Source organism: Eumetopias jubatus, unplaced genomic scaffold, assembly GCF_037043125.1.
Source record: "Eumetopias jubatus isolate StellerSeaLion01/CBP00866 unplaced genomic scaffold, mEumJub1_p1.0 scaffold_39, whole genome shotgun sequence".
NCBI classification, from domain to species: Eukaryota; Metazoa; Chordata; class Mammalia; order Carnivora; family Otariidae; genus Eumetopias; species Eumetopias jubatus.
The window spans coordinates 986,611-1,130,789 of record NW_028274845.1 but is presented as its reverse complement, the minus strand read 5'-3'; the positions used below and the strand labels follow the sequence as shown (position 1 = coordinate 1,130,789).

The 144,179-nt window shown below is 44.6% G+C and overlaps 4 non-coding genes and 1 pseudogene across 4 annotated transcripts; 3 read left to right on the top strand and 2 right to left on the bottom strand.

Annotated features, from left to right (window-relative positions):
* Positions 1-37,757: 37,757 nt before the first annotated feature.
* On the top strand, positions 37,758-103,575 carry LOC148161912 (phosphatidylinositol transfer protein beta isoform-like; annotated as a pseudogene).
* LOC148161914 (small nucleolar RNA U3) lies at positions 87,665-87,877 on the top strand. The gene has a single exon (XR_015767301.1). It is a non-coding gene; the product is annotated as a small nucleolar RNA U3 (small nucleolar RNA).
* On the bottom strand, positions 100,131-100,293 carry LOC148161913 (U1 spliceosomal RNA). The gene has a single exon (XR_015767278.1). It is a non-coding gene; the product is annotated as a U1 spliceosomal RNA (small nuclear RNA).
* Positions 103,576-125,581: 22,006 nt separating the features above from the next.
* Positions 125,582-125,750, top strand: LOC148161911 (U1 spliceosomal RNA). Its single transcript, XR_015767282.1, has one exon. It is a non-coding gene; the product is annotated as a U1 spliceosomal RNA (small nuclear RNA).
* Positions 125,751-137,987: 12,237 nt separating this feature from the next.
* LOC148161910 (small nucleolar RNA U3) lies at positions 137,988-138,200 on the bottom strand. Its single transcript, XR_015767294.1, has one exon. It is a non-coding gene; the product is annotated as a small nucleolar RNA U3 (small nucleolar RNA).
* Between the last annotated feature and the right edge of the window lie 5,979 nt (positions 138,201-144,179).

The window sequence follows — 144,179 nt, the reverse complement described above, 5'->3', positions numbered from 1 at the left end:
ATTAAGCCAGATTAGTACTGAACTCCAGTCAGGACCATCACTTTGGTCATTAGGTCTGGCTGTGGGTAGCATGAAAAGTGAAATAAAGTCTGGTTACTCCTTCTTCCACCCACATTAATCTTAAATGACCTGATAAGACTAAAAACAATCCTTTCAGTGGTGGTAGAAGCAGACCTAAGGTGAAAGATTTAAGACAAGAACCATCACAAGGATGTCTTGACTAGGTAGAGCCAAAAGCCCTGGATGTCTTTGTTGTGAGGGTTGAAAGGAACTATCCTTAGAAACCCACACTAGAGGTGGTATGGCTCACCAGAGAGGACCACGGGGGAGGGTCACTGGGACCACAGCAACAGAGGCAATGCAGTGACTGTTGGGCTAATTAATAACGATGACCATGAAAGGTCATGAGGAAAGAACTGAAGAAGTGAGGAAACTAATATCTAAGCGCCCCGCAACATGTGATGCTTAATTCAGAGAGCAATGTCCAAGCCTACAAGCGATAGATTTTACATTAAATGAAGTGCAATTGCAATAGGACTCAGTGGGTATTTCACTTTGCCTTGGTCTTAGGTTAAGTAATTAAAATCAGCATCAGGTTCTGCCTGGAAGCTAGGGCAGCTGACAACGGCTAATTGTTACAGCAGCAAAATTAGCAGATGATCAAAGAAAATTTCAGAATTTCTTGCCAGAATGAATACGCATGAAATTCTATCCTCTAGTCTAACAAAATGCATAGAGGATAGAATTAAATTTAGCTAATTAAATTAAGTATGAATTAACCCATAGTTTTGATTTAGTAGGCTGTACGAACATATGGAGCACTTGCCATAAAATGGAAGAAGGTATGTGCCATGAGGACCCTGTTGGCTGCTCCAGTCCCGCCATTAAGTGCCTCGCTCTCCTGATTTTCATTCCTTGTACATATCATTGTCCACTCTGCTTAAAACCCCCCAGAGACAGGAACCTCACCATTCCTGCCCCTGACTTTGAAGTGGAGGTGGGAAATAAATATAATATGTTGAGTAGAAAGACAATGATACGTTGTTAAATTCAAGGAAGACACTGGAAAAGGAGAAACTGATGAGGAGGGGATTGCAGAATGAGTGAGATGAGCCAAGGAAACAGTGTAATGGCAACAGAATGAAGAGCAGGGTGTGACCACACTCACAGCACTGTGGCATGGGAAGGAGCTGAGAAGTGGTAGACCTCGTTTTTTTGGAAGAGTGGCTTTTCCAGCAGGCATTGACTTCCTTTCCTTTGATTCCATTGAGGAGGCGGGGTTCATCCCAAAGAGTTAGGAGTTGTAAAAGCCAGATGTCCTAGAGATTTTGTTGAATGAACTGGACTGCTGCATAGTCTCCTACCTCATCTTAATCCATCAATTCTGCCACCTCTCTCTTAAATTGTTATCTGTTCAGCGTGTAGAGAATAGATATTTAAAATTTTAATAATCAAGGATTACTTAACAAACAACAACATGCACAAGGCTTAAACATTTAGTTCAATGAGTTTTGTCCATTGTACATACTCATGTAATCATCATCCAAAACAAGATGGGGAACACTATATCACCCCATAATACTTCCCTAGTCCTCTTTCCAGCTTGATTCCCTTGAAAAGGCAAGTGCTTTCTGATTTGTCACTATAGTTTTCTTCTTAGATCGCATATCAATGGAATCATATAGAACACATTCTTTTGTATTTTTTTTATAATCTAGTCAAGGGTTATTGTGTTTTAACAATCGTGCACTCCTTTTTATTGACAGGTAGCATTTCATTTTATGAACATACCTGAATTTATTCATCCATTCACCTGTTGATAGACATCTGGATTGTTTCCAGTTCTGGGCTATTATAACGAACATCATTATGAACCTTCTTGTACAAGTCTTTTTGTGGACACATATTTTCATTTTTCTTGGGTAAATTCCTAGGGGTGGAATTGCCGGGTTCTAGAGCAGTTGGTTATTTAACTTTATACAAAACTGCCAAGCAGTTATCTAAAGTATTATTCTACACAGCTACCCAGAAGTGTGTGAGAGTTCCAGCTGTTCCACATCTTCGCCAGCACTGAGCACTGTCAGGACTCTGATTTCAGTCATACCCATGCATGTGAAGTGGTATTTACTTCCAAAGTGATGGTTTTCAATGCCTTTTCACGTGCTCATTAGCCATTTATTTATCCTCTTGTGAAGTGTCTGTTCAAATCTTTTCCCCACTGTTTTAATTGGGTATTTGTCTTTTTATTATTGAGTTGTTGGAGCTATTTAAACACTCTGGATCCAAGTCCTTTGTTAGATAAAAGTGTTGTGAAAATTTTCTCCCTTTCTATGGTTGTGTATTTATTTCCCTAATGGTGTCTTTTAAAAGAGCACATTTTTTTTTTATGAATCCCATTTAATCTTTATTTTCCTTTTTTGCTTTTTATACATTTTGTTTTGTCTAAAAAATCGTGGCCCACCTGAAGGTTGTGAAAATATTTTGTTTTCTTCTAGAAGGTTTATGGTCTAGCTTCCCAGAATCCATCATGATAATTATCTGGTATGGAACAGTGGGGCGTCAAAAATTCATTCTTCCCCCCCCATACAGGTATACAGTTGCTTCACACTTATTGAACACATTTTTCTTTCCACGTGGATTGACTTGGTGCCTTTCTCAACAATCAATACAGTGGTCTATTTCTGGACCTTTCATTCTGCTCCTTTGATGTGTGTTCTATTCATATAATCTTAATATTTGTTTTCCTTATTATTCAGTTGATCTACTTTCTATTTTTCCTTGTGATATATTCTTTGACACACACATCATTTTGCTGTATTTTGCTTAATTTCCAAATATTTTGAGATTTTTTTTTAGATGTCATTGTTTTATTCACACTATTTTGGTCAGAGGCATGTTCTGTATATTTCGAGTCTTTTGATATTTACAGAGACTTGTTTTTACGACCCATCATTTTACTCTATCTTGGTGAATGTTGAATGTGGATTTGAATACTCAAGTTTATTGGTAGTGTTGGGCAAAGGTTTTACATCCTTATACATTTGTGTTTTAGTTGTTCTAGTAATTACTAAGAGAGAAATGTTAAAATCTCCAACTAAGACTGTGGATTCGTCTGTTTCTCTCATCTCTTTGCCAATTTTTACTTACATTTTCTCAATCTCTTGTTATTTGCATAACATTCAGGACTGTTCTTGAATAATTATGAAATAGCCCTCTTTGTCTCTCGTAATGCTACTTGTCTTAAAGTTTTTTTTCTGATATTAATGTAATTTCTTATGCTTATTTTTTGCCTGACACATCTTTGCCACCCATTTACTTTCAATCTGTATGTCTACATTCAGATTTCTAGTAACAAACATACAGTTGGGTCTTGATTTTTCCCTGCTTAAATTTGACAATCTCTCTCTTCCAATGCAATATTCTGTCTTCTAACTTTTCATGTAGTTGTCAACATAGCTGGATTTAAGCCTACCATTTTATCATTTTTTTTCTATTTGTTTCATGTTTTCTTTGTTGTTCTCCTCCTATTGTTGGGTTAACTGAGTATTTTGATAGTATTCCTCCCCAACCCTTGTTAGTTTTATTTTTGTATTTGTTTTAGTGGTTGCTCTAGATGTCACAACATTCATCTTTAAATCATTACAGACAGTTTCAAATAATATTTTACCTCTTCACAAACCATGTAAATATAACCATATAATATAACCATCTATTCCCCATAACACTCTGTGCTTTTATTGTCATATATTTTACTTCTGCATATGTTACCAACCTTTCAGTACTGTGTTATTTGTGCTTTGAACAGTCAAGAGTCTGGTATCATTTCCCATAACCCTAAACAATGTCTTCTAGCCTACTTTTGGTAGTGCGTATCTGCTGGATATGCAGTATTTCAGCTTTTACCCACAAATATCTTCCATATGTCTTAATTTTTTAAAAAGATTTCATTTGAGAGAGAGAGATAGCAAGAGAGAGCATGAGCAGGGGGAGAGGGAGGGGCGGAGAAAGAGGGAGAAGCAAACTCCCTGCTGAGCAGGGAGCCCAATGCAGGGCTTGATCCCGGGACCCTGGGATCAAGACCCGAGCTGAAGGCAGATGCCTCACTGCCTAAGCCACCCAGGCACCCCTTGTATTTCTTAATTTTGAAATGTGGCCCTCCATAGCTTCTGTTGAGATGTCAACTTCCACTCTTTTCAGTGTTTCACTGTATATATCTTCTCCCCATGGATACTTTTAAGACTTTCTATATTTGATTTCGGCAGTCGGATTATGATGTGCCCGGATATAGTTCTCTTGCTGTTCACACTGCTCAGGATTAGCAGAGATCTTTGGATCTCCAGGTTGATGTCCTTCATCGCTTTTAGTAATTGCCAACTATGATTTCAAAAACTTTTCTATTAGACTGTTTGGTATTCACTCATCTTTCTAGAACATTCTCCTCCAGTTTTAAAAATTGCTTTTTTTTCCACTTTGGGCTTCGGTGTGAATGGTTTATTATATCCTCTCTACACTGATCCTTTCTTCTGCTGTGTTGTCTTTTTAAGCCTGTTGAATCAACGATTAATATCTTGTATGGTGTTTTCCAGTTATTGCATTTCTAACTATTTTAAGGTTTTCGATTTTTTGCAAAAATTTCCTATCTATTCACACATGTTGTCCATTTGATGCTAGATTAAAATTTTTTATTAAGTAACCTCTGTGCCCAAGGTGGGGCTCAAACTCACGACCCCAAAATCAAGAGTCCCACACAACACTACCAACTGAGCTAGCCAGGCACCCCCATTTTAAGCCGGATTTTTGAGCACATTTGTCAGAGCTGTATTAAGGTCCATATCTGCTATGCAATAGTGGGCCATCTATGGCTTTGTTCTAATGACTGCTTTCTTTTGTTAATGGGACACCTTTTCCTCCTTTTTCTAGGTCTCATAGTTTTTAGTTATGCTCCAGCTATTGTACATAAAAGAATAGGAGACACTGAATAAACAGCATCTGTCCCTGAAATATCTTTGTCAGGATGCTGGTGTGTGGGCAGGGTGGTCTAATATGTGGTGGGTCTGGGCTGTGTCTTTGAGAGCATTCATCTCATTAGGGACATTCGCTCAGTTAGGTTTCATTTGCTCTCACCTCTGTCATGGACCTTTAAGAACTGTGACACGGTGGCACATCTATCTTGCTCTCATCATGGTATCATGATGGCTCATCACCATGGTATCGACTGTCTCTTGCGACTTTCTACGTATGTATGCCAGTAGATTTCTATTATCTTTGTTATATTATAGTGACATTGTTATCAATCACAACAGTGTTTTTCATCAATGTTAAGGAATTAAGCTATAACATAAATGCATGGATAGGCTGCATGTCTCCAGGAAAATTGGGATGGGGCTTGGAGCCTGTGGGCTGTGTGGAATATGGTGCTGATTGTTTCTTACTGAACAAGGTAACAATTTATGGCAGGCACTGTTGGATGCCTGTTGGTTTCCGTATCTACTTAAAAATTTACACTCAACAAAAGGAATCCATATCTATCACTCTGCTCTCAACCTGAGTAGTCTGACGCCAGCTGTGAGTCACACGGTAAGATCCAAAAACAATCCAATGAGACTTTAGTGAGCCCAGGCTCTGGAGAAAAGAGGCTGGGGCTTGAATGAGGGCACAGCAAGGGACTGATGGGAGCTCCTGGATTGTGGGGATTAAATAGGAAGCCAGAGCCACATGCAGGTCATATGCATTTCAGGGGTATGGGACAACAGACTGGGAGGGTAATAGAGGTGGCTATAAGAATTAGGCTTTTTGTAAGAGTATCTAAGGGGCAAAATCCATTCAAAAGGCATTTACTGAGCATCTATTCCATTTCAGACTATGGGTTAGAACAAATTAATATTAGATCGTGTTTATGGAACACCAGTGGTTTCCTCAGGAAGTCTGCTAAATGTTGTATGTGCATTATCTCAATGGATCTTCACCACAACCCCACGAGATAGGGGCTGCCCTTATGCCTGCTTTATATACTTAGAGACTTGTACAGGGTAAGTAACTTTCTGGAGTTTACAAAGCTAGTAGCATGCAGCTAGGGTTTGACTCTAGGCCAAATTTAGAATAATTCTAATTTATGAAGAAATGCTATGTAGTAGACCATGCATTTCATGTGAGCAAAGACGGCATTTGTTCCATTTTACCTCTCTGTATCCCATGCCTAATATAATGTCTGGCACACTGTAGACACCCAAAAAACATATGAAGGAAGAATTAATTTATCAATGAATGCTAGGCACCAGGAATACTAGAATGAGTCCTCACACTTCTGTCCACCCCCTGCCTCCTGTATCATAGGGGAGATGGACAAGAATATTACAAGGACCTCAAAGGATGTGAGACAAATCGAGGTATAGTGTGTGTCATTGTCACATTCTGTTCCCTTTGCTGTCTCTCCCATGAGACTCAAGTTCCTGATGGTGGGTCTGCATTTATTCATTTTTTATTCTCATCGGACACAGAGCCGGAAGCTCAATAGATGGCTGAGGATAAGTGTCAAATGGAAGAAACAGGTGGTGATGTCTGAACAGAGTTTGTTTTAGGATAATTTGGGACAGGATTTTGCGTGCTGGTAAAGAGGAAGAGTTTTTGCCTTCACTGAGGACTTGGATGTTGCTGAGATTACAAGCGATAAAGACCATACAGTCTTAGGGAGACTAAGTAAGCCCAAGAGAAGACAAGAAGGGGGATGGGGGGAGGAGGAGAGAAGAGGAGGAAGGAGAGGAGAAGAGGGAGGACGAAGATGAAGGGATGGAGGCAGAGAGAGCAGCTTGTTATCCAAACCCCTAAACCAGCCATGTCTGAATACCAACCCCTCGGGCTTCCCAGTTATAAGTTCATGAATTCCCTACTTTGATTTTTCTAGTTTCAGTCTGGTTCCCATTTAACAACTGAAAGAATTCTGACTAAAACTGATAAGCTTCTGTTCAGTGACTGTGTTAACCTATTTTTTGCATCTGTTTAAAGCAACAGTTGGCAAACTGAAACCAATGTGCCAAATTGGATCACCGTTTTTGTCCAGCCCAGGAGCTAAGAGTAAGAATGGTTACTGCATTTTGAAATGGTTGAAAAGTAAAAAGGATACTTCATGATGTGAAAATTGTATGAAATTCAGATTTCAGCGTCCTAAATAACGTTCTATTGGAAGACAACCATGCCCATCCTTTTCTATATTGTCTGTGGCTACTTTATGCTCCAATGAGGCAGAGTTGAGAAGTTTGACACCACATGGTCCACCAAGCATAAAATATTTACTGTCTGGCCCTTTACAGAAATGTTGGCTGACCCTGGTCTAGAGCACCTAAGGCAGAAAACATTGACAAATAGGGGTCACTAAGGATATGACCTGCACTGGGGGATGAGAGGGGACAGAAGGACCTATGGTTATTCCAGGATGGCCCCTCTAAACCCTCCGGATTAACCTCAAAGTTTCTCTTTCCCTCATCTTCTTTTGCTCCTTCTCATTTTGATGCCAGTGTGTTCCAGGATCTTTTGGACATTTATGACTGAAAAGAGCGCATGACAAAATCCATGTGACCCTAGGCTATCACCCCACCTCCTTGATCTCCAGTCACCTCATTAGTGAAGTGGGTTATTTCATAAATCGTATTTCACGGGTTGATTCTGATGATTTGATGAAATCAGGGTACATGCACGGTCTACAGAAATGGTCACAAATGCTTTCTTCACTCCTATAGTGAGAAATGCATGAAATACACTTTGGAAAAGCACGGAGACACACAGCTGAAGGAAAGTAAATTTTAATGTTGTAATAATGACCACATGTTCAGGTAGGCACCAAATGACTCTGTATTCATTATATCCCTCCAACTTGGATTAAGTAATTTTACACTGAAAGCTTAATCAAGTCCCTTTGAAAAATTCAGAATAGCACATACATATCAACAGTGAAAAGTAAGGCTGCCCTGGCTCCTCCTTACACGTTCTTCCCAAAGGCAGGCATGGTCATCATTTTATCAACTTCCAAAGGGCCTCTGCACAACACCAGTGAATGTACGTGGTGTGCGTGAGCCTATACCCAGTCCCTTTTGCCCACATCCCCCATACTGATGTGAATGTACCATTAACACTCTGCTCTGTACCTGGCTATGTTTACTTTAAAAACACATATTTTCACATTCACCAGAGATGTGTTCAAGAATATTTAAAGCAGCACTATTTGTAATAGCAAAAAATTGGAAAGAACCCAGATATCCATCAGCAGGAGAATGAGTAAATAAATTGTGGTGTATTTATACAACGGAATATGTTCCATTAATGAGCATCCACAAACCACAGCTCTAAGTAACGATGTGGACAAATCTGATAGACATTCCCCTGATGGAAAGAATCCAGACATGAAAGGGTAGATGGTTCCAGCACTAACCTCTGATGTCACAAGTTAGGATGGTCGTCCCCCTGGGTGTGAGGGAGACAGAGAGAGCAGGAAGGGGCTCTAGGGGATTGCAGTGTTCTAACACTCGATGTGGGTGTTGGGTAACCGTGTGTGTGCACTTTGAGAAAATTCATCATCACTTATGGTTTTGTGCACATTTCTGTAAGTATGATTTTCTTAAATGAAATTCATACCAGAAATTTTAAAAAGCACATTATCTTAGAAATTGAATTCAGACCACATGGGTTTACTTCCTTCTCTTTCCTAGCTGTGGAGACCTGTACTGTACTTCCCTCTCGCCACTGCCCCTCTGATGCACAGTGAGGTGGTTTCCGGCTATTTGCTGCTGGATGCTATTTTCCAAGACATTTTCTAATCACCCTTCCAAACGGAAGCAGGCTGTCGTGAGCACAGAATCAATTCTGCCCTGGAGATACCAAGAGGCAGGATGCCCTGTTTCAGACTACTGCACAGGTGGGTAGGGCCCTGACCCATCCTGAAGCCGCACAGGCATCCTGTGGGCAAACACCGCCCGCACAGTTGCATTGCTGCTAATGGGTATTCCCAAAGCAGGGTGCTGTTATTTGCCTTTTCTCCTTGTCATGAATGCCCAAGTGTTCTGAATATTAATGAAACCATTCACAGCCTCCTTTGCAGGCTTAAAATATTCAGCATCAAACATACTGTTTTGTTCCCATTTCAACCAAGTTTAATTTCCTTAACCAGCTTTGTTTTTGTAAAGCAAAATTAATGTATAATTTCAGTGTTTAAATCTCAATTCTCAGCAATTCACAACAGATTGCAAGTGACTATGATTTGTCCGTTAACACCTAATGGGTTGAAATAATTTATTGCGCAAACATTTCCAGGAAAACGACGCCGCTTGAGCAAAAGCAAATCAGGAAATGTTACTTGTTTATCTAATAAACTACCCTACGGTGAGTGAGTACATTAGCATTGCACAAACTTTGTGACTTATTCATCATCAGTATTTATTATTAAAACTTTATCTGTTTCAACTTAGTGAATGGCTGCCCTGGGATACACTGCTTGCGGCAACAAGAAAATAAAGTTTATGCAATTTGCATAATATAAATATATTATATTTATATTATATTATATATAAATACTAAATATTTAAATACTAAATATATAAAAATCTAATCTGCTCAGGATGCACAGGTGCTGTAAATCACCTCGATCCCGTGGTTTGGCTGGGAGATATTAGGGGTGATGAAGAGGCACTTGTTGCTTTTGTAGGCAAAGAGGATAGAGACCTGGGAGCACAGGCTCAGGAGGGGCGTCTGAGACAAGGTGCTCAAGCTGCTCCTACTTCTTTTTTACTCTTTATAGGGGCATCTCTGTGTCATACAAATTGGATCCTGCAGGCTTAGATTCTCTCTCATGATGAGGTCTTTGCATATGAAGAAAAGATATGAAACACACCTCAGGATCTTTGCACATGCTGTGCTCTCTCTTTCGGTGGTGCTTCCTTCACATCACCTGCTTGTCCCTAGTTACAGCTTACTCATTGTTTTGGCCTCAGTGTAAATTTCCATATCCTTCCTGACCCCCACCTCCCTGTCTAGCTTGGTCTCCCACCATGCACTCTCATGATGCCTTGCACTTCTCCTTCCAGCCCTACTTATTCAAATGTCTTTCTTCTCCTCCGGACTCTGGGCCAGAGGAGGGGAGGAATGTGTCTGTGTTGGACAGTGCCCGGTCCAAGGCATGGCAGATAGTAAAAGCTGAATTACATTTTTGTTGAAAAGTGAACAAATGAATACCTATAGTCATCCATTTAAAGAAATGTCTATATAATCAACAATCATATGCTATATTACTTTTCAAATTAGACAAATTAAAAAGTGAATTACAACCCCTAGTGTTGGCGAGAATTTAGGGACATGAGAACTCTCAAACACTTAGGAAAATGATTCCACAGAATGAAGCAAAGTCTTCAAATGATTATTTTATTTTTTGGCTTGGGGAATACATTCATGGGAATTTATGCTAAAACAGTAATTTGGGAATATGTGAACACATTTGGTTCCAAAGATATTCATCACAGTGTTGTTTAAATTGTGCAAAATTGTTAGCCCCTTAAATGGTCAACAACAGAGGATTAGCTGAGAGAGCTACAATTTACATAAATGATGGGATACTATGAAGGTGCTAAAACATTAATTTAGAAATGTTTTCATGACATGGGAAGAGGTTTACGATCTACTCCGGAGGGAATCAAGCAAATACAAAGCCTTATGTAACCATGATTCTATTTTTGTAATAACATTCATGTACAGAAATGACAAGAATCATGCATGTTAAAATGTTAAAGAAATTATTACCTGTGGTGTGGTAAGATTTTGCTTTTAATGTAACCTTTCCTCAAAATCGAAAGCAAAATGAAATGAACCTATGCACTAAGTCACTGGTTTAAGCCATGCAGAGAGGAATTAATTTAAGTGAATATAAAAAAATAGTCATTTGGCTGTATATCTTAGTGGGATGTACGTTAAGGACAAAAAGAACATCAAATAAAATGTATTTCCTTTTTAGTAATTATATTGTTAATTATTATATTGGTATTTCTATTTGGAAGCTAGTTAAGTAAATTATATGAAGACACGAGGAATTATGTTTATGTCATCAGTAAATAAGATACTCAGCTTAACAGAACAAGTGAAAAATAGAAAAGAATTTAAATAAAAACCAGCAACCCTAAATTTGAATTGGAAATATCAGTATAGTCTCCCGATGCATGTTCCCTCTTTTTAAAAGATTTTATTTATTTGAGACAGAGACAGGGATAGAGATAGCCATTTGAGAGAGAGACAGAGAGCACGAGCAAGGAGGAGGCAAAGAAGCAGGCTCCCTGCTTAGCAGGGAGCCTAACGCAGGACTCGATCCCAGGACCCTGGAATCATAACCTGAGCCGAAGGCAGAAGGTTAACCAACGGAGCCAGCCAGGTGCCCCTGATGCATCTTCTCTTAAAACACACATTTCCTACCTCTGTCCACTGAACAATCCCAGAAACCAGGAGCAGTCTAGCAATACGGGTGCTCCTAGCATCTGTACTGTGATCACTAAACAAGATTTTCTACTGAAACAAGCCAGAGCTCCATAGAGAAATGGCTGATTCCAGAACTGGGGCAGGAAATGTACAAGAAGGTACTGGATCATCTTATCTTTCCAAAGGAAATGAGAAAAAAAAGGCTCCTGGGTCATGTCAGAGGGCTTGATGGCCTGCTTAAAGAGACTCCCTAGCCAGAGAGGGCTCAACAGTGGATTGAAAGACATCAGCTCTGTTAAAACCATGCACAGAAGATGTAACAACAGCAACTGGTTTCTTCTGAAGAATGGAGGGGAACCCACTCACTATTCTGAAAACCAGCAAATAAAGGGAAAGAATCCAGCATTTTCCTGCCTTTATTTTATACTGTACCTCAGAGTAACCAAATGGTTTACTTGAGATTTCTCTTTAAATGGAAGTATTCCCACTCAATAATGATGACAGGATGACAGAATCAGAGTGTCCCAATTTTTCACCCTCCAATGCAATCACCGAACCATGCAGTCACCCGCAATGACTACTGGCATCACAAAAAGAGAAACTACCAGACATCTTACACCTCTTGATGGAAATAGATGACACCACTTGTGGAGTTTTCTAGCCAAAATACTGAACCTATAGAGATACACATTATATGGTACCACAGGGATGTGATTAGCAATATTTAAAATATAGGAAACTCTGACATCATCAACTAAGAAATAGCAAAGAAATTAAAGAGATGATTGAGAACCTATAGACAAAGAGATTTAAGAGGTATTAGCTAACAGCAAGGGATGGGTTTGTTTGGATCCTAATTTGAGAATAAGAATAAGGCAAGGTACAAAGAAAGAAAAAGAGGCCATCTGGGAAATTTTAATACTCACTGGATATTTAAAGATATTAAGAAGTTATTGTTACGTGTTATATGTAATGATGGTATTGTGACTATTTTTAAAAATGTTTATCTTTTGGAGATATATGCTAAATTATTTCTGGAAAGAATAAGCTCACTGGAACGCATAACAGATGCAGGCTCTTCTGCATGTTCACTAATTTTTTTTAGGTCCTTGGGATCTTTTCATTTTGAAGACTCAACATGAGACTTATATCTTTTTTTTTTTTTAAGATCTTATTTATTTATTTGACAGAGAGAGCGAGCGAGAGCAAGAGCAGGAACACAAGTAGGAGGGGTGGGAGAGGGAGAAGCAGGCTTCCCGCTGAGCAGGGATGCTGGGCTCCATCCCAGCCAAAGGCAGACGCCTTCGAATGAGCCACCCAGGTGCCCCAGACTTATATTTTTAATGTTCAGAAATGGTCTATTATTTTACTGATCCTTGCCACATCTTCATTTATTCCGGTTCTGAATTCTGTAATTCCCTTGGGTATATAAGGTAACCTAGCCTGAGTCTGTTTCTCTTTTCTTCTCTAAATTCATCATTCCAGGATAATTTTATTACTTTGGATTAAGTGACGTTGATCCAAAGCAACTCTATCTGATATGGGATATGCCAGCAACTAGATTGTACATCAGCTACGTAATTCTGTAATGGAAAAGACTCTTCAAACATGAAAAAGAAAAGTTATATTTTATGCTATAGAGAAGCAGCCTGAGCAAGGAGCTTCAGAATCACTAGGAATAATATTAAGCATTTGAATCCATTACACAAAGGCAGCAAATAATTCTATTTTCTTGGGTCAACTACTAATTGTGCTGTAATGCTCTCAACACTTACATCTGTCATTGTTGGGAAATACTAATGGAATGCTTTAGAACAGGAATTTGAGAGAACTGTTGGTTAATGAAGACACAACTCCCCATGTGTACCTAAATGTATGAGATAGGACCAGGCTAATTTTAGAGTAAAGATGGTGGTTTCAGAACACTACAGATAAATACCTCCACAGTGTCTATAACTGTAAGACAGATAAATTGAATTTGTTAAAAAGGATTGCACTGAAACAGCCCAAACCATATTCCTGATCTAATTAACTTGTTTACAAAGCTTAATTGATTTATTTTCCCTAAAAGGTCTTTCTGTGAACTTCCCTACAGATACTGTTGTTCTTAAAAGTCTTCCAGGTAGCTGTTACTGAAATCCAGTCCAAAAAATAGGTTCATTTTTCCTTTTAAAAGGGAATATATTTCCTCAGTGAATGGAATAAGCAGAGGCCAGCTTCTTAGGCAGGGCTGACCAGATGCACAGGGATGTCTTCAGGAATCTGTTCCTCTAGTCTCTTGGCTCTGCTGTTTTCTGTGTCAACTTCATTCCCTGGCAGACTCTTTCTACCCTAGTGGCACAGGAGGTCACCAGTAGCTTCAGCCACATCTTACCCAACTGAAAAGGCCCTAACTTTTTGTTTGCCTTACTTCTGTCACATTTGTATCCCTAAATACATCACTTAGCCAGGAGCATGTTGTCCCTTTGTCAAGTTTGGGTCCTCCATATAGCTCTGGAATCATATTATGGGTTCAACCCATAAACAGTGGAGGGTGGTTCTTTGATGGAACCTCATACCTTGCTACTTAGAAAGGGGAAATGCACGCCAGGCAGGCAAATGCCACATTGGACATCTATTGCAGAAGGTGAAGTCATTTTATATATACAAATCACTACAGGGTATTGATGTGGGAAACAAAGGGAGAGGAAAAATTATTAAATTTCCTTACTACTTACAGGTCACTGACAAGTCCTTGAAATAGGCAGAGTGACATTCCTCTAGGGACTTAACTGCCTGGATATTAACACTTTGCTAAGGGCAAAAGGCAACCTTGGCCTGACCCCCAGGATCCTGTAAGTCTTCTTTAACATGTAAAAATTCCTTGAGAAATTTCCTTTTATCTCTAAACCCCCCAAGATATGTGTTGGCAATCACTCCCCAAGCATATACACATCTGAAGGTTCTCAAACAAAGGTTTTTTTTAGATGGGAATAAATGACCTTTTCCCAACAATAGCTAGCTCCCTCAAGGTCCTGGAAACCATGCTTCCAAAATTCCTTAGAGACTTAAGGAGACTCTAAGTCTCCTTAGAGACCTAAGGAAAGACTAACCCCCTCCCAACTTCAAAGTATATACTGGGCCCCTCCTCATGACCCCAGGGCCGCTCTTCCTGCCCACGGGTCCTGTCCCCATGCTTTAGTAACACCACCTTTTTGCACCAAAGACGTCTCAAGAATTCTTTCTTAGCTGTTGGCTTTGAATCCTCATGTCTTTTCCAACATTAATATGGCCTAACCTGGTCACTTGCAGGTTAAGGGAATGGTAGCAGGCCTGACTTTGGAAGCTTATGGAAGCTTTGCTGCTCTGTATTTAGAGGTAAGAGGAGGAGGGGTTTGATGAGAGCACAGGTGCCAAACTCTTGATCTGGTTTGTTTCTTCCTTGGAGGATGCAAAGGCAGTCTGTCAGATGTGCCTTTTCTGGCAGATCTTTAGTTTTTCTAAAGGCTTATAAAAAAGAAGCTTTTTGTTCTTTGAGATTTTAGCAATGTTAAAGCAAATCCCCACTAGATATCTTCCCTGAGGGGGAGCATTTGACAATTGCTTATTCATTCTTGCTTTGGCACTGTCAAAGGCTACCTGATGGAATGACTTACTGGAGAACATGAAAAATGCTGCACTATGACTTTCTACTTGGTCAAACAATGCCTGTGACACATCCATAAAGATATGGTCAGCCACCTGGGAAAGGTGGTATCTAAGTGATGTTTGAAGATAAGATGTTCAGTGAAGTGTCCTACAGGTGGGTAGTTTTAAGTCTAGTAAAACTTTAGCTCACATGTATTGAGTACTGACTATATGCTAAATGATTTGCTATGCATTGGGGATACAAATAGAAATATTATGAACGTGCACTGGTGCGATACAATGATTTATAATTATAAATATATATTTGGTTTTTCAGGCCCAGAGTTCCTAAAACCCTTGGAATTTCCTAAGTGTCTTTTGTTATGTTAATGAGATAGCTTTTGCACCTAAGAAGGGAGGGGCTGGCTGCCAGGGGAACCAACATTGTGATTCAAGGGTTGGAATGTTCAGTCCCACCCTTTAATCTCAGGAGAGGGGAGAGAGTGGAAGTCGAATCAATCACCATTGGCCAGAGAGTTAACTAATCAGGCCTATGTAATGAAGCCTCCATAAAAACCCAAAGGACAGGCTTGGAGTTCTTTTGGTTGGTGAACACGTGGAGCTGGGGAGAGTGGTGTGCTCATTGACAGCATGGAAGCTCCATGCCCCTTCCCATATACCTCACCCTATGCAGCTCATCAGTCTGGCTGTTCATGCATATCCTCTAATATCTTTGGCAATAAACAAGTTATTTATTTTAAAGATTTTATTTGACAGAGAGAGACACAGTGAGAGAGGGAAGACAAGCAGGGGGAGTGGGGAGAGTGGGAGAGGGAGAAGCAGACTTCCAGCAGAGCAGGGAGCCCGATGCGGGGCTCGATCCCAGGACCCTGGGATCATGACCTGAGCTGAAGGCAGGCGCTTAACAACTGAGCCACCCAGGTGCCCCTAAACCGGTCATTTAGTAAGTAAAATGTTTCTGAGCTCTGTGAGCTGCTATAGCAAATCATTTGAGCACAAGGAGGGTGTTGTTGGAACCTCCAGTTTGTAGTCCACCCAGGTTGGTCAAGTTTAACAACTTGGGCTTGTGACTGGCATCTGAAGTGGAGGAGGGAAGGGTGTCACACAGGACTGAGCCCTTCACATGGGGAATATGATGCTGTCTCCCAGTAGACACTGCCAGAATTGAGTTCAATGATAGGACACCACCCAGCTGGTGTCCTGGAGAATTGCTTAGGGGTGTTTTAGGGGGAAACCCCCCAACACAGACACTGGTTATTGGTCTCAGAATTGGGGTACAAATATATGGCTCCTGGTGTTAATAGATTCGGCCTGCTTATAACAGGTGACTCATCAGAATAAGTCAAAGGGGAACTTTTCGTGTTTAAACAGAGTTTTATTCCTAGATCTACTGATAGAGTGAAAAGGTTAAAAATATTTGATTTTAAGACTTTTGTCCTAAAGCACCTTAGTTCGAGAAGCACAGGTATAAATCTCTGAAAAGGGTAGTTTATTTCGTCTGATGTTATGTAGCATCAGGATAGTCTTTAATTGATGGCTTTTTTTTTAAAGATGTTATTTATTTGACAGAGAGAGACACAGCAAGAAAGGGAACACAAGCAGGGGGAGTGGGGTGAGTGGGAGAGGGAGAAGCAGGCTTCCCACGGAGCAGGGAGCCCGATGCGGGGCTCAGTCCCAGGACCCCAGGATCATGACCTGAGCCGAAGGCAGATGCTTAACGACTGAGCCACTCAGGCGCCCCCTTGATGGCTGTTTCTTTCTGTTTGACTAGAGACCAAGGTTTGCTGATGCTTCTGAATATCTAAAATGATTTCCATTTGGTATTTGGCTTGCTTATGTACAGAAATACATTATTTAATTGGGTTGAGAAAGACCAGACCATGGTGGTTCAAAAACCCTGGGGATGTGGCTTATGTTTGTTAGCACCCAGCTATCTCGGGTTCTTATACGCCAAGCTCACTGTCAACCTTCGACATAGAAGTCAGCAGGAAAATATTTACGTGAGTGTCAAGACCATTGTCTTTTTTTTCTTCAAATTTTTTATTGTCATGTTAATCACCATACATTACATCATTAGCTTTTGATGTAGTGTTCCATGATTGTTTGTGCGTAACACCCAGTGCTCCACGCAGAACGTGCCCTCTTTAATACCCATCACCAGGTTAACCCATCCCCCCACACCCCTCCCCTCTAGAACCCTCAGTTTGTTTTTCAAAGTCCATCGTCTCTCATGGATCGTCTCCCCCTCCAATTTACCCCCCTTCATTCTTCCCCTCCTGCTATCCTTTTTTTTTCTTAACATATATTGCATTATTTGTTTCAGAGGTACAGATCTGTGATTCAACAGTCTTGCACAATTCATAGCGCTCACCATGGCACATACCTTCCCCAATGTCTATCACCCAGCCACCCCATCCCTCCCACCCCATCCCCACTCCAGCAACCCTCAGTTTGTTTCCTGAGATTAAGAATTCCTCATATCAGTGAGGTCATATGATACATGTCTTTCTCTGACTGACTTATTTCACTCAGCATAATACCCTCCAGTTCCATCCACGTCGTTGCAAATGACAAGATCTCATTCCTTTTGATGGCTGCATAATATTCCATTGTATGTCTTCTTTATCCATTCATCTGTCGACGGACATCTTGGCTCTTTCCACAGTTTGGCTATTGTGGACATTGCTGCTATAAACATTGGGGTGCACGTACCCCTTCGGATCCCTACATTTGTATCTTTGTGGTAAATACCCAGTAGTGCAATTGCTGGATCGTAGGGTAGCTCTATTTTCAACTGTTTGAGGAACCTCCATACTCTTATCCAGTGTGGCTGCACCAGCTTGCATTCCCACCAACAGGGTAGGAGGCTTCCCCTTTCTCCACATCCCCGCCAACATCTGTCGTATCCTGACTTGTTAATTTTAGCCATTCTGACTGGTGTGAGGTGGTATCTCATTGAGGTTTTGATTTGGATTTCCCTGATGCTGAGCGATGTGGAGCACTTTTTCATGTGTCTGTTGACCATTTGGATGTCTTCTTTGGATAAATGGTAAAGACCATTGTCTTAACATCTATGCCTGGTGCAGGGAAATCACGCATGTAATGGATCAGAAGACCTGTGCCAATTTAAAATTCTTTAGAAATGCCATTCTAATAAGCATTCTAACTACTGTGGATGATAAATTAATGTAAACATGGTCTTCCTTCTTTTTATTTACTTCCTTAAATCTCAGTGGGAGATTTTAGAATTGGTCCCTGTTGCTATCACATCAGGTACACAGATTTCTTTTATGTGTGGGGTGGAGGTGGGGATCTGATGCAGGGGCATTTAAGCCCTGTTTGACTAATGCAGATTTCCAAATTTGTGTTTACCAAAACTAAGACAAACTGCACTCCAGGAAGAAAGTTTTCAAGCAAATGGTTTCAGGACTAATCATTGGTTGCATCAGTACCACAGGACAACTCTGTGATCAAGGAAGTCTGGAGTCTTATCCAGTTCTCGAGGCTCCCAAAATATTGAAAAATAAAGGAACCTTGATTCAATATTATAAAAATTGGAATATATTTTAAATATTTGCATTGAACAATGCTTTTCTTTCCAAGCAACGTGCAATGACTATACATGACCTTCCTTGATGATGCATCTAGCAATTACTGGCTGGACATTTGTGAATGTGAGGCTGATACCATGAGAAGCAGAAGCACAGAGAGAGAGCTGGGTGCTTGAGTCCCTAATTGAATCACTGAGTCACACCTCCCCAGAAATCTGGTAGATGCCATGCTGCCGACTCTATATAGTTGAGCCAAACGATTCCTTTATTTTCTAAGTCAGGGCAAGCTGGGTGTTGGCTTGCAGCTGAAATTCTCCTCACTGATACAGACCTGGTCCACCTACTGCCCCTACCTTTCCTACTCAGCTCACACACAATACTAAGACTATCTTTATTTAATTGAGAAATTAATTATAGCTGGAGGTCTGTTGTATAGTATGTGGTTGTTTTGTTCTCTGTAACTGTAAACACATTTGACAAGTCCTCTTACTGACTTGACTAAAGGGATGGATTGCTGATATGACATAATTCTAGCTATTAACTGTCAATCCTTTCATCTTTAAATAGGCTGTCTTCTCTCTTCTTTACATTGATTTGACAATTTATACAGCTTGAAATGTTTCCACATGCATTATTTCACCTGATCATAAAGCCTTGCTTAGGGCGTATAGAAGAGGCATTTCCTGCTTTTTCAGAGAAGGAAGCTGAGACAAGAACCTGCCCTGGGCCAGTGTGTGAATAAGGTCCCAGGCTTCCCAGGAAGGCTGTATGCCCTCTATGGTTCCTCATTGGTTGACCAATCCAATTAGTATCCATGCATAAGTAAAAGAACACAGGGACTCAGGCCAATCTACAGAAGGACATTTATGAGGCTGCGCAACAGAAATCCAGAGGCAAATGGGATCTGGGCATGGACATCAGGAGCTTTTATCTGCATTTCTCTGGGCTCCCTTCCCTTCTGGGTATAGGCTTCATCCTCGACTGGACAGTGGCATGGCTATAGCTTCCTAGGCATCACACACAGACACAACAATGTCTGAAAAAAGAGGGACCGTTTCTTCCCCCTTTTCTTGGGGGTTTAGGGATTATTTTATATATATTATTTTATATTATTTATTATTTATATTGTGGTATTATTGTAGTGTATTTTTAAAAAATTTTTATGTTAATCACCATATATTACATCATTAGTTTTTAATGTAGTGTTCCATGATTCATTGTTTGTGTATAACACCCAGTGCTCCATACAGAACGTGCCCTCTTTAATACTCATCACCAGGCTGACCCATCGCCCCACTCCCTCCCCTCTAGAACCCTCAGTTTGTTTTTCAGAGTCCATCATCTCCCATGGTTCATCTCCCCCTACGATTTCCCACCCTTCATTCTTCCCCTCCTGCTTTTTTTTCCTTAACATATATTGTATTATTTGTTTCAGAGGTACAGATCTGTGATTCAACAGTCTTGAACAATTCACAGTGCTCACGATAGCACATACCCTCCCCAATGTCTATCACCCAGCCACCCCATCCCTCCCACCCCCCACCACTCCAGCAACCCTCAGTTTGTTTCCTGAGATTAAGAATTCCTCATATCAGTGAGGTCATATGATACATGTCTTTCTCTGATTGACTTATTTCACTCAGCATAACACCCTCCAGTTCCATCCATGTGGTTGCAAATGGCAAGATCTCATTCTTTTGATGGCTGCATAATATTCCATTGTGTATATATACCACTTGTCCTTTATCCATTCATCTGTCAACGGACATCTTGTCTCTTTCCACAGTTTGGCTATTGTGGACATTGCTGCTATAAACATTGGGGTGCATGTACCCCTTCGGATCCCTACATTAGTATCTTTGGGGTAAATACCCAATAGTGCAATTGCTGGATCGTATGGTAGCTCTATTTTCAACTGTTTGAGGAAACTCCATACTGTTTTCCAGAGTGGTTGCACCAGCTTGCATTCCCACCAACAGTGTAGGAGGGATCCCCCTTGTCTGCATCCTCACCAACATCTGTCGTTTCCTGACTTGTTAATTTTAGCCATTCTGACTGGTGTGAGGTGGTATCTCATTGAGGTTTTGTTTTGGATTTCCCTGATGCCGAGCGATGTTGAGCACTTTTTCATGTGTCTGTTGGCCATTTGGATGTCTTCTTTGGAAAAATGTCTGCTCATATCTTCTGCCCATTTTTTGACTGGATTATTTGTTCTTTGGGTGTTGAGTTTGATAAGTTCTTTATAGATTTTGGATACTAGCCCTTTATCTGATACGTCATTTGCAAATATCTTCTCCCATACCGTCGGTTGTCTTTTAGTTTTGTTGACTGTTTCTTTTGCTGTGCAAAAGCTTTTTATCTGGATGAAATCCCAATAGTCCTTTTTTGCCCTTGCTTCCCTTGCCTTTGGCGATGTTTCTAGGAAGAATTTGCTGCGGCTGAGGTCGAAGAGGTTGCTGCCTGTGTTCTCCTTTAGGATTTTGATGGACTCATGTCTCACATTGAGGTCTTTCAACCATTTGGAGTCTATTTTTGCATGTGGTGTAAGGAAATGGTCCAGTTTCATTCTTCTGCATGTGGCTGTCCAATTCTCCCAACACCATTTGTTGAAGAGACTTTTTTTCCATTGGACATTCTTTCCTGCTTTGTCAGAGATTAGTAGACCATGTAATTGAGGGTCCATTTCTGGGCTCTCTATTCTGCTCCGTTGATCTATGTGTCTGTTTTTGTGCCAGTACCATACTGTCTTGATGATGACAGCTTTGTAATAGAGCTGGAAGTCTGGAATTGTGATGCTGCCAGCTTTGCTTTTCTTTTTCAACATTCCTCTGACTATTCGGGCTCTCTTCTGGTTCCATACAAATTTTAGGATTATTTGTTCCACTTCTTTGAACAAAGTGGATGGTGTTTTGATGGGGATTGCACTGAATATGTAGATTGCTCTAGGTAGCATTGACACCTTCCCAATATTTGTCCTTCTACTCCATGAGCATGGAACGTTTTTCCATTTCTGTCTTCCTCAATTTCTTTCGTGAGTCTTTTATAGTTTTCTGAGTACAGATCCTTTGCCTCTTTGGTTAGATTTATTCCTAGGTATCTTATGGTTTGGGTGCAATTTTAAATGGGATCGACTCCTTCATTTCTCTCTCTTCAGTCTTGTTGGTGGTGTATAGGAATGCCACTGATTTCTGTACATTGATCTTATATCCTGCCACTTTACTGAATCCTGAATGAGTTCTAGCAGTTTTGGGGTGGTCTTTTGGATTTTCCACATAAAATATCATATCATCTACAACGAGTGAGAGTTTGACTTCTTCTTGGCCGATTTGGATGCCTTTGATTTCTTCTTGTTGTCTGATTGCGGTGGCTAGGACTTCTAATACTATGTTGAATAGCACTGGTGAGAGTGGACATCCCTGCCGCGTTCCTGACCTTAGGGGCAAAGTTCTTAGCCTTTCCCCATTGAGAATGATATTCACTGTAGGTTGTTCATAGATGGCTTCTAGGATATTGAGGTAGGTACCCTCTATCCCTATACTCTGAAGCCTTTTGATCAAGAAAGGATGCTGTACTTTGTCAAATGCCTTTTCTGCATCTATTGAGAGGATCATATGGTTCCTGTTCTTTCTTTTGTTAATGTATTGTAGCACGTTGATTGATTTGCGGATGTTGAACCAACCTTGCAGCCCAGGGATATATCCCACTTGGTCATGGTGAATGATCCTTTTAATGTAGTGTTGGATCGTATTGGCTAGTATTTTGGTGAGAATTTTTGCGTCCATGTTCATCAAGGATATTAGTCTAATTGTCCTTTTTGATGGGGTCTTTTTCTGGTTTGGGGATCAAGGTAATGGTGGCCTTATAAAACGAGTTTGGAAGTTTTCCTTCCATTTCTATTTTTTGGAACAGTTTCAGGAGAATAAATATTAATTTCTCATTAAATGTTTGGTAGAATTCCCCTGGGAAGCCACCTGGCCCTGGGCTTTTGTTTGTTGGGAGATTTTTGATGACTGCTTCAATTTCCTTAGTTGTTATAGGTCTGTTCAAGTTTTCTACTCCTTCCTGGTTCCATTTTGGTAGTTGATACATCTCTAGAAATGCATCCATTTCTTCCAGGTTATCTAATTTGCTGGTACAGAGTTGCTCATAATATGTTATTATAATTGTATTTCTTTGGCGTTAGTTGTGATCGCTCCTCTTTCGTTCATGATTTTGTTGATTTGGGTCATTTCTCTTTTCTTTTGGATAAGTCTGGCCAGGGGTTTATCAATCTTGTTCATTCTTTCAAAGAACCAGCTCCTAGTTCCGTTGATGTGTTCTACTGTTCTTTTGATCTCTATTTCATTGATTTCGGCTCTGATCTTTATTATTTCTCTTCTCCTGTTGGGTTTAGGCTTTATTTGCTGTTTTTTTTTCTCTAGCTCCTTTAGGTGTAGGGTTAGGTTGTGTATTTGAGACCTTTTTGTTTCTTGAGAAAGGCTTGTATTGCTCTATACTTTCCTCTCAGGACTGCCTTAGCTGCATCCCAAAGATTTTGAAAAGTTGTGTTTTCATTTTCTTTTGTTTCCATGAATTTTTTTAATTCTTCTTTAATTTCCTGGTTGACCCATTCATTCTTTAGTAGGATGCTCTTTAGCCTCCATGTATTTCAATTCTTTCCGACTTTCCTCGTGTGATGGAGTTCTAGTTTCAAAGCACTGTGGTCTGAAAATATGCAGGGAATAATCCCAATCTTTTGGTACTGGTGGAGACCTGATTTGTGACCTAGGATGTGATCAAGCCTGGAGAATGTTCCATGGGCACTAGAGAAGAATGTGTATTCCGTTGCTTTGGGATGGAATGTTCTGAATATGTCTGTGAAGTCCATTTGGTCCAGTGTGTCATTTAAAGTCTTTATTTCCTTGTTCATCTTTTGCTTAGATGATCTGTCCATTTCAGTTAGGGGGGTGTTAACGTCCCCCACTATTATTGTATTGTTGTAAATGTGTTTCTTTGCTTTTGTTATTAATTGCCTTATATAATTGGCTGCTCCATGTTAGTGGCATAGATATTTACAACTGTTAGATCTTCTTGTTGGATAGACCCTTTAAGTAGGATACAGTGTCCTTCCTTGTCTCTTATTACAGTCTTTGGTTTAAAATCTAATTTCTCTGATATAAAGATTGCCACCCCAGCTTTCGTTTGGTGTCCATTAGCATGGTAAATGTTTTTCCACTCCCTTTCAATTTGGGGGTGTCTTTGGGTCTAAAATGAGTCTCTTGCAGACAGCGTATCGACAGGTCTTGTTTTTTAATCTAATCTGATAGCCTGTGTCTTTTGATTGGAGCATTTACCCATTTACATTCAGGGTAACTACTGAAAGTTATGAACTTAGTGCCACTATATTGCCTGTAAGTTGACTGTTAGCTGTATATTGTCTATGATCCTTTCTGGTCCATGCTGGTTTTAGGTGCTCTCTTTGCTTAGAGGACCCCTTTCAATATTTCTTGTAGGGTTGGTTTTGTGTTTGCAAATTCCTTTAGTTTTTGTTTGTCCTGGAAGCTTTTTATCTCTCCTTCTATTTTCAATGACAGACTAGATGGATATAGTATCCTTGGCTGCATATTTTTCTTGTTTAGTGCTCTGAATATATCATGCCAGTCCTTTGTGGCCTGCCACGTCTCTGTGGATAGGTCTGTTGCCAATTTAATGTTTCTTCATTACAGGTTATATACCTATACCTATACTTCTTCTCCCGAGCTGCTCTCAGGAATTTCTCTTTGTCTCTGAGACTCATAAATTTTACTATTACATGTCGGGGTGTTGACCTATTTTTATTGATTTTGAGAGGGGTTCTCTGTGCCTCTCGGATTTTGATGCCTGTTTCCTTCCCCACATTAGGGAAGTTCTATGGTATAATTTGCTCCAACATACCTTCCTCCCCTCTCTCTCTTTCTTCTTCTTCTGGGATCCCAATTATTCTAATGTTGTTTCGTCTTATTGTATCGCTTATATCTCGAATCTGCCCTCGTGATCCAGTAGTTGTTTATCTCTCTTTTTCTCAGCTTCTTTATTTTCCATCATTTGGTCTTCTATATCGCTGATTCTCTCTTCTGCCTCATTTATCCTAGCAGTTAGTGCCCCCATTTTTGATTGCACCTCCTTAATAGCCTTTTTGATTTCGACTTGGTTAGATTGTAGTTCTTTCATTTCTCCAGAAAGGGTTTCTCTAATACCTTCCATGCTTTTTTCAAGCCCAGCTAGTATCTTAAAAATCATGATTGTGAACTCTAGGTCCAACATCTTACTAATGTCTGTACTGAGTAGGTCCCTGGCAGACGGTACTACCTCTTTTGTTGTTGTTGTTGTTGTTGATTTTTTTCCATCTTGTCATTTTGTCCAGAGGAGAACAGATGATTGAGAGAACAAATTGCTAACAGGGTAACAATGTCCCCAGAAAGTATACTCAAAACAAATCAGAGAAGACCTGAAACCAGGGGAAAAGAAAGGCGAAGAAAGAAAAAAGAAACAGTGAAAAAAAAAACGAAAAAGATAAAAACAAAAAGAGAACAAAACAAAACACAATATGATCAAATATGATCAGGCTGGTGCATAGATCAGTGCCACACACTAGATTTTGGGTGTATTTTGTTCCATTAGAAGAATGTGCCTTCCAAAATTTTAAAGAAAGAAGGACTTAAATATGTACAAAGGTTGATATGATGAAGGGATGGAATATGACTGTAATGAAAATATAAAAAAAATTTTAAAAGGAATTGATAAGAAGCTGTTTGAAAAAAGAAGAGGATTTAAAAAAAGAAAGAAAAAAGGGGGAGAGAATGTGATCAGGCAGGAGCCTAGAACAAAGGCATACAGTAGATATTTAGGGTATATTTTGATCTGTTAGAAGAAACTGTATCTCAAAATTTTAAGGAGAGAACATATATATATGCCAAAAATAAGGGTAACTACTATGAATGGATAGATTATGACTCTAGAAATTAAAAAGAAATTTTTTTTAAAAAGGGATTGATAAGATGTTGGTTGGAAAAGGGAAAAAGTAAAATTAAAAAAAAAAGTTAAAAAAATTAACACTGAAAGACTACAGAATCATGGTAAAAAAAACCATGAATTCTATGTGCAGTATTCCCCTAGTGCTGGAGTTCTGCCATTCTCATTGATCGGTAAACTTGGTCTTGGCTGGCTGTTTTTGCTGATCTTCTGGGGGAGGGACCTGTTGCCATGGTTCCCAAATGTCTTTGTCTGAGGCGGAATCGCCCCACCCTTTTCTGATCAGGGCTAAGTATTCTGCTCGGGTTTACTCTCGGGGAGCTTTTGTTTCTTGCATGCTTTCCGTACAGCTTTGTTGGATGAGAGTGAAAATGGCAGCCTCCCAATCTCTGCCCCGGAGGAGCTGAGAACTCGGGGCCGCTCCTCAGTGCGCCCCCAGAGAAAAGCAGTCAGTCACTCCCGTCTCCCTGGTCTCCGGCCGCGCTCCGTGCTCACCCGGCCTGTGACGGAGCGTTTCTATCTCTGGCACCCGACCCCGTGTGGAGTTTCCAAACCCAGCAGATCCCTGCGGTGCACTCCCGCGCCGCTCCTCCCCGGGGAGGAAGGAGAGTCTCCCCAGATCTGCCGCTCGTTGGGTCCCTGCTGGAGGAGCAGTGGCCCGACTGTGCAGCGGATCACGGTTTATGGGAACCCCCAGCTGAGAGCCAACGCCTTGGCTCCGTCTTTGCAGCCGGCTTCCTCGCTCCAATACCTGGGAGCTCTGCCACACTCGGGCACGCCCGGTCTTTCTGTGACCCGAGGATCCCGAGACCACTCTGTCCCGTGAGGGTTCCACCTCCCGCTTAGCCACTGGAGTGACGTCACTCAGCGGAGCTGACTTCTAAATGTTTCGATTTTGTGCTCTGCAGCAGAAGCGGCCGACGGAGGCCCCCTCCCCCGCCCTCTATCCTCCCGAATATCGCCTTGGATTCACTTCTCCGCACGTCCCACCTTCCAGAAAGTGGTTGCTTTTCTGTTCAGAGTTGTTGCCATTCTTTTCTTCGATCTCCTGTTGAGTCTGTAGGTGTTCAGAATGGTTTGATCACTATCCAGCTGAATCACTGAGACCAGATGAAATCCAGGTTTCCTACTCCTCCGCCATCTTGCGCCACCCTATTGTACTGTATTTATTGTATTTCCTACAAATACCCCCAGCAAACATTCCCATTTTGTCCTGCACTGGGTCCATGCCCACCCCTCAACCAGCCGTTGGAAGCAGAAGGTGTGTCCATGATCTGCTTACAACAATCAGCAGACCACAACTGAATGTTAGATAGTAAGTGTCAGTACTACCACTGCATTGGTTTAAAATAAAACGATTTAGGAGCCCCTGGGTGTCTCAGTCGGTCAAGTGGCCAGCTGTTGATTTCCACTCAGGTCATGATTTCAGGGTGGTGAGATGGAGCCCCATTTTGGGTTCTGCACTCAGTGCAGTGTCTGCTTGAGATTCTTTCCCTCTGCCCTCCCCCACTCTGTATGCGCGCTCTCTCTCAAATAAATGAATAAATAAAATCTTTAAAAAAAAACAGTAAAATGGTTTGAATATATAGTAGTTCAAGAGAATTGGCCTGGCGTCTGGTGGGTTGTTCCCATCATGGTTCCCCAGTTGCTCATGCCTCCCTGTATCCATGCACGTGGGTAGTCCCGTCCCACACCAACTCAGAGCTTGGCTACAGGACTCGTTTCGATCAATGAGAAAACAGTGAATGCTACCTAAGGGGCTTGGCTTCTGGTTGCTCTTGGGACATGTGGCAGACTAAACTTTGTCCTCCCCAAATTCATAGGCTGAAGCCCTGAGCCCCAGTGTGACTCTATTTGGGGATGGGGCCTTTAAGAAGGTACTTAAGGTTAAATGGGGTTATAGGGGTAGGGTCCTGATCCAATAGGGCTGGTGTGTTAAGAAGAAGAGGAGATGCCAGAGCGAGTACATTCTCTATGTGCAGGAGGACACAGTAAGAAGGCAGCTGTCTGCAAGCCAGGACTCGTGGTCTCACCAGAAAGCAACCTTGCCAGAACCTTGATCTTGGACTTCTAGCCTTCAGAACATGAGAGAATGTTTCTGTTATTGAAGTCACACAGTTTGTGGTATTTTGTTATAGCCAACGGAGGGGACTAATTCAGGAACCCCCTAACAGTCATGACGGGAACAAGCCAGGGCTAGTCTTCTGGACAAAGAAAGACACAAAAGCTAGTGACTTTCATTGCCTAAACCTGTAGCCAGCAAATCTGCAGGCATGTGAGTTAGGCCACTGACCACCAATTGACCACAGATGCATGAATGAGTCCAGCAGGTGTAACCAATATAAGAGCTATGTAGCTGAGTCCAACCCAAACTGCTGACCCAAAGAATGAAGAGCCAAACAGGTGGATGTTTTAAGCTACTGAGTTTTGGGAAGGTTTTGTTACACAGCAATAGATAAGTGATCCACATGGGAAATACAGAGTTTTCAGTCACACGCTTTTTTTGCTCCACGGGAGGACTTGATTACACATGCTCCTGCTAGTCTGATTTGGAATACAATTTATTTATCCACCTTACAGGTTAGAGCCTATTTGCAGGGATCAGGCAAAGCAAATGAGCAAGGCAGACTGGATACAAAAATAATCACAAAGCTTGAGTTTTTTTTTCATCTTTGGATAAAGACACAGATACAGAAATACTCTCATACCATAAGAAAACAGGGTAGGTGGGATGCTTAATGACAAGTGCATGCACAGTCTCAGTGACAGGAACACTCTAGGGAATGGTGGGGACTGGGGAATTGGAGTAGGCATACCCTACTAAAAGGGATGGTTACTTTTCAGCTCTGGCCTTGTTGCCATGTGGGCATGTGGGCTCAGTGTTTTGTTACTAGAACTTCCAAGTTTTCAGAAGAAACCAGAAGTATGGATTTTTATATAAACTCTAATTTTAAAACATTGAATTAACGGTAAAACACTGTACAAGCGAAATAAAGCTCATGTTAGCCTGGACTGCCTCTTTAGACTGGTCTACACACACTAGCTAACACAAAAGTTAGAAATCAGTAAAATACAGCAATGTCATGAAACTCGTTTGACAAAACTTTTACTTTCCCATTGACTGGGACTTGCATGTGTGCAGCAGACACGTGCAAATGGAACAGTCGGCAGAAAAGGTGGTCCTGAATCCAAAATATAATAGAAGATGAAACAATGAAAAAGTTACAGTCTGTGATTGCAGGTCTTTCTGCCTCCAAGCTCAGAGAAAACAAAAACAACCAAAAACCTAACATGGGCAAACCGAGAACAGAAAGTATTTCAAATTCAGAAGACAAATAAATGAGGGTTTGAGCCCCTGCATTTCAAAATAATTCTCCGCCAGATGGTGAATTTTTTTTGACATAAGGGGCCTGACTTTATCTTTGTTATCCTTGGAAGCTGGAAGCACCTAATCCAGGTTAGGTTAACAAACGACTATTCCTAATGGGTTTATAGGTGATTAACATAAGGGATGAGTATCAGCAAGTGGGCTCGTGTGCCTCATGAGCATGTAGTTAGTAGACCTGGCTTTTTTCTTGTCTGCTCTTCTGTTTTGAAAAGGTAGTTACCTAACTTCTGTTTCTTCATTCCTCATGTGTAAAATGAGGATAATAAAAAATACCTACCTCATGGTGTTACCAAGATAAAATGAAAAGCTGCTTGTAAGCTGCACAGCACAGCCTGAAATACAACATGGGTTCCCTGGATGTTGTTACCGAGCTTGATGGCCTAGTTAGCTTTAAACAGTGGATTACCAGGTGAGTTGATAGGAAGAAACGTAGCATATTTAACTCCTCAGGGACACAACTTTTGAATAAAGCAGTATGAATTTGGACTAGATTAAGTAAAAACGTTCTTTATATGGATTCTGGAGAATCAGCTCAGGTCACATCTTGGGCAGAGGCCTAAGGAATCTGGAAGGAAACCCAATGCTGTTTCCAAAGCATTTTCTACAGCAGAGGCCCAGATGCTGCCCTGGGGAATGATTCTTTGCTATAGAATTGGCCATTTTCAGCATCACACACTGATGTTGTAATGAGGGGGATAAAGCATGTGAGTCCACAGCGGCTGTTTATGGAGTACTCGGTATATTCTAGTTGTTCTTGAACGAGCAAAGAGAAATTGCATTCCCTACGCCGGTAGAAGCTTGTGGCTTTTCATTTTCTGCCTCTTTTTGGCTATTGTTGCTTTCCTTTTCACTTTGCCCTAATAAGGAATGTTCTCTCTAGAGCAAAATAGACGCCAATCTTAAGCATTTCTGAAGGAAGAGCTATTGTAGTTGGAAACTACTAAATAATTTTCAGAGTATTATTTTGCCATTATTACTAGGCTTTTACTATTATATCCCTGATGTTAGCTGGGACCTCCTAGTCCTCTGAGATGTGGGCAAGGTCAGTGCTGGCCCCAATCGCATACTCTGCAAAAGGAAAAAAACCCTCCTGTTGCCCAGCAGCTGGAGAGAGTGGTGAATGGGTGGGTCAGCGGTGGGGGTTGGGGGTGTTTATCCGGTGCCTTTGCCGCCTAGCTAGCAGTTTTAGTGAATGTGGGCTGTTCTGCTCCATGTTGATCCAGACGGAAAAAAACTTCTTTACCAGTTCCATAAACTGATCCTATTCACATACAGCATATGTGAATACAGCAAACTACTTTTGTTTTTAAATTTTTTTTTTTTAAACTAGAGAGTGGGGAGAATGCGGAAGCCCTCTGCATCATAGAATAATTAAAAATAACTTCCAGGGGCCTAGACAGACGGTCATTGCTCTTGGAATACCCACTGACCACGCCACTGGTCACTGGGGGGTTCCCCAAACACTCTCAGTATTTCTTGCCCCGTCCTCAGATTTGTCCTGGAATTCCCCAGCCCTGGAACACCTGCCTTCTCTGCACAGCTCCCCCCACCCCCCGAGACCCCGCAGCTGACCCATCCGGAGCCAGCCGGCAAACAGGCACCCCTTTTTCCTAGGCACGCCTCCCTCGAACGGCAGCTGAGATTCCGAGAGTAGTCTTTTCCTTGGGTTACATTTTCCCGGAGGGCGGCGGACCCTCTGGCTGACGCGTGTTGCTCCTGGAAAGCCAGGGAGCCCCGCGAGCTGTCCGGACTGCCCTGGCTGGACAGACACGTCACCCGGCCACCCCGCGTCCTCGCCGTCCACCGAGAGCGGGGCCACCTGCGCAGCTCACGCGTGTCTAGCAGCCCCGTCAAAACTTAAAAGCGAAAAGGCCAACGTAAGTACTGACACGATGTTTTAACCCCATACGTCCAAAATATTACCACTTCCACATGTCATCAGTATAAACAGAATTTAAGGAGACAGCTTACCGTTGATTGGTCTTGGGAATCCAGAGAGTGTCTCCGCCGCGGCGCACCTGCTCTGGGTCCGCGGGCCTCAGGACTGCACCGGGAGGTTCGGGGGCGGGCGCCAGGCCGCGGTGCCGGGAGTGGGGGCGAGGCCTGAGGCACCCTGCCAGGCCACAGCCAGCTCGGGGTTTCCAGAGCCTTCCGCTCTCGCATCAGGGACTCTGAAGGCACAGCGCCTCACACCCCGACCGCCGGCCAGCCAGCGCGGACGGCAGTGCCGTCGCGCAGGTGCAGAGAGTCACTTGGGCAGGCTGTGTCACGTGTCCAGAAATGGGCTGAGCTCATTGGCTCATCCGCGCTCCATCCGGGGATCTGGGGCGGAGCTTGTGGGCACGCGACGTCAGGAGTTGTCGCGGGAAGTTGCAGACGGGAGCACCGGGAGGGCTGGGAGACCCCGATACGGAGGCCAGTAGCCTGGGTAGGTGGCAGGGTAAGTAAGCAAAGGGACTTCCTTCTGAGGCCCAGCGTGGGCAGCCGGGAGATGAGGAGGTACTAACCCTGCCTGTGGAACCTCGACTTTACAGAGGTTCAACTGAGCTCGGGCACTACAGGGCCCACATGGTCTCCAGGCCACACGCTCTGTCACGTCTGAGTCCTTGGAAAGGCTCCCAGGGTGGGAAGGGTGGGTAGAGCCGCTTCCCAGGGACAGGGGCGGGGGGAGGAGCCTCAGATTCCCTGAGCGAGCATGGGGTCAGCCGGTGGGCGACGCCTCTCAGTGACCTCCCCCAGGACTGCGGGTGGGGGACTAGGCCACAGATGAAACTTGGGGTCCCCCGCGGCTCCAGCGAGCATTTGTAGCCTACCGTCAGGTTTACTTTTGAGCTTTGTTTTGGTTACCCATCCTCCTCTTTCAGACGTTTGTTTTATCTGCCCATTATTAAAGTTGCTATGAGGTCCTTCTGTGCCTCGTGAGGAGGGTGGGAGGATCCAAGACGGGGTCTGGGGCGGGTGGTGGGCGAGCCGTGAGGGCGGTACACGAAGGCACAGGTGCTGTGGGCGTTGTGGTGGGGGCGCCGGGTGGTCCTGGTGAACCCCGTGACCCTGGTGACCCCAGCGACCCCGAAGGCCTGGGCAATCCCGGAAGTCCCGGCACTGAGGGAGAGGCGGGCGCCGCTTCTGCCGGCGTGCCCCCGATGGAGCAGGCCCCCCGCGCGCCAGGGCCTGATGGAGCTGCGGCACCGGCGGCTGGAGGTCCTGGGGGCCAACCGCTCTAGATCGCCCTCACCGTACCTTTCCCGTCGCCCGTGGAGGCGGAGATTGCCCACTGGTTCCTGACTTCACATGCTGAACTCCGAGGGCCAGTTCGGCAGGAGCTCGATGTGAACGTCACCGTCCTGACTGTCCGATTGACTGCTGAGGACCCTGGCCAACTCCAAATGTCCATCACCTCCTGTCTTGACCAGGTTTCCCGGGTGATTCGGACCATGCAGCGCGTTGTGCCTCCCTTTTTTGCTAAGCCGCAGCAGGATAAAGGGGGCTAAACCCAACTGCCTGTCCCGTTCTAGGCACCTCGCTAGGGCACTGATGCCTGCAGTGGTTGCCACTTCATGACTAGGGCCTAATCTCTTGCCTGTACTGGCCCGTGGGTGCTTGGGATTCATGTGTTTTGTTTGGTAGTTAAATGTTTAATAAATACAGAAAATAAAACAACAAAAAAAAATAAAGTTGCTATGACCAGTCTGCCAAGAACAGTTCTTAATTCAAATAATTTTTCTTTTTTTAATTTAATTTCTTTTTTTTAAGATTTTATTTATTTATTTGACAGAGACAGCGAGAGCAGGAACACAAGCAGGGGGAGTGGGAGAGGGAGAAGCAGGCCTCCCGTGGAGCAGGGAGCCCGATGCGGGGCTCGATCCCAGGACCCCGGGACCATGACCTGAGCCGAAGGCAGACGCTTAACCGACTGAGCCACCCAGGCGCCCCTCAAATAATTTTTCTTTTAAGGTGTGTGCGTTTTCATTGTTCTTGTACGTATTCTTTTCAGTTCTTGACTCCACCGTGTCTTTCGTGTGTGAATGCTTCCAGATGAAATTCTGTGTTTTCCAAAATCACAGTTGTCTTCTGTATAAAATCCTGCTTCATTTGCAAGATTTTCACGTTTCCTTCAAAACCAATTTGTCTTATCCTTTTAGATGCTGCCAACATCTGCCTCTTAAGGAAGCAACTGGCTGAGAAAGACTTGGTGCGGTGGACAAGGGCAGGCGCTGAAAGTAAGTGGGCTGGGTTCCTTGAAAGGGGCTAATATTCTCCCAGTTGCTTGTAGGCGAATGTCTTTATGTTACGCTAACTCTCCCCGACACAACCTTGTAACTGGGGACTGGGTTAATGTATACTCAGCTAACAAGATCCTCTTGTATTCAGTTTGAAGTCTATTGCTGTAGAGAATCCCTGAATTTGCCACTGGAGGATCATCTTCCTACCCTTTAGCTCTTTGATTAGTGGTGTACATATGTGTGAAGGGGACAGTTGTCACTGAAATTACAGACAGCTGAATGGCGATTTGAATTGCATGAGCATTAAGGTCTTCCTTGAGAGCGATATGCAAAACCCGTGGTTAGAATGATTTTATTCACGCATCAGGAAGTATAGATAAATCCCCTCGACATCAACACAGCAGGGGACACTCTGAGAACCTAATTCTAATGAATATACATTTTGGCTTTTCTACTACGAGGGAAGTAGGGCAGAGGATTTATTTAGATCTTCGTAATTAATAGCCTAGTATATTAGTCAGGGCCATTACAGGGCTCTTCTGTTTCTCCAGAGAAAAGGAACCCGTAGGAGATACAGATGTATATATGTATGTATGCATATGGTCACATATCTGTGTGCACAAAGAGTCACTGTAGGAATTCACTCATGTGATTAAAAAGTCCCACAATCTGCCATCAGCAAGGTGGAGAACCAGGGAAGCGGTGCAGTTCGGTCCAAGTCTGAAGGCCTGAGAACCAGGAGCACCAATGTCCAAAGGCAGGAGAAGATGGATGTCTCACTTCAAGTAGACAGACTGAATTTACCCTTCTTCTGCCTTTTTGTTCTATTCTGCCTCTCAGTAGAGTGGATGATGCCTGCCTGCACTGGCTAAGGCATCTTCTTTACTCGGCCTACTGATTCCCATGCTAATCTCTTCATGCGTACACAGACGGGCAAAGGCGATTTTATAATCATGAAGAGGGAGGTAGAAATTGTTGCATTTTCTACTCCAGGATAAAAACACCTTCTCATGGTAAGCCAGGCATAAAAGCACATCATGGCAGGGGCATTGGGATTGTTCGTGTTCTGGGTGGAGTTGCACCTAGAGGCTTTTCAGATGCGAACAGAGCCTTGTCTGTAATGAAATGAGACATTTCTCTCGACTTAGTTCATTATCTTTGGGCAGCCTTTGACTATTGGGAAGGTCACTCCACTCATGTGTCAAGATATGCCTGTAGGGAATACAGGGAGGAGACTGGGCCCGTCTCAATCCCAGTGGCCCTGGAGAGGGGTTTGTGCAGGTAGTTGAGGTGTTTCCAACAGGAAGTCTCCAGAGGATTGATGTGGCAAAAGTGGTTGGCTAAGGAGATCCCGCTGAGCTCTCTGCTGACCACTAAGAGAACGTGCTGAGTGATATCAGATAGAACCCTCTGAAGCCATCATTTGTAGGTGGGTTTGTATGTCAGACACAGGGTTGGACCAGCACTTTCATCAGATTAAACTAATACTCTGTGGGAGTGTGATGTGCCCATGGTTGTTGCCAGCGTCCCTCGCTGTGTCTCCTGTGTGTCAGCTGGCGGGGTGGTGGCACCCCTGTGTGTGTCTGCGCTTACTGTCGCTGGTGCTGTCCGCTGTGCTGTACACGGGACTTGTGTGCACAAACGCAGGCCCACGAGAAATGTCATCTTTTAAAATTTTCTTTAAACAATTAAATGAGTCTGAGGCAATGTTCTGGTGGGCTCGAGGGAAATCCGATCACAGTTTGGGACCCCTTTACTCTTCTTTTGGGGCACAAAACTTGTGGAGGTTTAGGTGAAATCAGAGGCAACCCTTTCTCTTTGGTCCGTGGGCTCATTTGCTGATACTCTCATTCCACGTACATTTTTGAACCAACTTGTCAGTTTCCAAAAAAAAAAAATCTGGGATTTTGATGAGACTGGATAGAATCTCTAACCCATACATCAGTTTGGGAAAATTGGTATCAGTCCAAATACAAATTTGGACTGATATTAGTCCAAAAACAAAACCAGAAAGGCACAGGTTTCCAACAGCTCCTGTTGTGTGTTCTTTCACAAACTGTAACCACCAAGGAGTGTGCTTTCACAAGTGATTTTGTGTGAACATTTCCCACTGTGTCCCCGCAGGCCTCCCGGGTGACCGGTGAATGCTAGTTTCCAGGCTGTGATCCCTGTCTGGGTTGTAAGCTCCTCAAGAGCAGGAGCCAGGCCTGTCTTATTCACTGCCGCATCCCCAGAGCCCACAACACTGCCTCGTGCATAGCAGGTGTTTAGTGAATACCTGCTGGATGAATGAGTCCACGGGAAAAGCCCCAGGGCTGACTCAATCAGGAATTCTGGGGTTTTAGGAATAACCTGGATACAGGTCCTTCTGGAATGGCTGGTAGCCAACTTCAGTGGAGAAAACATGTCTGAGACCCAATTACCCTTTTCAGTGGAAAGAGGCCAGAGGGCTGACAAAATACCGGAAACAAATCCTATAAAGAATTATCAGTAAACTTGCTGCATGTAGTACTTTTGTATAAGTTATTACCGAAAGTAGAAGAATAAGATCTCTTTTTAAAAATGAATTTTAGGGGTGCCTGGGTGGCTTAGTGCATTAAGCATCTGCCTTCGGCTCAGGTCATGATTCCAGGGTCCTGAGATCAAGCCCCACATTGGACTCTCTGCTCAGTGGGGAGCCTGCTTCTCCCTCTCCCTCTCCGTCTGCTGCTCCCCCTGCTTGTGCTTGCTCTCTCTCTGTCAAATAAATAAAATCATTAAAAAAAAAAAGAAAAGACAGTTACTTTAAAAAAAATAAAAATGCATTTTATTACAATATAACATGCATCCATAGATGTCTATGAATGATACTTGTAGAGTTTCGTGAACCTTCCCAAAGCACTTGAAAACGCCTCTCCCATGCCCCCCTCCCCCCATTACTACCTCAAATGGCAACCACTCTCAGAAGTTCTATCATTAGCGTTCTTTCGGATTGTTTTGAGCTTTATGTAAGTGTAATCAAGGAGGATGCTTTCTTTTGTGCCCGACTCCTTTTACTCATCATTATGTTTTTGGGAGGCGTTCATGTTCTGTGTGGTTGTCGTGGGTGCTGCACTGTGAGAAGAAACTGTGATGTATCCATTGTGGTGTTGATGGGCAGCCGGCATGCCTATTCTGATGAGCACTGCCATGAACTTGCTTATGTGTCTGTGGTGCACCTGTGCACACACTTCTGTCGAGTGGATTCCACTGAGGAGTGCACTTGCTGATTGTTTTAGGTCACAGTGCCCAGGAACAGAGCCTGAGAGGGGGTTGCTGTGCAGGTGATTTATGGAAAGATTCTTCTGGAGGAGCCTGTGAGGGAGTGAGGGAGGAGCAGGGCCAGGGGAAGGAGCCAAGCCAACCTGCAGATTTGATTGGAGTCCACCTCAGTCTGACTCCATGGGGAGCTCTGGAGGATGAATGGCGCTGCCAAGTCACCCCTAGAGGACTTTTATAACTTGTGATCAGCCAGGCATTGGTTGTGGACCTTCCCCAAGGGGTGGTCATCACATTGTGGGCATTTGCAGACGAGATGGCTCCCATCAAAAAGTCATTCTCTGGAAAAGGTGTGAGCCTTCATCAGTCAACAGACGGAGAAGGTGGGAGATGGGTATCCTGGCCTATAAAGTGATCTGCATGAGTCACCAGTTGCAGCCCCTATCCCAGGTCGAGGGGCGGTGTATGATCAGCTTTGGTGGGCAGTGCCCGTATATACATCCTTTAGCATCTTATGAGTGTTTCAGTCCCAAATCCTCACCAACCCTAGGCATCATCTGACTTTTCTGTCTTAGCCATTTGAATAGAACTACAGTAGTATCTCATTATAATTTTAATTTGCATTTTCCTGAGGACTAAGGAGGCTGAGCCCTTTTCTTACGTTTAGTGCCATGTGGATATTCTCTTTCAAGAAGTGTCTCAAGACTTTGGCCAATTTTTCTGTTGGGTTGTCTCCGTTTTCCTACCGTGTGAATTCTTTCTTCTGGCTAGCAGTTCTCGTCAGATATTTTTAGAACTATTTTCTCCAGCACAGTGGTTTGGCTTTTTACTCCATAACGTGCCCTGTGCTAAACAGAAGTTCTTACTTTTAATAAAGCCTGGTATACCATGTTTGCCCTCCGTGGTTTGTGCTATTGTGTGTCCTATTCAAGAAATCTTTGGCCCGAGGCTGTGAAAATATTCTCTTATGTTGTCATCCAGAAACTTTGTTTTAATTTCCACCTTTAACAGATCTATAAGTCATTTGGAATTGAGTTTTGTCTATAATATGAGGCATTGTTGCTTTTGTCATGAATCATGGAACTATGTATGTGTGGTCTGTTTCTCATTTTTAATGTAGTTTTATGGGCTCTTTTTGTCTACTCCAGTATTTCCTCCCTGGGGGTAATTTTACCACCCCTCCAGGACAATTTCTGGAGGCATTTTTTTGTTGCCATGACTGTGTGTGTGTGTGTGTGTGTGTGTGTGTGTGTGTGTGTGTGTGTACTACAGGCATCTAATGGGTAGATACCAGTGATGGAGCGGAACACCGTGCAGGACAGGGGCAGCCGCATGAGAGTGTCCCCCGGCTCTAGTGTCACCTCTCCCGAGGTGGGGAGACCTGCACTGTCCCCACATTGGTGCCACAGTGTCTGAACTTCTTAGCTTCACCATGTTGCTACTCTTGGTCCTGTGAACCTACCATTTTCTGCATCTTTCCAAGTGTACCATGGCCCTTCTTTTGCTTTTGTTTTTCTACGTACATTTTTGAACCAGCTTGACAGTTTCCAAAAAAAAAAAAATCTGGGATTTTGATGAGATTGGATAGAATCTCTAACCCATACATCAGTTTTGGAAAATTGATATCAGTCCTAAAACAAGTCTTATAGTCCATGAATATGATATATCCTTCTGTGTATCTAGCTCTTTTAAATGTTTTGTATTTTTCTTGATAGGTGTCTTGCAAAGCTTTTGTTAGATTTATTCCTAAACATTTCATATTCCTACTGATATTGTAAATATTATAAATTCTTTCCATTTTAACTTCTAGTTACTCATCACTGGTATACAAAATGCAGTTGCTTTTGTATATTGGCATGCACATGGCAATGATGCTGGATTCTCTTAGTGGTTCTATTAGCTTGTGTATTTATTTATTTTTTTTTACTTTCTACATATTAGTATTAAACACGAGAGATTTATTTTTTCCTTTCTAATTGTTTTATTGTATTTATTTATTGCTGATTGTCTTGGTTAGGACCTCCAGTACACTTTTGAATAGTGACTGTCATTGGCTTGTTTCCAGTCTTGGCAGAAAATTTTCTGTGTTTTGCCATTAATTTATCCCTGGTAACTTTTCTTGCTTTAAAGTCTGCAATGTCTGAAATTAGTATAGCTACTCTTGCTTTCTTTTGATTAGTATTAGCATGGTATATTTTTCTCCATGCATTTACTTTTAATTTTAATCTTAATTTTAAATGTCTTTATTTTAAGTGTCTTTGTTTTTATTTTATTTTATTTATTTATTTTAAAGATTTCATTTATTTATTTGACAGAGAGAGAGACAGCGAGAGAGGGAACACAAGCAGGGGGAGTGGGAGAGGGAGAAGCAGGCTTCCTGCCGAGCAGGGAGCCCAATGCGGGGCTTGATCCTAGGACCTTGGGATCATGACCTGAGCCGAAGGCAGACGCTTAACGACTGAGCCATCTAGGCGCCCCAACTGTCTTTATTTTTAAAGTGGAGTTCTTTAGACAACATAGAGTTGAGTCTTGTTTTTTGATCCACTCTGACATTCTGCCTCTTAATTGGTGTATTCAGGCCATTGGTGTTCGAATTTGTTGTTGATATAGTTGGATTAATACCGATTGTATTTGTTACTGTTTTGTTTATTACTTATGTTTTTGTTCCCATTTTTTTCTTTCACTATTTTTCGGCATTTTTTGGTTTTACCTGAGCATTTTATATGGTTCCATTCTCTCTCCTTTCTTAAAATATTAGTTACACTTTCTTTTTTACTTTTGTCAGTGGTTGTACAAGAATTTGCAATGTACATTTACTACTAATTCAAGTTCACTTTCCAGTAACAGTAGATACTTCATGGATAGTGCAAATACCCTATAATGACAAAATAATCTCTTCTTCCTGTCCCCTGTATCATTCATTTCACTCATGCAGAACAGCACATAAGTATGTCTTGTGGAATGCATGATATATACATGAGTATACATAATTGAGGACATGTTGCTATTATTTTGAACAAACTGTTATCTGGTAGATCAATTAAAAATTAGAAAAATAAAAATTTTTGTTTTACTTTCACTTATTCCTTCTTCATTGCTCTTCCTCCCTTTCTGCACATCCCAGTTTCTGACCTACATCATTTTCCTTCTCTCTAAAGAACTTATTTTCACATTTCTTGAAGGCAGGTCTACTGGCAACAAGTTCCCTCAACTTTGTTTGCTTTAGAGAGTCTTTATTTCTCCTTCCCTTCTGAAGGGTAATTTCACAGAGTGCAGAATTCTAGATTGGTGGGTTTTTTTTCTCTCAACATTTGAAATATTTCACTCCATTCTCTTCTTGTTTACACAGTCTTGGAGGCGAAGTTGGATGTAATTTCTTTTTTTTTAAATCATGTTTTTAAAGACTTTATTTATTTATTTGAGAGAGAAAGAGAGGGAAGGGGCAGAGGAGAGGGACAAGCAGACTCCCTGCTGAGCAGGGAGCCTAATATGGGGCTCCATCCAGGACCCTGAGATCACAACTTCAGCCGAAGGCAGATGCTTAGCCGACTGAACCACCCAAGCGCCATCCTTTGGCTTCTTTTAGGATTTTTTCTGTTATCTTTTATTTTCTGTACTTTGAAAATGACATGCCTACATATAGTTTTTTTGGCATTGTATACTGCTCAGTGGTTTCTGAGCTGCTTGGATATGTGGTCTTGTGTCTGCCACAAATTTGGGGGAAATTCTCAGTCATTGCTGTTTCAAATATTTCTTCTGTTCCTTTCTTTCTTCTTCTGGAATTCCCATTACAAGTATATTACACTTTTTTTTTTAAAGATTTTATTTATTTATTTGACAGAGAAAGAGACAGCGAGAGCAGGAACACAAGCAGGGGGAGTGGGAGAGGGAGAAGCAGGCTCCCTGCTGAGCAGGGAGCCCGATGCGGGACTCGATCCCAGGACCCTGGGATCATGACCTGAGCCGAAGGCAGACGCTTAACGACTGAGCCACCCAGGCGCCCACAAGTATATTACACTTTTAAAGTTGTCCTTCAGTCCTTGATATTCTGTTCTTTTTTTTTTTTTTTCAGTCTTCCTTTTCTTTGCTTTTCAGATTTGGAGGCTTCTATTTGAGATGTCCTCAAGCTCAGAGATTCTTTCCTTAGCTGTGTCCACTCTACTAATAAGCCCATCAAAAGCATTCTTCATTTCTGTTCCAGTGTTTTTTATCTCTAGCATCTCTTTGTGGTTCTTTCTTAGGATTTCCATCTCTGCTCATGTTGTCCATCTTTCCTTGCATGCTGTCTCCTTTATCGCCTAGCACCCTTACCATGCTAATCAGACTTACTTCAATTCCCAGTCTGATGATTCCAACATCTCTGTCATGTCTGGTTCTATGCTTGCTTTGTCTCTTCACATTGTGATTTTGGCTTTTAGTAGGCCAAGTAATCTTTTTCTTGATAGCAGGACAAAAAAGGAAAAAGGGGAAAGGAATTGCTGTAAATAGGCCTGTAGTAACATGGTGGTGGAGGTGTAGGGAGAAGGGAAGTGTTCCACATTCCTCTGATTGGGCCCTAGTCTCTCTGTGAGCCTGTGCATCTGAGCTGTGAGCTTCACAAGAGTTTTGGCCTTTTTTCTTCCCTCTTGGGCTAGAATGGGCTGGAGGTGGGTGCTTTCCTTCCCCGGGTCAGTGAGGCTCTGATAAAACCCGAGCAGGGTAGGCTCTGGTGAACTGATCTCCTCTGAGGGCAGACCGTGTTGAAGAACAGAGAGCTCTGAGCTCTGAGGTATTTCAGAATGCTGCCTTCCCCTCCTCCTGCCCGAAACAGGAATGCATTGTTTTGTCCAATATTTATTGTGAATGTCTGGTTGTGCTGGAGGTAAAAAACGTGCAGAGCCTACCATGGCTGGGTATCCCTATTGCTGGGCCTTCCCGGGTTTTTGGCCACACCAAACTTCCAGCAATTCCTTACTTACAGTTGAGGTTTTCCGACTCCAGGGCTGGTTCCCACAGAGCCCATGAGTCTTTGCTCTGGAAACCTTGACTCTGTAGTCACCAGTCTGTCTGCATTCTTGGAGGCAGCAGTTTGCCCCCGTGTCCTCCCCTGTCTTTCAGATCCAAGAAGAGTTGTTAATGTTTCAATCTGGTCCACTTTGTACTGCTTGTTAGAATGGAGTGGTGACTTCCAAGCTCTTTAAACATTGAATCAGAAATCATAGATTCCCCAGATCTTTTCTAAGTCATGAATATTGTTGAATTTTAGCAAATATACATCGAGACAAGTATATAATGTTTTCCCCCTTCATTCTACTAATGGGGTCGAGTAGTGAAGAATTAACCTGACCCAAAGAGAGGTTTGCCCTCGGTTTTGGGGAGGTGATCTTGCACAACAGGAATATCCTTGTTTGCTGGGGGCTTTGGCCACTGGACAGTCCAGCGGTGTGATTTATGATGGGACCTTTAGGACACCTCATGTCAGTTTTGAACTGGGGGAACGTGCGGGCACGTGCGAGACTAGATGTCAGCCAAGTAAGCAGTGTGTGTTCAAGCCCCAGTTAGGACTCTGGACATGAAAGCTGGGGTGAGCTTCCCAGATTGGCTATACCCTGAAGCGTTGTTGTACATGGAAGCTTAAAGGGCCTAACAGTATTTGGGACTCCATGGGGAGAAGATCAGAAACTTTGCATTTAGACCCTCTCAGGCTCCACTTGATGTGTCCTTCCTTTTGGTTAGTTCTGATTTGTCTTCTTTTGCTATAATAAAACTGTAATTGTGAATGCAGCACTTTCCAGAGTTGCGTTGAGTCATTCCAGTGAATTACTGATTTAAGGTGTTTGTGGGAACTCCTGAATTTGTAGCCTGCAGGGCATAAGTGAGGCCCAGGGTGTGTTGGACATGCAGCTGTTGTCTGAGTGAGGGCAACCCGTGGAAGACTGTCCCTAACGTGTGAAATTTGGCCCACCTCTGAGTAGTTGGCACCAGAAGTCATGGCAGGATGAATTATGTAGATTTGTTTTCAATGTTAAACCAACTTTGCCTTTCTAGAATAAATTCAACTTGGCCACAATGCATTATTTTTATTATCCTCTTTATGTTACTGAAAAGATTTATTAATACGTGATAAGTGTTGTACATCTATGTTCATAAGAGGGATTGGCCTGAATTTTCCTTTCCTATAATGTCCGTGTTCGGTTTTGTTATTGAGGTTTTTCTGGCCTTATACGAAAGTGTTAGGAAGTATTCTTTTCCTGTTTTCTAGAAGAGCTTGTGTAAGATTGACACTTTCTGCCTTAACCATTTGGAACATTTTTACCAATAAAACTTTCTGGACCTAATGTGTTCTTTAAGAGACGTGGGCTACTCATAATTCTATTTCTTATTCTGTCCATTTTGGAAAGTTTTGGCTTTTAAGAAAATTATCAATTTCATGTAAATTTCCATACTTGCAGGGTAAAGTTATTCATAATATTCTCTGATTAATTTTTTAGAGTCTGCAGGTTCTCTAAAGACATCATCTCTTATATTATTGATATTGGTAATTTATTTCTTCTTTATGTTTTTTTAGATCGATTTTTGTGGGAATTTACCAATTTTATTAGTCTTCTCAAGATACTAAACTTTGGCTTTGTTCGTTTCCCCTTTTTTTACATTATACATTTGTTTTCTGTTTGATTATGTTCTGCTTTTTCCTTTATATTCCTTTCCTTCTTGGAATTTTCTGGTTTTTCAAATATAATTTCTTGAGATTGATGATCAGACCATTGATGTTTTAGTGTTTTTCTTTCTTCCAGGTACATTTAAGACCATATATTTTATTTTAAACATGGCTTAGCTGCGTGCCACACATTTTCATTTTGATGTACGTACATGTAAAATGTCTCCTATATATTTGAAAAATATGCAGATTCTGCAGTTGCTGGCTGCAGTGTTCATGCAAATTAGGTCAAGTTTGTTAATCACATTGCCAGAAGTGTCTGTATCCTCTTTGGCATTTTGTCTGCTTGTTCTATTATTTCCTGAGAGAGGTGTGTTAAAATCTATCAAAGCAATTGTAGATTTTTTTGTTTCCTCTTTTATTTCTATCAATTTATGCTGTACATATTTTGAATATATGTTAATTAGGTGTATGCACATTTCACATTGTCACATCTTTGCGATAGATTCCTTTACCACCATAAGAGATCCCTGTGTATTTCTAGTAATGCTTCTTTCTTTAAAATGACTTTGTACAGTATTAGTATAGTGTGCTGTCATTCTTTTGATTGGCGTGCGTGGATCTTTTCCTGTGCTTTGATGTCCAGCTTGCCGGCATCCATATGCAGAAAGCCGGTCTCTTTTACAGCATAGACTGAAAAAACCCAATCAGGCATTGTTCTCTTTAACTGCAGTATTTAGTCCATTCATATTTTATATAAGTACTAATAATATATTTGAGTTTATATTTACAGTTTTACATTTTGTTTTCTCTGTTGTGTGTTCACTTTTAATGTTCTATTTTTTCCTCTCTTGCTTTCTTTTATATTAATGAACATGTTTTTGTTATTTTATATTCTCCCTTTTTAGCTTATTATGCACTCTGTTGCTATTTTCATGGTCTGACTAGATATTCTAACCTGTATCCTTGAGTCATTACAGTGTATCTGCTCAACTTAATGAGCACTTTCACAGCTTCCCCGATGATTTAATTACCGTACAATACTTTGCCTGTTTGGCCTCTCTCACCTTCTGTGTTACTTGTATACTTTATATCTAAATATATTTTAGATGCCACAGAGCAGGATGATGATGGTGATGATATGCAGGTTGTCTAAATAACTCTTGAGATTGACACATGTAGTCACACATTTATTTTTGTTCTCACTTCTTCCTGAATCTGCACGTCTGTATGGGATCACTTTGATCTCCCTGTAGATACCTTTGCTGATTTGCATTTATTTGGAAAAGTCTTTATTTGGTCCTCACCTTCAAATACAGTTTCACTGGGCATAGGATGCTTGGTTGGATCTTGTTTTTTTAGCCCCTTTGAAGGTGCCATTCCTTATTCTGCTGGACTCCGCTGTCTCCGATGTCAGCTGTTACTGTCCCCGTTTGCTGCCGTGAAGGTAAGGCCTCTTAGCTCCTGGCAGCCTTGCTCTTTGTTTTGAGAATCTTGGCTTTCTTTTAATTTACCCTGGCTTGTCAATCTTGTTGTTACTTCTATGAAATAAGGTGGTTTATTTTGTCTGGTTGCTTTTAAGCTTTTCTCTTTGTCCTCGATTTCCTCCCTTCTTCCCTCCTTTTCTTTCTTTCTGTCTTGTAGGCTCCGTGCCCAGCGTGGAGCCCAGTGCGGGACTTGAACTCACGATCCTGAGATTATGACCTGAGCCGAGATCAAGAGTCAGACACTTAACCAACTGAGCCGCCCAGGCGCCCCTGTCCTAGATTTTCAGTGCTTTCATTAAGATGTCCCTGGCTGTGGCTTTTAAAAAATTTGCATTCTTAGGGTTCATAAAATTTTTGACAGATGACTCTGTATTTTGTATCAGTTTTGGAATATTCTTCCATTAATTCTTAAAATTGGGGTTTGTCTCTGATTGCCTACTTCATCCCGCTGAGACTCTAGGGAGATGTACGCTTAATCTTCCAATCACGTGTGTGATTTCGGCTTGTGTCCCTGTTCTCACGTCAGTCTGGGCATGGTCCCCATCCCAGCCACTTACTTACTCTCCGTTCTCACCCGTGATGGGTCTGTAGCCAGACTCATCTATCTATTCAAAAATGTAACTTCAGGTACTGCCTTTTTGAGTTCCAGAATGCCCATTTGCAAGCACTTTCTAGGTTCTAATTCTCCACTAAAATTCTTTGTTATTTTCCCGAATGCATTGTAGTTGTTTCCAAATCCATGCATTATGACTGCAATGTATAGATCACTGGTGGCTCTGTTTCCATTGTTCGTGTTTTCTCTGTGTCTTACACATAGTATGAATGCTGTTTTTAAAAAGTTTCTGATTGAATACTGGAGTAGAGCCTCTGTATGTTATTACAACCTCCAGAAAGGAACGTCACGTTTATTTTAGCTTGCAGTGGACAGTTGTGTCAGGGAGGGGCACCTCACGCCAGCCGGAATTTCTCTTACCATTCCAGGACCCCTGTTTGCCCCTTTCCGGGACTAGTCTGCGCTCATCTCAGCTGCACAGGGTGGCTGGAAGGGTGCTGTTTCTCTGGCATCGAGGACACTTTCTGCTTGTCTTCTTAGGCATTTGCGATCCCCACTTAGCAGTCAGCAGATGTCTCCGGGGAGCGTCAGAACAAAAGGTTGAACTGTCCGCGCTCCCTTTGTCTCCACCTGCATCCCACATGTAACACCAGCCTGTCTCTGGCTCTGTGCGCTCTGCCCAGCCCCCACTTCCTGCTGGCTTTCTGTCTGTGTTCTCAGCCCCCTGTCCACACTGCTGGCCTACTAGCGAGAACCTCAAGGTGAGAACATTGTAGAATATTGGCCTTCTCTACCTGTGTTTTACTTTTCTCTGGGACCTTGGGTCTTCCATCCTTGGTAGTTCTCTATCTTGAAAAACTAAGCTATTTATGTAAAATTCAGCTTTTCTTTGTGTGTGTTTTATATAGTTTTTCTGTAAAAGATTTTTCTTGCTGCAGATTAGTCATTTATACCTTTAACCAGATGATAAAATTTATCATCTTAGTCACTTGGTTGCCTCTTATAAAATAATATCCTATGTATCAGTCAAAACTTTTTTTTTTTTTAGTAAGAAGCAGAAACTGACCCTGGTTAACTTAAGGAAATCAAAACAAAAACTTTCCTCTGGGATAGGCACTTCCATCACCTTCGACGTGGACCTGAAGGTCTGAGGTTCCGGAAGGTCAAATAGGAGATCACACAGATGGTACATTGCAGAGCGGGCATTCAGACGGACGCTCTGGCTCTGAAATACTCTGAAACACCACTGTGTACTGCCATCCCCCAGTAATTACGTAGATTCCTGTGCAGTTGTTAAAATAATACAGAGAAATCCTTCCCTTCCTTCAGCTTCCCCCAGTGGTAACATCTTGAAAGGCTATGTAGTGCAACATAAGCCAAAGATACTGACATTAATACAGTCAACCAGCTTTATTCTTACTTAACTCAACTGTGTGTGTGCATGTCATCCTATGTGATTTTATCCCATGTGTCGATTCCTGTGACCCCCCAGCACAGTCGAGATAGAAAGCTTCCCACCCAAGGACCCCTCATGCTACTCCGTTAGAACCCAGACTGCACTCCCCCCAACCAGACCCTGGCAACCACTAACCTGTTTTCTGTCTCTATAATCTCTATAATCTTGTCGTTTCAAGAATGTTCTATAAATGGAATCATACAGTATGTGAACTTTTGAGATTGACTTGTATGATTCAGCATAATTCCCTTGAATCTCCTGCAAGAGTTTGCATGCACTAATAGCTTATTCCTTTATATTGTTTAGTGGTGTTGCACATGAATTAAAGTTTAAGGTTAAATAAGAGGTGGGGCGCCCGGGTGGCTTAGTCGGTTAAGCGTCCAAGTCTTGATTTCAGCTCACGTCATGATCTCAGGGTCGTGGGATGGAGCCCTGTGTTGGGCTCCATGCTGGGTGCAGAGTCTGCTTAAGATTGTCTCTCTCGCTCTCCCTCTGCCCCTCCTCTCCCTCTCTCTTTCTCTCTCTCTCCCTCTCTTAAAAAAGGAAAAGATATCCTATGTGAATTGCTTCCCACAGTGACTGCCACATAGCAGGACACCCCGTATTTGAAGCTGGTGCTATTTCTCTGTGCAGAAACATGATGTAATGTTTAAAACAGAGTACAGTTCCACAAGCCACGTTAGAAGTTTAAGTGATCCAAGCACACTTACACTGTCCTATGTGTTCAGGTGTGAACAGTGTTGGGAGGCCAGATTGAGGCACCGTTCTCATCCCCCAGAATTTAGCAATACTGGCCTAAGTTGGCCTCAGAAACAGAACACCACAGCCCGCTGAGGACGCTGGCAGGAGACTGGCTCAGCTGGCGCCTGATTGAATCTATTAACGTATCTAAGGAGAGTTTGTGCAATTCAAAGTTTTGCTCTGTCAGGGAAGCAGAGCTAAGCAGGAATCCTACTGGCAAACACTGGAAGTTTCCTTCAGAGCCTCTGTGAGGGGTAAGGAGAACTTAGCCTTTGGAGCCACTTCTGCCCAGAGTGACAAAGCCTGTCATGTAAGGCTGATGCATCTTCTGAGCCTGATGACATTAACTCTTCAGTACCCCTAGCTTTTCCAGGATCCCCAGGGTACTGCTGATTATTTCTGACGCCCCCGTGGGTCTGTCTGCTGGGAGATAATGCAGAAGTCATGGGGACTGTACGCCTTCTCTTCTCGGTCAGAGTTACTTTCCATTGTAAAATCCAACAAGTGATATTCTGAATATGATTTAGCGTCTGTGGTGAGAGAAAGCTTGGTCATGCAGAGGTGAAATTTTCCAATTACCGTGATAATTACAGGGCGTTTTGATGCCCTTTATTGAATACTTACTAGGTGCTGGGCTCCCTATGAAACCTTTTGTGTGCATTAGCTTGTGCTGATCCTTACTTCAACCCCACAAGTTCTGATAACCCAGATTTGGGAATCCAGGGAGCATTTAGAGAGGTTGTGTCTCCCCTTCATCCGCAGCTAGCAAGTGGCAGAGCTGGGATTTGAACTCCGGGTGGTTTGACTTCAATCTGGGTTCTTACCCACAAAATTACAGAGCTGAATTACCATAGCTAAAACGTTGGCATTCGGGTCTTGCTCTTCCACTGTAAAAGCTTGACTTATCTGAGTCTGTCCCTGGGAGAGGGATCAGCTCTCAAGGAGCTGGCCGAATCGGTCTTTGATCTATAAACCAAGGGCCACAGCCTGAACCAGAGGGAACTTGCAGGCTGAAGGGGACAGCAGGAATCATGATAGTAATAACAGTGAGAAGAGTGAGAATAAAGCTACCGATGCTTAGGGAGTGAGTATTGGGCCAGCTCTGCACTCTGTGCTTTATGTGTGTTGTCACCAGTCTTTAAAACAAGCCTTTGAGAGGGGCACCTGGGTGGCTCCGTCGGTTGAGTGTCCAGCTCTTGATTTCGACTCAGGTCATGATCTTAGGGTTGTGAGATGGAGCCCCTCATCAGGCTACAGCTCAGCGGGAATCTGCTTGAGATTCTCTCTCCCTCTCCATCTGCTCTGACCCTAAAATACATAAATCTTAAAACAAGCCTTAGAGATAATTAAGATCATCAGCTGCATTTCACAGAGGAGGAAACTGAGGCACACAGGGTTTAGGTAGCACCCCGAGGTCACACAGCAGTAACAGAGCTGGGTTCAAACTGGACTGCCTGCGCCCAGAGCACACGCACTTCCCGCTTACGTGCAGCCAGGACAGAACTGAGGCAGCTCGGCCTGCCCCGGGTTGGGGGCCCATCTAGGCATCCTGCAAGGCAGGCGCCTGCAACCTCTCTGGCAGTGGGTGGAGATGAGGCGCCTGGAGGTGGCCTAGAGGGCTTCCAGCTGTCTTTTCCCAGGTGGGAAGGAATCATTTAATCAGGTCATCACAAACTCCGGTTCTGCAGGAGAGGGATCTAGTGGGAGCAGGTTCCACGGGCTTACATACTCAGCGGGGAAGCTGGAGAACCAGGCTGGATAAGGGGCACCGTCCTGTGCAGAGCTGGGGTCTGGGGCACAGGAACCCCCATCAGGCCCCTCGGCTCTGTGCACCTGGTATGAATCAGGGCAACTTTCTCCCATCTCGTGTCATTCTGGTTAACAGAATAAAATATCTGGAGAGAGAGCTGAGACTGTCCCAGCAGGCGTTCCAGTCCCCCCACCTACACCCCACTAAGCAGTGGCAAGGCACCTTGACTTAATGCCTGCAGAGGTAATTGCCCCAGACCTCAGAGAAGGGGACTCGGGCGTGGGGAGCCTCGTCTCCTGGTTGTGCGTGGCCTGCAGCCCCCACAGTGGAGGAAACACCAGAGGCAAAGAGCTGGGGAGGTGGCTGCAGGAAAGCAGAAACAGCCTGCCATGTTGCTGCCGGTTCCTCTGTGGAAGTTCGCAGTCTCCGTAGTGAACCTCGCAGGCCCTAGGAGAACTCAAGTTTCCAAAAATAATGTGGAAACAATGAAAGCATTTTACTAAACTTTGGGTGTATTAATTTGACTTTCTTTCAAGTAAAAAAAAAAAAATCCAGAATCATCTTTCATTTCCTCTTCCGTTATTTTTACTTTCCATGACCGTTTGTTCTCAAACGGGGTAAGATCCATCCAAGACGTCAATGAAGTGAGAGGGTCCTTGCTGGGTGTGTCTAATCAGACAGCGTCCCTTAAAATTGCCTTATCACCCAAGAGTTTACCCTAAAAATTGGGATGTCTCTGGAAGTTTAAGAAGGAAAGGTTTATCAAAAAGAAAGGCAAAAGGAGATGAAATGCTTCAAAGATACTTCAAAAGGAAAGAGCTTCAGATGAGAAGTATCCAAATGATTCCTTTGAGCATGAAGAAAAGGCTATTTGTGGGGAGCGGTCTGCAGGAGGCACTTGGCCCCTGCCTCCGCTGTGTTGAGGCAAAGTGTAGTACCTAAGGAGAGATGAGGTCATTGTGCATATTTATACCCACCAAAGGCAAGACCAGATATTTTACTGGGAGCAGCTGCTTTTAATTTTTATAAAGGCTTTGAAATCATAAAAAATGGGATGCTTTGCCTCAACGTGAAATGTTGTAGCGAAATTTGTAGGGAAAGTGTTCTCAAAGTAAAGTTCCCAAAGAGGATGAGCTGGGCTGGCCTCTGTCCACCACCCTCCACGCCCCTCCCACCCCTGACCCCCGCCGGGAATTCCAGCAGGATTGGCTGGTTAGGTGGGAGGTGGCAGCAACTGTACTTGTGAGGCATAAGACTTCAATGAGTCTTGTAAAAAGAACTTTTAGTACATCGGTTTCCAGAAAAACAAAACAAAACAAAACAGTCCTGTGTAGTATTTTATTAAAAATGAATTGTCGGGGAAGGGAGCAAGATGGTGGAGGAGTAGGAGACCTGGATTTCATCTGGTCTTAGGAATTCAGCTGGATAGGGACCAAACCATTCTGAACACCTACGAACTCAACAGAAGATCGAAGAAGAGAGTAGCAACAACTCTCTGAACAGAGAGGCAACCGCTTACTGGAAGGTAGGACGTGCGGAGAAATGAATCCGAGGCGATATTCGGGAGGATAGACGGCGGGAGAGGGGGCCCCCATCGGCCGCTTCTGGCAAGTGCTAGACCCGCGGAGCACAAAATCGGAACTTTTAGAAGTCGGCTCCGCTGAGGGACGTCGCTCCAGTGGCTAAGCGGGAGGTGGAACCCTCGCAGGACAGCGTGCTCTCAGGACCCTCGGGGTCCCAGGAAGACTGGGGGTGCCTGAGTGTGGCAGAGCTCCCAGGTATCGGAGCAGGGAAGCCGGCTGCAGAGACGGAGCCGAGGCGTGGGCTCTCAGCTCGGGGTTGCCCTAAACTGTGATCGGCGACACAGTCGGGCCACTGCTCCTCCATCAGGGACCCAACAAGTGAGAGATCCCGGGAAACTCCCCTTTCTCCCCCGGGAGGAGCGGCGTGGGAGCGCATCTCAGGGATCTGCTGGGTTTGGAGACTCCACACGGGTCGGGTGCCAGAGATAGAAACGCTCGGTCACAGGCCGGGTGAGCACGGAGTGCTGCTGGAGACCAGGGAGATGGGAGTGACAGCTTTTCTCTGGGGGCGCACTGAGGGGCAGGGCCCCGAGTTCTCGGCTCCTCCTGGGAGGAGATTGGGAGGCCACCATTTTCACTCTCGTCCACCAAAGCTGTACCGAGAGCTTGCAGGGAACAAAAGCTCCCCAAGAGCAAACCCGAGCAGCTTGCTTAGCCCAGACCAGGAAAGGGCGGGGCAATTCCGCTTCCGCAAAGACATTTGGGAACCACAGCAACAGGCCCCTCCCCCAGAAGATCAGCATGAACAGCCAGGAAGCCAAGACCAAGTTTACTGATCAAGAACGGGAGAACTCCAGCGCTAGGGGACTACTGCACATAGAATTCATGGCTTTTTTACCATGATTCGTTAGTCTTTCAAAGTTAATTTTTTTAAACTGTCTTTTTCCTTTAATTTTTCTTTTTCCCTTTTTCAACCAACATCTTATAAATCCCTTTTTAAAAATAAATTTTATTTTTCATTTTTAGAGTCATATTCTATCCCTTCATAGTAGTTACCTTTATTTTTGGCATATATATATAAGTTGTTCTCTCTTTAAAATTTTGAAATACAGTTTCTTCTAACAGATCAAAATATACCCTAAATCTCTAGTGTAGGGCTTTGTTCTAGTCTCCTGCCTGATCACATTCTCTCCCCCCTTTTTTTTCTTTCTTTTTTTTTAATCCTCTTCTTTCTTTTTTCAAACACCTTCTTATCAATTCCTTTTTAAAATTTTTTTATAATTTTCATCTTTACAGTCATATTCCATCCCTTCATCGTATCAATGCTTATTTTGTACATATTTAAGTCTTTCTTTCTTTAAAATTTTAGGAGGCACTTTCTTCTAAAGACCAAAATATACCCAAAATCTAGTGTGTGGCACTGATCTATGCACTAGCCTGATCATATTTGATCATATTCTGTTTTGTTTTGTTTTCTTCTGTTTTTGTTTGTTTTTATCTTTTTTTTTTCTCTTTTTTTATTTCTTTCCCTTTCTTTTCCCCTGGTTTCAGGTCTTTTCTGATTTGTTTAGAGTATATTTTCTGGGGATGTTGTTACCCTGTTAGCATTTTGTTCTCTCATTCATCTCTTCTCCTCTGGACAAAGTGACAAGATGGAAAAAATCATCTCAACAAAAAGAACAAGAGGTAGTACCATCTGCCAGGGACCTACTCAATACGGACATTAGTACGATGTCGGACCTAAAATTCAGAATCATGATTTTCAAAATACTAGTTGGGCTTGAAAAAAGCATGGAAGGTATTAGAGAAACACTTTCTGGAGAAATGAAAGAACTACAATCTAACCAAGTCGAAATCAAAAAGGCTATTAATGAGGTGCAATCAAAAATGGGGGCACTAACTGTTAGGATAAATGAGGCAGAAGAGAGAATCAGCGATATAGAAGACCAAATGATGGAAAATGAAGAGGCTGAGAAAAAGAGAGATAAACAACTACTGGATCACGAGGGCAGAATTCGAGAGATAAGCAATACCATAAGATGAAACAACATTAGAATAATTGGGATCCCAGAAGAAGAAGAAAGAGAGAGAGGGGCAGAAGGTATATTGGAACAAATTATACCAGAGACCTTCCCTAATGTGGGGAAGGAAACAGGCATCAAAATCTGAGAGGCACAGAGAACCCCTCTCAAAATCAGTAAAAATAGGTCCACACCCCGACATCTAATAGTAAAACTTACGAGTCTCAGAGACAAAGAGAAAATCCTGAAAGCAGCTTGGGAGAAAAAATATGTAACCTATAATGGTAGAAATATTAGATTGGCAACAGACCTATCCACAGAGACCTGGCAGGCCAGAAAGGAATGGCATGATAAATTTAGAGAACTAAAGGAGAACAATATGCAGCCAAGAGTACTATATCCAGCTAGGCTGTCATTGAAAATTGAAGGAGAGATAAAAAGCTTCCAGGACAAACAAAAACTAAAGGAATTTGCAAACACGGAACCAGCCCTCCAAGAAATATTGAAAGGGGTCCTCTAAGCAAAGAGAGAGCCTAAAAGCAGCACAGACCATAAAGGAACACAGACAGTATACAGTAACAGTCACCTTACAGGCAATACAATGGCACTAAATTTCTGTCTTTCAATAGTTACCCTGAATGTAAATGGGCTAAATGCCCCAATCAAAAGACACGAGCTATCAGATTGGATTAAAAAACAAGACCCATCCATATGCTGATTGCAAGAGACTTATTTTAGACCCAAAGACACCCCCAGATTGAAAGTGAGGGGGTGGAAAACCATTTACCATGCTAATGGACACCAAAAGAAAGCTGGGGTGGCAATCCTTATGTCAGACAAATTAGATTTTAAAACAAAGAGTGTAATAAGAGATGAGGAAGGACACTATATCCTACTTAAAGGGTCTATCCAACAAGAAGATCTAACAATTGTAAATATCTATGCCCCTAACGTGGGAGCAGCCAATTATCTAAGGCAATTAATAACAAAAGCAAAGAAACACATTGACAACAATACAATAATAGTGGGAGACATTAACACCCCCCTAACTGAAATGGACAGATCATCTAAGCAAAAGATCAACAATGACACACTGGATCAAATGGACTTCACAGACATATTCAGAACATTCCATCCCAAAGCAATGGAATACACATTCTTCTCTAGTGCCCATGGAACATTCTCCAGAATAGATCACATCCTAGGTCACAAATCAGGTCTCCACGAGTACCAAAAGATTGGAATTATTCCCTGCATATTTTCAGACCACAGTGCTTTGAAACTAGAACTGAATCCCAAGAGGAAAGTCAGAAAGTACTCAAATACATGGAGGCTAAAGAGCATCCTACTAAAGAATGAATGGGTCAACCAGGAAATTAAAGAAGAATTAAAAAAATTCATGGAAACCAATGAAAATGAAAACACAACTGTTCAAAATCTTTCGGATGCAGCAAGGCAGTCCTAGGAGGAAAGTATATAGCAATACAAGCGTTTCTCATGAAACAAGAAATGTCTTCAATTCACAACCTAACCCTACACCTAAGGGAGCTAGAGAAAAAACAGCAAATAAAGCCTAAACTCAGCAGGAGAAGAGAAATAATAAAGATCAGAGCAGAAATCAATGAACTAGAAACCAAAAGAACAGTAGAACAGATCAATGAACCTAGGAGCTGTTCTTTGAAAGAATTAATAAGATTGATAAGCCCCTGTCCAGACTGATCCAAAAGAAAAGAGAAATGACCCAAATCAACAAAATCATGATCGAAAGAGGAGAGATCACAACTAACACCAAAGAAATACAAACAATTATAGGAACGTATTATGAGCAACTCTATGCCAGCAAATTAGATAACCTGGAAGAAATGGGTGCATTGCTAGAGATGTATCAACTACCAAAATTGAACCAGGAAGGAATAGAAAACTTGAACAGACCTATAACCACTAAGGAAATTGAAGCAGTCATCAAAAATCTCCAAACAAAAAAAACCCAGGGCCAGGTGGCTTCCCAAGTGAATTCTACCAAACATTTCAAGAAGAAGTAATACCTGTTCTCCTGAAACTGTTCCAAAAAATAGAAATGGAAGGAAAACTTCCAAACTCATTTTATGAGGCCACCATTACCTTGATCCCAAAACCAAAGACCCCATCAAAAAGGAGAATTAGAGACCAATATCCTTGATGAACATGGATGCAAAAATTCTCACCAAAATACTAGCCAATAGGATCCAACAGTACATTAAAAGAATCATTCACCACGACCAAGTGGGATTTATCCCTGGGCTGCAAGGTTGGTTCAACATCCGCAAATCAATGAACGTGATACAATACATTAACAAAAGAAAGAACAGGAGTCATATGATTCTCTCAATAGATGCAGAAAAAGCACTTGACAAAGTATAGCATCCTTTCTTGATCAAAAGTCTTCAGAGTATAGGGAGAGAGGGTACAAACCTCAATATCATAAAAGCCATCTATGAAAAACCTACAGCGAATATCATTCTCAATGGGAAAAACTGAGAGCTCCCCGCTAAGGTCAGGAATGCAGCAGGGATGTCCACTCTCACCACTGCTATTCAACATGGTATTAGAAGTCCTAGCCACAGCAATCAGACAACAAAAGGAAATCAAAGGCACCTAAATCGGCAGAGAGGAAGTCAAACTCTCACTCTTTGCAGATGATATGATACTGTATGTGGAAACCCAAAAGACTCTACCCCAAAACTGCTAGAACTCGTACAGGTATTCAGTCAAGTGGCAGGATATAAAATCAATGCACAGATATCAGTGGCATTCCTATACACCAACAACAAGACTGAAGAGAGAGAAATGAAGGAGTCAACCCAATTTACAATTGCACCCGAAACCATAAGATACCTAGGAATAAATCTAACCAAAGAGGCAAAGGATCTGTACTCAGAGAACTATAAAATACTCATGAAAGAAATTGAAGAAGACACAAAGAAATGGAAAAAACGTTCCATGCTCATGGATTGGGAGAACCAACATTGTGAAGATGTCAACGCTACCTAGAGCAATGTACACATTCAAGGCAATCCCCATCAAAATACCATCGACTTTTTTCAAAGAAATGGAACAAATAATCCTAAAATTTGTATGGAACCAGAAGAGACCCCGAATAGACCGAGGAAAGTTGAAAAAGAAAAGCAAAGCTGGCGGCATCACAATTCTGGACTTCCAGCTCTATTACAAAGCTGTCATCATCAAGACAGTATGGTACTGGCACAAAAACAGACACATAGATCAATTGAACAGAATAGAGAGTGCAGAAATGGACCCTCAACTCTATGGTCAACTTATCTTTGACAAAGCAGGAAAGAATGTCCAATGGAAAAAAGACGATCACTTCAACAAATGGTGTTGGGAAAATTGGACAGTCTCATGCAGAAGAATGAAACTGGACCATTTCCTTACACCACACACAAAAATAAACTTCAAATGGTTGAAAGACCTTAATGTGAGACAGCAGTCCATCAAAGTCCTAAAGGAGAACCCAGGCAGCAACCTCTTCGACCTCAGCCGCCGCAAATTCTTCCTAGAAACATCGCCAAAGGCAAGGGAAGCAAGGGTATAAAGGACTATTGGGATTTCATCAAGATAAAAAGCTTTTGCACAGCAAAAGAAACAGTCATCAAAACCAAAGACAACCGACAGAATGAGAGAAGATATTTACAAATGACATATCAGATAAAGGGCTCGTATCCAAAATCTATAAAGAACTTATCAAACTCAACACCCAAAGAACAAATAACCCAATCAAGAAATGGGCAGAAGACATCCAAATGGCCGACAGACACATGGAAAAGTGCTCAACATCGCTGGGCATCAGGGAAATCCAAATCAAACCTCAGTGATCTACACCTCACACCCGTTAGAATGGCTAAAATTAAGTCAGGAAACGACAGATGTTGGCGGGGATGTGGAGAAAGGGGAACCCTCTTACACTGTTGGTGGGAATGCAAGCTGGTGCAACCACTCTGGAAAACAGTATGGAGGTTCCTCAAAAAGTTGAAAATAGAGCTTCCATAAGATCCGGCAATTGCACTACTGGGTATTTACCCCAAAGATACAAATGTAGTGATCCGAAGGGGTACGTGCACCCCAATGTTTATAGCGGCAATGTCCACAATAGCCAAACTGTGGAAAGAGCCCAGATGTCCATCGACAGAGGAATGGATAAAGGAGAAGTGGTATATATACACAATGGAATACTATGCAGCCATCAAAAGAATGAGATCTTGTCATTTGCAACGACATGGATGGAACTGGAGGGGGTTATGCTGAGTGGAATAAGTCAATCAGAGAAAGACATGTATCATATGACCTCCCTGATATGAGGAATTCTTAATCTCAGGAAACAAACTGAGGGTTGCTGGACTGGTGGGGGGTGGGAGGGATTGGGTGGCTCGGTGATAGACATTGGGGAGGGTATGTGCTAGGGTGAGTGCTGTGAATTGTGCAAGGCTGTTGAATCACAGATCTGTACCTCTGAAACATAATGCAATATATGTTAAGAAAAAATAAAAGGTAGTAGGAGGGGAAGAAGAAGGGAGGAAATCAGAGGGGGAGAAAAACCAGGAGAGACGATGGAGTTTGAAAAACAAACTGAGTTCTAGAGGGGAGGGGAGTGGGGGAGCTGGGTTAGCCTGGTGATGGGTTTTAAAGAGGGCATGTTCTGCGTAGAGCACTTGGTGTAATGCACAAACAAATAATCGTGGAACACTATATCAAAAACTAATGATGTAATGTATGGTGATTAACATAACAATAAAAAAATTTAAAGGAAAATAAATGAATTGTTCTGTGGTTGGGTAAGGGAACCCGTGTCACCCCCGTGTAGATTTGTATTCATCAGTACCGTAAGGTCTCTTAGAAACCCTGCACGAAAGACACTCGTGTCACTTTCTGAAACCCAGTGTTTTTTGAACTTGTTGGAAACACATTTCCTTTATTCCAAGGATTGTACGTTTTGGAGATGCTCTTTTCCTGGGTTTTGAATCACCAGTTGGGCCCCCCATCTAGAGAACGGAGTGCTGATGTCTATGGCAGAAGACTTTCCAAATCAGAATTTTCTTCTCTAAGTTGCCGTCTTCTTAAGTGGAGAGACTTCACCGCTTTGTGGAAAGGAAGTGTTTCCCCAGTGCACCAAGTCTTTTGAAGACAGAGGGTTGGCGAGCTCACTGGGTCTCAAGCAGGATGGTATAATGTGGCAGAACACAGGCCACTCCGCCTCCCTTGTTTCAGTCTTGACAATACCATCAAAGTGAGTGCATTTGGCAGGACTTTTTAGGCAAAACAAACAAATAGAATCCAGCTCAAACAGGATTAGGCCAAGACAAGGGGCCATAATCGTCCACAGGCCTGGCCAGCCCAGGCTTCAGGCCGCTTTTCTGTCTCTACCATGACGCTAGTTTCACTTCTGGGATGCCTCCTACTTGGGGGATCTCTCCAAGTCATAGTAAAGGTGCTGCTAACAGCTCCAGGCTCACATCCTACCAGCCCAGCACCCGTACCAGAAGAAGAGCATAAATCTAGCAAACCGTTAGAGGATGATGTTCATATGTAACTGGATTTAGTGATGCGTCAACCTCTGAACTAATTTCTGTGACTGGATGTGGGACAGGGGACGTGTTCCTGGAAACGTGGTATGGGTCAGTTCTGAGATTGGCAAATAGGCAGGATCTTAAAATGAGGGCACAGCCGGAAGGAGGGGAACACTTGCTTGGCTGTGGGCAGAGACCTCTATTACATTAACACTGAAAAATGGAGGATGAACATGGGTCCAGGTGGCAAGAGAAGCAGGGATCAAGATTAAGTTCTCCCTACTGCTATGCATTTGGGGTGTCCCTGGGCCGGTGCTTCATAAGTCTTTGTGAAATATATTAGATGCAAAAATGATCGTAGGAACAGCTGATGGCAAACTGTATTGTCTCTAGCAAGGTGCACAGACGTTGACCACCTTCCACCTCACTGGTTTGGAAGTCAGAGGCTTTGACACCTGGGCTCCTTGGAGAGGCAAGGGGGGCGGTGCCAGAGTCTGGACAGAGTAGGTACAGTTCCCACAGGATCTGCCACAGTCCAACACTGGAACCCCAGACTGATCCAACCTTTGCCTTTGGAATGCTGTGGCCCTACTGGGCTTGGAGGGGCCCCTGTGTCTCCATGGTTCCCACGGGCCACGCAGAGCCCTGACAAGGAGATGGCAGCATTTGCAGGAGCCTCTCGCCAAGGCTCACTGTGGTTCCGGGCAGATAACTGCCGTCCTGACAAGCCTGCCTTGCCCTCGAGCCTTTCCACAGCCAGGGCGTTGGCTGCTGCAGTGACCTGACTTGCTGTGGACACAAAGCATTTTTTTAAGTGACCTATGGACAAGCAGGCTTTGGGTCTCCCAGACTCTGCTTTTCACCTGCAGGTTGCTCTATCCGTAGGTTCTTTTCCATCACTGCACTTCCACCTAAATGTGTAGACCTGGATCCCTAGCTGGAAGAACCTGCTTTCCTGCTTCTGCTCTTCCCGGTCTGTGTTTGGCTAAAGGAATGACGAGATGTGGCTCAGGACGGAAGGAGGCCAGGCCCCCAGGTCAGTGACAAGTGGGCCCAAACCATAGCTTTGTTTGATGCCAACTGCTTGTCTTTGAGACAGACAGACTTAATTTTTTTTCTATTTGTTTTTGGTCTTGGCAAACCTTTTATTGTAGAATAGTTTTGATTTACAGACTGCTAAGATAGGACAAAGAACTCTCATCTACCCCAAACCCAGTTTCCCCTATTATTAGCACCCTACATCAGTGTGATACATTTGTTACAGTTAATGAGTCAGTACTGATACATTATTATTTTTTTAAAGATTTTTATTTATTTATTTGAGAGAGAGAGAATGAGAGAGAAAGCGCATGAGATGGGGGGAGGGTCAGAGGGAGAAGCAGACTCCCTGCCGAGCAGGGAGCCCTATGCGGGACTCCAGGATCATGACCTGAGCCGAAGGCAGTCGCTTAACCAACTGAGCCACCCAGGTGTGCACTATTGATACATTATTAAAGTCCATACTTTATTCAGACTTTACTAGTTTTTTCCTCCGGTCCTTTTTCTGGTCCAGGATCCCACCCAGGACACCACATCACATTGTATTCATCATGTTTCCTTAAGCTCCTCTGGGCTGTGACAGTTTCTCAGACTTTCCTTGTTTTTGATGACCATGCAGCTGGGGAGAACTAGCCAGGGCTTTTGTAGAATGTTCCTTTGCTGGGATTTGTCTCATGTCTTTCTCTCTCATGATTATACTTTCATTTCTGAATCCTGATTTCTTTTCGAATTGGCTGATGTTCAGGGAGCATTGCTATGAGCCAGCACATAGCAAATCCAGCCTTTCACCTGGATTATCTCACGTAATCCTCTCAAAACCTCACACCAGGTAGACACCATTGTTAAACCCATTTTACAGATGTGGAAAGTGAAGCATAGCAAGGACCAGTTACTTAGCCAAGATTGGCAGCCGATGGACATGCAGCTGGGTGCCGAGTTTTCCTAGAACCCCTGCTATGATGGAGAATTGACCTTAACACCCTAAAACTGCTCTCTAGACCTGCAAGGTGTATGAGCTCTAGGTTGAATTATGCCAGCTTCTGAGGTTCATACAAGGTGGTTTCCTCCAGTGTGGAGCTGTGCTTGGTGGCCTGAGAACCTACAGCAAGGGAAAGGCCATCCTAGGCAAGGGGGCCAAAAGTTTTGTTGGCAAGATGGTGCCCATCCCGTGGACTGGGAATGGTGCCAAGCTGGTGGGTCCCAGCTCCAGGTGGAACGACGAGATGGGCCATTAAGGAGTGAGGGATTCCTGTTGGGGGTGTGGTGGGCTGGAGGTGGTGGTGGGCTGGAGGTGGTGGTGCAGAAGGGCCGGAGGACAGCCTGAAGCCGTTTCATTCAAAGAGCCTCAGTACAGGCCAACCCCGTCTGGTCTCCTTGCCCGCCATCTGTACTTGGCCTTGTCATGCGGTGGGGCTCTTTGAGCTCCTTTCTTCTCCATCGGCTGGCTTCCTTGGGGTCCCAACAACAGGAGACAGCACACCTGAAGGAGAAGGGGACACAGTCCTTTGCACTCCTGTCCCAACTCACACCACCATGGCACCGTCTTCTCCCTTCCATGCCCCAGAACTGGCCTCCTGCTGCCCCTGCAGAGGCTCCAGCACCAGCTGGGCACGGCCCCTCCCCCACCCTCCCAGCTTCTAGGTTCTGATGGCGAACAAGGAACATTTACCAGTTTACTGTCGCCCCGAATCTAGTCGTCTGTGGACCACCTTTAGATTTTCTCCAAATCCTGTACCACAGGTCAATTACTTGTTAATTTCATTCAATCTAACCATTCTAAATTTCAACATATTTATTTTAAAAGAACATTTTATATCATTACCTTCAGTGGAAAATCTTGCCGTAATTCATTTTAAACAACGTATGAGAATTAAATGAGTGTTTGTCCTCTGGATACCTAGAACCCCTCTTCTTCCATGGATGGTGGGTGGCAGGCTTGGGGACACCCCTGGGGTATTCAGTCAAATAGTGCTTATTGTGTGCTTGTGGGTGCAGATGCTTTTGTAATTGCTCTGAGGGGTTTTACAAAGGTGGCCTGGTCCCAGAGCAGCATTAAATCAGCCTCCGTCCCCATCTCCTCTCCACCCACAATGACCACACACAGGTTTGGCATCCTTTGAAATGCCCCAGGCAGGTGGCTTCTTTCTCTAATGAGCGAGACTGGTATGAAGAACCGGGAACCCCCAGTGAGAGTAGAGAGCTGAACTTGAATTACTCACATCACACATTAGTTGAAAACCCCCCAGAAGTTTAAAAGGACATTATTTATTGTAATTTATGGAAATATATTAGAGAATTTCCTGATGTAACTGGAAAGGTCTCAATTATATTCAAAGGAGAATATTTAACGACATGTTAGAAGGTGCTATATTGGAAGCTATTTGTTAAAGTGCTCCCAATTTTGACAAACATTTGTAGAAGTGATTTTATTTTTTATCTTGAGGGAACAGAAGTAATATATGGATAAAAACTTTGAGTAATATTCACAAATGACATTGGGAAAATAATTCAGCATCTGACGTGTTTTGCTTGCCTAATAAATCAGGCATCACTAGCTTATGTATATAATCATCAGAGCTCATTTTTATTAAACCAATAATGTTAAGTCAGGAATTTTTTTTTTAAGATTTTAAGTTAAACAGACGGTAAAAGACTCTTCCTTGTGCTGATTCATCTAATAAGAAACTCAGGGTAAATTCATCTAATTTCATAAGATCAAGGCAAATAGAATAACTGCTCTGTGTATGTACACGTCTAAGCCTGTTTATTATATACATATATGCAGAGTGTATCACATTAGGTGCATTCAGAACAGTGTGCAGCCTTCACCACCTCCATCTCCAGAATTTTTCATCATCCCAAACAGAAGTTGTGTCTCATTAAACAGCAACTCCCTTTCCCTCCCTCGCCCAGCCCTGGAAACCCTCCTGCTCCTTTCTGTGTGGAGCTGACTGCTGCCTACACCTCCTGTAAGAGGGACCATGCATACAGTGTCTTTCTGTGTCTCACCTACTCCACTTAGCTTGTCCTCAAGGGCCATCCCTGTTGTAGCATGTTCTCAATTTCATTCCTTTAGAGGGCTAAGTGATAGTCCAGTGTATGCATAGCCCTTATTTTGCTTATCCCTTCATCTGTGGATGGACATTGCGTTGTTTCTACTGTCAGGCCATCGTCACTCAAGCAGCCATGCACCGTGGTGTGCAGGTGTCTGCCTGAGCCCCTGCTTTTCCCTCTTTGGACTACACACCTAGGAGTCGACTTCCTGGATCATATGGTAATGCTGTGTTTAACTGTTTAAGGAATGCTTTTGCCATATTTTCGTGCCAAATGAATTACCTGGGAATTGAATCTGCCTATCTGTTGTGAGAGTGTCCCTTACTTATTTCATTAAATAGCAGTGTTCTTTCCTCCTTCACTTACTCATTTTCATGGAGTGCCTCCTGATCGTCATCAGGCTTCTAGACAGGGCCCATAGCAGAGAGCAAGATGCAGCCCTTGTTCTCCTGGAACATGCATTCTAATGTGCAAACACGAAGCAGGCAAAGAAGAAGTAGATGATATCAGAGAGTGAGAAGGCCCTGGGAGGAAAAGCAGACCAGGAAGGGGGCTGGAGAGTGCACAGAGTTCCTGTGACCGCTGTGGGGTTTTGGGGAGGGCCCCTGTGGGGATGACATTTGAGCAGAAACCAGCAGTCATGCTGGGTGAAGCTGCAGGAAAAGGTGACGGAGCAGTGAGTGTGGATGCTTGGAAGTGATCCTGGGAGGGTGTCCAAGAAGCATTAGGAAGGCCAGTGTGGTGGCAGCCACGTGGGGACAAGATGGGCTGGGGCACAGAGGGCCTTGTCAACCACGTTGAGAACTTTGGGTATCATCTTAAGAATGATGGGAAGCTCTCAACAGGTTTTGCGTTGGGAATGACAAGATCTGGCTCATGTTTTGAGAGGGTCTTTCTGCTTGTGGAGGGGGTTGGGGGATGGCCACAAGAGTGACCAAGAGTGGAAAGAAGGAGACTGACTTACTATGTGTGCTGAGTACCAGTGACAGGGCGTTTCTTCCAGGCTTCTAGCGAATTCCTGAAGCGCATGTTGGAAATGGGACTTTGATTTGACATTGAGGTTGCTTTCAAAGAAATTACACTCTTTCCATGTCTGTGTCAGAAGGGTTGTTTGGACTGTTCACCTTGCATTTTCAATTGCTTGTCAGGATCATTGCCCAGTGTATTCTCGAGATTATGCACAAATGACCAGATAAAGAGCAAATGGCATCAATGGCTTCTTTATCATCTCAACAGCTGATGTCTGCTTCTTGCCCAAAGACACCGAAGACAGAAGGCTAGGTCGGGATGCTCCTTCCTAAGCTATGACCCAGGAAAAACAGCCTGTGAAATGAATGCTTGCCTTTTTTTTTTTTTTTTAATAATGCTTTTCTTCTGTGAGCTTCTCTTGTGCTGTCTGGAGAACACTGAATGTGAACAAGGAATTCAATAAGAAATCTGAAAGTCTCACCATGCAGAACTCTATGGCACGGCAACCAAACCCAACTTTTGGGTTTAACATGAAGATTACCTTGGGTTGTAATACAAAAGAAAAAACTTAGGCTTTGAAATACTTTGTTTATTTAGCAAGGTTTTATAAACTTAGGCTTCAGATGTTCTTTACTACAATTTATTGCTGAAGGAGGGGGAGGAAATAAAGGAGGAAAAAGATTAATTGGTTCATTTTGAGTATATGTTTCTTTTGACAAGTGAAGAGTTACTGCCAAATTTGATATAAAATAAGTTGTTATGACCTGCCATTTATCATTTGGATTTATTTGAGTAACTTACTTCTCCAAATTCAATAATGCTAGGAAGCAGAATTAAGCTAGGTGACTCCATGAAGTGCCCTTTAACCCCATTGGGGGATGTCGACGAGAGACTCCACACTTGGAGGTCAGTGATGATGATCTTGTGCATTTTCTTGCCTTCTTCACATTGAGGAAGCTATATAACCACGGGGATATTATTTTTTTTTACATATTAAATCCCATTCTGTATCATATGGAAAACCCAAAAAGATATTTTAAAAACCCAAACAAGATAAAGAGACAGCAAAGGGCCAGAAAGTATTGAAAGATAGAAAGCAAATAGAATCAGACATTCAGAGAAATAAGACTAGAGCCGGCACAGAGGGAGGCAGCTGAGAAGGTAAGAAATGAGCTGAAGGTCCTGGAGATGCAGGGGGGGGTGGTTCCTGGGATTGACTGAGGGTCTTAATTAGTTAATAAATTAGGTGGGGTGACCCTTCCCCTTCTCCGTGTGTTAGGTGGGAGTGGGCATTCCCTGAGGCCAGGGCAGTTGGTGAGGGCTCAAGGTCAGGGAGCTACAGGCCTGGGGAGGGCCAGGGAGCCCCACACCCTGGCAGTAAGATCTTCAGCCTGCCACGCATCAATGAATGGGATAGACAACAATCCAGGGATTGACAGAAAGATAAGCAGATAATTCACACATTAGCACACACTCAGGGGAATGAACTCTAGGCACGTGTGGCTCCAAGGCACCAGGTAGAAAAGCTAAAACTAACAAAACAGGGGTCACACGGCAGAGGAGAACCCAGAATGAACCTGACTAGACTCACGGAGGGGTTCCCAGAGATGCAGCGTCTCTGATGTGAACGCCAACCAGAGCTGCACAAGTTACCAGTGAAGCTCTGAAATTGGAAGCTCCGTTGTGGGCAGCAGAGCCTGGGGGGATTCCAGCACGCAGCAGAGGTGTGGGACCAGGAGAGGAGGGGCCGGGGGTCCGCAAGTGTGGCCTCCAGCCAGAGAATTCTGGCAGCCCAGACCGGGGCCCAAGTCGAGGACAAGATGGAAATAGACGAATCCGTGGAAATCCCCGAGGTGAGAGCCCTGCCTGGACGACGCACCGCCCCCCTCCCCACCCCAGGATGTGCGCTGGACCTTTAGAAAACCAAGGAGGCGCAGAATGCCTGAAAGCCTGGACACAAAAATGATGTTTCCTGCTAAGGAGCAAAAATCAGACTGGCCTTCATCCTCTCACTTCCAGAGTGCTGTGCGGAGAGACCTGAGTAGCAGCCTCCCGGCTCCCAGCAAAGCAGACCACATGTGGAATCTTCAGCACGGGGGCAGTAGCATGGGGTGCGGGTGGAACGAAGGCATTTCAGATACGCAAGGATGAAGGTTTGCCTTCCAGAGATACTCAGAGGATCGCCTGGGTATGTCCTCGAGCAACACATAGAATAAATCCAAAATGAGCCTATGTTTGCAACACAGTCAGATAATGATAGAAACATGTCAAGTGGGAAAGTGAAATGTCTTCATTGTCCCCTTCTTCTAGGACACAGTCACTAGAAAGGGTATATTCTTCCACATACTTCCTGTGTATGCGCCAACAGTTCACTCATAGGTGTTATGTTCATGAACATGTAGCTTTACAAAAAGGCTGCGTTCCACATAATATTGGCAAAATTGTTTCCGTAACTTGACATTTTGCTGTGGAAATCTGTCCTGCTTTACCTGCGAAGTTCCCTTGTTCTTTGTAAAGATTGCTTGGCTTCTGTGCATTGGAGGGCCCTAGTTTATTTGAACAGTCCCCTTAGCAAGTGTTTAGATTGCCTTTACATTTCACTATGAAAGGAGTATTGCCGCGGATATCCCTTGGACTTTGAGTCCAAGTCAGAGTATTTGCTGGACCACAGGGAGTGGGCAGCTAACTCTGCTGGACCTTGGTGCCCTCCGCCCAGCACCCTCCTCACCATTTGTCCTGTAGGTGAGGGAGCCCTGCATTTGCCCTTGGGGCAGGGAGGTGGGAGGGGAGGGGTGCTGCTACTGAAGCTGACCAGGGCTGTGATGTTTGTCCTGCAGGTGGGGCTGCCTTCTGGTGCTCTTGCCACTCGTGCCCACAGGGAAGCATCCTAATTATAGAACAAAAAGAAATTAAACTGCTCGCAGAAGCGGACTGCGGCGTTTTTAATGTTTATGACGAGACAGCCCAGATCTACGTTGCCTTACCTTCCAGACTGTAAAACTCAGATAACTTTGTGATCCACTATTCTTCAGAAGAAAAAAGCAAAGATTCTATTTGACCATCTTTTTTGAAATCTTTAGAATTTCATCCTTTGAAAATAAGTCTTTGAGAATTTCCAACAATGTGCATCCAGTCAGTGTATTTCAGGAGAGAAGAAATAATTTAGGTTTCAACTTTTAGTTTTGTTTTTCCATCTCTTCCTTCAAAAAAAAAGGGGGAAAAAAGGGGGGGGATCGCTCTTGATCCAAAGAGAACAAATGGAGAACTGTATGATGATTTTGCAGAATTAATGAGCATTTCAGAAGGCATTGGCCCCTATGGTCCTGTGCACACTGGTGCTTAATCTCCAGGGCTAAAGCCCAGTGATGATGGGAGTGAGGGGTATTCAGTCTGTTGGGCAAGGGAGGGAGGGTCACTCCTGGCCTTTTGGCTGTGTCTCCTCCAGTGTGCGGGGTGACAGATCCCGGTTGGTAGTGAATCAGAGTGCCTCTCTCCCCAGGCAGAAACTGGGGTGGCGTTGGGGAGTAAAGTGGGTAGATTTGCACAGTCAGGCTCCTGAGCTGGGGACGGCTCCAACATGCTTGGTGGGAGTGGCCAACCCAGAGCAAAGGCGATCAGCACAAGGCACAGACAAGGCACAGCAGACCCGCTATGGCCCAGATTGCCCTCCCTTTCAGCTCAAAGCAAAGCACTAGGCCCTGTAGCAGGTTCCGTCTTCAGAGCACTGGTAAGCTGGGACTTGCTCTGGAAGGGGAGCGAACACCGGCAGGGAGGGATCAGCAGATGACGCTCTGCCTTCAGAGATTTTTATTTCATGCATCCTTTTAGAGGTGAAGTGCACTCACACGTTCCTCTCAGCACAGAGGGTTCGGGGATGCAGCAACCTTAATGGTCACACAGGGGTAATGAAACCCAGACGGAGAGCAAGCCCCTGTCTGGTTGCCATCCTTTGGGGATCTCTAAGTGGGCTGTCTCAACTTCTTCCTACGGAGGCTCCCCTGGTCTACAAGTACAGATGTGCGGTTGATTGGTGGTCCAGTGTACATCAGCCAGAGCTTTGCTTTGTCGGCATTATTAAAAGTTAATTTGTTTCTTTGTGTAAATGCTTATTCTACTGGAAGGGAGCTTCTTGGTTGTTACTATAGTCTTACATAAGCAGAGGAAGCACTCTCAATACCTTCAAAACGTGATGCTTGATACTTCTGCTTGATACTAAACCTGTCAGAAAATCAGAGGGATTTTAAAGGGTGGGTGTTCCCAGAACTGACAGTGGCTGCAAGGTGCTGAGCAGGCCCTGTGTGTGTGTGTCCAGGGTGGTACTGTGTCTCATTTCAGACCCCCTTTCAGCCCAAGGTCATAGATGGCAAAGGTGGACTGATCTCAGAGTATCACCTAGAATGTGAGGTGCAGGAGGCAGGGTTGGCCCCATCTGAGGACCCTGGGCTGGTGTCCGGGAGTGGACAGCTTGAGGTCATGTCTGAGTTTGGCCAGAGGTCAGGAGTAAAGAAGTGTTTTAGGAGCCTAGATTTCAAGACCAAGGACAGCAAACTCCAGGTCTGGGAGGCAGGAGGTCAGCAAAGCAGGAAGGAAGGGGGTGTAGCCAGGTGATCCTGGCCAAGATCCTGGAGGCAGCCTGGTGACAAGGCCGGAGGAATGAAAGGGTAGGGTGATGCCACACCAGCCCTCACTGCTCCTGGGCCATGTGGCATGGGGCATCCCTCCCAGCTTCCCACGGTTTCCTTATTTACTGCTCCAGCATTGGCTGGAGTCCGAGCTCAGTGCTGAGGAGTCAGGCAGCCTTGACAAGGGTTCACAGCCAGGCCCGAGTTGGAACCCAGGTGCCCCGACTCCGGACAGGACTCCCATCCCAGCCGCCAGACCCCGAGGTGCCCAGGCTCCCAGCCTTGGCCGTGCTGCTCTGCCCTTAAGCCTGGCACCCAGGCAGGTTCTCGTGTTCTCCTGCTCCAAGTTCCCAGTCCCAGGTAAGGCCTTTCCCGACTTCTGAATCTCCACCTTCAGTCACACCAGATCCTTCCCCTTCTGCCTCCAAAGTGTTCCCCGGCCTCAGCCTCTATCCCTGCAGTGTCTGGCGGCTCCTGGGGCGATCTCGCTCATAGGAGCTGCTCTCTGTCTGCCTTCCCTGTCCTTCCTCTGCCCTACTTTCCCCTCTGCTGCTTGCTCTAACCCAGTCTCTCCATTGGCCAGATTTTCCAAAGCACTGACAAGCTAAATGCTCCTCTAAGAAGCAGCAGTGATGTCCCCTTTGCCCCAACTCTCCAATGTAGCCTTCCTGTCCTTGTTCCGGCTCTTGTTGGGTAGGCTGCTGGAGCCCCCAGAGGAGGAATCCCAAGCTGGGTCAGAGCTCCCTGGAGCCAGGCCATGGTTGACTGGTAATGCCTGCCAGGGACACAGACATGGCGAGTGGGGGTGGGCCAGTCTATCCTTGTCTCTCTCGGACTACTTGTGGTCACTTGAATGTCCTGTGTGCTGTTGTGTGAGTTTTGCAAATGTTCCTTTCATTTCGTGGGCTGCTCTTCCCTTATTGGATCGCCTTGCAAACTCTTACTTGCCCTTCAAGACTCTGTTCTGCAAAGTCACTCCTTTGAGACTTCAACTGACCCCACTAAATGTTTTATCCCGGTTGCTGCCATAAGCCTTTGTATATCTATCTCTTGGCCCTCCCTTCCTGTCTTATAACTGTCCCCCACCCCTCCCTGTAGTTTCTGTGAGTCTCAGAGAGCAGAGGAGGTTTTAGAAATTGCATATCCCCAGTACCTGGCACATAATCAATTTTCAAAATGAGTGTTGAATTTTAGAAATCTATGTCATTTATATCTCCTTTAAAATCAGCACAGGTTGGCACAGTTACACAGAGTTCATACCTCATTGTATAATTGCATCTTTTACCCGGCTCAACTCTTAGGAAAGACTAAGGGGAAAGAAATTAAAATAAAAGGAGAGCAGGAATTTGACTAAGGAGAAGTGAACTTCCAGGTAGGTTCTGCCCTTCCCTTGGCTTCAGCTCATCTGCGATAAGCAAGCACCTGCTGTGTGCCCACCCTGTGATGGTGGCTTCTGTTCTTCTGTGACACAGTGTCTTGGGCGACGAGCACTGATGCCTTGTCCTGGTCTCAGGGTTCCGGGGGTGTGGTGCTGTGGGAACGGGAGTGGGCTGGACCCCAGGTGACATGGGCATGAGCACCAGGCACCCCTAAACAGGTGGAGCTTGCTCATGCACAGAGTGAAGGAGGCGATGCAGGCACAGCTAATCCAGACTGGGCACTCACTGTTTTCACCCCTTTTGTCGCACACTTTCTATGGATTAGCCCATTTAATCCTCAGGACGGCTCCACCAGGGAGGCCTATTACTCTCCCCATTTTATGGATGCAGACTGAGGCTCAGGTTGATGGAACTGCTCTGTCTTCTTTCTGAAATGCAGCATGTAGAATGGTTTTGGCAACCACGTGGAGGTCACTGTCATTCATTCATTCGGCAAGTCGTTACCAGTCAGCTTTCTTTGGTTGGGGGTCAGGTGCACAGGTCTCAGAGTCCAAGGGGGACAGGCACTCAGGAAGTGGCCTCAGCCCTGGGCAGTTACTCCTATCTGTGCTCTCACACCTCCTCACAACCCCTCTAAGTGTTTGCTCCAGGATTTTCCCCATTCTGCCTTAACACACACTTAATGCTGTGCACATCTGTCCTCATCATAGGGGAGAAAGTTTTTTGAAAACAAGGACTATATGCTTTTCATCTGTGTCTGGCATGATGCAGAATAGACCACATGTAGTTTCAGAATCAGATGACAAATTTAACTCTATCACTGCAGGTGTGATTTTGAGGGCATTTGGGGGAATACTGTCTTCTCCAGGAAGTAAATCAGTATCACATACATTTATTGAGCACCGGCCGTGGGCCGGACCCTGGGGTATACAAGGAGGTGAATACCACATCATCCCCACCCCTCAGAAGGTCACAGCTAGAAAGGAAAACAAGTGGTTCTTTCTAGTCTGTGTTGAAGGATCTCTGTTTCTGAGGTGTTGGATGAATATGCATACCAGGCATCCAGGCAAAAGCTTCTACCGATTTTTCACGTAGCAAAGACCAAGTACCAATAGCTGGATCCTGGTCAGTAGATTTTGTAGCTGCTAAGGGGAGACTGTCTGGGGGAAGTTGCCGTGGGTGGGTAGGTGATGTGGGAGAGAAGGAAAGAGCTCGGATTATGATGGGTGGGGAGGATCCTGGGTGACCAGACCCTGATCTTGCTTCAAGTGCTCAGGAGAATTTGCCATGCTGCGGGGCTGCTGGGTGGGGCTGCATACCATGCTGACCAAAGTGAAGTGTGATTTTGAGTCCAGACCACAGGTGAAGCCTGTCTGTGCGACATTGGGTACGTGACTTAATCTCTCTGTGCCACAACATCCTCATCTGTAAAATGGGATTGGATCACGCTCCTACCTTCGGGGCTTAAGGAGATGGTCATGTGCGTGAATCCGTGGCTGGTGCTGGCTCAGTGGCTGACCCGTATCCAGACAGCTGTCCTTACTGATAGGCTACGGTGTCACTAGTGCCTGGCAGCCCATCATTCCCACAGCCGGCTGATCCTCAGTTACCTGGGGAACTGGGACAAGGTACTGATCGTCCACTCTGCAGCCGTGGTGGAAGTAGATCTCTGTATGCTAACATGGCGCGATTTCTGGAATGTGTAACTGGATGAGGAAGCAAAGTGCCGTTGAGTGTGTAGGGGTTTCTACTTGTGCAGAATAGTGGCCAGATACAGGTACATGCTTGTTCATACATGTTCACACTGTTTCCGGAAGGATCCACATGGAACTGTCACAAAGGAGCCCACAGGAATAGGGGACTGGGATTGGGTTGGAGGGGCGGCTTTAACGACTTTACATTATAACTGAAGAGCTCATCTAAATACAGTTTCCTGGATCCTGTTTCCAGAATTCTGACCCTATCGTTTTCAAGTGGAATCTGGGAATGTGTTTTTTTACAAAGTTCCTTCCCTAAGTGGAGTGTATGACCCACTGGCCTCTGGAGCCCCTGCTTTAGGGGTAAGGGTTGCCGGATAGTGGTTTGGAATCAGCAGCTGCTCTTGCAGGTAGCAGTTTGCATTCTTGTGTTTGTAGAAAGGAAACTGAGGCTGCTGCTTTAACAAACCTGACATCATTCCCAAGCCCCTTCTCCCTTCTCTGTCTGCCTCAGAGGCTGAAAAGTGAATGTCCACTTTCTCAGAATCCTAAGCATTTAGAAGTGGCCATATATAAGAAACACAAGTGTTTTGGGCAATTGCTGCAAAACTTTGGCTTTTGGGAGAGAAAGGACTTATTTAGATACTTCCCTTTCCTTTTCTTTCTGGCCTTGACCATCTACATGATGGCTGGAGTTGTGGCAGCCATTTTGTACTCATGAAGGAAGGCAAAGGAAATTGCAGAGACCCCAGCCCTGATATCCTTAGACCTGTGGAATGATGTCAGCAGTCACTTTTGTAGACTTCTTGTCGCGCAGGTAAAATTAGCCTTTACTGAAGTTGAGTAGGTTTTCTGCTATTTCTAGCAGATAGGGGCCTAAGATGTGGGCACTGAATTAGGGAAGCAGTAGATTTGGGTCCTCGCCCTGGTTATTTTGGATTTGCTGAGTGGCCTCAGGCAGGTGTTTTCCTCTCAACCTCTAAAGTGTGGCGGTGGGGACTTGAAGACACCACCCATCCTTCATGACTTAGGCTGTTTGTAAAATAACTCAGGGGTGATGCTGCCCTTCTTCATCTGAGAAGCACCTTCTAGATCCATTAGGTTCACTTGGTGGCAAACAAGAGAAAGCTGCTTTGCCAGGTTAGGCAGGAAGATAGTTTATTTGAAAAATAGCAGGGACTACACTGAATTAATCGAGCCACCGTTGGAGGACTGACCTGGGGAAGGACAGACTCAGCACAGATGCGACGGTCCAGGGCAGGGGTTCCGGACCGACGGCCAGCTGTCTGTGTTGTAAATACACTGGAAGAGAGCCGCCCCCATTTGTCCATGTGTGGCCAGTAGCTGCCTTCACGAGGGCAGAGTTCTGACAGGGGCACACCCTGCGAAGCTGGAAACAGCTAATCATCTGACCCTTTACTGACAAAAGTTTGCTACCCCTGACCTAGGGGGTTGAACCCACCCCTGAGTCTCAACAGGAAATGCAAAGGAGGAAGGAAGATCAGGCCCCACTCCAGTGCCCCCTGTGCATGCGGGGCCTGGGGGGGGTCCACCCTGGGGCTCCCGCATGGCGCCCCCTCAGTCCCTGCCCCTTCTTACATCTGCTGCTGCTTTGTTGTCATAAGCCGACTGCTACCTGAGGAGACATGGTGTGTCCTTCTGTTTGTTCCCTGCCGCCCACTTGGAAGTGGCAAGGGCACCCGCCTGGCCCCTTCCCCCCTGTGCACCCTCAGCCCCTGGAATGGGTCTGGCATGGAGCAGGTGTCAGTGAGTACAGTGAATATTTGTTGAACAAATAACTAAGTTCTAGCTGTTCTTTAGCTACACTGCCCCATTTCCCACGACCAGGAGAGAGTCTGTCTGGTCTCATTCGGATCATGTTTGGTTTGCAAACCATCACTTTGGTTTACAAAGATGAGCACATCAGGAGAGAGACAAGTCCCCCGAGGAAGCTAAGTTGCTGTTATAAAGGAGGGAGCAGTAGGTGATGGATGCGGAGAGTCTGTAAAACGACAAAGATCGACGATAGAGGAACTTGGTCTTTGGGAATTGCTTGCACATGGCTGCCCTGTGACAATTTCTTATTGTGTTCTTAGGTAACCGGCCGTGAGGTGGTGTCTTCCTTCCTTCTAAGGGCAGGGAGGCTGGGTACCTACCTAACACTTCTTGGTCTCCCATGGTGGGGAGAACCCTCCGTGCCTAGCACACTGCCTAGCAGAGATGAGGGACTAAGCCAATAGTTTGGGCAGAGATGAGGGGCTCAGCCAATAGTTTGGGCTTGGTGCATTTTAATAGTGACAGGATTGTGCATGCATTTATGTGTCAGCCTTTTGAGCTGAGAAGGCAGAGTTCTGGGGAAAACAACAGGTTGGAACCTCATTATAATCCAAGACATGTCTAGCTGGTGTATGACTCCATCTGCAATGACTGTTTGGATAAAAGTATTCCATACTGGAGGCTCCATTCTTTTTGAATGTACAGATTAATCAATACCATGATTATTTCCAGAAAGCTCCTTGCTGAAGTTTTGTAATGGTGTGTGTAGGCTTTACAGCTACAAAACGTGATCTTCTCGGTGAAAGAAGATGAATAGCTTCAGAGAGAAAGGTATTTCTCCATTCCTGCCCCTGGAAAACATGACCAGATGATGAAGGAAAATGACTCGTGACCTGTCTCTACCTCCTGCGAAATAGTCCACTTCTTGAGCATTTTATTCAGCCAGAGTCAACCTGGCACAGTGCATTAACACCACAAGCTTCTTGTGATGTTTTGTGGCTGATCATACTTTCCTCCTAAGTTCTCTGTAGAACTAAAGCAGTAACAAGGAAAACAGGGCATTTCTTTGCTCCTAAAAATGCTCTCACTGTCTGATTTCTTGAACTGGGCAGAATCTTCTTAGTTTACATGATGATCTCCAGGGAAGGGTGGGATGGGGCATCTTAAAGCTCATGATTTAGACAGCCGGACTCGGAAAATTGGGTCGAGACTACGGGCCCAGCAATAGGCCAGAAGTCAGGAAACCTGGCTGCTCATCAGCCACAGGGCCTTGGGCACCAGCGTCCTGTCAGTTTTCTGTCAGCGGAGCAGGGGTAGCATGGTTCCTTGTGTGTTGGGGAGCCGCGTCCCTGGCCTCTACCCACTGGCCAGTAGCAACCCCCGGTTGTGACTCCAGGCATCTGCCGATGTCCCTGGAGCCGGAGGGCAGTGTTGGCCCTGCCGCTGACCTTGCAGTCGAGATGGCGTGGTGATAGGTGTAGAGGAGGGAGTTCAGGGTCTGTCATGCCCTCCATGTCCTGCAGCTCCTACTTATTTCCAGGGCCCCTTCGTCTCCACCTGAGAAGCCATCCTGTGTTCCTTCTGAAAGAGGCCACAGACGGAACATGTCCTTACCCAGCTTTGTGATGTCTACGTTTTCACTGAGGAGTGACACACAGACAGAAGTGCACACATTGGAGGTTCACAGCGTGGTGAATTTTCACGGGGCAAACAACCCCTGTGAATGTAACTAGCACCCCAATCAAGCAGCAGGTTTGGAACAGGAGCAGCACCCCTCCACACCCCAAATTCACCACTGTCCTGACTTCAAACATCACAGATTGGTTTTGCCTGCTTTGTTGATCTTCATAACACGGACTCATAAAGAAGAATATGTTGTTTTTCCACCTGGCTCCTTTCCCTCTACGGTACTTGTGTCAAGTTCACTTGTGTTATCGTGTGTACGTCTAGCTTGTTTGTTTTCATCAGCTAGCATTCCGTCACCTGAAAACACAGCAACTTATTGATTGATTCCATTGGCCGGGGGCTTTTGGGCAGCCTCCAGCTTGGGGATCATAAGTTGCGCTGTGAACATTTTATCCGTGTCTTTTGGCGAATGTGTGTAATTATTTCTGTTGGGTATGTACCCAAGACTGGAGTTAATGGCAGTATAAAGCACATGACTAAACAAACAATCGTCTTACTGTTTAGTGTGGTGAGTGAGGGTGTCTGAGGCAGGATGCTTCACCGGTGGTGGTTATGGAGAATGTTGTCTTTGAGAAAGCCAAAAGGGCGAGCAGGAGACAACCATTCGTACACAGGAGCAATGCCAAGCAGAGGAGACAACCTGTGCAAAGGCCCTGAGGCAGGGCTGAGCCCACTGTTTTCCAGGAAGTGAAGGAAATTGACTGAACGTGTCTGGGAGAAGTATGTATGAGGACCAGGTCATGCGGGGCTGTGAAGTGGGCAGGAGGGGCTTGGGAAGGGCAGTGGGGGATCATTGCAGGGTTTGAAACAAGGGAGGGAGCATAATGTGGCAAGTGTTTTAGGTTTGTTCCTCTTTCTGCAATGTCAAGACTATACTGGAGGGACTGGCGTGGAGGTAAAGGGACCATTTGGAGAATGTCTGAGAGGCTGGCAGTGATGGCAGCCCAGATGAGGGTGATGGAAAGGAAGTGTATGCATTAGAAGTACAAATACAGCAGTCATAAGAAAGCACTGTTATTACTATAGCAACTAGTACTTGTTGGTTCCCCACTGTGTGCGAGGCAATGTGCTAGCTGTCTCATCTGTGCTTAATACCTGATACAACCCCATGAGGTAGGTACCCGCTATCATCCACATCTTATGGCTCAGAAGACAGAGGCTTATAGAAATTACTGCTGCATCTGTCATTGATACAAGTGTTACTGAATCTGAGAGAGTCGGCCTTGCCAGCCTGTATCACTGACACGGTGGGATCTGGACTCATGGGGTCATGAGAGGCCCCATCCTGTCGCTTACCAGCGTCACGGTGCACGCGCCCATGGTCTCCCAGCTGCTTTTCCCCAGTGGGGCTGGGATTGGAGGTGAATTTGTTCTCAGGTCATATACAGTTTTTGTAAATGCAGAAGCAGTGCTCAAATTTGCATCATTACTAGAGAAGATAAACCACCAGTCCCAACAGACTCAGTGCAGTTTTCTTCTGGAAAAACAGGCTCCAGAACAGGAACAGGTGTTTCATCCAGAGACTCTTGTACCCGGAGAATCCCAGAGGGAGCACAACCAGGAGTTCCTTTTTCCTGAAACTAGATGGAACATCGCAGCTTGGGTTTGAGGTCTGCTCTGCCCCCCCAACCCCCGTCCATTATAGCCTCCGGTATATTCTGAGGCTTCATTAGTCATGGGGTACTGGCGGTGCCCAGATGCACTGTGCCCTTCCCACCTTCCTAGGGCGTTTGGGAAGTGAAGTGGCCACTCCTCACTCCTGCCTTCTCTGCAGACCTTGCCTTGACCAAAGCCACCCCTGATGTCTCCCCCACCCCGTCTCCTCCCTGCTTCCCCTCGTCTCCCTTTGTGCTCTGCCCGTGGATAATCGCCAGCATTTAGGAAGTGCTTACTCTGTGAAAACACTGTTTTAAGAGCACTGAAAGCGCTGCTTCGTTGGGCCCTCCCTCACAAGACAAGTTGTCATCACGCTCCATTGCCAGACGAGGAGACTGAGGTCCAGAGAGCTTTCAGAAATTGGCCGAGGCCGTCACGCTGGCGAGAGGTGCCCTGGGACTGAGCCCACATCTGTCCACCCTGCTGCTGCCTGCCTGTGAGTTCATCTGCCTTCTCAGTGAGGTTGGGCCCCTTCATTCCTGACCCTCGTTAGTGTGGTGCTGGGCATGTCGTGGGCCCCCGGTATATACTTGCTGACTTAAGCTGAGAGCTGGAGAATGTTTGGTTGCCATGGGATGTTTGAGCTCTACTGGAAATGACCCCATGGAATCCCATGACCATGACCTGATGTGGTGGCTGCACACTGAGCTTAGAAAATTCTGCTTCTGACAATGACAGCAGTACGTCATGGCTGAGCGTTTGTTTTGTGCCAAACACTGCAGAGCGCTTTAGGGTCGTGTCCCCAACTCCTCATCCCAGTCCTCTGTGCAGCCGTCCCGCTCACCACAGCTCAGAAAGCTACAGTGAAGGGCATCGCCGGGTGGCGGAGGCTGTACCCCCCTGGCCTGTCAGCATTGCCATCGCGGTCTGCACCATCGAATGCCTGGGGAAAGGTCGCCCCCCGGGGCAGCGGCTGAGGATGGACCACAGACGATCCAGTCGTATGTGATCACTACCTTTCACTTCCCTTGTTCCATCATCAAAAAGGCAAGTGGCACTCTGGCCATTTGGTGTCACAAGTTCTGTTATCTTTCATTATTCTGTGTTTGAGTCCCAAATAAGAAGGAGGAAAGGAGCTGGAGGAAGCAGGGAAATGTGCTCAGTGGTCTCAGATCTCCAGATGTCCTCCCGGTTAGGGGGCTCACCAGGCTGGCTAGGGAGGAGGCAGGTGCGGTGGTTTGGGGAGGTGACGTCTACCGGCCAGGATCTGCGGGCATGTCCTTGCATTAGAGTGGGGACGTTTCTAGGTCAGATCCCACGTGTATCCAAGGACTGGGGGTTTGTAGAGGTGGCATTGTCTGGGTCTGTGTGTGGGAGACACCTGTGTGGTCGTGAGTGTGACTGGAAGTACTCACTCCGTGGGCCTGGAACGTTGGTCTGGACCCAGCTGAGGGTCAAGGGAGTGGCCCCAAAACTCCACTTCCTCGCTGTCACAGGGGACTGGGAGCTGGAAGCACATGGACCACCAAGAGGTCCCATGTAGGGACGGATTGTGAGAGCTCGCTCCATGCCCCTCCGCAAGCTAGCCACTTTGTAATGAGGAGCAGTACCCGGATGAAGCAGCTGGGAAAGGGCAGTGGCCTCTGAGCCCGGCCTTGGAGCCAGGCTTGTGTGGCCTCTGTCTGTTGCCTGTGTCTGTTCTCCGGAGCATCCTGGGTGTGCCGTCACCTGCTGTTCTGGGCTGATGTGAATCTCCAAAGCACTGCTGTATCACCCCTGACTGGAAGGAGCCCCAGACCTGAGGCCAGCCAGGCCCTGGGCTGCACGTGGAGATTTACCCGTTCAATGCTGGCATGGCCTTCTTTGTCCATTGGCCACTCCCCCGCCCCCCCCGCCCCCCTGCACCTGCTTTGCTGCCTCACCACTGTGAACTAGAGGCAGTTTGGTCCTGGAATGGACCTTTGACAGCTGTGGACTGCAAGAGGTTGGTGTCAGACTCCACATTGTTCAGTAGGAACCTTGGGTGAATTACTCATCCTCTTTGAGCTCCAAGGCTTGTCTCTGCTGATTCGGGAGGAAGCTAGCATTGCTGAACTGGGGATGAAGAACATGATCATGATGGTGACTCTAGTAAGTGACATTTAGTTTAGACTCACTATGTGCTAGGCACTCTGTTAAGCACCTTTTATATATTTGTGTATATATACATACACGTAACCTGAACAGACTTTCAGAATCACCCAGGAATTAATATCCTAATTTTCTAGATAAAGAATCAGTGCTAAGAGGGGTTCAATACCTTGCTTCTGTCACTAAATACTAGAAAGAAGCTATAATGAGTTAAGTGGTGATCCTCCGGAAGGTATGGCCACCAGGAACCTGGGAATGTGACCTTAGGTGGGTTTTTGCAGATGTCATTGAGTTAAGGGTCTTGAGATGAGATCATCCTGAACTATCCAGGTGGGCCCTGAATCCAGTGACCCCTGTCGTAATGACAGAAGAGAAGGCAGAGAGACACACAGAGATGAGGGCCACATGCAGGTGGAGACAGGATGGGAGTGATGCAGCCACCAGCCCGGGGGCCTGGAGCCACCAGAAGCTGGGGGAGAGCAAGACGACATTCTCCCTTGGAGTCTGCATCCCTGTTGACATCTTGATTTCAGACTTCCAGCCTCCAGAACTGGGAGAGAATACAATTCTATTGTTTCATACCACCCTGTCTATGGTCCTTTGTTGCAACAGCCTCAGGAGACTAAGACAGAGGCGCAGCCAGGACTGAATCTCAGACCATCTTCTTTTGGGAGGTGATGTACATCTGTCAGACATGTAGCTCATGCTCAGTTATGTCTCAGTCTCTGTGAGAGTGTGTGAGTCTTGCTAGTTGTCTAGGGAGACTTCTCCCCTTGATGTGCTCTCTGATGCTCTGGAAGACTGGGAACTCTTCCACAATGAGATGAATCCTATTCGTTGTCCATTGCACACCTGAGGTCACAGCTGTCGGCACACGAGGAGACCCTGTGTGCAGAAGTGGGACATGGCAGCGTTGCCGCCAGGAGACCTGTTTCTGTCTCCACCTTGACCAACCCAGAGACTTAGGTTTGGAGGTTTCATCTGGGTTTTTGGTCAAGCATGGCCGAGAAAAGTGTTGGAGTCAGCCAGACCTGGCTGCTGCTTCTGGCAAGTTCTGAGATGCTCCTTGGTGTTAGGGAGTGGGCCTTGAGGTTGTGCAGGTAAAGCACTGAGCACAGAGCCCAGAATAGGAGAAACAAAAGTATTTAATAATATAGTATATATTCACATATTTGTGTGCATATAAAAATATATGGGTATTCATAACATATAAATAAATATGTAGAGCAGAAGAGTATTGGAAACATTGATTTTAAAACTTTTTAAAATTTTTTATTGTTATGTTAATCACCATACATCATTAGCTTTTGATGTAGTGTTCCATGATTCACTGTTTTACAAACTGTTTTTAATCACAAAAGTTACACTGTTAATAATGAAGATTTAAATTTTTGAAATAAGATATACAACTAGGAGAAGGGTACATATAAAACTAGTTAGAAATAAACACAGTGAATATTTAGTGTATAGTTTTTGCATATTTTCTCTTTCCTGTATTTTTCCTTAAAATGTGGATCTTATTGAACATAATGTTTTGAACCCTTCTTAAACAATGTACTGTGAATGTTTTCCCCCGTGGTTAAACATTTGTCTTCAAAGTCGTGTTTAATGGCTCATTATGTTCTGTGTGGGAGTTTCTGTGGGGCTCCGATGGACTGACTGATGCCTACCGATGTGGGGAGAGAGAGAAGGCTTTTTGATGGCAGACTGTGCAGAAACTGTCTAGCGGAGATGGTGAGAGGCGGGGTGGGCGAGCTCCCAGCGGCTCCCCCAGGATGCACAGCTGCTGGGGCCTCTCTGTCCTGCCAAAGCGTTGCTCCTGTTCACATCCCCATATTCCCCTGGCATGGTGTCAGACTGCCCTCGGCTCACGACTTTTCCGGCAAGGTACTGTCGAAGTACACATTTTGCTGACCTGACTGTGGGGAAGTTATATCTTATTACTTCATTTGCATTTTCCATGTTGCTCAGAAATGTGAGCATAGTTCTCCCGCTTCCCCTCTGTCACCTGCTGGTGTTCCTATTGGCCTGGGTGCATTTTTCTCATTAATTTTTAGTTCTAATGTTTTTTAGATTTTATTTATTTGAGAGAGAGAGAGACAGAGATACTGAGAGAGAGCAAAAGTGGGGAGGAGAGGGAGAAGCAGGCTCCCCGCAGAGCAGGGAGCCCAACATGGGACTCGATCCCAGGACCCCAGGATCATGACCCAAGCTGAAGGCAGATGCCCAATCGACTGAGCCACCCAGGTGCCCAAGTTTTAGTTCTTTTTGTAGTCTAGATGCTATTTTTTGTTCACTGTGTTGCATTCCAAAGACTTTTTTTTTTAGACTACAGCTTGTCTTTCATGTGGCTTATGGTGTCTTATGTCAAAGATTTTGAAGTTAACCTAGTCCCACTTTCCCATCTTTTCTCTTATGGCTTGTGCTTTGGGTGTCTTGTTTATGAAGTGCATACCTGCTCCCGCTCTGTAGAGTCCCCTGTATTATATAGAGCACTGTGCTGGTAGGCCACAGTACCTAGCGACTCTGTGACTTGGGTGAGACCTCTCTCTGGACCCCACTTTCTCCTTTATAAAATGGGGATAATAGTGTTGGCTTCATTGTTTTTCAGATTTAGTGTAATCTCCTTGAAAGAGTGCCCAGTGCCTGAAAATCACCCAGGAAACATGAGGTGATCATTGTTGTCCCAGAAATTTTGCTTTTCCTTTTAACATTCACGTGTTAACTCCATGTGGAATTTAGTTCTGGTGCAGGATGGACATCCGTATGGCTGGCTTGCTGTCCCTGCACCAGTAATTGACCAATCCATCTTTTCACCCTGAGATAGTAACACTACTTCTGTCCCATAGCAGCTTCCCAGATGGTCGTCTCTGTGCTCTCCTGTTCCAAGGTCTACTTTTCTATCCTTAGGACAATAATGTGTCTTAAGTTAGTGTGGTCTTAACTGATGAGGACAGAGTTCAGTACCTCCTTTACATTCTTCTCCAAAATTGTCAGGGCCAGTTTTCTCATTTATTTATCCATGTGGATTTCAGGAACAGCTTATTAAGCTTCACGAGGACCCTAAGACTAACATGCGACCACAGGACCTTTTCTCCCAGACACACCACACGGCTCCCATGAGAACATTTCCTGGGCATTTCTGTTTGCGTAATAAGTTCTTGATTTTGAAGATGTTCAGTTTAGTAAACCTTCCTGTGTATCTACCCCAGCAGCTGCGTGTTTCTGGTGTAGACACTGAGGCTGTGCTCTGAGGCCAGCGTGGTTGACCCTTTCAGACCGTTCCTGAAGTTCACCTTCGCCAAGGAATTTTAAAGCTTTGGCTTCTCAGAGGTGATCTCCAGTTTTGGAGCATGTTGGGGACTTCCTTCCAGGCCAGGCCAAATGTGGCTTTGCCAACAATACCTGGTTATCAGCGGGGTTCTTTTTCGGCCTAGTCTCAGGTTGACCACTGGGCCTTTGTCTTGCTCAGCCACGTTTCTGACATTTTTCTTCTTCCCATCTTTTCACATCCATCTTTTCTGATGTTATTTCAGCTCCTTTAAGCAGCATATGGGTGGATGAATCCTATCTCAAAATCTGTCTTTTAACTGTAGTATTTTATCCGTTTACATTTACTGTGATGACTGATGAATTCAGACCTAGTTCCAACAACAGTATTTTGTACTCTCTATTTATTGCAGTTTTCTTTGACATTTTTTTCCCTTCTTTTCAGTCTCCTAGCACAGACTGAGTAACTGATCAAAGTTCCTTTATTCCCTTTACTTTTGCTGCTGGTATGGAAGTCCCCCATTCAAGTGCAGTTCTTTTCATGGCCGACCGTAAGCTTTGACGTGCACACTTGCTTTAGTGAACTCTGGACCTCAGGACTGTGCCTGCTACCCCCCCCCCGCCCCCAACAGCGTGAAGACATTGAAACCTTGCAGTTTGACCACTTACTCTATTTTCTAACATGCTGTTTTCAGTATTTTACTTTGGCCTTATCTTTAAACCTCCCTAAATTAGTAATCCTGGTTATTTTTATTACAAGAACTAGTTCTCCATATGTTTACTGGTATTTTGATCCCTGCCTCTTGATTCTCTGCCTTTGCTACTCATTTCTTATTGGTCAACAGCTTCTTTCCAAAAGTCTTTAATGCTGTGAGTGGTAACATTTCTTTCAATCTTTATTTGTCTGAGAATGTTTTAATTTTGTCTTTACTTTTGAACAATAGTTTATTGTAATGTAGAATTTTAGATTTTCTTTCCTCATAAGTCCGTAAAGATATCGTTCCATTCCCGTGGGCTTTTATTATGGCTGAGGAGAAGTTGCTCTCTGCTCTGATTATTGTTTCTTTGTAGAGAATCACTTGCTCCTCGGCTGCTATTACACTTTTCTCTTTTTCTTGGGCAATATTCATTTTACTATGTTGCATCTGGTAATGGGTACATTTCACCTGTTTTCTGTGTTGAGTTTGTGTACATCCCGGTGGGTGTAGACTTGGGTTAGAATTTCTAGCAAGGCTTGCTTTCTTCATTCACAGCCAAGCTACACTAAGCTCTCTTGCTGTTTCCCTGGCCTAGCAGAAGTGAAATTGCTGGAGCAAGGTGTCTGAGGAAGTTCAAGACACATTGTCACATTGCCCTCCAATTAAAATACTACTCTCACCACGAGTTCATAAACACAATTTCCCAGTTTTCTTGTTAACCTGGACAAGTGGTTTTCAACTGGGGGCAATTTTGCTGCCCAGGAGACATTTTGCAATGTCTGGAGACATTTTTGGTTATCTCAACTGGGGATGGGGTACTACTGGAATCTAGTATGAAGAGGCTGGGATGCTGCTGAGCATCCTTCAAGCACAGGAACCTCTCCCGCAAACAAAGGGTAGCCCAACTCTAACGTCAGTTGTGCAGAGGTCGAGAAGCTCTGCTCTAGATCAAAGCCTCTTGAGGGCAAGGACTCAGATGGACTAATCCAGGTCTGTATGTCCTTTCTGTCTCTCCTACTGCCTGGTACTTAATAGTGACTCAGTGAGCTTTACAAAATGCCAAACAAACATTAACTTTTGAAATAATTCTTGTCAATATGACAGATGAAAAATAGTATCTTGTTTTAGTTTGAATCTGTTAGTTACCTGTATTTCTTCTTTTGCAAAGCAACCATTCATTTTGTTTGCTTAGGTGAACATACTAATACCTGTCTATCTACAATTGGGACCATGAAGATTAATTGGATCAATTGAGCATAGTACTTGCAGATACACTCTGAATAGTACAGAATGTCAGACAAATAAAGACTTTATTATCACTGCATACTGTCCAAGCAGCCCCCATCCTTAGGAAGGGGCCTGAGACTCTGTGGCTGGGTGCTCGCTGCACATGGAGAAGTGGAGCACTGGAGTCCAGCCAGCACTCTCCTTCAGACAGAGTCACCGCATGTATGTACCTTGGGGGAGGCCCCCACCTCTGTTCACATTGACTGCTTGATATTTTCCCAGATGCTTTCACCTTTCTACTGGTCCTGACAGTACCCTGTGACAGGTGCCGAGAGGGCTGTTGTCGGCAGGTGAGGATCTGAGGCCAAGAGCACCAACACCGGCAATTTCAGAGGGTGATGAGTTCTCACACATGGATGCAGCTTCTATACTCCTGCCCCTGGCTTTTCCCTAGGGTCCAGCATTAGAGGAGGTATGGATAGGGCCTCATCTTGGTGAGCTTCCTTTTAGGGCCCAGAACTGAGAGCTGATGTGGAACACTGGAAAGGCATCCGTGAAAGGACATAACTGATTGCCTCCCACAAAGGTACCAACTCCACCAGAGCATAGGCTGACCTTGGGGAAACATTGTGGCTCTCTCTCCATCCTGTGTTTCCATGAAGCACAACCCAGAAAAGCAAGAGTTAGATTTGTCACCTAAGGCAAAGGAGACAAAAGCAAAAATAAACTGTCGGGACCCATCAAAATAAAATCTTCTAAACAGCAAAGGAATACATCAACAAAACAAAAAGACAATCTACTGAATTGGAGGAGATATTTGTAAATGACATATCTGATAAGGGGTTAGTATCCAAAATAAATAAAGAACATATAGAACTCGGGGCGCCTGGGTGGCTCAGTTGTTAAGCGTCTGCCTTCGGTTCGGGTCATGATCTCAAGGTCCTGGGATTGAGCCCCGCATTGGGCTCCCTGCTCAGCGGGAAGCCTGCTTCTCCCTCTCCCACTCCCCCTGCTTGTGTTCCCCCTCTCGCTGTGTCTCTCTGTCAAATAAATAAATAAATCTTAAAAAAAAACACATACAACTCAACACCCAAAAACCCAAATAATCCAATTAAAAATAGAAGACATGGATAGACATTTCTCCAGAAAAGACATATAGATGGCCAACAGACAGGTGAAGAGATGCTCAACATCATTCATCATTGAGGAAATGCAAATCAAAACCACTATGAGGTTATCACCTCACACCTGTCAGAATGGCTAAAATCAAAAACACAAGAAACAAGTGTTGGTGTGGATGTGGAGAAAAAGGAACCCTCATGCACTGTTGGTGGGAATGCAAACTGGTGCAGCCACTGTGGAAGACAGTATGGATGGTCCTCAAAAAATTAAAAATAGAATTATCATGTGACCCAGTAATTCTACTACTGGGGATTTACCCAAAGAAAATGAAATTAGTGAAAACACTAATTTGGAAAGATATATGCCCCGTATCTTGTTTATTACAGCATTATTTCCAATAGCCAAGATATGGAAGCAACCCAAGTGTCCATCGAAAGATGAATGGATAAAGAAGATATATATATATATATGTGTGTACACACACACACACACACACACACACACACACACACACACATATCTATATCTATCTATCTATCTGTCTATCTATCTATTTATACCATGGAATATTATTCAGCCAAAAAAAAGAATGAAATCTTGCCATTTGCAAGGACACAGATGGAGCCAGAGTGTATTCTGCTAAGTGAAATAAGTCAGTGAGAGAAAGATAAATACCCCATGATCTCACTCCTATGTGGAATTTAAGAAACAAAACATGTAAGCAAAGGAAATAGAAAAGGGAGAGAGACAAACCAGGAAAGAGACCCTTAACTATAGAGAACTAACTGATGGTTGCCGAGGGTAGGGGGGCTTGGGGGATGGGTGAGGTGATGGGGATTAAGAAGTGTACTTGTGGTAATGAGCACTGGGCAATGTATGGAAATGTTCAATCACCATGTTATATACTGGAAACTCATGGAACTGTATGTTAACTATACTGGAAAAATATTTTTTAAAAATTTGGAACAATTTTAAAAAGGTGGACCATGGCTTGCTAGATTTCTTTGAGTTGACCTCATGCCATTGACCTGTGGTTGTATTCCTGGAAGCAAACATGGGCAGTTCGAGGTCATGGGTCAATGATGGATGATGTCCACAGTAGATGTGTGCAGTGGTGTTCAGTGGCATAGAAGCTGAGGTTGAGGAGAGAGAAACAGGCAGGCAGGGGAAGTGGTGCCCTGAAGCACCTCTTCACTTCTTCAGCACAGGTTCCCCCCTAGATCTTAGGAGCCAGAGACTTAGGAGGTCGCTGTAGCACTGATAAAGGCAATTGTCCACCTTTAATGTTTGTGGGTCCTGCCCCTGGGCTCCCAAGGAAGCGATGCTTTCACATTTACCAAGGTCAAAATGAATCCACAAAACCTCAATGCATGGGCTCTATTTCACCCCAAGCACACATTGGACATCTGCTTTATGAAAGAAAAGAACCCAAAAGGAGCATTCTGGAAAAGATAAGAAAAAGGAAGACACTTCCCTGGTTCCCATAACATTAAAGCCATACAGCCCTACATGTACTAGAAATTTAAGACCGGGAAATGCAGTGACTTTCTACAATGTCTTTTGTATAAAAATTTGTCACTTTTTATGTAAAAAATATATTTTGGTATATAACCCTTTATCAAAATTTCCTTTGTCATGACACTCTCTCCTGGTAAAGATTCCCTGTCCCATGCAGCTGTACTAATCAGTGCTCAGGTAAAACTCACAACCTTTTATTTTTTTTTTTTTTTGAGTTTGAGCGCCATGTGGGATGCAGAGATTACTTAAAAAGAAAATAATTGAAAAGAAGTAAAATTAAAAGAAAAATTTTAAAAATGTATATGCGTATCAGGAAATTTTATTACTCTCTACTCTCTCACATTGATATATTTACATTGTGTTACTTACACCATTAAGAGCACCTTAATTACTGTAGCTTTACGGTGAGGTTTAAAATTTAGTAAATTTCTCCAATTTAATTCTTCAAGGTTGTCTTGGCTATTTAGGTATGTTGATTTCCAAATACATTTGAGAATTAGCTTGTAAATTTGCCCCCAAACTGCCTTCTCCAGTATGAATCAGAATAATGCTGATTTGATGTTCCAACAAATTTGAGTGGTCTAGTCCATGAATGTGATATATTTTTTCCTAATTATTTAGTATCCTTTAATTTATTTCAGCAAGAGTTTTCAGGTATCTTTGTTACATGTGTTCTCATACATTTAATGAAGGTGGACATGAATCTCCACTCTGTTTATTGAATTTCATTTCCTTTTTTTAAAAATTTCATTTTCTAAATGCTCACTGCTAGTATAGAGAAATATAGTAGATTATTACATGAATGTTGCTGAGGTATAATTTAGGTACAGTAGACGGCATCCCTTTAAAGTGTACAATTAAGGCTGTACTTTCAGAGATCATTTCTTTCTTTCTTTCTTTTAATTTTATTTTATTATGTTATGTTAATCACCATACATTACATCAATAGTTTTTGATGTAGTGTTCCATGATTCATTGTTTGCCTATAACAGCCAGTGCTCCCTTCAATGCTGCCCTCTTTAATACCCACCACCAGGCTAACCCATCCCCCCACCCCCTCCCCTCTAGAACCCTCTGTCTGTTTCTCAGAGTCCATCGTCTCTCATGGTTCGTCTCCCCCTCTGATTTCCTCCCCTTCATTTTTCCCTTCCTACTAGCTTCTCTCTCTCTTTTTTATTATTTTTTAAAATTTTTTATTGTTATGTTAATCAACATACATTACATCATTAGTTTTTCATGTAGAGTTCCATGATTCATTGTTTGTGCATAACACCCAGTGCTCCATGCAGAATGTGCCCTCTTTAATACCCATCACCAGGTAACCCATCCCCCCACCCCTCCCCTCTAGAACCCTCAGTTTGTTTCTCAGAGTCCATCTTCTCTCATGGCTTATCTCCCCCTCCGATTTCCTCCCCTTCATTTTTCCCTTCCTACTAGCTTCTCTCTCTCTCTCTTTTTTTAAACATATAATATATTATTTGTTTCAGAGGTACAGGTCTGTGATTCATCAGTCTTACACAATTCACAGCGCTCACCATAGCACATACCCTCCCCAATGCCCATCACCCAGGCACCCCATCCCTCCCACCCCCACCACTCCAGCAACCCTCAATTTGTTTCCTAAGATTAAGAATTCCTCCTATCAGTGAGGTCATAGGATACATGTCTTTCTCTGATTGACTTAATTTCACTTAGCATAATACCCTCCAGTTCATTTCTACAGTTTGTTACTAGAGAATTTTCTCTGAACGTGTAGAGGACCTGAAACCTCAAGGAGGAGGCACATTGTTCTCTCCTGAGCATGAACGTGATTTTAGGTGTTGTTTCCACAGCTGCCCATTGCCACTGATGATCGTTCTTCTCCTCCTTTGGACGGTAAGAGAGAGAGGATGCAGTGTGAGTGCTTTCTCAACAAATAAAAATTTAAAAAGATAAACTGTACAACTAAATGCATTTTCACAGATGTACATACAATTGAAACTACTGCTCCATTCAGGACACAGGGCATTTCTTCTACCTCACAGCTTCCCTTGGGTGGATCCATTGAAGTCTCTCACTGCCTTCACCCTCAGCCCCAGGCAACCACTGGCATCAAAGACGGCTTGATTTTTAACCACGTTATGGAAATGGAACTCTTTTATGCCTACATTCCTCCGTGCAGCCTAAGGATTCTTATATCTATCCATATTACTAATGGATCACCAGTTCAGAATTTTTCATTGCTAAGGAGTATTCCTCTGTATGGATATATTTGGTCTGTACATTCACCTATTCATGGCCATCTATGCAGTTTCCTGGGTTTGGCCATGGGGAATAAAGCTATGATGAATATTCATGTGCAGTTTGCTGTGTGGCCATATTGTGTAAATCCTTAGGAGAGGAATGGCCGTTCACGTGATTGGTAAATGTTTATCTGTGGTTCAGCTTTTCTCGGTGGTTGGACCATTTTTCATTCCCACAAGTGTATGAAACGTCTAGTTACTTTACATCCTCACCACATATGTTTTCGGTCTTCGTAATTTTAGCCACGGGGATGGTTGTGTAATGGTAACTCACTGTAGTATTAATTTATCTTCCCAATGGCTGAGTGTACGGTCGAAAACTGACCTCTGTGCTTCAGAGCCAAAATATAAGACGAAGACAGAGTTTGGAATATTGAGGAACAATAGCTTTATTGCTTTTCGGGGCACAGGGGGCTAGAACAGGCCAAGGCCCTCAAAAACTGTAAGTCCCCTCCCCCTGAAGGAAGGGGCGGGGGGGGTGTTTTATTTTGACAGAAATTGTGTGCATGATGCCAGCCTCCTTCATCCTGTCTTTAGGGTGGTACCAGGCTCCTGAAACAAAAGGCTTAGAAGGGAGGAGCAGAGGTTTGCAGAAGAGAAGGAAAAGGTTACTTAGTTTAAGATGGAGCCTTGCAGAGACATTAGTGAATCCCTTTTGATTTATGTTCAACTTCATGCTTTTCAATGGTTTCAAGTGGAGCATCTTTTCAAGTGCTTTTTGGCCATTTGTGTATCTTCTTTTGTGAAGCATTTCTTCTTCAAGTCTTTTGACCAGGTTTCCTATTGCATTGTCTTAGCAGACACAATATGTGTCAGAACATTACACTGAAAACTGCAGAGCACTACTTCCAGAAATTAAAGAACTAAATACATGGGGAGATAAAATTTGTGGTGGATTGGAAGACTCATTATGGTTAGAGGACAATTCTTCCCAAATTGATCAAAAGATCTAATACAATGCCAATCAACCTTCTAGCAGACATTTTAGTAAGTATTTCTAAGCTGATCCAAATGTTTATATGGAAATGGAAATGATCTTAAATTATCAAAGCAATGTTAAGAAGAAGGAGAAAGCGACAGACTTACATTGTCTATTCCAGAATTACTGTATAAACCTTTTGTGCAATTTAAAAGTGATTTGTCCGATTATTATTCAGTATAAGAGTTTCTGCGCATTCTCACTGCAGCTTGGAAGTTGCTTTACCCCTTTTTCACTGTAGCTACTTGATCTATACTTTAGCCAATAGTTCCAAAGTTTTTAAGTGGAGAGAGAATACTGAAGCTAGAAAGTATTTCACTTAACAGAGAGAAAGACTAATCCCTGATCATTAGGGCAAGGATGACCCTACAAGACTTAATGAACTCGCCTCTATTTTCCAGTTGGCCAAGACAAAGTGGGGAGCTACTGATAGCAGCAGTTTCCTCTGCAGACCTTCATAGTGTTGACTGCTTTGGGTTTACATGGAACCTAGGTGTTGGCTGTGTCCTGAGAGGCTGAAATTGAGTTGAGGCCCAGGGTCCCTGGGTCAGGACAGGTCATCCAGCTGTTGGAAAACACGGAGGGAGACCAGGCCATCCCCAGGCAGCACTGGCCACTTCCTCCAAGGAATCCACCACCACTACACTTTTCATGACTTCTGGTAACTAGACTGAGAGCCCCACGACAATTGGGATAATGTTTTACTCATCTCTGTACTCATGACTCCTAGGACCAAACCAAGCACTGAGGAAGCTCTCGGAGACATTCCTTCATGGATCTGATAAAGGGGGTGGCAAATTTCTAATCTCAACTACATTCCTGTCCCAAATACATGCACGAATGCTCTCTGCTTTCTTCCAGGAGGCAACAAATACCCTTCCTTCCAGAGGAGCCTGCCCTACACTCTCAATGCCCCATGACACTCCCCTGTGGTGAGCTCTGATGAAGAGGGACTGTCCTCTTGGATTCCTCTCAATGGTTCTCTCAGTAGGAAGAGATGTCTTCGGCCTAGCCCCCTCCCCCCTCCATCCTCTGCACTGCCACCATACCCCAGGTTAGGAGAGCTACAACAGTTTTTAAAATGATTTTATATATTTATTTGAGAGACAGCGTGAGGGAGAAAGCAAGAGTGAGAGAGAGACAGAGAGAAAGATAGAGAACAGCTGGGGAAGGGACAGGGGGAAGCAGACTCCACTGCTGAGCAGGGAGCCACCCCCCTCAATGGGGCTTGATCCCTGGAGCCTGGGATCATGACCTGAGCTGAAGGCAGGCTCTCGATGAACTGAGCCACCCAGGGGCGCTGAGCTACAAGATTTTGTTTGCATTCTTCCTCTCACTGCTTTGACCTCCTCTGTGAAATCTTATTGATGTCAGAATTCCAAGTTCATAACAGAGACTAAGGAAAATGAAACACTCAACACACGGTCAAGACAAAGGTGTGTAAAGTCTTTGACAACCATAAATTCAGAAGAATATAATTGGTATCACTGCCTCAGAGGCAAGGGTCTCCTAACCTGGCCCTTCCTGACCTTAGGGTAGAACTCTTTGTGGTAAGAATGGACAAGTCCAACCTTTATCCAAACATCACTGATCCCTCTAAGCCCACACTTACTTGGAGAACATCGACCGTGAGGGAGCTCCAAGGTCAAAGCTAGGGGTCTGGGGCAGAACCTCATGGTCACATCGTCCACCTCTTTTTTTTTTAAGATTTTCTTTATTTATTTGACAGAGAGAGACATAGCGAGAGAGGGAACACAAGCAGGGGGAGCGGGAGAGGGAGAAGCAGGCTTCCCGCCGAGCAGAGAGCCCCATGCGGGGCTCGATCCCAGGACCCTTAGATTACGACCTGAGCTGAAGGCAGACGCTTAAAGATGTAGCCACCCAGGTGCCCCTCCTCCTCCTCCTCCTCTTGGAACTGGTGCTTCCCTGCAGTACAAACCAACCCCGATCCATTCCGTGGGGCTCCTCGGGAGGTGCACAGGTTCACTGTGGACAAAGTTACTCTCCTCGTTCTCCTTGCTCAGCTCAGGCTGCTCCTTGCAGAGTTGGATGCCGCTGTATGCATTCCTCAGTTTCCCCTGATTTTTCTGGACCCAACTTGTCCTTCTTCTTACCTCCTTTGGGCAACCACCTGCTCCACCATTGCCTTGTCCTTCTTTGCGTTATTCTCATCCTCCAAACCTGCTGATTTTCTGTCTCCCAAATGCTCCCTCTGTTCTCTGTTTTCAGTGTGGGCTCAGCTCAGGCTCCTGCAAGAGACACACAGTGAAGGGACCAAGTCAGGTCTCAGCTGCAGTCCCCAGGGCTGCTTCAAAGGCACCGCAGACCCTTGTGCACTCACAGAAACTGAGCAGGAAGGGACCGTGGAGAATTTGAATAACAACCTTATCTTACATATGAGGAAGCTGAGCGCAGAGAGATGAAGAGATTTTCCCAAACTCCTTCAGCACTTGATGGCAGCACGGCCCCCACACAGGACTTGGCTGCGAGCTTCCCTGTGGAGTCTCCTAACGTACCCTCTGGGAAGGCACATCTGAATTTCAGGGGACACTTAAATTAGAAGTTCAACTTAAAAATAAATACTTTTTAGGAGACTTTGGATCAAATGTAGATATTTCCACTGTTAAAAATACCAGAAATTCCTTCCTGGGGACAAATCTTTTTCCCAGGTATATAATTCTGTTACTTCTTTCCTTTACAAATCATTGGCTAAGATATTAGGATCACAAAAAAGGTATGCAGGGAAGGAGAAGTTCCTCTGTTACCTGTCCTGGTCTCCCAGCTTAAGTAAGAATTAAGTTTCACTGAGACATTGAATACGCATGGAGAACGGATATTGAAATGGAGACCCTTAAAGAAATATAAAGTATTAAGGCAGACAGTTTTTATGCATTTTAGACAAGGAGAAAATACATTTCTCAGGGATTTGGGGGAGTTTTAATTTAGAGAGTGTCTAGACCGAATTTAGAAACCCTGGTGAGAAGGATGTCTTTTTACTTCTTAGTACAGGGGGTGCCTTTTTCATATGGGAGATTGGTTTCCTGCTTTCAGGGAGACAGAGGAGGGTTTGAGTGTCCTGGTACCAGTTTCTTTTTGGGTAGCTTCAATTCAAAATAATCAATATTGTCGACCTCAGAGAGTCGGGGACCTGGGGTGGCGAAGGAACTGAGAAAAAGAGACTACCGCGGCGCCTGGGTGGCTCAGTTGGTTAAGCGGCTGCCTTCCGCTCAGGTCATGATCCTGGATTCCAGGGATCGAGTCCCGCATTGGGCTCCCTGCTCAGCAGGGAGTCTGCTTCTCCCTCTGACCCTCCCCCCCTCATGCTCACTCTCTCTCTATCTCATTCTCTCTCTCAAATAAATAAATAAAATCTTTTAAAAAAAGAAAAAGAGACGACAGTATAGCGAGGCACAGGGGACCCCAAGCAAACAGCCCGAGGTCCTGAGGTTTATTTTCCATAATCTAATATACCTTCTACAGTGATATAGTACTATAATGATTTACAGCAGGGGCTTAGTAAGGCGCATCTTCCACGTACACAGGGTTAGTCAAGTGAAGCAATGGCAGTGGAGAAGGAATAAAGAAATCTGCAACTGGCTGTGATCAATTAATTGTAAACAGCATTGTACTCGGTCTTTAACACAGGATAAGAAAACAAAAAAGGGAATGCACAGTGTGCTGTTACAGCTGGCTTCCTATCTACAAAACATCTTCTGCTGTGTACTTTAGATCAGACCACACACATCCCAAGGGCATTTCACTCTGATCCTTTCAGGTTATTTTTAACCCTGCAATCTCGAGTTTTCTCAGAGATCTTGGAGTCTGAATGAACATGCACCAGTGGTCGTTGTGGCATTCTGTTTCCCCCAAATATGCCATTGTGGTACATTTTGGGCAATCTGACCTTGGCGCCTATGGGTACTATGGTTTCTCTCCGCCTTGCTCATTACTCAGTGCCTATTTCAGAGAGAAGGCTAAACATATCATTCTTAGAAATACCAAGGTGGCTCTCTCGGTTCAGCGTCTGACTCTTGATTTCAGCTCAGGTCATGATCTCAGGGTCATGCGATTGAGCCCCAGTTTAGCCTTCATGCTCAGTGCAGTCAGCTTGGGATTCTTTCTTCCTCTCCGTCTGCCCATCACCCCTGCTCTAAATAAATAAATAATATTTAAAAAAGAAATACAAAATAAATCCCATGACCTTATGTGAAACTAATACAATGCCTATGTTAAGTGGACCAGATTAGTTTAAAAATTATTTTAAAGCGCACCTGGGTGGCTCAGTTGTTTAAGTGTCAGTCTTTGGCTCAGGTCAGAATCCCAGGGTCCTGGGATAAGCCCGTATGTCCAGCTCCCTGCTCAGTGGTGAGTCAGCTTCTCTCTGTTCCTCTTCCACTACCCCCACCACCGCTCCTGATATCTCAAGTACTCTCTCTCAAATAAGTAAATTAAAAAATTTTAAAAAGCAATGCAATGGTCCTCTCTGGAATCAACCCACACATAAGCATGCTTTCGTTTTGCTGCACCCCAGTCCCCCTTTCTCTTTATTACCTATCTGACCTACATCCTTCCCCCAGCGATGGAGACAGCTCAGATGCACTGCTTCACCTGGTGGTGGGGCCAAAGAGAAGTGCACACATGGTTAGAATGGGCTGCCTTGAGAGTCAGCCGAAACGTAGCTACAGGCAGTTAGAAACAAGCCTAAAGTACCATTAAGAATAAGCACTACAACATTTAGCGGTACAGATTTTAGGTGTGGTATTGATATCACCTTCCTTGTACAAATGTGTTTAGACTCAAGCATGAGACTATGGGATCAGACAAAATGAAAGAAAACTGTGTCAAGTGTGAAGATACTAAGTTACCAAAGTTATTCTGAGTTGTATAATTAGTTTGTCCCTTAGCCCCTCATTTCCACCTGCAGAACCTAGAAGACGTGCAACAGAGTCTCCACTTGCCATCAAAGTCAATCTGAGGACACAATAATTTAAACTGTTAACCCAAACTTTCCATTTTTTCTTAACCTGTGTTGAATACCAGGCATTTCGATTACCCATTCCCATTTCCAGGGAGACTGCAGTGAGGACGGAGAATAATGTGGTGCATCCAGGTAACAGTCTGTTTCTTGGTCCGCTTCTGTGCTCAGCATGTCAACTTTTGTCTGCCAGTGGACCTCTAACCACACAGGGGAAACCCAACAAATATTAAAAGTGTAGGTTCTCTAGGTTAATCTACATTTAGGATTCTGTAGTGCTCAGAATGGCTCTTGAACTGCAAGGACCAAGGTAAATGCCCCCTCCTTACCTTAGGGGGAGTAATTCTGATTCCTGAAGCATGCACCTCTTCGTTTTCTATTTATTATTATTTTTTTTAAATTTCAGCTAGGCTCCATCACCTACGTGGGACTCTAATGCATGACCCTGAGATGAAAGTTGCACGCTCTACTGACCGAGGCAGCATGCGTCCCCCCCAGGACCTTTGATGCAGGCAAATACCATGATTTTCATATTGGAAAAGTACTGCAAACTGTGGGACATGCCTTCAATCCGCTCCACTCCTTCTGGGCATGTTTCGTGAGTTCCGACTGTGTGCGAGTCCTCTTTCCCACCCACCCATAGAAGGGCATATACATGGAAAATGTGCCCATCCATAGAAGACCCTCTAGGATCCCAACCCAGATCCGCTGGGATCCCTGGGGTCTTTTCTGTGTTATGCTCTCCTGCTCTCAGTGTGTTTCTGCCTCTAAAGGCACCTGTGAGCAGGACTGCCCTGGGGCTCCTGGAGCTCCTTTGTACCCAGTCCCAGAGAACGGGGAGTACATGCCGTATATGACCACAGCCCCCATGTATCTCCCCTCCCCAAAGGCACTCAGCCTTTCACTAACAGGTGCAGCAGGGTGAAATCTCCATTCCTGGCCCAGGGGAGACTAACTCTGAAACACAAGTGTCCCCTAGGCTCTCCTAAACCTGTCAGGACAAAGCTCCCCCACAGCTGTTGCTGGAAATCACAACTTACACAGCAATGAACTCAAAATGGTCACAGATCTAAGTATAAGAGCCAAAACTATTGTGCAAGAGGACTACATGGGAGAAAATGGTCAGGAATTCACAGTAAGCAAAGAGTTCTAAGTCACTACGGCAAGAGCACGATACGTAAGAGAAAATTGAAGAAGAAGAAGTTTTTGCATCAAACATTGCCACTGAGAAAAGGAACAGAGAAGCCACTGATTAGGAGAAAATATTTGTGGATTAAATACCCAATGGGGACTCACGTTCACGAGAGACAAGAGGACTTTGAACTCACTCAATGGGCAGAAGCAACACACTCGTTTAAGCCAGTATAAGAGTCGAATACACATGTACCAAAGGAGACACATAAAAAGGTAATCAATGTTATTAGTAATATGTTATTATTTCTCAAAGAAATGCAAGGAAAACCAGGTACCATTTTACACCAACTAGTGTGCTTACGTCCCAAAGACGATACCAAGTGTTGCTGAGGATGAGCAGAAACTGGACCCTCCTATATTGCTGGTCGCAACGTAAAATATAACAGCTCCTGCAGAAGCCACTTTGAGAGTTCTTAAGAGTTCAGCACAAGCTTGCCATAGGACCCAGCCATTCCACAACTAGGAATCTATCTGAGAGAATAAAAACATATGTCCGCTCAAGTCTCGTCAGAAATGTTCCGGGCAGCGTTATTCACAATGGGCAAAAACTGACAGCAACACAAAGGGCCATCGGCTGGTGAATGGACAAACCAAATGTTTCCTATGTGTACCATGGCATCTATTCCGCAACAAAAGGCACAGAAATCTGATCCAAGCTACAGCATGGAGGAACCTCAAAAGGATGCTAAGTGAAAGAAGCCAGTCACCAAGAACTACAGACTGTCTCATTCGGCTTATGTAAAATGTGCAGAAAGGAGCAATGCACAGAGACAGAAAGCAAATCAGTGCTGCTTGGGGCTGGAGGAGGGAGCGGAGACTGTCTGCAGAGGGGCTGGAGGGAGTGTGGGAAGGTGAAGGAAGCCTCTGAAACACACTAGGGCACTAGCTGAACAACTCTGTCATTGTTGACAATGGGTGAAATTTATTGTATGTCAATTTCACTTAAAAAAAAAAGAAAGAAGGCGACCCTCGCACATCAGTGGGTCCTGGGGTCCCCAGGCAAACACTGCCTGGTGAGGGGCCACATCCTGGAGTCCCAGCAGGTGGTGGCTCAGAGCCTGGTTTCTGACCTCCCAGCTGGAGTCAGGGGTTCAGTGACTGTGCCTTCAGTCTCAGGCCCTGGCAGTTCCCCTGGAATCCACCAGGCGGCAGACTACTTAAGGGAACAGACCTTCAGGTGGCCCAAGGACACCAGGGGGAAGCAAGCAAAGATAGGGCACCAGCTGGCTGGAGATTCCTAGAGGAAGTGAAGGCTGCAGGACCCAAGGAAGCTGCTGGCAAGATCTGGATGGATCTTAAGTAGGTTTGGTCCCCTGGGTGGGCTCTAAGCACTAAGCTTTAGGTTAACATCCAAAGGTTCCCTTTGATGCTCCCTCCTGCAGTGGCACTGAGGCTCTCCCCGTGGAAGCTCAGCATAGGGAAAAGAACCTGTGCTGCTATTCACCTTCTTCTGAGTCGAAATGGAACACTTGGGCTGCGTTTAGGGGAATCTGCCCTTTTCTGGCCCTCTATGTAGGGCCAGCTCCTGGGTGCTGAACCATCCCTGCAGGAGGCTAGAAGAGGCACTCTGGTCCTTCACATTGGAGCTGGGCTTGCAAAGAAGGGTTCCTGCTAATCCATATTTCCCTGGCCCTGGCTGAGCATCCTGGTCCAAGATCAGGGGCTGCAGTGGCCTAAAATAGGGACTTCCTACATGTCACTGCTCCTCTCTGGAAAGTCCAAAGGCGGCCCATGGTAGTGGTGGGGGGAGGGGAGGGCATAGAAACCTATACTCTGTCAAAACATCATCCACAGTGAAGATTTAAAAACAATGTTAGAGGACAGATCTCATATTATGTAGTCGGTGGTGCAGTAACAGCTCTGCGAGGTGAAAGAGGGTAGCTACACTAGTAATCAGCCTAACATAATTTATAGAGTCGTCCAATCCCTGTGTTGCCATGTGAAACTGATCTCACATGGGGAATCAGTTATGACTCAATTGTTTAAAAACCTGAAGGTGAGGGGAAAACATTTGAAAACGAAGCAATAAAACTATAGTTGACTGGGGAACAACATGGCTTTGAATTTTAGTGAACAATGTCGGTCCACTCATGGGTTGATTATTTTTTTTTTTTTTTTACAAATACAGTCTAGTACAAATGTAGAAATACATTTTCTCTTCCTTATGATTTTCTCAATGATATTTTCACTCTAACTCACTGTATCAAAAGAATAAAGTACATAATTCAAGTAACCCACAAAATATGTATTAATCAACCGTTTTTGTTATCTGTAAGACTTCAGTAGGTTATTAGTAGCTATGTTTTCTGGGACTCAAATGTTATACAAAGATTTTCAATTGTGGGACTCTGTACCCCTAACCCCCAGGTTCTTCAAGGGACAATTTGTATCTGGATTTGCAAATGACATACTCCTGTATACAGAAAAATACCAAATACACACACACAGAAACCACGACTATTAGAGTCCATAACCTATTTCAGCAGAGTTGCAGCGTACAAGGCAGACAAATCAGGTGTTTCTATAACCTAGGAATGGACACCGGGAAAGTCAATTAAGAAAAAGATTCCATGGACAACAGCACCCACCTGAATGGTATCGAAGAATAATTGAGTCAAGGAGGCACAAAACCTGTACACTGAAAACTACACAATATTGCTGCAAGAGATTAAGGAAGACCTCAACAAGTGGAAAGACATCCTGTGTTCATGGATTGGAATGGTTAAGGTGGTTCAGAAGGCAACAGCAGGATCTGCAGATTCTTTTGGATTCCTATTGAACGTTTTTCTTCTGCCTTCCCTAATCACCATCAGCCCCTTGCAGTACATTTCCTTTCAGACATTGTGGTTTTCATCTCTTCATGTGAGATTGGGTCCTTTTTTTTTTTTTTTTTTAACATTTTCCATGTATCTGCTGAATGTTTTCACCAATGGGATGCAGTTAGAACAAATGCTTTCTTGTGCTCTGGTGATTCCCATCTTGCTGTCAGCTCTGGGTCATTTTCAGATGAGTGATCCATCTCTTCAGGAGGGCTCATTTCCCCCCTTTGTCTGCATACCTCAAACTGTTGGATGGAACGCCAGACACTGTGAATGTTACCTTGCTGTTTGCTGGATATTTTTGTGTTTTCTATAATATTGAGCTTTGTTCAGGGATGCACTGAAGTTACTTGGAAACATTTCTGCTGTTGCTTCAATGCATAGTTCAGTGGCCCAGAGCAGGGCTCCGTGGAGGACTCACCATGAGTTCCAGGTACTGTAGCAAGCCCTCCCCCTGTCTTCCACCCTATTCGTCACAAATTAAGAGGGTTACTTTTGCTTAGTCTATCTGTTGGACACAGGCACTATTCCCAGCACCGTGTGAGCACCAGGCCCTGTGGAAAGGATTACCCCCTGACTTGCTGTCCATGCCTCCCCAGGGCCCCTCCACAGCTCTGGCTAGGTGACTTCCTGCAGCTCTGTCCTCCCTGAGACTCAGTCCTGGGTTCTCTCAGATCAGTGTCCTCAATTCCAGGAGCTCCATGGGGCTCCTATTCAAGTTCCCCTCCCCCCAGTGCCTTGCTTGGAAACTCTCTAGAGCCAGTACCTCTGAGCAGCTCTAGGGCTCTGCTCACCATTGTGTTGCCATGTGTCCGGGATGGCTGTCCCCTTTGCCTGATGCCCAGGATCTTGGAAATCTCCACTTCGCGCATCTTGTGTGACGCTGTTGCTCTTTTGTTTAATTGTTTCTGGCAGAAGAGTAACCCGTTGCTGAGTCCCAGTTGGTGTGGCTCCCCTAAGTGAAAATCAAAGTTGGAAGACCCTCAGTTGTAGATTCTGAATAGAGGCCTTTAGGGAGTAGAGAAAAAAAACACCAGCTCTGGTGAAAGCCTGAAGCCAGAAACCCCTTCAAGCTCAGTTTGACAAAGCAATGCAGGTACATCAGTAGGGACAGTTTTGGCTTGAGCCCAAGAGCTGCAGAAGGCCCACGGCCCTTTGTCCTAGAGCTAACCTGCTGTTTGGGAAAGGTCTGTGGTGCCAAACCCAGCGGGTTCTTTGTGAGTACACAGAGGTGCCTCTTTAAAAGCCTGTCAGGGGGCATCTGGCTGGCTCAGTCAGGAGAGCAGGGGAGTCTCCATCTGGCTTCATGAGCCCTATCCCTACTTTGGGTGTAGGGATTACTTCAACAAATAAACTTACAATAAATAAACAGTACATCAAGCCGGACCCTCTCTAGTCTCGGAAGGGTCCTCTGGAGCAAGGCTATACTAGGTAGGCTACCAAGTGGCCTAATCAAGGATACGGAGTCTGGGGATTGGGTGAGGCTTTGCAGGGTGCCTGGGGGGATAGGTGGGGAGGGGAGGGAGGAAGGAGAAGGGATGCAAACCCCTGTTCCCTGGGGAATGAAAAGAAAGCACCTTTGCTGGATCAGGGACTGCAAACCACATACTGAAATATAAGCAGAGAAATTGCTCTGCGAAAAACAGAAAAAACCCCGACAGCCAAGGTGGGATGTATGACCAGTGGACAGAAACTGTCCTGCATGCTTTTGATTGAGAAACAGCCAAACCCAGATTCTCAAGAAAGCAGCCCTTAAAAGCAGAGGTGTTTTCTTCAGGGTCCTGGTGTCCCCTGAGTGAGCTTCCTCTTCAGCCCATGTCATCAGCCAAAGTCATGGAAAAGACAAAACAAACAAACAGAAAAATGAATAAGAAAACAAAGGCTATTCTTAAACAACCAACAACAGGTGAAAGAGCAAAAGCAGCCCCCCACTGCCACTGCCACAAATAATGCAGAGGAGTTGTCCATACTCGGGGAAATCGCGGGGGTCAGCATGTCCCTGGTATGATGGAAGGGCCTCCCCTGGGAAAACCACCTGCTTGATCCCGGAGTCTCCCCTGCCGGGTAAGTGTGACTCCCTCCGCCTCCGCCCCACACCAGTCTCACCCCCCTTCCACCGGACACACAGGCTCACTCGCCTAGGCGCACCCCAACACCCTCGGCACCCACTCCTGTCGCAAGCATCCTCACCCTCCACACGACGCTTCCGAATAGGATGGACGCAACAGCGCTGCTACCTCCTCAGCCCCACGAATTCTAAGTTGCAGAACCCCACCGCCATGTTGCCTGGTTTGCATCAGACAAGCCCCGTCCGTGAAGTCAAGGGCTTCGCCTCAGTCCCCAACCCCACCCCATCTCCCTGCCCCCCAGCTCCCCTCCCAACTTGGATTTCAGTACTGGTGTTCCTCCTTCTCCTCCTCCAGTCCCCCTTCCCCTTCTCCCTTCCCGTGCCCTGGCTTCCTTCCTCACCTGCCCAGTCTCCTCTGTCTCCTGAATTGGTTACCACTCTTTCCTCTCCCTGCAGCTATGGCCCCCCAAACCCTACACAACCCCCCCCACCCAGCCCAGGGGAGGCTGTACCAGCCAGAGAGAAACATGAGGGAGGACTTTCCAACAGCCCGCGAAGAGCAGATACAACTCTCTCTTGCTCTCTCTAGCTCTCTCTCTCTTTCCCTTTGGGCCCTGGTTGGAGGACACCGAGTGCCATGGCTGCACCTGTACAGTTCAAACCAGTCCCCACAGCCTCCCCCAGGCCTGGACACTGCGGGGGGGAGGGGAGGACCAAAAGTCCGCAACCCCTGGGCCCTCGGGCTGACACCAGCCCACAACACTCCACACGCTGAACACATCCCAGGGCCTGCTTCTTCCCCAGGAGGGCTCCTAGGACAGGGACGGCGCGCCCCCTCGTGGCTTCGCGGGGAGACGCCCAAGGATCCCGCTGTTGAGGGCAGGGCCAAAGGGGACCACTGCTTCTGCTCCCTTAAACCAGGCTCAGCGTTCTCAGCAGGGGGTTAGTGGGGTCCCAGGCTCCCCACTCGGCCACCGCCTGCCCTCCCTCCACCGCTGGGCGCTTCCCCCTGGAGGGGATTTCTGCAGTCAGGTCGGCCTTTGGAGGGAAAATAGCCAGGTCTGGAAAACTAAACAGACTACTTTGAAGAGATTTGGGCAATTGTATGGTCATGGATGGAGCGCCCTAGGGTTCTGATTTGCCTTGTCTTGCTTGCGCCTTGAGGTAGTGGTTTACTTTTCCTGGAATGTTTAAATTAGAAAAGATTGGAGGGTGGAGAGGGGGCGTCCAACTTTAGTTGTCACCTGAGATCAATAGTGTGCTGCTGGGTAGAATAATGCCCCCTCACTAGGAGCTGTTCAGGCTAATGCCAGGAACCTGTGCACATGTTCCATCCTGCAGCAAAAGGAACCCTGCACAGGTGCTTATGTTAAGGACCTTGAGATGGGGAGATGATCCTGGATTATCCAGGCGGCGCCCTGCAATGACAAGGGGGTCTTAAAACACAAAGAGGCAGAGAAGAGGTCAGAAGGAGGCTGTGTGAGGAGGACTCTGCCTGCTGGGGCTGGGGCTGGGGCTGAGCATGGAGGAGGGGCCTCTAGGAGCTGGAACAGGCAAAGAGACACACTGCCTGCTTAACCTAAAAAATAGCGCCAGGTATTTTACCAGCCAAATTGGGATTCCTGGGGAATAAAAGGGAAAGGTGATGTGGGACAACCAGCTGGTCTGAGGAAAGTCACCTAACCAGAGCTGTGCAGGGTCCCTGGTGTGGCTTGCAGTGAGGTCCTGCTCAGGGCCTCCATGGGAGGAAAGGCCAGCAAGTCAGGGGGCAATCATTTGAAAGCAGTAGAGGGAACAGGACCTGGAGCTCTCCCAGGCAAAATGGCCCCTAATCAGGAGCCAGATCCGTCATCGGAAAATAATCCAGAGCTGACACATGTGAGAACCGCCAGAGAAGGATATGAAAGCTTTTAGTATAAGTTTTCCATCAGTTGTAAATGTTAAACCGAGAAATAGAAAATATAAACAACACCCTCTCTATCTTTAAGAGATGAAAACTACAACGTCTGAAAGGAAATATACTACAAGGTATTGACAGAATTTAGAAAATGCAGAAGAAAAATTTTTGATAGAATTGTATTGACTCTGTAGATCTATTTGCATAGTATTGCCATATGAATTATATTAAATCTTCCAATGCATGCATACAGTTGTTTTTTTCCCCCCATTTGGTCTTTCATCTCTCGCAGAACCATTGCTTCTTATGCTTTTCAGTGAACAAGTCTTGCTCTCCTTGAATGAATTTACACCTGACACTTTTACTGTGTTGTGTGCCATTGTAAATAGAATTGCTTTCTAAATTTCCTTCTCAGATTGTTCATTGCTAGTGCATAGAAACACAACTGATTTTGTATATATGGTACCCTGCAACTTTACGGAATGAGTCTATGGACTCTAATATTTTTGTGTGTGGATGATTTGAGGTTTTTCTATCTTTAGGAGCATGTCCTCTGTAAATAGAGATACAGGTTGACCCTTGACCAATGCGGAGTAAGGATGGTGACTCTCAAGATCAAAAACCTGTGTATAGAGGCGCCGTGAGGGGCGGTAGCAGCGGCGGTGGTGGTGATAGTGGCGGTAGCTGTGAGGGGATTCCGGGAAGATGGTGCTGATTAAGGAATTCTGTGTGGTTTTGCCATGTTCTGTTCAGGAGCAAAGTTCCTGCATTCGTCAGGATGATTGCTCCGGAGGGCTCCTTGGTGTTTCACGAGGAAGCCTGAAACGCATACCCCTACTGTAGAACAAACCATTATGCCTCAGTTGTAACGAGTGTATATATGAAAGATGATTTCTTCATTAAAATTGAAACATGGCACAAACCAGACTTGGGAACATTAGAAAATGTACACGGTTTAGATCCGAACGCATGGAAAACTGTTGAAATTGTCCGCATAGATATTGCAGATCGAAGTCAAGTTGAACCAGCAGACTACAAAGCTGATGAAGACCCAGCATTATTCCAGTCAGTCAAGACCAAGAGAGGGCCTTTGGGACCCAACTGGAAGAAGGAGCTGGCAAACAACTCTGACTGTCCTCAGATGTGTGCCTACAAGCTGGTGACCATCAAATTCAAGTGGTGGGGACTGCAAAGCAAAGTAGAAAACTTCATTCAGAAGCAAGAGAAAAGGATATTTACAAACTTCATCGCCAGCTTTTTTGTTGGATTGACAAGTGGAATGATCTGACAATGGAAGACATTAGGAGAATGGAGGATGAAACTCAGAAAGAACTAGAAACAATGCGTAAGAAGGGTTCTGTCCGAGGCACGTTGGCTGCTGATGTCTAGATGAGTCCCCTGTAGGGTCAGAGACAATATGAAACTGTTTACGTAATCAAGGTCAAGTGAGGGGAACAAGTGCAGCCAGTGATGAGTGAAGAAGGATCTGACCAGTATCTGGCAGTGCTGACGTTTCCCAGATGTGTGCTTGTGATGACATACTCACAGGTTCCCAACCACCTGTGTGTGTGTGTGTGTGTGTGTGTGTGTGTGTGTCTGTGGCTGCATATAAAACACATGTAGAGCTACAGATCAAGATACACACACTTGTGTATATATGTACATACAAACATACTGAAAGGATTAGTACAATTTCTCCAAAGTACTGTACCTATCTTCAAGAATGTTTGGTTGTCTGACTCAGTTGCCTTAGGAGACAATGGCTCCGACTCCAAATCGGAAGTAGGTGTCCACTCCCATCAGTCTGTAAGCCTCGGGTCCTGATTCTGCAACAGAATCTGTAGTCCTTTGTGTCAGCTTCATACCCCCAACAGAGAGTAAATGATCTTTGGTTAAAGTAAAGATTGGTGTGTGTAGCATATTTATGTTAACTCTTTAGGCACTGAACTTAACATCCTGTCAGGTAAAGCTCGCGCAGCTGTGTGACTCACAAGGTCACATTCCCAGTGGCTCAGGTGACATGTCTCAAAGAAACCAAAGCATCCACTCAGTATTAGGTGTCTCTCCTAAAGTTCACTCTTGAAGGGCAAAAATGTGGCTCACAAACAGCTTGAAATGTGTTTGATAAATGTTTGTCTCATAGTTTTTTAAAGTCCAGTTACCCAAATGACTTTCAGGACGGTTTGTTGTTTTTGTTTTTCCCAATGCTCTGCCTTTTTGACAGGACCCACGAGTCAATATACACATAGATTTATTCCAATTTGTTTATAATGAACCAGTCATTGTGTACATGACATATAATTCTATACATTCCTTCTTTTACCTGTTTACTTTCAGATGTTGAGATGATGGGAGGTTACTTGCCTCTTCCACTGACATCCTGAATTACAATTCTGCTCTCTGTTTAAAAAAAAAAAAAAGGCTGCTTTACCTTGTTATTCATCAAAGTCATCATAGGAGGTGTTTAAATCTGCATTTGGGGGGGCATCATTCCTTTTGAAAGATTTTATTTATTTTGGAGATAGTAAGTGTGAGCTGGGAGAACAGAGAGGAGGGAAAGGTAGAAAGAAACTAAGTAGACCCTGTGCTGAGCATGGAGCCGAATATGGGTCTTGACCCCACTACCACGACATCATGACCCGAGCTAAAACCAAGAGTCAGACCCTTAAGTGCCCGAGCCACTCACGCACCCTTGGTGTTTCTAAGAATAGAAAAGTCATTTTTCGCTCAAGCAAATAGAGGGTAATCTGTGAAGAATGATTGCAGATCATGGACTAAATATTTAGTGTCCAATGAATCCAAAATTTTGCTAGACATGTTTTCCCAAGATTGTGTAAAGTTACTATGAGCCAGCTCACCGGCAACTTCCAAAGCCCCAAACCTTTTTCTCCAAGACCTAGGGCATACTGTCACAAACTCAACCCAGCCCCTTCTTGAAACACATTTCAAGTGATCAGTTTTCTTGCATGACCCAACAGGCAGAGCAACTTTCCAGCTTGTTATGGGCATTAAGGGTCTCCCGTTTCTGTTACCAATGGAAGTAAGTGGTTTGCTTCGTTATTTGGCATCTAGAGCCATGATTAGGGTGAAGTTTGTCTCCCCAGAAGTCATTAGGTGCTATTAAATGCAGTAACTTTCCTCCCACTACACTACACTTGACCCCACTCATGTATAATATTCCCTAAAACTTCACTTTCTGAGTAGATCGTTACTCTTTTTATTCAAGGCCCACCCAGGCAGCATTATTAAGATTATTATTAAAATCATGTGGCTTCAGATGCAAGGGTCCCCTACCCTGGCCCTTCCTGACCTTAGGGCACAACTATCTGCAGTAAGAATGGACAACTCCAACCCTTATCCAAACATCACTGATCCCTCTCAGTACACACTTTCTTGGAGGACACCTACAGTGTGGGTAGCTCCAAGTCGGAGCTAGGTGTCTGGGGCAGAGCCTCGTGGTAACATCCTCCTCCTCTTGGAACCGGTGCTTCCCAGCAGCATAAACCACCACAATCCATCCTCTGGGGCTCCTCGGCAGGTGCACAGTTTCACCATGGACGAAGTTACTCTTCCAACCTCTTTGCCTAGCTCAGGCTGCTCCTTGCAGAGTTGGATGCTGCTGTATACATTCCTCAGTTTCCCTGGATTTTTCTGAAATCAACTTGTCCTTATTTTTACCTCCTTTGGCAACCACCTGCTCCACCATTGTCTTGTCCTTCCTAGGGTTATTCTCATCCTCCAAACCTGCTGATTTTCTATCTTCCATCTGCTCCCTCCGTTCTCTGTTTTCAGTGTGGGCTCAGCTCAGGCTCCCGCAGGAGACACACAGGGAAGGGACCAAGTCAGGTTTCAGCTGTAGTCCCCAGGGCTGCTTAACAGGCACCTCAGACCCTCCTACACTCACAGAAACTGAGCAGGAAGGCACTTTGGAGAATTTGAATAACAACCTCACCATACAGGAGAGGAAGCTGAGGCCCAGAGACGTGAAGAGATTTTCCCAAACACCTTCAACACCTAGTGGCAACGGTGCCCCCACACAGGCCTTGGCTGCAAGCTTCCCTGTGGAGGCTCCGGAACACACCCTCGAGAACCCCACATTTGAAATTCAGGGAACACTAAAATTAAAAGTTCAGCTTAAAAATAAAAAATTCATTTTCAGGAGACGTTGGATCAAATGTTGGTATTTCCACTGTTAAAAACAAGGCCATTCTGGGGTGCCTGGGTGACTCAGTCATAAAGCCTCTGCCTTTGGTTCAGGTCAGGATCCGCAGGGTCCTGGGATCGAGTCCTGGATCGGGCTCCTGCTTGGCGGGAAGCCTGCTTCTCCCTCTCCCACTCCCCCTGCTTGTGTTTTCTCTCTCGCTGTGTCTCTCTTGGTCAAATAAATAAATAAAATCTTAAAAAAAAGGCCTTTCTGGGGACCAATCTTTTCTCCCAATTATATAATTCTGTTACTTATATTAGCTTTTCCATCACTGGCTCAGGGATTAGGATCACAGAACACAAAAGTATTAAATAATACTTACCATAGTCACAAATAAAAGGCACTTCAATGATTATCTATAAAATATCTGACTCCTGTGCTAAAGTTCTCTTTCCTGAGAGCTGGCACTGGGTCTGCCTGCTCACCCCATGTCCCCCGTGCGTCCGAGAGACTGCCAGGTGAAACATTCAGTAAATACTTGTGAAGCAGATAGATAAAATTTACCAGCAATAACGAGCTTTTACTGATCTCCAGTCCCAACCATCTTTCCATTCAAACCCAATCCCGGTTCTGGGCTGAAGCAATAGAAGCACAGCCTTCAGAAAAGCAGTCCAAGATGCCAATAGCAGCTTCACCACATGTCCCATATGCTTTTGTGGATCACTTAATTATCTCTTTGAGCATATTTATCTCGTGTATGATAGAGAATGTAGAATATAACTTCGAGAAGGCAGCATGGACCACTGGAATGTTAGACGGGAAATGGGGTATCATGCAGCAGACAGGGGTCCCATCCCTGGGCACCAGCTGCAGAGCTAAAGAACACCTCCATCAGAGTCACTGTGTGCCTCTTAGAATGCCCTGGGGATAAGGCCCACAAATCTGCATTTCTGACAAAAGCTCCAAGGAGATTCTCACGTATGGATAAAGCCTGTTTTAAACAAAGAGCCGAGGATGGAGACTCTGAAAGACCCAGTGCTCACACCCTTCACCCAAAGTGGCTTTCAATGGAGAATGGGGACATTTCTGGGAAGGGCTCCTACTTAATCTGTGTCCTGCTTCCATGATTTGGGTTTTTAGGCCCTCCGTTTGCCTGTAGGTTTCCTCCTCTGCTCTAATTGCTGGGGAATGTCAGCCCTCATGGGGGTCATTTCTTTATGAAGACCTCTGTCATTTATTCTCCTCCTGGACAAGGGACAGCGGAGATCAGGTCTGGGGTTCCACAGTTCTAGCATTCCTCCTAAGCTACCTGGCTAAGCTGAAAGCATCATGACAGATCGAAATGAGGTCAGAGAAGAGGATCCCAGAGGAGTGAGATGCTGAGGGCAGGCCCTCTTCGGAGAGAGAACCACTACAAGGTCACTATCAGACCTGTTCAGGTGGGGGACGACTTACTGACCAATTCCGTGAGCAGAGAACCCACCCTCGTCATTCCAAACTCCTGAGCCAAAGGACTGCAAGATAACACATGTTGGTTGCTTTAAACCACTGCTTTTCTAATTGTTAATATGCATCAATAGAGAACTAGTTCAGATGCTTATCTCTACTTCCCCGGGTTTTTAATGTTTAGAAACATGTATGCTAATCTCTACCAAGGAAAAAAATTTGAGAATGCACTGGGAGGGCGGGTAGGCGGGTGGGGGCGGAGCCACGGCCAGAAGTAGAATAGTGGAGGCAGTGGAAGCTCTGGCAGCTCAGGACTGAGAGCAAGTCAGAATTACCCTGATGCTTCAGATTCTCTTCAGTTTCTCCTCTCATTCGGTCTGCAGTCTCAGTTCATTTGAGGAGCAACACTGGTGTTACCGCGGGGGCATTTAATAAAGAACTTGGTCCCGTACAGAAACTCATCGTGGACAAGATTAGAGAATACAGAACTAAGCTACGGGCATCTGGAGGACCCATTGATACTGGCCCAGAGCACCAGCAAGACCTAGGGAGGGAGCTTCTGAAGCTTAAATACACATATGGTAAATCAGACATGAATACGTTCCCGGAATTCACATTTGAAAATCCTAAATTTGAAGTCATCGAGAAGCCACAGTCCTGGAAAACCCATGTAAAATTTATTTGGAAATTTCACCTAGATTAGTTGTACAACTGGATCAGAATAAACAGTTCTCAACTGTCAAATGTTCTTTTGAATTCTGATTCCAAATAAATTATTTGGTGATGTTGGATGTAGAAAAAAAAAAACACAAAAACCCAATAACCACAGTAAACATCTGTTCCTCACCTTCACGTAATGTTCGTTAGCCCTTGTCACATGAAGGACACCGTGAAGGGCATTTCCTATCTACAAGAGGTTCTTTCTAACACCCTCTTCCTGAGACCATGAGGTGTGTTCTTTCTGGCCGCAAGGAATAAAAACCCCAACTTGCTTCATGGGAGGTACGTTCCTATTGATTTAGCTTAAGGGAATTACCGTCAGCTAAGGTTATGATAGGTCTCAGGGATCAATTTTTCACTCATGTGTGGTGGCGGATTTCCCAAAAATGACGTACTTTTTCAAGGTAAGATTGCCCCCTGTACTTCATCTTTTCTTATCCCTGCTGTCTTCCTAACTATGGGAAATTGTATAAAACAAAATAGTGATATAAAACAATATACACAATATACACAAAACAATAGTGTATAAAACAAAAACAAGATAGACAGGGTTTGGGATTTAATAAGAGCTGTTGGGGCACCTGGGTGCCTCAGTAGGTTAAGCATCTTCCTTCAGCTCAGGTCATGATCCCAGAGTCCTGGAATCCAGCCCCACATTGGGTTCCCTGCTCGGTAGGAAGCCTGCTTCTTCTGCACCCTCTGCTGCTCCCCCTGCTTGTGTTCTCTCTCTGTGTCTCTGTCAAATAAGTAAGTAAAATCTTAAAAAAGATAATGAGAGCTGTTATAATCCTGAACTTCTGGGGAATTGATGACAAGGACCCCAGGGTAGCAGGGAACAATGGCTTTGGGCTTTTGGAGTTGCAAATGGGCATGTGCCAAAGAACAATACATGGTTTTGGGAGATACCTTAGCAACAATTTTGGCCATAATGGCCACAAAATCCATCATCCACCAGTCACTCTGTACACAGGTTATCCAGGTTTAATTTTGGCGAATGGCAACTATTTCAAGAAAGACCAGATAATTGCATAAGAGCACATCCAACAAATATGGGGATGATATAAAAGGTTGCATTGCCAAATCAGGCGCCACTAATCATAAGTCTTACCCAGGATCAAGTTTTACTCACATTTTCAAAGGGAAATTGTGAGGTACCTGCAAAGCAACTGAGACCACTAACACTAACTGCAAGAACCGATTTCCCACATGAGGACACGCTCTGACCCAGGCAAAACATACATGGTCTCTAAATGTTGTGTGAGGTTACCACACAAAGTGGAACTCTTTGGGTTGATTTCCCATGGCTATGCTTACATAGCTGAGGTGACTTTTTCTAGCGAATAAGGCCATATTAATCCACAGATTCTTAGTTTGTTTCCCTAAATAGTTCTATACACACCAAATCACCCTCCTGAAAGCATGCCAGGGACGGGCCTTCCCAACATTCACCACCATTTGGGTGTTCACCAACAGATTCGTCACGAGATGTTTACAAGGAAAATTGACCAGGACACTTTCTTCCCTCCCTCCTTCCCCCTTTCTTTTTTGTCTGTCTTTCTTTGTCTCTTTTTCTTTCTTTCTTTCTCTCTCTTTCTTTCTTTCTTTCTTTCTTTCTCTTTCTTTCTCTTTCTTTCTTTCTTTCTTTTTTTTTCTTTCTTTCTTTCTTTCTTTCTTTCTTTCTTTCTTTCTTTCTTTCTTTCTTTCTTTCTTTCTTTCTTTTCTTTCTTTCTTCTTTCTTTCTTTCCGTCCTTTCTTCCTTCCTTCCTTCCTTCCTTTTTCCTTCCTTCCTTCCTTCCTTCCGTCCTTCCTTCCTTCCTTCCTTCCTTCTTTCTTTCTTTTTCTTTCTTTCTTCCTTCCGTTCTTTCCCTTCTTTCCTTTTTTTTCCTTCCTTTATTCTTTCTTTCTTTCTTATTTCCAGGCCAGATCCACTGAAGGGAAATGACCAAATGAAAGAACACAGTTTCCCTTCTTTTCCACACATTGTTTAAGTGGAGCTTGTAAATCAGCAAGAATCCAATAATTTCCCTAGGAAAATATATGCAGGGAAGGACAAGTTCCTCCATTACCCTTCAAGGTCTTCCAGCTTAACTAAGAATTAAGTTTACCTGAGATATTGAATATGCATGAAGAACTGATATTGAAATTCAGACCTTTAAAGAATAGAAACTATTAAGGCAGACATTTCTTATACATTTTAGACAAGGAGACAATACATTTCCAAGGGACGTTTGGGAGCTCTAATTTGGAGTGAGTTCTATGCAGAATTCAGTCCCTCTGCTTTAAAGGCCTTGGTGAGAAGGATGTCTTTTTACTTCTTAGTACAGGGGATGCCTTTTTCATAGGGGAGATGGGTTTCCTGCTTTCAGGGAGACAGAGGAGGGTTTGAGTGTCCTTGCAGCAGTTGCTATTCAAATAGCTACAATTCAAAATAATCAATATGCCATTGTGGTACATATTGGGCAATCTGACCTTGGCCCCTATGGGTACCATGGTTTCTCTTAGGCTTGCTCATTACTCAGTACCTCTTTCAGAGAGAAAGCTAAACATATTATTCTTAGAAATACCAAGGGGCATCCAGGTGGCTATGTCGGATAAGCATCTGACTCTTGATTTTGGCTCAGGTCATGATCTCAGGGTCGTGGGAACCCCACGTTTGGGCTCTATGCTCAATGCAGAATCTCCTTGGGATTCTTTCTCCCTCTCCCTCTGCCCGTAATCCCTGCTCTAAATAAATAAATAAATAAATAAATAAATAAATAAATAAATAAATAAAATCTTTAAAGAAAAAAAATAAAAAATAAATACCATGATCTTACCTGAAACTAATGTAACGCTGTATGTTAAGTATTCCAGAAATTTTTTAAAATTATTTTAAGGGTCACCTGGGTGGCTCAATTGGTTAAGTGTCAGTCTTTGGCTCAGGTCAGGATCCCAGGGTCCTGGGATAAGCCCCATGTCCAGCTCCCTGCTCAGGGGTGAGTCTGCTTCTCTCTCACTCTCCCCCTCCCTCCACCACTCTGCTCTCCCAATCGCTCTCTCTCAAAGAAGTAAAGAAAATAGTTTTTAAAAAGCAATATAATGGTCCTCTCTGGAATCAATGCACTGATAATTATGCTTTCTTTTTGCTGACTCCCAGTCCCCCCATTTCTCTTTATTACCTGTCTGACCTACGTCCTTCCCCCAGTGATAGAGCCCTCTCAGGTGCACTGCTTAACCTGGAGGTGGGGCCAAAGAGAAGTGCACACATGGCTAGAATGGGCTGCCTTCAGAGTCAGTCATAACGAAACTACAGGCAGTTAGAAACGAGCCTAAAGTACCATTAGGAATAAGCACTGTGATATTTAGTGGTATGGATTTTAGGTTTGCTATTGATATCAACTTCCTTGTACAAATATGGTTAGAATCAAACATGACAGCAGGGCATCAGACAAAATGAAAGAAAACTGTGTCAAGTGTGAAGGTACTAAGTTACCAAAGTTACTCTCAGTTGTAAATTGCTTTGTCCCTCAGCCCCTCATTTCCACCTGCAGAACCTAGAAGACGTTCAACAGAGTCTCCACTTGCCATCAGATTCAATCTGGGGACACAATAATTTAAACTGTTAACCCAAACTTTCCATTTTTTCCTAATGTGTGTTGAATACCAGGTATTTCGATTGCCCATTCTCATTTTCAGTGAGACCGCAGTGAGGACAGAGACTAATGTGGTGCATCCAGGTACTATTCTGTGTTTTGGTCTACTCTGTACTCCGTGTGTCAACTTTTGTCTGCCAGTGGACCTCTGACCATACACGGGAAACCCAACAAATACTAAAAGTGTAGAATCTCTGGGTTGATCTGAGGAAATATCAAGCAACTTTTAGGATTCTCTAAGGCGCAGAATGGCTCTTGACCTGCAAGGACTAAGGGAGCTGCCCCATCCTTTCCTTAGGGGGAGTAATTCCAGATTCCTGACGCATGCACCTGTGTATTTTTTATTTATTATTATTATTTTTTTAATTTCAGCTAGGCTCCATGACCAACGTGGAGCTCTAACGCAGGACCTTGAGATAAAGAGTTGCACGCTCTACCAACTGAGGAAGCATGGGTCCCCCGAGCACCTTTGATGCAGGCACACACCATGATTTTCATGTTGGAAAAATAGTGCAAACTCTGGGAAATGTCTTCAATCTGCTCCACTCCTTCTGGGTATGTTTCCTGAGTTCCAACTGTGTGGGAGTCCTCTTTCCCACCCACCCACAGAAGACCCTCTCGGATCCCAACCCAGATCCCCTGGGATCCCTGGGGTCCTTTCTGTGTTAGCCTCTCCTGCTCTCAGTGTGTTTGTGCTTCTAAAGACACCTGTGAGCAGGACTGCCCTGGGGCTCCAGGAGCTACTTTTTACCCAGTCCCAGAGAACGGGGAGTACATGCCGTATATGACCCCAGCCCCATGTATCTCCCCTCCCCAAAGGCACTCAGCCTTTCACTAACAGGTGCAGCAGGGTCAAATCTCCATTCCTGGCCCAGGGGAGACTAACTCTGAAACAAAGTTGTCCCCCAGGCTCTCCTGTACCTGTCAGGACAAAGCTCCCCCACTGCTGTTGCAGGAAATCACACCTTACACAGCAATGAACTCAAAATGGTCACAGATCTAAGTATAAGAGCCAAAACTATTGTGCAAGAGGACTACATGGGAGAAAATGGTCAGGAATTCACAGTAAGCAAAGAGTTCTAAGTCACTGCGGCAAGAGCACGATACGTAAGAGAAAATTGAAGATGAAGAAGTTTTTTGCATCAAACTTTGCCACTGAGAAAAGGAACAGAGAAGCCACTGATTAGGAGGAAATATTTGTGGATTAAATACCCAGTGAGGACTCACATTCACGAGAGACAAGAGGACTGTGAACTCACTCAATGGGCCGAAGCAACACACTCCTTTAAGCCAGTATAAGAGTTGAATACACATGTACCAAAGGAGACACATAAAAAGGTAATCAAGGTTATTAGTAATATGTTATTAGTGCTCAAGGAAATGCAAGGACAACCACGTACCATTTTACATCAACTAGTGTGCTTATGTTCCAAAGACGATACCAAGTGTTGCTGAGGATGTGGAGAAACTGGACCCTCTTATATTGCCGGTGGCAACGTAAAATATAAGAGCCACTGCGGAAGCCACTTTGAGAGTTCTTAAGAGTTCAGCACAAGCTTGCCATAGGACCCAACCATTCCACAACTAGGAATCTATCTGAGAGAAGTAAAAGCATATGTCTGCTCAAGTCTTGGTCAGAAATGTTCCGGGCAGCGTTATTCACAATAGGGAAAACCTGACAGCAACACAAAGGGCCATCGGCTGGTGAATGGACAAACCCAATGAGGCCTATCTGTACCCTGGCATCTATTGGGCAACAAAAGGCACAGAAATCTGATCCAAGCTACAGCATGGAGGAACCTCAAAAGGATGCTAAGTGAAAGAAGCCAGTCACCAAGAACTACAAACCTTCTCATTGTGCTTATGTAAAATGAGCAGAAAGGAGCAATGCACAGAGACAGAAAGCAGATCAGTGCTGCTTGGGGCTGGAGGAGGGAGCGGAGACTGTCTGCAGAGGGGCTGGAGGGAGTGTGGGAAGGTGAAGGAAGCCTCTGAAACACACTAGGGCACTAGCTGAACAACTCTGTCATTGTTGACAATGGGTGAAATTTATTGTATGTCATTTTCACCTAAAAAAAAGAAAGAAGGTGACCTTCGCACATCAGTGGGTCCTGGGACCCCCAGGTAAACACTGCCTGGTGAGGGGCCACATCCTGGAGTCTCAGCAGGTGGTGGCTCAGAGCCTGGTTTCTGACCTCTCAGCTGGAGTCAGGGATTCAGTGCCTGTGCCTTCAGCCTCAGGCCCCGGCAGTTCCCCTGGAATCCACCAGGCGGCAGACTACTTAAGGGAACAGACCTTCAGGTTGCCCAAGGACACCAGGGGGAAGCAGGCAAAGACAGGGGCAGTAGCTGGCTGGAGATACCTAGAGGAAGTCAGGGCTGCAGGACCCACGGAAGCCGCTGGCAAGATCTGGATGGATCTTAAGTAGGTTTGGTCCCCTGGGTGGGCTCTAGCCACGAAACTTTAGGTTAACATCCAAAGGTTCCCTTTGATGCTCCCTCCTGCACTGGCACTGAGGCTCCCCCCAGTCCCCCCACTCAGCATAGGGAAAAGAGCCTGTGCTGCTATTCACCTTCTTCTGAGTCTAAATGGAACACTTTGGGCTGGGTTTAGGGGAATCTGCCCTTTTCTGGCCCTCTATGTAGGGCCAGCTCCTGGGTGCTGAACCATTCCTGCGGGGGCCTAGAAGAGGCACTGTGGTCCTTCACATTGGAGCTGGGCTTGCAAAGAAGGGTTCCTGCTAATCCATATTTCCCTGGCCCTGGCTGAGCATCCTGGTCCAAGATCAGGGGCTGCAGTGACCTAAAATAGGGAACCTCCTATATGTCACTGCTCCTCTCTGGGAAAGTCCAAAGAAGGCCCATGGTAGTGGTGGGGGAAGGGGAGGGCATAGAAACCTACACTCTGACAAAACATCGTCCACAGTGAAGATTTTAAAAAAAATGTTAGAGGACAGATCTCATATTATGTAGTCGGTGGTGCAGTAACAGCTCTGCGTGGTAACAGAGGGTAGCTACACTAGTAGTCAGCCTAACATAATTTATAGAGTCGTCCAATCCCTGTGTTGCCACGTGAAACTGATGCCACACGGGAATCTGTTATGAATCAATTTTTAAAAGACCTGAAGTTGAGGGGAAAACTTACTCTCCTAGTTCTCCTTGCTCAGCTCAGGCTGCTCCTTGCAGAGTTGGATGCTGCTGTATGCATTCCTCAGGTTCCCCTGAGTTTTCTGGACTCAACTTGTCCTTATTCTCACCTCCTTTGGCAATCACCTGCTCCACCATTGCCTTGTCCTTCCTCGGGTTATGCTCATCCTCCAAATCTGCTGATTTTCTGTCTCCCAAATGCTCCCTCTGTTCTCTGTTTCCAGTGTGGGCTCAGATCAGGCTCCTGAAAAGGACACACAGTGAAGGGACCAAGTCAGGTCTCAGCTGCAGTCCCTAGGGCTGCTTAAAAGGCACCGCAGACCCACATGCACTCACAGAAACTGAGCAGGAAGGGGCCGTGGAGGATTTGAATAACAACCTTATCTTACACATGAGGAAAGTGAGGCCCAGAGAGAAGAAGAGATTTTCCCAAACTCCTTCAACAGTTGATGGCAGTACGGCCGCCACACAGGCCTTGGCTGCGAGCTTCCCTGTCGAGGATCCTAACATATCCTCCGGGAACCCACTTCTGAATGTCAGGGGACAGTGGTCAATCCGTATTCCCACTGTTCAAACAACAATGTCCAGAAGGACTTTTCCTGGGAATACTCTTGTTCACAATTGTACAGTCCCACTTGTATACTCAGTTGGTTTACACTCCTGGTTGAACTTCAGTCCACTCTCAAGATGGGAGAGCAGACAGGCCCCGGGGTGGAGCTGCACCGGGGTTAGGGGTGTCTTTTCTTTTTATGTCTCATAGATTATGGGTCACAGCCAGGGTGGTCTCCAACTGAAGATGTTTCCAATCATCTAAGGGACTCAGCCTACTGGTTGATAGGGGGAGATTTGGGCCCTAACAAAGGTCTTCCTGGAACTGTCAAGGCCATCTTCCCCTACTGGGGGATGGAAACCGCAATGTAAATATATTATAAGGAAGCCATACGTTATTGTAGGACACACGCTGGAAAGGAGAGCACATGCTCTGCCCCTGCTGGTCTGGATCTGACAGTCCAGCAGGTGGGAAACCACGAAAGCACTGTGTACCACCCTCCTTGCCTCCAGCTCAGATCTAGCTGCCTACTCTACCAATTTAACACCTGGGACAACCCATGCAGGAACAATTCCTTTTGACCCATTTTGAAATGGGAAATGGAGCCACAGGAAATTCAAGATACTTAGTCCAAGTCTCAGTTTCCCACTCAGGTTTGCAGCTACAGCTTGGGAGACCAGAGGGCTCTCTTTCTTTGTTCTCTGTTTTAGGGATTTCCAGGGACAAAGAACAATCCCAGCCTCCGATGCCCTGAACTGCTCTGGCACTCCCAGCCTGACTGTTTTGTTTCCATGATTGAAATAAATAATCTTACATGTAGAATATCAACCTCAGACAAGATTGCTTTGAGACCTTGATGAAATGAGACAAAACAAGGCTACTCACAATACTGTTCAGACCGACATCCAAACATCGACCTCCCTCCCTAAGGAAACGCCTATGACTTCTTTACCACAATCACAGAATTGTCAGTGCTGCCAGTGTTCAATATAGAACAAACCCTGCCTCTTCCCATCCTTTCCCACATCTCACAACTAAAGCCCGTATCCTATAAGCGATCCTCTCACTGAGACCTTGGCGTGTGTTCTTTTTGGCTGTGAGGAATAAAAAAGCCAATTCCTTTCAACTGACTTATAGGAATTGACACCAACTTTCCAGGAACAAACAGGTGTAAAAACCCATTCTCAGGAAGAAAGGTCATATTGTCTATGAGATACCTAGGCTCTGGAACTCCAGAACTTGTTTTTATCCTAAAAAAAGAAAGAAAAAGAAAAGACTCTTTCTACCAACCCCCTTAGTAATTAACATGAACTTTAGGTGTTCAGGCAGGATCTTCCCACCTCTGATTTAAACTAGGGATTGCTGGGGCACCTGGGAGGCTCAGCCGGTTGAGCGTCTGCTTTGGCTCAGGTCATGATTCCAAGGTCCGGGAATCGAGCCCCACATCGGGCTCCCTGCTCAGCGAGGAGTCTCCTTCTCCCTGTGTCTCCCACCATGCTCTCCTGCTCGCTCTCTCACTCTCTCTCAAATAATTAAATAAAATATTTTAAAAAAATAAACAAAAATAAACTAGATATTGCTCCTGATCTCGGTATTGTGAGATCGAGCCTCACAAAGCATGTAGAGATTCCTTAAAAATAAAATCCCTGAAACATTTAAAACATATGGGGCACCTGGGTGGCTCAGTTGGTGAAGCTTTCAACTCTTGGTTTTGGCTCAGGTCATGATCTCAGGGTCCTGAAATTGAACCCCAGGCTCAGTGCAGAGACCTCTTCAGATTCTCTCCCTTTGCCTCTCCCTCTGCCCCTCCACACCGTTTATAGGCTTGCAGGGGCGTGCTCTCTCTCTCCTAAATAAATAAATAAATAAATAAATAAATAAATAAATAAATAAATACATACATACATACATACATACATAAAACTTTTAAAGCTTAAAAAACAAAAATAAAATAGATACTGAGGATAAGTCAGGGAAGAAGCTAGGTAAGAAAGAATGTTTCGCACAGTATAGCTTAGTAAGGCCTCGGATCAGTTATAACCCAGTATTCCCAGCTGGGCTGGAAGCTCCAACCTTCAGTTCACAGGGGAGCAAGCTCTCTGATTACCCAGCCAGAGGCAAGCGCGGGTCCTCTCTGGGGGCTCTCTAGCCCCAAGCTGCCACTCTGGATTCTTCGGCCTTGTCTAACTGCATCGGCTCGGAACACATTGAGCCCGAAAATCATGTCACGGTATCCACAACGATGTGGTGTCATAGAATTGAAATCTTGTGTTGCCGACAAAATGACAGGACTCTCGCATGCCACATTCAGAAGGAAATGCTACATTTCTTGTCATGGAACATGTCATCACCCCCCCCCCCAAACACACACACACTTAAATGTTAGCTGTTGGGAATGTATTTCTTTGGAATCTGTGGCAAAGGCCGAGCTCCCAGTTTTGGTGCCCGGCGGTCTCCGCCAAATGCATCCAGGACTTGGCCGGCTCTGTCGGGTCTCCTTTCACAGCGGTGCCTGGCCCTGCCCTCCCTCGCTCTTCCCACGACCCTGTGGGGCGTTGATCCCCACGCCTTCCCGCTGCTGAGCGGGACACTCGCCTAACATCTCTTGCTCCGCTCGAAATCCTGTTCCGCACATCTGGCCTTACCAGACACACCTTTTGGGTCTAGCTTCTCCTTTTGTTCTCTTACAGTTTTTTTTTTTTAAAGATTTTATTTATTTATTAGAGAGAGAGAATGAGAGATAGAGAGCACAAGAGGGAAGAGGGTCAGAGGGAGAAGCAGACTCCCCGCCGAGCAGGGAGCCCGATGCGGGACTTGATCCCGGGACTCCAGGATCATGACCTGAGCCGAAGGCAGTCGCTTAACCGACTGAGCCACCCAGGCGCCCGTTCTCTTACAGTTTTGGCTCTGATTTCCAGTACAGATCCTTCGCATGATTCTGCGAATCTATTTATTGTTGTTCTTAGTCCTACGATGATAGTTTTCATTTTCAAGAGCTATTTTGCTGCACTGCTCTCCCAACCAGGCCTGAGAACCCACAGGAGGCCTAAACCCAGGGGGCGTGGACGTCACTTCCTGTCCGGTCACAGGCTGGCCATTGGCCAGGAGGGTAGGGTGGGTGGGGAAAGACATGGCGGGGCGTGGATCAGAGGGCACGTGACAAGGAAGGGAGCCGCGCAACAGGCGTGTCTTCTGTAGAAAAAGCAGGGACAGTGGCTCCTGTTTAGGCATCTGTTGCTCACGGGCTCTGGGCCCTACTACTCGAGGACTGGCTCCTGATTTGATCACAAGTCCTACGGAGATGGACTGGAGGAGTGTGTGTGTGAGTGTGTGTGTGTGCGTCTGTGTGTGCGCGTGCACGTGCGCGTTCTAGAAACACTGAATGTGCAGTGTAAAGCTTACAAGGCTCCAGGGCAGCCCAGGCTAGATTTCTGCATATGCTACCTTGAGTATTCAAAATGGCCATGTTTTTTCAAGGTAAGATGACTCTGTTGCACTTCATATTTTCTTGTTCAGTCCTCTCCACATGTTATCAAAGGTAGGGTAGGACCATGTTTGGTATAAAGCCTGCTGAATATTTAGCCCACCAAGGTCCTAAGTCTTACCTAGTATGAAGTCTTGCTCATATTTTTGAGTGTAATATTGGGAGGCACGAGCAAAGCAATGGCCAGTCTGAGTCCTCAGCACTATTTGCAAGAACTTTTCTTTATTTTTTAAGATTTTATTTTTTTATTTGACAGAGAGAGACACGATGAGAGGGAACACAAGCAGTGGGTGTGGGAGAGGGAGTAGCAGGCTTTCTGCTGACGCGGGGCTCCATCCCAGGACCCCAGTATCACGACCTGAGCGGAAAGCAGAAGCTTAACGACTGAGACACCCAGGTGCCCCCTGACATTCATTTTGAGGAGGAAGTCTAAAATGCAGTGAGAAGAAAGGAGGGTGATTTTTCCCTCCATTTCCAAGCCCCAAAGCAGGTCTAATTTAGATTTAATGTCAGGGATGAACTTGAAAAGTTCGTTCTAATCAAGAGGAGACTCAAGAATCCCTCTCTAGGCATGGAATTCGATCCTCGGCCAAAATACTATTCAAAACTGAAAGTGAGAAAAAAGAGTGGGGGAAGGAAGAAATAAAACTAGGGTTGACCTTGTACAACACAGGTTGGAACAGCACATGTACACTTCTACGTGCATTTTTCTATAAACACAGTATACTACTCTAAATATATGTTCTCTTCCGAATGATTTTCTTAATAACATTTTCATTTATCTAGCTTACTTTATTAGAAGTATACAGTGTAGAATACATGTAACTTGCAAAATATGGGTTAGTCATCTTTATCTTATCAGTCAGGCTTCCAGTCAACAAGTGGCTATTAGTAGTTAAGTTTTCGGGGAGTCAAAAGTTATACACAGGTTTTTTTTTTTTTTGGCATTTTGTGATCAAATTTATTTTTTGTTTCAATTTCATTTACTTTGTTTTACTGTAATTTACACAAGAGACTGCCAAGTAAACTAGGTATTTTACATTCACCACGCATTCCCTCAAATCTCCACAGTTGTTAGGAAAACATTAGAATCCATGCGCTGGGCATGGATTTCCATGTGCGCCCAAGCTCCCAACGAAGCTACAGATGCCAGTGAGAGTTTAGTCCATTAAAAGGAGAGAGTGAGACTCTTTATTTCACAAAATTAGCAATAATCTTCCTTGCAGCAAACATTTTGCAGACAATGATTATGCTTTGACAACACCTGTCTTATAACACTGCCCAGAGAGTAAACATCAGTCTTGATCCTGAGTACACGGAGGACATATTCGACGTGGGGTTCGGAGCCAAGGCTAAGAGGGCATCGCGGTGCGGCAGTGATCCTCAACACCGTCGTCCGACTCACTGCCACCACCTCAGTGGGGACATGGCATGTGGGAAAACGAGGAGCAGGGTGGGCAGGACTGTCAGCAAGTCAGATTACAAACGTGATAGGACTACAGGAGCCAGCGTGTTGCAGGAAGGACGAGATTAAAGGAGATAGTTTGTGACCGGAAGGCTCCAACAATATCATTCTGGTCAAGCTTCCAGGACTGACAGGAGAAAACCTGGATTTGGACAGAAAGAGCTGATAAAAATCTTACCTAGCTATGGTGCCTTTCTTAAAGAAGGAGGAGGAGGAGGACAAGGTGGCAGCAGCTGCTAACAGCACGTTCCTGATGCTCACTCGTGACAGGTTCCAATGGTGTCCTCCCCATGGGCGGTGGAGCACTGGCATCTCAGCAGGGCCTCCCAGGCAAGGAGATCAGCCTGTGCTGCCTCTGAAATTCCACTATCTCAAAGGCAGCTTCTCCCCCTTGGGGTGTATTTCAATATGAAAAGTGCAAAACAAAAACAAAAACAAAAACAAAACCATCACCACTATCTGTATTCTAGCCTGTCAGCTCTGAGGAATCTAGGTCATTTGCATAGTTTCCAAGCTCTAATTTCAGAAAACAGTCATTTCAGAAACAAGACTCCATGGAAGTGCTCGACTTCCGAAAGTTTTCCTACAGCCTACGATGCTATTCATTTCTTCATCAATTTCTTTGTTTGCCTACGAGTAGCCTGAAAATTGTATAGTGCTTATTATAAATCACAAACCATCATCTCCATTTTTGCTAGGTTTGATGTAGAAAAATATTGAAATTTAAAATACAAAAATCCAATAAAAACCAGAATTTTTTTTTAAAGGATTTTTTCCCCTCAGGGCAAACAGGTAAAAATTGGATGGTAACTATACTCCTTACTAATAGACAGTGTCCAATTTGAATTTAAGATAATAACCATCCAGAAATAAATCATTATAAATACATTCAGAGTTCACATTCCAGATTCACTGGAATACCAAAAGATTTTGAATAAATTTTTCTGTGGGAGTCTGTTGCTTATGGGACTAAAATAAAAATTTGTAAGATTTAAAAGAACAGGAAGATTTAAAAGAACAGAAAAGTAATAAAAGGCTAAATATATTGGTCCACAATTTGACATTTATGAAACATATCAGCTAGTATTACATTGCAGTCAATTTGTCCACCAATGGTATTACTCTGATAATTATTAAAATCTGTTCCAGGTATATATATTGAAAATATTTTCTTTTGCATTCTTGAAGATAGATACAGTACTTTGGAGAAATTGTACTAATCCTTTCAGTATGTTTGTATGTACATATATACACAAGTGTGTGTATCTTGATCTGTAGCTCTACATGTGTTTTATATGGAGCCACACACACACACACACACACACACACACACACACACACACACACACACAGGTGGTTGGGAACCTGTGAGTATGTCATCACAAGCACACATCTGGGAAACGTCAGCACTGCCAGATACTGGTCAGATCCTTCTTCACTCATCACTGGCTGCACTTGTTCCCCTCACTTGACCTTGATTACGTAAACAGTTTGATATTGTCTCTGACCCTACAGGGGACTCATCTAGACATCAGCAGCCGACGTGCCTCGGACGGAACCCTTCTTACGCATTGTTTCTAGTTCTTTCTGAGTTTCATCCTCCATTCTCCTAATTTCTTCCATTGTCAGATCATTCCACTTGCCAATCCAACAAAAAAGCTGGCAATGAAGTTTGTAAATATCCTTTTCTCTTGCTTCTGAATGAAGTTTTCTACTTTGCTTTGCAGTCCCCACCACTTGAATTTGATGGTCACCAGCTTGTAGGCACATATCTGAGGACAGTCAGAGTTGTTTGCCAGCTCCTTCTTCCAGTTGGGTCCCAAAGGCCCTCTCTCGGTCTTGACTGACTGGAATAATGCTGGGTCTTCATCAGCTTTGTAGTCTGCTGGTTCAACTTGACTTGGATCTGCAATATCTATGCGGACAATTTCAACAGTTTTCCATGTGTTCGGATCTAAACCGTGTACATTTTCTAATGTTCCCAAGTCTGGTTTGTGCCATGTTTCAATTTTAATGAAGAAATCATCTTTCATATATACACTCGTTACAACTGAGGCATAATGGTTTGTTCTACTGTAGGGGTATGCGTTCCAGGCTTCCTCGTGAAACACCAAGGAGCCCTCCGGAGCAATCATCCTGACGAATGCAGGAACTTTGCTCCTGAACAGAACATGGCAAAACCACACGGAATTCCTTAATCAGCACCATCTTCCCGGAATCCCCTCACAGCTACCGCCACTATCACCACCACCGCCGCTGCTACCGCCCCTCACGGCGCCTCTATACACAGGTTTTTGATCTTGAGAGTCACCATCCTTACTCCGCATTGGTCAAGGGTCAACCTGTATCTCTATTTACAGAGGACATGCTCCTAAAGATAGAAAAACCTCAAATCATCCACACACAAAAATATCAGAGTCCATAGACTCATTCCGTAAAGTTGCAGGGTACCATATATACAAAATCAGTTGTGTTTCTATGCACTAGCAATGAACAATCTGAGAAGGAAATTTAGAAAGCAATTCTATTTACAATGGCACACAACACAGTAAAAGTGTCAGGTGTAAATTCATTCAAGGAGAGCAAGACTTGTTCACTGAAAAGCATAAGAAGCAATGGTTCTGCGAGAGATGAAAGACCAAATGGGGGGAAAAAAACAACTGTATGCATGCATTGGAAGATTTAATATAATTCATATGGCAATACTATGCAAATAGATCTACAGAGTCAATACAATTCTATCAAAAATTTTTCTTCTGCATTTTCTAAATTCTGTCAATACCTTGTAGTATATTTCCTTTCAGACGTTGTAGTTTTCATCTCTTAAAGATAGAGAGGGTGTTGTTTATATTTTCTATTTCTCGGTTTAACATTTACAACTGATGGAAAACTTATACTAAAAGCTTTCATATCCTTCTCTGGCGGTTCTCACATGTGTCAGCTCTGGATTATTTTCCGATGACGGATCTGGCTCCTGATTAGGGGCCATTTTGCCTGGGAGAGCTCCAGGTCCTGTTCCCTCTACTGCTTTCAAATGATTGCCCCCTGACTTGCTGGCCTTTCCTCCCATGGAGGCCCTGAGCAGGACCTCACTGCAAGCCACACCAGGGACCCTGCACAGCTCTGGTTAGGTGACTTTCCTCAGACCAGCTGGTTGTCCCACATCACCTTTCCCTTTTATTCCCCAGGAATCCCAATTTGGCTGGTAAAATACCTGGCGCTTTCTATTTTTTAGGTTAAGCAGGCAGTGTTTCTCTTTGCCTGTTCCAGCTCCTAGAGGCCCCTCCTCCATGCTCAGCCCCAGCCCCAGCAGGCAGAGTCCTCCTCACACAGCCTCCTTCTGACCTCTTCTCTGCCTCTTTGTGTTTTAAGACCCCCTTGTCATTGCAGGGCGCCGCCTGGATAATCCAGGATCATCTCCCCATCTCAAGGTCCTTAACATAAGCACCTGTGCAGGGTCCCTTTTGCTGCAGGATGGAACATGTGCACAGGTTCCTGGCATTAGCCTGGGCAGCTCCTAGGGAGGGGGCATTATTCTACCCAGCAGCACACTATTGATCTCAGGTGACAACTAAAATTGGACGCCCCCTCTCCACCCTCCAATCTTTTCTAATTTAAACATTCCGGGAAAAGTAAACCACTACCTCAAGGTGCAAGCAAGACAAGGCAAATCAGAACCCTAGGGCTCTCCATCCATGACCATACAATTGCCCAAATCTCTTCAAAATAGTCTGTTTAGTTTTCCAGACCTGGCTATTTTCCCTCCAAAGGCCGACCTGACTGCAGAAATCCCCTCCAGGGGGAAGCGCCCAGCGGTGGAGGGAGGGCAGGCGGTGGCAGAGTGGGGAGCCTGGGACCCCACTAACCCCCTGCTGAGAACTCTGAGCCTGGTTTAAGGGAGCAGAAGCAGTGGTCCCCTTTGGCCCTGCCCTCAACAGCGGGATCCTTGGGCGTCTCCCCGCGCGGCCACGAGGGGGCGCGCCGTCCCTGTCCTAGGAGCCCTCCTAGGGAAGAAGCAGGCCCTGGGATGTGTTCAGCGTGTGGAGTGTTGTGGGCTGGTGTCAGCCCAAGGGCCCAGGGGTTGCGGACTTTTGGTCCTCCCCTCCCCCCCGCAGTGTCCAGGGCTGGGGGAGGCTGTGGGGACTGGTTTGAACTGTACAGGTGCAGCCATGGCACTCGGTGTCCTCCAACCAGGGTCCGAAGGGAAAGAGAGAGAGAGCTAGAGAGAGCAAGAGAGAGTTGTATCTGCTCTTCGCGGGCTGTTGGAAAGTCCTCCCTCATGTTTCTCTCTGGCTGGCACAGCCTTCCCTGGGCTGGGTGGGGGGGGGGTTGTGTAGGGTTTGGGGGGCCATAGCTGCAGGGAGAGGAAAGAGTGGTAACCAATTCAGGAGACAGAGGAGACTGGGCAGGTGAGGAAGGAAGCCAGGGCACGGGAAGGGAGAAGGGGAAGGGGGACTGGAGGAGGAGAAGGAGGAACACCAGTACTAAAATCCAAGTTGGGAGGGGAGCTGGGGGGGCAGGGAGATGGGGTGGGGTTGGGGACTGAGGCGAAGCCCTTGACTTCACGGACGGGGCTTGTCTGATGCAAACCAGGCAACATGGCGGTGGGGTTCTGCAACTTAGAATTCGTGGGGCTGAGGAGGTAGCAGCGCTGTTGCGTCCATCCTATTCGGAAGCGTCGTGTGGAGGGTGAGGATGCTTGCGACAGGAGTGGGTGCCGAGGGTGTTGGGGTGCGCCTAGGCGAGTGAGCCTGTGTGTCCGGTGGAAGGGGGGTGAGACTGGTGTGGGGCGGAGGCGGAGGGAGTCACACTTACCCGGCAGGGGAGACTCCGGGATCAAGCAGGTGGTTTTCCCAGGGGAGGCCCTTCCATCATACCAGGGACATGCTGACCCCCGCGATTTCCCCGAGTATGGACAACTCCTCTGCATTATTTGTGGCAGTGGCTGTGGGGGGCTGCTTTTGCTCTTTCACCTGTTGTTGGTTGTTTAAGAATAGCCTTTGTTTTCTTATTCATTTTTCTGTTTGTTTGTTTTGTCTTTTCCATGACTTTGGCTGATGACATGGGCTGAAGAGGAAGCTCACTCAGGGGACACCAGGACCCTGAAGAAAACACCTCTGCTTTTAAGGGCTGCTTTCTTGAGAATCTGGGTTTGGCTGTTTCTCAATCAAAAGCATGCAGGACAGTTTCTGTCCACTGGTCATACATCCCACCTTGGCTGTCGGGGTTTTTTCTGTTTTTCGCAGAGCAATTTCTCTGCTTATATTTCAGTATGTGGTTTGCAGTCCCTGATCCAGCAAAGGTGCTTTCTTTTCATTCCCCAGGGAACAGGGGTTTGCATCCCTTCTCCTTCCTCCCTCCCCTCCCCACCTATCCCCCCAGGCACCCTGCAAAGCCTCACCCAATCCCCAGACTCCATATCCTTGATTAGGCCACTTGGTAGCCTACCTAGTATAGCCTTGCTCCAGAGGACCCATCCGAGACTAGAGAGGGTCCGGCTTGATGTACTATTTATTTATTGTAAGTTTATTTGTTGAAGTAATCCCTACACCCAAAGTAGGTATAGGGCTCATGAAGCCAGATGGAGACTCCCCTGCTCTCCTGACTGAGCCAGCCAGATGCCCCCTGACAGGCTTTAAAGAGGCACCTCTGTCTACTCACAAAGAACCCGCTGGGTTTGGCACCACAGACCTTTCCCAAACAGCAGGTTAGCTCTAGGACAAAGGGCCGTGGGCCTTCTGCAGCTCTTGGGCTCAAGCCAAAACTGTCCCTACTGATGTACCTGCATTGCTTTGTCAAACTGAGCTTGAAGGGGTTTCTGGCTTCAGGCTTTCACCAGAGCTGGTGTTTTTTTCTCTACTCCCTAAAGGCCTCTATTCAGAATCTACAACTGAGGGTCTTCCAACTTTGATTTTCACTTAGGGGAGCCACACCAACTGGGACTCAGCAACGGGTTACTCTTCTGCCAGATACAATTAAACAAAAGAGCAACAGCGTCACACAAGATGTGCAAAGTGGAGATTTCCAAGATCCTGGGCATCAGGCAAAGGGGACAGCCATCCCGGACACATGGCAACACAATGGTGAGCAGAGCCCTAGAGCTGCTCAGAGGTACTGGCTCTAGAGAGTTTCCAAGCAAGGCACTGGGGGGAGGGGAACTTGAATAGGAGCCCCATGGAGCTCCTGGAATTGAGGACACTGATCTGAGAGAACCCAGGACTGAGTCTCAGGGAGGAAAGAGCTGCAGGAAGTCACCTAGCCAGAGTTGTGGAGGGGCCCTGGGGAGGCATGGACAGCAAGTCAGGGGGTAATCCTTTCCAAAGGGCCTGGTGCTCACACGGTGCTGGGAACAGTGCCTGTGTCCAACAGATAGACTAAGCAAAAGTAACCCTCTTAATTTGTGACGAATAGGGTGGAAGACAGGGGGAGGGCTTGCTACAGTACCTGGAACTCATGGTGAGTCCTCCACGGAGCCCTGCTCTGGGCCACTGAACTATGCATTGAAGCAACAGCAGAAATGTTTCCAAGTAACTTCAGTGCATCCCTGAACAAAGCTCAATATTATAGAAAACACAAAAATATCCAGCAAACAGCAAGGTAACATTCACAGTGTCTGGCGTTCCATCCAACAGTTTGAGGTATGCAGACAAAGGGGGGAAATGAGCCCTCCTGAAGAGATGGATCACTCATCTGAAAATGACCCAGAGCTGACAGCAAGATGGGAATCACCAGAGCACAAGAAAGCATTTGTTCTAACTGCATCCCATTGGTGAAAACATTCAGCAGATACATGGAAAATGTTAAAAAAAAAAAAAAAAAAAGGACCCAATCTCACATGAAGAGATGAAAACCACAATGTCTGAAAGGAAATGTACTGCAAGGGGCTGATGGTGATTAGGGAAGGCAGAAGAAAAACGTTCAATAGGAATCCAAAAGAATCTGCAGATCCTGCTGTTGCCTTCTGAACCACCTTAACCATTCCAATCCATGAACACAGGATGTCTTTCCACTTGTTGAGGTCTTCCTTAATCTCTTGCAGCAATATTGTGTAGTTTTCAGTGTACAGGTTTTGTGCCTCCTTGACTCAATTATTCTTCGATACCATTCGGGTGGGTGCTGTTGTCCATGGAATCGTTTTCTTAATTGACTTTCCCGGTGTCCATTCCTAGGTTATAGAAACACCTGATTTGTCTGCCTTGTACGCTGCAACTCTGCTGAAATAGGTTATGGACTCTAATAGTCGTGGTTTCTGTGTGTGTGTATTTGGTATTTTTCTGTATACAGGAGTATGTCATTTGCAAATCCAGATACAAATTGTCCCTTGAAGAACCTGGGGGTTAGGGGTACAGAGTCCCACAATTGAAAATCTTTGTATAACATTTGAGTCCCAGAAAACATAGCTACTAATAGCCTACTGAAGTCTTACAGATAACAAAAACGGTTGATTAATACATATTTTGTGGGTTACTTGAATTATGTACTTTATTCTTTTGATACAGTGAGTTAGAGTGAAAATATCATTGAGAAAATCATAAGGAAGAGAAAATGTATTTCTACATTTGTACTAGACTGTATTTGTAAAAAAAAAAAAAAATAATCAACCCATGAGTGGACCGACATTGTTCACTAAAATTCAAAGCCATGTTGTTCCCCAGTCAACTATAGTTTTATTGCTTCGTTTTCAAATGTTTTCCCCTCACCTTCAGGTTTTTAAACAATTGAGTCATAACTGATTCCCCATGTGAGATCAGTTTCACATGGCAACACAGGGATTGGACGACTCTATAAATTATGTTAGGCTGATTACTAGTGTAGCTACCCTCTTTCACCTCGCAGAGCTGTTACTGCACCACCGACTACATAATATGAGATCTGTCCTCTAACATTGTTTTTAAATCTTCACTGTGGATGATGTTTTGACAGAGTATAGGTTTCTATGCCCTCCCCTCCCCCCACCACTACCATGGGCCGCCTTTGGACTTTCCAGAGAGGAGCAGTGACATGTAGGAAGTCCCTATTTTAGGCCACTGCAGCCCCTGATCTTGGACCAGGATGCTCAGCCAGGGCCAGGGAAATATGGATTAGCAGGAACCCTTCTTTGCAAGCCCAGCTCCAATGTGAAGGACCAGAGTGCCTCTTCTAGCCTCCTGCAGGGATGGTTCAGCACCCAGGAGCTGACCCTACATAGAGGGCCAGAAAAGGGCAGATTCCCCTAAACGCAGCCCAAGTGTTCCATTTCGACTCAGAAGAAGGTGAACAGCAGCACAGGTTCTTTTCCCTATGCTGAGCTTCCACGGGGGGAGCCTCAGTGCCACTGCAGGAGGGAGCATCAAAGGGAACCTTTGGATGTTAACCTAAGCTTAGTGCTTAGAGCCCACCCAGGGGAACAAACCTACTTAAGATCCATCCAGATCTTGCCAGCAGCTTCCATGGGTCCTGCAGCCTTCACTTCCTCTAGGAATCTCCAGCCAGCTGGTACCCTATCTTTGCTTGCTTCCCCCTGGTGTCCTTGGGCCACTTGAAGGTCTGTTCCCTTAAGTAGTCTGCCGCCTGGTGGATTCCAGGGGAACTGCCAGGGCCTGAGGCTGAAGGCACAGGCACTGAACCCCTGACTCCAGCTGGGAGGTCAGAAACCAGGCTCTGAGCCACCACCTGCTGGGACTCCAGGATGTGGCCCCTCACCAGGCAGTGTTTGCCTGGGGACCCCAGGACCCACTGATGTGCGAGGGTCGCCTTCTTTCTTTTTTTTTTAGGTGAAATTGACATACAATAAATTTCACCCATTGTCAACAATGACAGAGTTGTTCAGCTAGTGCCCTAGTTTGTTTCAGAGGCTTCCTTCACCTTCCCACACTCCCTCCAGCCCCTCTGCAGACAGTCTCCGCTCCCTCCTCCAGCCCCAAGCAGCACTGATTTGCTTTCTGTCTCTGTGCATTGCTCCTTTCTGCACATTTTACATAAGCCGAATGAGACAGTCTGTAGTTCTTGGTGACTGGCTTCTTTCACTTAGCATCCTTTTGAGGTTCCTCCATGCTGTAGCTTGGATCAGATTTCTGTGCCTTTTGTTGCGGAATAGATGCCATGGTACACATAGGAAACATTTGGTTTGTCCATTCACCAGCCGATGGCCCTTTGTGTTGCTGTCAGTTTTTGCCCATTGTGAATAACGCTGCCCGGAACATTTCTGACGAGACTTGAGCGGACATATGTTTTTATTCTCTCAGATAGATTCCTAGTTGTGGAATGGCTGGGTCCTATGGCAAGCTTGTGCTGAACTCTTAAGAACTCTCAAAGTGGCTTCTGCAGGAGCTGTTATATTTTACGTTGCGACCAGCAATATAGGAGGGTCCAGTTTCTGCTCATCCTCAGCAACACTTGGTATCGTCTTTGGGACGTAAGCACACTAGTTGGTGTAAAATGGTACCTGGTTTTCCTTGCATTTCTTTGAGAAATAATAACATATTACTAATAACATTGATTACCTTTTTATGTGTCTCCTTTGGTACATGTGTATTCGACTCTTATACTGGCTTAAACGAGTGTGTTGCTTCTGCCCATTGAGTGAGTTCAAAGTCCTCTTGTCTCTCGTGAACGTGAGTCCCCATTGGGTATTTAATCCACAAATATTTTCTCCTAATCAGTGGCTTCTCTGTTCCTTTTCTCAGTGGCAATGTTTGATGCAAAAAACTTCTTCATCTTCAATTTTCTCTTACGTATCGTGCTCTTGCCGTAGTGACTTAGAACTCTTTGCTTACTGTGAATTCCTGACCATTTTCTCCCATGTAGTCCTCTTGCACAATAGTTTTGGCTCTTATACTTAGATCTGTGACCATTTTGAGTTCATTGCTGTGTAAGTTGTGATTTCCAGCAACAGCTGTGGGGGAGCTTTGTCCTGACAGGTTTAGGAGAGCCTAGGGGACACTTGTGTTTCAGAGTTAGTCTCCCCTGGGCCAGGAATGGAGATTTGACCCTGCAGCACCTGTTAGTGAAAGGCTGAGTGCCTTTGGGGAGGGGAGATACATGGGGGCTGTGGTCATATACGGCATGTACTCCCCGTTCTCTGGGACTGGGTACAAAGGAGCTCCAGGAGCCCCAGGGCAGTCCTGCTCACAGGTGCCTTTAGAGGCAGAAACACACTGAGAGCAGGAGAGCATAACACAGAAAAGACCCCAGGGATCCCAGCGGATCTAGGTTGGGATCCTAGAGGGTATTCTATGGATGGGCACATTTTCCATGTATATGCCCTTCTATGGGTGGGTGGGAAAGAGGACTCGCACACAGTCGGAACTCAGGAAACATGCCCAGAAGGAGTGGAGCGGATTGAAGGCATGTCCCACAGTTTGCAGTATTTTTCCAACATGAAAATCATGGTATTTGCCTGCATCAAAGGTGCTGGGGGGACGCATGCTGCCTCGGTCAGTAGAGCGTGCAACTTTCATCTCAGGGTCATGCATTAGAGTCCCACGTAGGTGATGGAGCCTAGCTGAAATTTAAAAAAAATAATAATAAATAGAAAACGAAGAGGTGCATGCTTCAGGAATCAGAATTACTCCCCCTAAGGTAAGGAGGGGGCATCTACCTTGGTCCTTGCAGTTCAAGAGCCATTCTGAGCACTACAGAATCCTAAATGTAGATTAACCTAGAGAACCTACACTTTTAATATTTGTTGGGTTTCCCCTGTGTGGTTAGAGGTCCACTGGCAGACAAAAGTTGACATGCTGAGCACAGAAGCGGACCAAGAAACAGACTATTACCTGGATGCACCACATTATTCTCCGTCCTCACTGCAGTCTCCCTGGAAATGGGAATGGGCAATCGAAATGCCTGGTATTCAACACAGGTTAAGAAAAAATGGAAAGTTTGGGTTAACAGTTTAAATTATTGTGTCCTCAGATTGACTTTGATGGCAAGTGGAGACTCTGTTGCACGTCTTCTAGGTTCTGCAGGTGGAAATGAGGGGCTAAGGGACAAACTAATTATACAACTCAGAATAACTTTGGTAACTTAGTATCTTCACACTTGACACAGTTTTCTTTCATTTTGTCTGATCCCATAGTCTCATGCTTGAGTCTAAACACATTTGTACAAGGAAGGTGATATCAATACCACACCTAAAATCTGTACCGCTAAATGTTGTAGTGCTTATTCCTAATGGTACTTTAGGCTTGTTTCTAACTGCCTGTAGCTACGTTTCGGCTGACTCTCAAGGCAGCCCATTCTAACCATGTGTGCACTTCTCTTTGGCCCCACCACCAGGTGAAGCAGTGCATCTGAGCTGTCTCCATCGCTGGGGGAAGGATGTAGGTCAGATAGGTAATAAAGAGAAAGGGGGACTGGGGTGCAGCAAAAAGAAAGCATGCTTATGTGTGGGTTGATTCCAGAGAGGACCATTGCATTGCTTTTTAAAATTTTTTAATTTACTTATTTGAGAGAGAGTACTTGAGATATCAGGAGCGGTGGTGGGGGTAGTGGAAGAGGAACAGAGAGAAGCTGACTCACCACTGAGCAGGGAGCTGGACATACGGGCTTATCCCAGGACCCTGGGATTCTGACCTGAGCCAAAGACTGACACTTAAACAACTGAGCCACCCAGGTGCGCTTTAAAATAATTTTTAAACTAATCTGGTCCACTTAACATAGGCATTGTATTAGTTTCACATAAGGTCATGGGATTTATTTTGTATTTCTTTTTTAAATATTATTTATTTATTTAGAGCAGGGGTGATGGGCAGACGGAGAGGAAGAAAGAATCCCAAGCTGACTGCACTGAGCATGAAGGCTAAACTGGGGCTCAATCGCATGACCCTGAGATCATGACCTGAGCTGAAATCAAGAGTCAGACGCTGAACCGAGAGAGCCACCTTGGTATTTCTAAGAATGATATGTTTAGCCTTCTCTCTGAAATAGGCACTGAGTAATGAGCAAGGCGGAGAGAAACCATAGTACCCATAGGCGCCAAGGTCAGATTGCCCAAAATGTACCACAATGGCATATTTGGGGGAAACAGAATGCCACAACGACCACTGGTGCATGTTCATTCAGACTCCAAGATCTCTGAGAAAACTCGAGATTGCAGGGTTAAAAATAACCTGAAAGGATCAGAGTGAAATGCCCTTGGGATGTGTGTGCTCTGATCTAAAGTACACAGCAGAAGATGTTTTGTAGATAGGAAGCCAGCTGTAAACAGCACACTGTGCATTCCCTTTTTTGTTTTCTTATCCTGTGTTAAAGACCGAGTACAATGCTGTTTACAATTAATTGATCACAGCCAGTTGCAGATTTCTTTATTCCTTCTCCACTGCCATTACTTCACTTGACTAACCCTGTGTACGTGGAAGATGCGCCTTACTAAGCCCCTGCTGTAAATCATTATAGTACTATATCACTGTAGAAGGTATATTAGATTATGGAAAATAAACCTCAGGACCTCGGGCTGTTTGCTTGGGGTCCCCTGTGCCTCGCTATACTGTCGTCTCTTTTTCTTTTTTTAAAAGATTTATTTATTTGAGAGAGAGAATGAGATAGAGAGAGAGTGAGCATGAGGGGGGGGAGGGTCAGAGGGAGAAGCAGACTCCCTGCTGAGCAGGGAGCCCAATGCGGGACTCGATCCCTGGAATCCAGGATCATGACCTGAGCGGAAGGCAGCCGCTTAACCAACTGAGCCACCCAGGCGCCGCGGTAGTCTCTTTTTCTCAGTTCCTTCGCCACCCCAGGTCCCCGACTCTCTGAGGTCGACAATATTGATTATTTTGAATTGAAGCTACCCAAAAAGAAACTGGTACCAGGACACTCAAACCCTCCTCTGTCTCCCTGAAAGCAGGAAACCAATCTCCCATATGAAAAAGGCACCCCCTGTACTAAGAAGTAAAAAGACATCCTTCTCACCAGGGTTTCTAAATTCGGTCTAGACACTCTCTAAATTAAAACTCCCCCAAATCCCTGAGAAATGTATTTTCTCCTTGTCTAAAATGCATAAAAACTGTCTGCCTTAATACTTTATATTTCTTTAAGGGTCTCCATTTCAATATCCGTTCTCCATGCGTATTCAATGTCTCAGTGAAACTTAATTCTTACTTAAGCTGGGAGACCAGGACAGGTAACAGAGGAACTTCTCCTTCCCTGCATACCTTTTTTGTGATCCTAATATCTTAGCCAATGATTTGTAAAGGAAAGAAGTAACAGAATTATATACCTGGGAAAAAGATTTGTCCCCAGGAAGGAATTTCTGGTATTTTTAACAGTGGAAATATCTACATTTGATCCAAAGTCTCCTAAAAAGTATTTATTTTTAAGTTGAACTTCTAATTTAAGTGTCCCCTGAAATTCAGATGTGCCTTCCCAGAGGGTACGTTAGGAGACTCCACAGGGAAGCTCGCAGCCAAGTCCTGTGTGGGGGCCGTGCTGCCATCAAGTGCTGAAGGAGTTTGGGAAAATCTCTTCATCTCTCTGCGCTCAGCTTCCTCATATGTAAGATAAGGTTGTTATTCAAATTCTCCACGGTCCCTTCCTGCTCAGTTTCTGTGAGTGCACAAGGGTCTGCGGTGCCTTTGAAGCAGCCCTGGGGACTGCAGCTGAGACCTGACTTGGTCCCTTCACTGTGTGTCTCTTGCAGGAGCCTGAGCTGAGCCCACACTGAAAACAGAGAACAGAGGGAGCATTTGGGAGACAGAAAATCAGCAGGTTTGGAGGATGAGAATAACGCAAAGAAGGACAAGGCAATGGTGGAGCAGGTGGTTGCCCAAAGGAGGTAAGAAGAAGGACAAGTTGGGTCCAGAAAAATCAGGGGAAACTGAGGAATGCATACAGCGGCATCCAACTCTGCAAGGAGCAGCCTGAGCTGAGCAAGGAGAACGAGGAGAGTAACTTCGTCCACGGTGAACCTGTGCACCTCCCGAGGAGCCCCACAGAATGGATCGGGGTTGGTTTGTACTGCAGGGAAGCACCAGTTCCAAGAGGAGGAGGAGGAGGAGGGGCACCTGGGTGGCTACATCTTTAAGCGTCTGCCTTCAGCTCAGGTCATAATCTAAGGGTCCTGGGATCGAGCCCCGCATGGGGCTCTCTGCTCGGCGGGAAGCCTGCTTCTCCCTCTCCCGCTCCCCCTGCTTGTGTTCCCTCTCTCGCTATGTCTCTCTCTGTCAAATAAATAAAGAAAATCTTAAAAAAAAAAAGAGGTGGACGATGTAACCATGAGGTTCTGCCCCAGACCCCTAGCTTTGACCTTGGAGCTCCCTCACGGTCGATGTTCTCCAAGTAAGTGTGGGCTTAGAGGGATCAGTGATGTTTGGATAAAGGTTGGACTTGTCCATTCTTACCACAAAGAGTTCTACCCTAAGGTCAGGAAGGGCCAGGTTAGGAGACCCTTGCCTCTGAGGCAGTGATACCAATTATATTCTTCTGAATTTATGGTTGTCAAAGACTTTACACACCTTTGTCTTGATGGTGTGTTGAGTGTTTCATTTTCCTTAGTCTCTGTTATGAACTTGGAATTCTGACATCAATAAGATTTCACAGAGGAGGTCAAAGCAGTGAGAGGAAGAATGCAAACAAAATCTTGTAGCTCAGCGCCCCTGGGTGGCTCAGTTCATCGAGAGCCTGCCTTCAGCTCAGGTCATGATCCCAGGCTCCAGGGATCAAGCCCCATTGAGGGGGGTGGCTCCCTGCTCAGCAGTGGAGTCTGCTTCCCCCTGTCCCTTCCCCAGCTGTTCTCTTTCTCTCTGTCTCTCTCTCACTCTTGCTTTCTCCCTCACGCTGTCTCTCAAATAAATATATAAAATCATTTTAAAAACTGTTGTAGCTCTCCTAACCTGGGGTATGGTGGCAGTGCAGAGGATGGAGGGGGGAGGGGGCTAGGCCGAAGACATCTCTTCCTACTGAGAGAACCATTGAGAGGAATCCAAGAGGACAGTCCCTCTTCATCAGAGCTCACCACAGGGGAGTGTCATGGGGCATTGAGAGTGTAGGGCAGGCTCCTCTGGAAGGAAGGGTATTTGTTGCCTCCTGGAAGAAAGCAGAGAGCATTCGTGCATGTATTTGGGACAGGAATGTAGTTGAGATTAGAAATTTGCCACCCCCTTTATCAGATCCATGAAGGAATGTCTCCGAGAGCTTCCTCAGTGCTTGGTTTGGTCCTAGGAGTCATGAGTACAGAGATGAGTAAAACATTATCCCAATTGTCGTGGGGCTCTCAGTCTAGTTACCAGAAGTCATGAAAAGTGTAGTGGTGGTGGATTCCTTGGAGGAAGTGGCCAGTGCTGCCTGGGGATGGCCTGGTCTCCCTCCGTGTTTTCCAACAGCTGGATGACCTGTCCTGACCCAGGGACCCTGGGCCTCAACTCAATTTCAGCCTCTCAGGACACAGCCAACACCTAGGTTCCATGTAAACCCAAAGCAGTCAACACTATGAAGGTCTGCAGAGGAAACTGCTGCTATCAGTAGCTCCCCACTTTGTCTTGGCCAACTGGAAAATAGAGGCGAGTTCATTAAGTCTTGTAGGGTCATCCTTGCCCTAATGATCAGGGATTAGTCTTTCTCTCTGTTAAGTGAAATACTTTCTAGCTTCAGTATTCTCTCTCCACTTAAAAACTTTGGAACTATTGGCTAAAGTATAGATCAAGTAGCTACAGTGAAAAAGGGGTAAAGCAACTTCCAAGCTGCAGTGAGAATGTGCAGAAACTCTTATACTGAATAATAATCGGACAAATCACTTTTAAATTGCACAAAAGGTTTATACAGTAATTCTGGAATAGACAATGTAAGTCTGTCGCTTTCTCCTTCTTCTTAACATTGCTTTGATAATTTAAGATCATTTCCATTTCCATATAAACATTTGGATCAGCTTAGAAATACTTACTAAAATGTCTGCTAGAAGGTTGATTGGCATTGTATTAGATCTTTTGATCAATTTGGGAAGAATTGTCCTCTAACCATAATGAGTCTTCCAATCCACCACAAATTTTATCTCCCCATGTATTTAGTTCTTTAATTTCTGGAAGTAGTGCTCTGCAGTTTTCAGTGTAATGTTCTGACACATATTGTGTCTGATAAGACAATGCAATAGGAAAACTGGTCAAAAGACTTGAAGAAGAAATGCTTCACAAAAGAAGATACACAAATGGCCAAAAAGCACTTGAAAAGATGCTCCACTTGAAACCATTGAAAAGCATGAAGTTGAACATAAATCAAAAGGGATTCACTAATGTCTCTGCAAGGCTCCATCTTAAACTAAGTAACCTTTTCCTTCTCTTCTGCAAACCTCTGCTCCTCCCTTCTAAGCCTTTTGTTTCAGGAGCCTGGTACCACCCTAAAGACAGGATGAAGGAGGCTGGCAGCATGCACACAATTTCTGTCAAAATAAAACACCCCCCCGCCCCTTCCTTCAGGGGGAGGGGACTTACAGTTTTTGAGGGCCTTGGCCTGTTCTAGCCCCCTGTGCCCCGAAAAGCAATAAAGCTATTGTTCCTCAATATTCCAAACTCTGTCTTCGTCTTATATTTTGGCTCTGAAGCACAGAGGTCAGTTTTCGACGGTACACTCAGCCACTGGGAAGATAAATTAATACTACAGTGAGTTACCATTACACAACCATCCCCGTGGCTAAAATTACGAAGACCGAAAACATATGTGGTGAGGATGTAAAGTAACTAGACGTTTCATACACTTGTGGGAATGAAAAATGGTCCAACCACCGAGAAAAGCTGAACCACAGATAAACATTTACCAATCACGTGAACGGCCATTCCTCTCCTAAGGATTTACACAATATGGCCACACAGCAAACTGCACATGAATATTCATCATAGCTTTATTCCCCATGGCCAAACCCAGGAAACTGCATAGATGGCCATGAATAGGTGAATGTACAGACCAAATATATCCATACAGAGGAATACTCCTTAGCAATGAAAAATTCTGAACTGGTGATCCATTAGTAATATGGATAGATATAAGAATCCTTAGGCTGCACGGAGGAATGTAGGCATAAAAGAGTTCCATTTCCATAACGTGGTTAAAAATCAAGCCGTCTTTGATGCCAGTGGTTGCCTGGGGCTGAGGGTGAAGGCAGTGAGAGACTTCAATGGATCCACCCAAGGGAAGCTGTGAGGTAGAAGAAATGCCCTGTGTCCTGAATGGAGCAGTAGTTTCAATTGTATGTACATCTGTGAAAATGCATTTAGTTGTACAGTTTATCTTTTTTAATTTTTATTTGTTGAGAAAGCACTCACACTGCATCCTCTCTCTCTTACCCTCCAAAGGAGGAGAAGAACGATCATCAGTGGCAATGGGCAGCTGTGGAAACAACACCTAAAATCACGTTCATGCTCAGGAGAGAACAATGTGCCTCCTCCTTGAGGTTTCAGGTCCTCTACACGTTCAGAGAAAATTCTCTAGTAACAAACTGTAGAAATGAACTGGAGGGTATTATGCTAAGTGAAATTAAGTCAATCAGAGAAAGACATGTATCCTATGACCTCACTGATAGGAGGGATTCTTAATCTTAGGAAACAAATTGAGGGTTGCTGGAGTGGTGGGGGTGGGAGGGATGGGGTGCCTGGGTGATGGGCATTGGGGAGGGTATGTGCTATGGTGAGCACTGTGAATTGTGTAAGACTGATTAATCACAGACCTGTACCTCTGAAACAAATAATATATGTTTAAAAAAAGAGAGAGAGAGAAGCTAGTAGGAAGGGAAAAATGAAGGGGAGGAAATCGGAGGGGGAGATAAGCCATGAGAGAAGATGGACTCTGAGAAACAAACTGAGGGTTCTAGAGGGGAGGGGTGGGGGGATGGGTTACCTGGTGATGGGTATTAAAGAGGGCACATTCTGCATGGAGCACTGGGTGTTATGCACAAACAATGAATCATGGAACTCTACATGAAAAACTAATGATGTAATGTATGTTGATTAACATAACAATAAAAAATTTTAAAAAATAATAAAAAAGAGAGAGAGAAGCTAGTAGGAAGGGAAAAATGAAGGGGAGGAAATCAGAGGGGGAGACGAACCATGAGAGACGATGGACTCTGAGAAACAGAGGGTTCTAGAGGGGAGGGGGTGGGGGGATGGGTTAGCCTGGTGGTGGGTATTAAAGAGGGCAGCATTGAAGGGAGCACTGGCTGTTATAGGCAAACAATGAATCATGGAACACTACATCAAAAACTATTGATGTAATGTATGGTGATTAACATAACATAATAAAATAAAATTAAAAGAAAGAAAGAAAGAAATGATCTCTGAAAGTACAGCCTTAATTGTACACTTTAAAGGGATGCCGTCTACTGTACCTAAATTATACCTCAGCAACATTCATGTAATAATCTACTATATTTCTCTATACTAGCAGTGAGCATTTAGAAAATGAAATTTTTAAAAAAAGGAAATGAAATTCAATAAACAGAGAGGAGATTCATGTCCACCTTCATTAAATGTATGAGAACACATGTAACAAAGATGCCTGAAAACTCTTGCTGAAATAAATTAAAGGATACTAAATAATTAGGAAAAAATATATCACATTCATGGACTAGACCACTCAAATTTGTTGGAACATCAAATCAGCATTATTCTGATTCATACTGGAGAAGGCAATTTGGGGGCAAATTTACAAGCTAATTCTCAAATGTATTTGGAAATCAACATACCTAAATAGCCAAGACAACCTTGAAGAATTAAATTGGAGAAATTTACTAAATTTTAAACCTCACCGTAAAGCTACAGTAATTAAGGTGCTCTTAATGGTGTAAGTAACACAATGTAAATATATCAATGTGAGAGAGCAGAGAGTAATAAAATTTCCTGATACGCATATACATTTTTAAAATTTTTCTTTTAATTTTACTTCTTTTCAATTATTTTCTTTTTAAGTAATCTCTGCATCCCACATGGCGCTCAAACTCAAAAAAAAAAAAAAATAAAAGGTTGTGAGTTTTACCTGAGCACTGATTAGTACAGCTGCATGGGACAGGGAATCTTTACCAGGAGAGAGTGTCATGACAAAGGAAATTTTGATAAAGGGTTATATACCAAAATATATTTTTTACATAAAAAGTGACAAATTTTTATACAAAAGACATTGTAGAAAGTCACTGCATTTCCCGGTCTTAAATTTCTAGTACATGTAGGGCTGTATGGCTTTAATGTTATGGGAACCAGGGAAGTGTCTTCCTTTTTCTTATCTTTTCCAGAATGCTCCTTTTGGGTTCTTTTCTTTCATAAAGCAGATGTCCAATGTGTGCTTGGGGTGAAATAGAGCCCATGCATTGAGGTTTTGTGGATTCATTTTGACCTTGGTAAATGTGAAAGCATCGCTTCCTTGGGAGCCCAGGGGCAGGACCCACAAACATTAAAGGTGGACAATTGCCTTTATCAGTGCTACAGCGACCTCCTAAGTCTCTGGCTCCTAAGATCTAGGGGGGAACCTGTGCTGAAGAAGTGAAGAGGTGCTTCAGGGCACCACTTCCCCTGCCTGCCTGTTTCTCTCTCCTCAACCTCAGCTTCTATGCCACTGAACACCACTGCACACATCTACTGTGGACATCATCCATCATTGACCCATGACCTCGAACTGCCCATGTTTGCTTCCAGGAATACAACCACAGGTCAATGGCATGAGGTCAACTCAAAGAAATCTAGCAAGCCATGGTCCACCTTTTTAAAATTGTTCCAAATTTTTAAAAAATATTTTTCCAGTATAGTTAACATACAGTTCCATGAGTTTCCAGTATATAACATGGTGATTGAACATTTCCATACATTGCCCAGTGCTCATTACCACAAGTACACTTCTTAATCCCCATCACCTCACCCATCCCCCAAGCCCCCCTACCCTCGGCAACCATCAGTTAGTTCTCTATAGTTAAGGGTCTCTTTCCTGGTTTGTCTCTCTCCCTTTTCTATTTCCTTTGCTTACATGTTTTGTTTCTTAAATTCCACATAGGAGTGAGATCATGGGGTATTTATCTTTCTCTCACTGACTTATTTCACTTAGCAGAATACACTCTGGCTCCATCTGTGTCCTTGCAAATGGCAAGATTTCATTCTTTTTTTTGGCTGAATAATATTCCATGGTATAAATAGATAGATAGACAGATAGATAGATAGATAGATAGATATAGATATGTGTGTGTGTGTGTGTGTGTGTGTGTGTGTGTGTGTACACACATATATATATATATATCTTCTTTATCCATTCATCTTTCGATGGACACTTGGGTTGCTTCCATATCTTGGCTATTGGAAATAATGCTGTAATAAACAAGATACGGGGCATATATCTTTCCAAATTAGTGTTTTCACTAATTTCATTTTCTTTGGGTAAATCCCCAGTAGTAGAATTACTGGGTCACATGATAATTCTATTTTTAATTTTTTGAGGACCATCCATACTGTCTTCCACAGTGGCTGCACCAGTTTGCATTCCCACCAACAGTGCATGAGGGTTCCTTTTTCTCCACATCCACACCAACACTTGTTTCTTGTGTTTTTGATTTTAGCCATTCTGACAGGTGTGAGGTGATAACCTCATAGTGGTTTTGATTTGCATTTCCTCAATGATGAATGATGTTGAGCATCTCTTCACCTGTCTGTTGGCCATCTATATGTCTTTTCTGGAGAAATGTCTATCCATGTCTTCTATTTTTAATTGGATTATTTGGGTTTTTGGGTGTTGAGTTGTATGTGTTTTTTTTTAAGATTTATTTATTTATTTGACAGAGAGACACAGCGAGAGGGGGAACACAAGCAGGGGGAGTGGGAGAGGGAGAAGCAGGCTTCCCGCTGAGCAGGGAGCCCAATGCGGGGCTCAATCCCAGGACCTTGAGATCATGACCCGAACCGAAGGCAGACGCTTAACAACTGAGCCACCCAGGCGCCCCGAGTTCTATATGTTCTTTATTTATTTTGGATACTAACCCCTTATCAGATATGTCATTTACAAATATCTCCTCCAATTCAGTAGATTGTCTTTTTGTTTTGTTGATGTATTCCTTTGCTGTTTAGAAGATTTTATTTTGATGGGTCCCGACAGTTTATTTTTGCTTTTGTCTCCTTTGCCTTAGGTGACAAATCTAACTCTTGCTTTTCTGGGTTGTGCTTCATGGAAACACAGGATGGAGAGAGAGCCACAATGTTTCCCCAAGGTCAGCCTATGCTCTGGTGGAGTTGGTACCTTTGTGGGAGGCAATCAGTTATGTCCTTTCACGGATGCCTTTCCAGTGTTCCACATCAGCTCTCAGTTCTGGGCCCTAAAAGGAAGCTCACCAAGATGAGGCCCTATCCATACCTCCTCTAATGCTGGACCCTAGGGAAAAGCCAGGGGCAGGAGTATAGAAGCTGCATCCATGTGTGAGAACTCATCACCCTCTGAAATTGCCGGTGTTGGTGCTCTTGGCCTCAGATCCTCACCTGCCGACAACAGCCCTCTCGGCACCTGTCACAGGGTACTGTCAGGACCAGTAGAAAGGTGAAAGCATCTGGGAAAATATCAAGCAGTCAATGTGAACAGAGGTGGGGGCCTCCCCCAAGGTACATACATGCGGTGACTCTGTCTGAAGGAGAGTGCTGGCTGGACTCCAGTGCTCCACTTCTCCATGTGCAGCGAGCACCCAGCCACAGAGTCTCAGGCCCCTTCCTAAGGATGGGGGCTGCTTGGACAGTATGCAGTGATAATAAAGTCTTTATTTGTCTGACATTCTGTACTATTCAGAGTGTATCTGCAAGTACTATGCTCAATTGATCCAATTAATCTTCATGGTCCCAATTGTAGATAGACAGGTATTAGTATGTTCACCTAAGCAAACAAAATGAATGGTTGCTTTGCAAAAGAAGAAATACAGGTAACTAACAGATTCAAACTAAAACAAGATACTATTTTTCATCTGTCATATTGACAAGAATTATTTCAAAAGTTAATGTTTGTTTGGCATTTTGTAAAGCTCACTGAGTCACTATTAAGTACCAGGCAGTAGGAGAGACAGAAAGGACATACAGACCTGGATTAGTCCATCTGAGTCCTTGCCCTCAAGAGGCTTTGATCTAGAGCAGAGCTTCTCGACCTCTGCACAACTGACGTTAGAGTTGGGCTACCCTTTGTTTGCGGGAGAGGTTCCTGTGCTTGAAGGATGCTCAGCAGCATCCCAGCCTCTTCATACTAGATTCCAGTAGTACCCCATCCCCAGTTGAGATAACCAAAAATGTCTCCAGACATTGCAAAATGTCTCCTGGGCAGCAAAATTGCCCCCAGTTGAAAACCACTTGTCCAGGTTAACAAGAAAACTGGGAAATTGTGTTTATGAACTCGTGGTGAGAGTAGTATTTTAATTGGAGGGCAATGTGACAATGTGTCTTGAACTTCCTCAGACACCTTGCTCCAGCAATTTCACTTCTGCTAGGCCAGGGAAACAGCAAGAGAGCTTAGTGTAGCTTGGCTGTGAATGAAGAAAGCAAGCCTTGCTAGAAATTCTAACCCAAGTCTACACCCACCGGGATGTACACAAACTCAACACAGAAAACAGGTGAAATGTACCCATTACCAGATGCAACATAGTAAAATGAATATTGCCCAAGAAAAAGAGAAAAGTGTAATAGCAGCCGAGGAGCAAGTGATTCTCTACAAAGAAACAATAATCAGAGCAGAGAGCAACTTCTCCTCAGCCATAATAAAAGCCCACGGGAATGGAACGATATCTTTACGGACTTATGAGGAAAGAAAATCTAAAATTCTACATTACAATAAACTATTGTTCAAAAGTAAAGACAAAATTAAAACATTCTCAGACAAATAAAGATTGAAAGAAATGTTACCACTCACAGCATTAAAGACTTTTGGAAAGAAGCTGTTGACCAATAAGAAATGAGTAGCAAAGGCAGAGAATCAAGAGGCAGGGATCAAAATACCAGTAAACATATGGAGAACTAGTTCTTGTAATAAAAATAACCAGGATTACTAATTTAGGGAGGTTTAAAGATAAGGCCAAAGTAAAATACTGAAAACAGCATGTTAGAAAATAGAGTAAGTGGTCAAACTGCAAGGTTTCAATGTCTTCACGCTGTTGGGGGCGGGGGGGGGGGTAGCAGGCACAGTCCTGAGGTCCAGAGTTCACTAAAGCAAGTGTGCACGTCAAAGCTTACGGTCGGCCATGAAAAGAACTGCACTTGAATGGGGGACTTCCATACCAGCAGCAAAAGTAAAGGGAATAAAGGAACTTTGATCAGTTACTCAGTCTGTGCTAGGAGACTGAAAAGAAGGGAAAAAAATGTCAAAGAAAACTGCAATAAATAGAGAGTACAAAATACTGTTGTTGGAACTAGGTCTGAATTCATCAGTCATCACAGTAAATGTAAACGGATAAAATACTACAGTTAAAAGACAGATTTTGAGATAGGATTCATCCACCCATATGCTGCTTA